A 144,179-nucleotide genomic window follows, 5' to 3' on the forward strand; every position below is an offset into this window, starting at 1 on the left:
ATCTTCATGATTATGTGGATGGAAGCCTGTAACTGTGTAATAAAGAGGAAGAAAAGAGAGGTTTCTCAATGGCTAATTCAAGAACCACAGAGCCCTCATCTATGAGCCTTAAAAGTAACCATACAAAGGACAAAATAGAAGTCTCCTCTGTTTTCCTCATCATAACCGTTCCTTGCAGAACACAATAATGCTGGGGCAAGTGTGTGTATTTTTACTTCTTTTGTAAGGTTTCAGCTGGCACATTTTTTAAGCAAGGCAGTTAGCATGAGTAGCCATACATAGTACCATTTCCCCACAATTATTCATTTTTTAAGGACATTGTTTTTGAAATGAAAAGGGAATGAAATTATATGGCATATGCTCCCAATCTCATATTGGGTGTAGAAGAAAATAATGGCCACACACTGCTATACAATTAGCTCTGTCTTGGAAAGGAACTATACTGATGTTTTTCTAAGCAATACCAGGTAGTTTATTCACCAAATATGAGACGCTAAATGGATCTAAAGATTCTTGGCAACTGGTAAATGCTTACCTTGGACTCCCTAGTCCTCTCTTCAATAAATAGTTTGCTTTTCTCAAGAGGTTTCTTAAGGAGCTCCTCAGCTGTGATTAAAAGCAAATAACAGTGGACTGAAGGTTAGTTAACTTCTATTTGTTTAAAGATACAGCTCAGGGAACTGTGAGTGCACATCAGATGTCTCTCACTGATTTAATAAACATAGGAAGCCATAGGAAGACCCTGTTTTCAAAGTCCATAATTATTTTTAAAAACAAACAAAAAAACAAACTGTTGTTAGCTTTTCTCTAACTGACCTCTGTGGAAAATCCTCTTAAAAATATAATTTTAGGTACATTATTATCAAGAGTAACAAAAACCTAACAATCTTATTTCCCTATGCTGCAGGAGGAGGGCAGCACAGGGAACCTCACCTCAGAGCAAAGCACTTCTAGAAGCAGGAGGTGGCTGTGCCTGTACATGCAAGCAGTGGACACAGTGACAACTGGAGATGGCTATAACCCAGCATGGAAGACCAAGGGAGCCAACCTCCTACCTGCCTCTGAAGCTGAGTGAGAAAGGGAAAAGCTGATATCTTGACAGGCTTACAGCAGCCTCCCTGCTCTGCATCAACTGCAAAGCAAACCTGCTCCATGTTGGAAAGAAGGACTTGAACAGATCCAGCCCAAACACCTGCCCAAACACCACTCATGGCAGGGCACCGAAGGCCTCAAAGCCAATGTCGCAGAAACTCTTGGGGCAACCCTGTGTTTGAGGGGCCAGAGAAGCACCAGCTGAATCATCTCATTGACCACTGGGAAACCCAATGTTTCAATGATGGCTTTCTGTCCACCTGTACATACCCACACCCTGTGCTGCTCCACCTTTGGGAACAGGAAAGAAAGTGCTCTAGTTCCAAACAAAACTGACCTAGGAACAGTGTGCCTTGTGTATATCACAGAATCAAAGAACAGTTAGGGTTGGAAGGGACCTCGGGAGATCATCTAGTCCAAGTCACCTGCTAGAGCAGGTTCACCCAGAGCAGATCGCACAGGAATGTGTCCAGGTGGGTCTTGAATGTCTCCAGAGAAGGAGACTCCACAACCTCTCTGGTCAGCCTGTTTCAGTGCTCTGGCACCCTCAAAGTAAAGAAGTTTTTCCTCATATTCAGATGGAACCTCTTGTGCTTCAGTCTCTGCCCATTGCCCCTCATCCTGTCATCAGGCACCACTGAAAAGAGTCTGGTCCCATCCTCTTGACACTCACCCTTGAGATATTTATAAACGTTGATGAGATCCCCTGTCAGCTTTCTCTTCTCTAGGCTGAACAGACCCAGATCTCTCAGTCTTTCCTCATGAGAAACATGCCCTAGGCCCTTAATCACCTTTGTAGGCCACTGCTGGACTTGCTGAATATGTACAAATGAATATAATTAATAACCCTGAAGTCAGGCTTAAGTGTTTCTGTTTCCTCCATTTCTGCAGATGAGTACCCTGCACAGACAGCGGTGGGAGAGGCCACATGGGCTGGGGTGGACACCAAGATCAGGGAAGCACCAGCACCCGGCAGGTAACGGTGGCTGGACATCACACAGGGGAAAGGCTTAGCAGAAATGTGCCATTTCATGAGTACCAGCAGATAGCAAATCCATTAGCCGATGAATTTTGCTCCCCTTTGTCAATTTAGGGAGCAAAACACATTATAAAAAAAATTAATGATGTAAAAAAATGCTGTGAATAATTCTTCACTTATGGTTTCTCCTCCAAATGTTTGGTGCTTAGAATTAGTATTGCTCTGGCCATCTCTGTCCAAAGATTGCTCCCATTGCAAGAGACGACTATTCACAGCCAGTGATTCGAAATTTCATTTACGTGAATACAAATTGATATCTATGTAAAATCCTACCTCTCCAGTACATCTACTTAAGCACAATTTTCTAGAAATTTCCACAAAACTCTAAACATACTGAACTCCGCAAGGCTTCCCAAGAAGACCTAATTACAATGCCCAGATTAATGTTTGAAGAAAATCTTGAAGCAACGGCTCTGTTCTCATTTAAATATGTGACTACTGCCTTTATAATGCGCAAAGCATTATAACCATTTATATACGTTCCAAGTGATATATTACCGAGTTGAACCTAGTTTCCCCTTCTTTTGTTCTGGGTTCATAACCTTGCTGTATTATCTTCCATAACTCTATAGCTTGCTAATGCATAATTCAAGCCTCTCTTATTGACAAAAGGCGGCAGAAAGAATATTTCAATGCCACTTTCCCACGTAGATAGTATTGCTTTCACTTCAACTGGTGTCATTTCCATACTAAAGCCAAATCTTTTAAAGTATATTAAGTATCATTTTCATTGCTTCTTCGCAGTTGCTTCACTGGGACAACCACACCTGTTTACCTCCATCTACTGAGACTACTTTAGTGCAAAATTTTAGTTGGATTTTTTTTTTTTTTTAAATGGGTTTCTTGCTAAAAGCAGAAACTTTAGTTAAGGCATTATGAGCTAATGTATGACATCAGCTTCACACTAATCTCGTGATTTAACTAGAGCTTGGCTTTAGGATTGGTGTCACAGTTTCCCCACATGTGTGTAGGGAGCAGGATCATTTTGCAGTCATCCTGCAATGCCTGTCCTAAACTCCTTTATATAACTAAAATAACTATGCACATAGGCAGATAATGAGTTTCACATAATCACAGAATGTTAGGAATTGGAAGGGACCTCGAAAGATCATCTAGTCCAATCCCCATGCCGGAGCAGGAACACCTAGATGAGGTTACACAGGAAGGTGTTCAGGTGGGTTTTGAACGTCTCCAGAGTAGGAGACTCCACAACCCCCCTGGGCAGCCTGTTCCAGTGCTCTGGCACCCTCACTGAGAAGAAGTTTCTTCTCAAATTTAAGTGGAACCTCTTGTGTTCCAGTTTCAACCCATTACCCCTTGTCCTACCGTTGGTTGTCACCGAGAAGAGCCTGGCTCCATCCTTATAACACTCACCCTTTATATATTTGTAAACATTAATTAGGTCACCCCTCAGTTTCCTCCAAGCTAAAGAGCCCCAGCTCCCTCAGCCTTTCCTCATAAGGGAGATGCTCCACTCCCTTGATCATCTTCATTACTCTGCACTGGACTCTCTCCAGCAGTTCCCTGTCCTTCTTGAACTGAGGGGTTTCTGTGCATCACTGACTGGAGGTCAAATTTGTCCACACATTCAGCCATGCAACTCTGCAAAAATCCCACTGATTTTAATGCAGTTTCTTCAAATAAATGCAGGTAAGAAGGAGAAGAGAGTTTTCCCTTTTTCCATGTTGGAGAAGGATGGAGAGGGCTCCAAGGTTTTTCAGTTCCTTCTCAGAAACAGCTTGCATCCTTCCAATGGTACAAAAGTGCTGTGGACCCATGGATAGACAGAATAATTAAAAACAGCAATTAGAGGCACTGTAGAAACAGTGAAGTATCAAACTTTCCACATCCTTACCCTGGCAGGTTAAGACTGGCGAGTTCTTGTGCCTCCACAGACCCTCAGCTCAATGTTGTCGCATTAGAGCATCTTTTGGAAGCATAAAATGGACACAACATCTTTCTTTACGGATTGCTGTCGTGTAGTGAGCAGCTATTTTTCCTTTGTACCAGACCCAAGGAGAGATGGTCACCATGACCCTCACGCAGTCCCTGCTCTCTGTGGCACAGCACGTTGGACTGTGCAAGGAGTGGGGTGAGGCTTCTCCGTAGGATTCCTACACACCTATGCATTTACCTGAGCTGTCAAATCCTGCTCTCTCACATCTCCCATGCCTTGGTAGGCAGTCTGGGCTCCATCTGAAGCCCAATTGCCTACATACGCCACCTGCCCTTGTGGCAAGCCATGTCCACCAGCCACCCAGCATTATTTGTTTCATATCTTGGTTGCAGTAAGAGCAGAAGTTCAGGGCAGACTGACTGAAACCAAGAGTACCAGGGCTCATCCCCATGGCGGGTTATGCCTACAGAGCACTGCATGTCCCCTGGGCATTGCACCTCATTTCTCAAAGCAGCATCTAGTTTTGCCTCACAGGCAGCTTAAAGGCGCTCGAACAGGTAAGCGAGGTGGGCAGAGGGTGAGTTTGCCTTCAGGCCCAGCCCAGAGTCACTTCTGCATGGCAACCCATGTGCAGCTTTCGCACCAGAAAAGGTCTCTTACTACACAGTGCCCGGCACAGACAGACACATACCTAAGAGGCCCTTTATATAAGAAAAGAAACTTTAATCTTACAAAGAAAATTATTTTGCTAGAAGTAGTATGAAAAATGACCAGAGGTCACTCTCTGAGGCACCTGTACTCCCTGGAGCCATATTTACCAAACCAGCCTCAGTAATAATGTGACCAACATGTAGCTAGGTTTACAGCCCTGGTGCTTCTACCCATGCCACCTCAGCGCTCAGGTTCAAATTCCTGAAGCACTGTAATGCTGGCTACAACCAAAATAATTCCTCTAAACTTAGGAGATTGTTTTCCTTTCTCTAAAAACTCTCAAAGTCTTTATAAAGACTCATTTTCTGTGAAATATTCAGAAAATACAACTCGAGGTTGTATTCTGGTGGGTTTAGTAGTGCCTCCAGCTGTGCCTCATTTTAATAAGTCACTGTTTATTTAACAGAACCAATGCAAAAGAGAACGAACTCAGTTATAAAACAATTTAATGTTTAGGACAGCAACACTGCTGTCACTTGGACTACTCCCCTTCCACTTGCTTTGCCTCAAAGTCCATGTAATTTCTCACATTGTGTGCTATTGGAGGAGACAAAATAAAAATAAGTAAAGTAACATGGAATCCCTTAGATGTTTCTAAACCTGAAAACACTAAAACTTCCAGGGGCAGTGTAGGAAATGGAGCAGCCCATAAACAACATGCTATGAAGTAAATTATCAGCCTCTCCAGCAGCAAGTGAAAAGCTGATGTAATTTTTGATACTTGCTCACTACTTCCCCCTACCCTCAACACTGTAGCTGGAAAATGGCTTTGTCAAACATCATGTACAACACTAAACAAAGAACCAGATCTATACAATCACCCATAAGATTATCTTCAGCAATTACAAATGGTGAATTTACCAGAATTTCCCTTGGATCTGCTTGGGTTTAACCCTAACACTGTGGTCAGCCTACATCATGAAGTTCCTACAGGCTTCTTGCAGGTCACTTCTGCCCATAAATGACCTCTGGCCAAATGCTAGGGAGCCCTTACTGGCAAAGGGTAACCATAGAGTGGCAATGAGCTTTTCCAGAAATCACTGCCCAAGAGTGTCAGGTCACTCATGCCGTGCAGGGAGGCCTGGTACACCTCCCCAGCTAAAGGAGCTGGGGGCTGCTGGCTGCTGGGCTGCTCCCATTGCACAGATGGTGCAAAACAAAATGAAATTTAAAAACAAGCAAACAAAGCAAAACAAAAACAAGCAAACAGTTTATGGTTGGACTCTATGATCTTAAGGGTCTCTTCCAACCAAAAACAGATGTGCCAAAGCAGAGATGGCCTCCTCAATGTCAGGGCTTTGACTAGTCTTGATTCTTTTCATGGCTCTGTCCTGATGGATGCATTGCTGAGACAAATTGCATGAGGTTCAACAAGGCCGGGTGCCGGGTCCTGCACTTGGGTCACAACAACCCCAGGCAGCGCTACAGGCTCAGGGAAGAGTGGCTGGAAAGCTGTCTGTGGAAAAGGACCAGGGGGTGTTGATTGACAGCCAGCTGAACATGAGCCAGCAGTGTGCCCAGGTGGCCAAGAAGGCCAACAGCATCCTGGCTTGTATCAGGAATAGTGTGGCCAGCAGGACTAGGGAAGTGATCGCTTTTCCTGTACTTGGCGCTGGTGAGGCTGCACCTCAAATCCTGTGTTCAGTTTTGTGCATCTCAATGACAAGAAAGACATTGAGCTGCTGGACAGAGTGCAGAGAAGGGCAACAAAGGTGGTGAGGGGTCTGGAGCACAAGTCTGATGAGGAGCAGCTGAGGGAACTGGGGCTGTTTAGCCTGGAGAAAAGGAGGCTGAGGGGAGACCCTTATCACTGTCTACAACTACGTGAAATTAGGTTGTAGCATGGAGGGGGATGGTCACTTCTCCCAAGTAACAAGTGACAGGACAAGAGGAAATGGCCTCAAGTTGCACCAAGGAAGCTTCAGATCAGATATTCAGAAAAATTTCTTCACAGAAGGGGTTGTCAGGCATTGGAACAGGCTGCCAGGGAAGTGGTGGAGTCACCATCCCTGGAGGTGTTTAAAAGACGTATAGAAGAGGTTCCTAGGAACAAGGTTTAATGCTATAGTTATTTTATGGTTGGACTTGATGATCTTAAGGGTCTCTTCCATCCAAAATGATTCTATGATCCTATGTGGCTCACAGGACGTGAGCAAGCAGTGGTTGCTGGCTGTGAGCTGGGGAAGCAAATGGGTCAGGGAAAGGAGCCCAAAAGCACATGTGTCACTGCTGGGGACACAGCAAGTGCGTGCCCCCCCTCACCACCCCAGGGCCAGTGGCAGCAGGCAGACTTGCCCTCTCAATGCAGGGATGAGGAGCAACCAGAGAGCGAGCACCTGAGCAAACTTCCACATAATTCCACCTTTTAGTTAGCAAATTTCCACAGGTCTGACACTGCAAAAGGCCTGTGAAGCCTGCCAGTACACGTACCATTCCTACAGATATCAAATGTGCTCAATACCACATCTGCACCAGACTTCCTCTAGACTGGCTCTCTAGCATTGCAGTCCAGGGTTGCTCTCTCCTCTGTCAATATTTGAAAATAAAAAAACTTTGGAAAAAACATTGTTCCCATATCCACAGCAGGCTTTTGCACGTTACTTGGAGCAAGGCCACACAACTGATTTGCCATCTAACAGGAGAGGTGGGGAGAAAACCCCGGTAGAAGGGACAGGACTCCTGGCACACCCCTGATGTGGACTTCTTGATGACAGAAACTTTTCCCAGCTGCTCGTTCCCAACACTGCTCTTACAATGTCACCTCCTCCATGGCACAAGCAACCACCTGCATCTGTGCCCCCTGATGGAGAGGGAGAGTAACACATGAATTAGAAAAGTTTGGGAAAGCAGTAGCCAGAAAACCAGTAATGACTTAAGTCTGTGGTCCTCTGTGGGTGAGCTGACCACAGTGACCTCCCACCGCTGGCTCCCATCTGGAAGAAATGACTCTGCATCCCTGCAGCATCAGCATAACTCTCACAAAAACTTGTGGGAAAATCAATAAATTGTTTAGTTTACAACTTACCTTTGCCAAGGGAGATCCCCAGCACTGCTCCACCGCTCTGTTCCAAGCCGTAGGTCTCAGAAACCACAAGTGGCTCATTAGTTGTCCCAGGCAAGGCACAACACTGTTCTGTGCCAGAAAAGTAAGTTGAATTCTGGGAGTAAGATGAACTGGAAGGCCAGTGTCCCTTGTATTTCATGTCTTGCCAGAACAAAGAATATTTAGAAGACAAATAAATCATTTTTCTCTGCTTAGAAAAATCTTCTAGGTTTCCTGTGGTACTTGGGTTGATGATGATGAAATATGACATGCAGAGATTTTCACTTAGAGAAATGGAACATGGGTGCCTCACATTTTCTATACTCTTGACAACTCACCTTTGCAGAGAACACTGATGACACAGGAACAAACAAATCAAGCCATCTGTACCCATCTTACATGAACCACAATTTAAATTTGAGATACAAAGCATCTCAGAAAGGAGACAGTCAAGTGTCTGAAGCCATTTCAATATTGGATGTTTTTTCTTAACAGCCTTGAGGATCCCAGCTCTTCTATCCAACATACTATGGGGCATCTTAAAATATTCTGTAGTAGAGAATACTATCTGAATGTACCCTCTAGCATCCTCAAAGGATTGCTCCATTTCAGCATCTCCTTACAACACTTTGCCTTCTTGCCTGCCCTGTTTTTCTTTCTCTTTTTTATTTTTTCCTTCCTGCTTGGGGCTAATCAGAATCTGCTTGTTTCTCAAAAAGAGCAATATGCTTTTCAAAACCCCTTGGGTATTAGAGAGACCCTTCAGTCCAGCCTCAACTACTCGTAATTATACTTCTAACTCTAGCTCACCCATCAGTCGAGGGAATAAAGATCCAAAGAGGCACGGCCTTATTTTCTGTCAGAACATCACTCAGGCTCATGCCAGAAAATAACATTTTTACACAATAGGATGATTCACCAAGTTTAAATTACGTGACTTTTCCGGATTTCCAATCCATCCCTCTAGAAGTTGCCTTCATTGTTGCTCCTCCCTTTCATACCAACAGAAGCCCTTTGCAGTGAGATGTTAGGTTTCAGAGCTTCTGCTCCATCTCCACAACCTTTTGATCTTTCTCGTTGTCGACTTCACCCGTTCTGGGAATTTTTCCACTCTTTGATGATTCTCCTACAAACCTCTCGCTCCACTCCTGGCTTCTCCTCAGTCCTGTCCTCAGCTTTAGCCTTTCTCATACATAGTCTTCCATATACTTCCTTGAATTCCAGAGGGTCAAAACTTAGTCCCTTACTGATCTTTCATGTTTTTTCCTTCTTTTTTTTTTTTTAATGGCCCTGTGGGGAACATCCACCCAAGGACTCAGACCCTCTGATCTGCATCACACTAATGCTCTTGATCCCTTTATTCAAAGCCACAACAAATGCATCCCCTGTTCTGTGCCTGCTTCCTACTCCCAACACAAGATCCTTTTCTCTCGCTGAATAGCAAGTGTCCCTCATTTCCAGTACTAAGAGTTGATCCATTTGGAAATAACACTTGTTTATATCCAGCACATCTGTGGCTTGTTATTTGCCCACCAGCTCTGAATGACAGGAAATTTGGGGGAGGGGAGGGATTAGGGTTGGGTTGTGTTAGTTGGTTTTCTCCCAAAAGCAGCACTAATGAACCTGAAGAAAAAAAATATAGGTGTTACTATAAATAAGTTTGTGACAGCTACTGTCTACCTTAAGACAACTAAGGATGTCACTGCACGGTTATAGTGCTTCTCAAGAATGTCGGCATAAGCACAGCCCCACAGAAATCAGTCAACAGGGGGGTACGTCTGTGCTCCCACTGATCTTCCACTGTTCTGCATCCCTAGCTACTCCAGAAATAGTTGTTTCATAATTTATAATTAATGAAAAGCTACAGTGGGAGGAATATTTATATATATTCATGGACTCGGTTTCATTTGAGTTCCTCTCTAAATACTGGAATCCACCAGACACTCCTTGCACTATAAACTCCCGGTGAATCCACACGAGCTTTGCCTCCAACCAGTGAACTGCCCTGAAGTGCAGGGCTGTCACACACAGCAAAAGAGAAGGGAGGGAGATGAGGGAAGAGGACTCTGAGCAATTCAGTCCTTGGCACATTACTGCTGGCTTAAAAAACACTGGCTTGCAGAGGGAGCAAGAAATGTGATTTGACACAAAACTCAACTTTTCCGATTTTTAACCCGACACATTTTATGCAGCAGGAACCTAATAAAGAAGTTACCTCTTGCTTCGTTCCAGGTCTGCTCGCCACGTATTGTTTTTTTCAAGGATAAATCCCTAAATGTGCCAATGAATCCCAGCAACCCTGCTGGAGCTGCTGACATCTGCTCTAACTGGCTCAGCCCAGGAATGCAGCAAGGAGGGAGAATAAAACCCAACGCAGGTCACGGACCCTTCAAACATGAACACGAGCAAATGGGAGGACGCACTCCCACTACAAGGATGTGATTTTGTAAAACGACTCAAGTATGACAAATGTACGTGCGTGCTCCACAATGCACGGCACCACACAGTACTGGGAGGTGGTGACACATTTACAGGGGTGAGCACAAAACACGATGTCAATGCCTGGAAATCCTTCCAGTGACAGATTTTTAACTGACAGTCAGCAGCAGAACACTTTTTTTGCATCAAAATAAGATGCTATTTTCTAAAGAATAATTTTCTTAACTAATTGTTTTCATGTAAGCAGGGTCTCCCATAGATGGGGGCAGCAATTCAGGTTTTTTACTAAGGACTTTAAGTGGTTTTGAAACACGAAACTAAAAGCTGTTTTGGCTTTCTAATTTGCTTTCCATTTTGCAGTATGTACCGATTTATTCATAGCATTTCTGACAGAAGGAATTTCAAGAATGCAAACAGCGTGATGGCAACGTAGTAGCTGATTAACTTTGTGGAAAAAGTGTCTCCAAGTTCGACTTTTTGGTCAGTGCACAACACTGAGGATACAAAAATACTCTGGCAAAGAAGGTCCTTCTTTCACTTCAGCTATAATAAATAGATCTTCTACACCTTAGCTATAACAAACCGCACCAAAACCAGAAAGAGGGAGAGAGAAAGCGAGAGATGGCAGATACACTGAGAATCTGCAGCATAGATAATCAAACCCTTTATTGTCTTAGTTACATTAGACTCGCAACACCATAAAAACCTGTTAAGAAGAAGAAACAGTAGATTGGTAGAGGTAGTAGAAAGTCCCTGTAACAGTCATAAAAGGGCTTCACAGGAAGCGTGTCATGCCAAAGAAAAGTTATCGCGTTGCTTAAAAGAGCTGGTCAAAGCCCGTTGACTAAATAAATAAGGAACACAACTAATTTTAAATACCGTGGCCTAACTAAAATAACAAATCAATACAATACAATAATAAAGAAGAAAATAGAAATTGTGGGATTTGCCCCTGAAAACAGATCATCTTTAGGGTTGGTTTTCCCCCACCCACTCTTATTTCTTGCTTAATTAAGTGAAAATCTCATTTCTGTCCTATACACGGCATATAATTATTTAAACTGATTTCCTCTACTGTTGTTTTTCATGGATCTAAATTATGATTGTAAATTTTGCTGATTAGTACCCTGGTAATGGCAGTGACAACACTGGCTTCTCTGTCAGAGATTCTCAAAGAAAAGCTCCAGAAAAGAAGCTTTTGGCTCTAAATATTAACTCAGATTTTCTAGATCAGCTTTCAAAAAAATATGGTTAAAAAAGAAAAGAAAAAATTACAAATGTACACTACACTTTCGTGCCATTTTGGGTACAGAAGAGTTTTTAATAACTAAAACACAAACAAATAGGCTAAGCAACTAGCTTTTGTGCATTCCTGAACTGACACCATTACTTTCACTCATGGAAAATATGACTCAGAAAAGCAACAAAACAAAAGTGAAAACAAAACAAAACAAATGGAGAAAGCTAGTGCAAACCCAAAATGATCATCATTAAGCAACACAGCAAAATATTACATTTTTTTCTTTTTTTCCTCCTTTTTTTTTGGTGTACAATGGAATGTGTCTATGCGACCTCCCTCAAAATAACTTCACAGAACAGTTAATTACAGTCACGTATAAGTATTTGCACAGACATTCCTAACTACACCGAGACTTACAGAGAATTCTGGTATACATCTGGTGTAATAGCATAGAGAAAAACTAGTTTAAAAAAAATACATAAGAAAGTTAATTTGCATTGTTGCAAGTGTTGCGAAGTAGACAAAAACTGTCAAGTAATTTAACACAAGTAACAAGTAGTATCCAGAACCAATTACTGACTAGATTGTTTTAAAAAAGCAACCCCCACCCACCAAAACTGTTAGAACAGAAAGATCACACTTTAAGGTTTTTTCTGTTTTTTTTTTTTAAACAAATCTTTGTGTCAGAAGCCCATTTCTACAAAAACAGCACTATTCCATTATTGTATTAAGTAAACTGTTGCTCTCACCTGTATTAAAGGTTAGCATCATTTCTGTACATGTAAAATTATTGCTTTTTTTGAAAAATATATTTAGCATGCTAGGTTTTTTTTTTAATCCATTTTCTGCCTTTACAAAATGTTACAATTTAAAAAAAAAAACTAGTAAAGCTTTTGCAAAAATTTTCACAGAACATTTTCTTTCAAGGCAGCAGTAACTTTTGATAATGCATAAAATTATATGTGCAAAATCTGAAACTCTCAGAAATATTACCATCACACATAGTGTCACAGCAATAAGAAAAGAACATATTTATATCTGTGGAATACATTTTTAATTGCTTACACTGCATGGTTTAACAACCTGTTATGTGCCACAACCCCACCTTGAAAACTTGCAGTTAAAGAGTTACTGTAGAAGAGGTATATAAAGCTTTTTTTTTCTTTTTTTCTTCTTTTTTTCCTAACACCACCAGTGATCACCAAGTACAAGACAGGACACATTTATATGAGCATTAACCTGCCACCACAAAAGAAGTTCCTCGTCTTTCCAAAACATCACCAGGCCCAGGGAGGAGCGGTAGCTGGTCTGCTGAACCCAGTGCCGGAGCAGAGCGGACCTTACGTACCCAGGGCTGTCTCAACTTGTTCACGGACACCTTTTCTCTTCCAAACATCGAGATCAGCGGTGTTAGACAGCTGAGCATTTTAATTTTCTTATTTCTTTTTTTTTTTTTTTTTTTTTTTAAAAAACATGAAGACTTCCTTTGTGATCAGGTCGAAGAAAGTAGCCCTGTTACAAAAAAAAAAGGTCCTGAGAGTAAAACACAGAAGCCTGTTTTGTCTTTTTTTCTTTTTCTTAGTGTTCGACTAGCTTTTCTTTTCCAAAGCCGAATAGAAGCTTTTCTCTGGAAGTGTTTCAATTTCCATATTCACATACTATTAATGGTGCGCAGTCAAGAGCGAGAGCACTAGAAATGCAAGTGGTCCCCAAACTGTAATGAAACAAACCATTGCAGAATGACGGTCTTTCTCTTTAGTCCCTTTAATCCTTCATCAAGCATTGCTTTCTCAGCACCGAATGCCACCTTTTCCCTGCACCGCCCCCCCTTTCTTCCTCTCTTTTTTTTTTTTTTTAATTTGCTTTTCAGCATGACAGGCAGTGGCAGTTTCATTAATTAATACTTCTCCAGCCCTCGAATCCACTGCTGTTTTTCACATGTATCAAATAGTCATTGTGAGCATCAGGGAGGTTTTTGTTACAGTGCTTAACTTCTTCATGCTGTCCAAATCACATAAAGTTTAATTTTTCCAGTGTCTCAAACTTCTCTTGATTAATATAGATGCCTTGTGCTGCCACAGCGCTTGCCAACTCCACTGTTTATTATAAAGGAAATAAGGAACCGTGGGACTGATTAGTACGTCAATTTATATATATCTCGTGTAGCATCTTCATTTATTTTATAATGATTAACAGCGCGGAGGCACCCCCCTCCTCGCCGAGCACTGGTTTCCGTCTGGTGCAGGGGCTCCGGGTGAGGCGATGGCTGGCGGGGGGCCGCGGGGCGGCTGCGCGGGGGGCTGCCCCCGCTGCCCCTCGGGCTGGGGGCTGCCAGCATGGGGGGGCTCTTCCGATGGGGCTCTAGGTGCCCTTCCGGAGAGGCAGCGTGTGGGCAACCTCCGCACTGCCGTGGTCTCTCCCCTGCAACAAGGATGACACAGGGGGAAAAGAAAGAAAGAAAAAATAAAGCTCATTCTTGCCTCTGCTCCCACACATAACCCTCCAGTAAGCCCTGCTGGTGCTCCTTACCCTTTATTAGCATCACGTACGTCCATTTTGGCCCACCACATCACAAGTTTTTTGGCTTTTTTTTTTTAATCACCTCCAGCAAGACAAAGTGTGTCAGGCCCATACAAAGTCCCTGACGGCTCAGAAGAGCAAGTAATAGCATTTCATGGAGCACTTCAGAAAAGGCTGAGAACAAGGAGGGGAGGAAGAGACCTCCAAAAAGAGGAATTTTGAGCAAGCCAAAAGGGATTCGTAACTACATGAGCATTTTAAAAAGGCTGAAGTTTGAGGTCACAGAGGCAGCTAAAGGAAGAGAAACTGAATTCTGGTGCAGGTCTGTCAAATATTAAGGCAGCCTTTTCTTCCCCCCCGCCCCGTCATGTCATCTTCCTTTTATTTTTTTGGCCAATTTTCATGAATAATTACCATGTTGAAAAAAATAGCAGGGATATTCTGAAATCAAGTGAAATTAAAGATAACATCATGAATAAGTGGGAGCCTGCAGCTCCCAAGAAAAGCTTTAAAATGACATTTAGAACATCACTGTCGGAACAATGCGGTTTACAATCCTGATCCTAAAACAACATGGCAAGATTAATCTTACATAAATGCATTATCCTTAAGCTAAAGTCTTGATGAAGTGAAACAGACCATTTTAAATTAATGCAACATAAAATACGGCACCCATGTAAAATCCAAGCAAGTTTCAAGCTGTGCCTATGGCAGCCCTCAAAATAGCTAACGAAAGCCCAGCTCTGGTTGACATAATGTATTAAGTGCATCTCTTTTGTTAATAGATTTAGAAAATTCCTAATTAAACCTGGCCTGAGATTCATGACATTTACCAGTCAAAGTTTGGTTTAAGTCTGAAAGATTTGCAACAAAATTAAAGAAAAAAAAAGCTGCTGTACAGACTGCAGTATATTTGAAATGTAGGAAACAGTAACTGAGTGAGAGATGTGATAAAACTTCCTTAGTTGGATGCTGAATTTCCTGCAGTAAACCAAGAAAGATGCTTTACATTTTTGCGTGGCTGCATCATGCCTGAGAGACAGAGCCACAATTCCAAGAGGAGGCATTCATCATTAAAACGCCTCGTATCAAACCAGCTCTCCGTACACGGGGGAGCGCGGCAGGGTTTTGGCGAGCTGGGGGAGGAGAGAGGGAGGAAGAGAAGGGAAGGGAAGGGATGGCAGGCGCCTTGCCCCAGTTTCCCTGGGTGAGAACTGAAAAAAGGGGTGTGATTAGGGATGCTTTTTGGGGATGGATAGCCTGTGGGGTGCCAGGTGGCGGAGGGGTGCCCTGCAGGTCTGGGCACCACGCACCCGGGGACCATGAACGGGATCATCCATCCTCCTTCCAGCTTCCAAACCCCACCTGGCTATGAGGTGCAGGGTGGCTGGGAGCAGGCAGCCAGACCTCTCTGATGACGACCAACGGGAAACAGAATCTGAGCTTCCCGTGTGCCAAAACCCACCCAGCAGCTCACCCCCTCATCCTTGTACCAACCCCAGTGGTCAGTCAGACTTTAACCAACTGACACAGCTGCACTGTATTCTTACTAAAGCGTGAAGAAGTTTACCATTTTAAAAAGTAGGTTTTCTACACTTGCAGCATTTTAGAGGGGGGAAAAATAGCAGGGCTTTTGCATAAATGAAACCTGCAGTTTCTATGCCAAAAGCTGCTTTCATACCGACTTCTAGGGCTTTTCACCAGTTAACAGGAAAAATCAGTTTGTGTGCATGTCAATATATTGGAGACAGATTATTGTATGACATTGAAATAAATCACAATAATCAGTTCAGAGCACAGATACCTTTCCAGTTTGCTGGCAAGGGGAAAATGTTGGGACAAGAACTACAGCTGCTAATCCTGCCTATAATAGTCATAAACTAACAGCCATACAGTACATGCATATTACTCAGATGCTGGTACAGCAGCCTCCATGATTCCTTGATTGTTTGCATTATAATCTCCATATGTATGAACGAGACAAATTAGGTTGCCATTTATTTGTTCATTATCTATTATTTTGATTAATGGAATTCTTGTTCTCAGAATAACTATTTAAAAATAACATTTGCAATAATGAGGACTGAACTATTAATCATGATCTTTAGCAGAAACTCTGCAAGGAACTGGGGCAAGACATTTCATATGAACAAATGTCATAAATAGGATTTCTAAACAGACAGTGCTAAAACTTCAAATGCAAAAAGGAAAAAAAAACACAAAAAAACCAATCAAACTCAGAAACAAATGGTTTAAATAACTTTTTCATCTGTGGGGTTTTTTTCTTCTCCCCCCCTTCTCTCCAAAGTTGTTCTAGGACAAGAAGGGCTGTAGTGTTGCTGGACTTTTTAAAAACACTAGAGGTAACAGATGCCCCCAGCCTTTTCCCCAAGCTCCTTTACAATATACATGTATATATATAGTGTTTCCAAACTGCCTACCCCCCAAATTCTGACTACTCACATTTATGGTCTCTCAAGTATTGAACATTACAAGAAATGTTTTAAAACACTTAGAGTGGAGAAAATTAAGGCTCATTAACTCCTTAATGAAGGTGGTTCATCCCTGCCATGCCAGACCTACTGTGCCCCTCTCTCTTCAGTCAATGAGGCCCAAGAACTGTGGTGTCCAGAGCTCTCTCACAGAAAAGGACCATCACTGACTGCTGGCTTGGGGAGAGCTTCAGACAGAGATACCCATGATACTTACTGTCCGGTTTTGTTTGGGGTTTTTTGGGGGGAGTTTTTTTGTTTGGTTGTTGGTTTTTGTTGGTTTTGGTTTTGTTTTTTTCTGGGTTGCAGCTTTTAATTAATTTTCTGCATGTAAAAGTGTGTTTTTCTAGAGAATGCCAAGGTTGGAGGTTTGGGGGTTTTGCTTGTGTCACTCACACAAAAGGCTAAGAACTTGGTGTCTCTGGCTCCAGCACTGCAAGTATGTTCCACATAGATATATATATTTATATATTTATACACTCTCAATTAGACAGAACTCTTCCTCACTGCTAACCAGTAAATCATGCCTTTTGAACACCCAATTACTTGTTCCTCAAAATTTTTAGAGCATGTTGTTTGACACAGCACTGATAAACTGTATTCCTAAAGCAGGCCAAGTTTTTATATGTTTTTTTTAAAAAAGCAACAGAAGAAGATAAACGCAAAACATATGTATTAGAAATTGCTACCACTGCTGTCACCATTTCGCAAAAGCAGCTAGAGACTGGCTCCTGCGCCTGTGAATGCACCTGGGAATTGGGCTTCTGGCTGCAACTCTGCAGCATCAGGCAATGTCTCTGAAATGACCCCAAGCTTTAGGAGAGCTTTGCTTCCAGAGCTGCAGCAGCTTCAAGATTCACATGGTCGCAGGGACCCTTCCAAAGGGGAGCCAGCTTTTGTCTTGCCATATATAAAAGCAACTGGAGTGCGCTCCCCGAATTCATGCCTACCAAATCAGGTCTTTAGATGCTGCTTAGTGTATTCCAAACTAAGATACATATTCATTGTGGATAAGCAAGCTTAATTATGGATATATTGGGATATTTAGCATTTATAAAAATATTCAGAATATTCAGTATGTTTAATATGGCAGCATTTCAAGAGAATATACATGACTTTGCACAGATTGTATTGACTTGGGATAAGTAATGAGCATTTTTTGCCCTTTAGACGAAGAAGAGTAAAAAATATTCCAGAGTTGCTGGGAAATTCATTTTATATGAATATGCCCTTATTTATTTTTTTAAAGCATTCAGGTAGCAGAAAGCAGAAATTAATGTTACGAAGGAAATGAACACCTTATTTCCCACCTTTTTTTAATATATTTTATTGGTGCTGATAACAAAGAATGAAGCACAGCCTGACGCTAATATTCTCAAAACTGGGTGTGTATAGTCTTCTTTACACGGCCCTGTAGGCCACCTGCTTTCCAGTAACGCTGAACACCTGCATCTCCTGTAGGTAGTTCACTACACTGAAGTAGGTTTCCTATTTAGACACCTAAATATAGATTTAACTGGCTCATTTTTGAAAAAGCCTTCCTTTAGATCCTATTTTTAACATGCAGAATTAGAATTATTCTACAAGAAAACTGCTATATAATGTAGCACTGTCATAAGCTACTATGCTGGGGGACTTTAAAAGCCCTACCTAACATTCGTTTGTAAAGGAAACCTTTTGAGATGATCTGGTTGACTACTGAAGGGAACGGGGGAACTGTGAAACACTAATGTTAATATTTCTACTCTTTAGCAGACTAGTCAGGGGAAAATATTTTACCTGTGAGGAGAAAACATTATGTAAAGTGAATCATTTCCACTTAACATTAAAAAAAAAAGCCCTTTCATTCTCAAGCTACCATATGTGGTAACTAACGTTTCTTTGCTCGGAGCATGTGTATGGCACTTCTGTAACTTGAACTGACTTTACACCTTAAACTCTCATGAACAGATCTGTCCCCAATTAAGAAACGAAATGAAGACACGGACTGACAATGTTTAATGTAGAAAAATGTAATGTTATCAGAATGCTGCAGGCATCGTTCTCAACGCAAGCTTGTTTCTGTGCTTCTAAAGGCTGCAGGTAGAAATGAGTGCATTTTCCTCCCTAGCGCCCAGGGACTGCGCAGTTGGAGTCTTCTGGGGGAGCACAAAGCCTGCTCACAATGGGAACGAGTAAAACAGCAGACAAGTGAATAATCCTAAGCGACACAGATGCTGACAAACCGAGACAACGGCTGATACTGAGGAGGAAACGAGGCAAAAGAAAGGGAACTATCTCCTGGAGAAGTGATCATACCGCAGCTTCTGTGGAAGACAAACTGACTGGCAAGAGACGAAGCGATTCATGAAGCTAACCCCAACCCAGCATTCTGCTATATTGAGAGATGCTGTAATTTAATCAAATACTTCGAAGACAGATTGACACAGACTGAGACTGCAAGAGCAAACTACATTTGCTGTGGAAGAAGCTAGTCAATAAATTCTGGCATGGCAGTAGTTTACAAAGACAAGATTATGAGTAAATTTATTGTGCAGTAATACAATCCAAATTACAAAAAGAGTCCAGATGCAGGCTGGGCTGTCAAATCTCTTTTTTGGATAGATACACCCATTTCAGAATTTTTGGGAAATATATTTTCAGCTTTGACCTTATATTGTCTTTTAGAGGAAAAAAGCCCAGATGCCTTATCTCAACTACACGAGACAACATCATGAGCATGAAAAGATGAAAGAGCATTTTAAAGATGCTTAGGTTTACTAAATCTATATTACTAAACCTATGAGAACCAAAGACTAGTTGAGCTAGTTTGCAGAGCTGCAGTGATTCACTCTGCCACATACTTCTACTGAGAGGTATGTCCTTGCCCAATTTTATTAAATAAACATCAGAAGTAGAGCACTTTCATCTAATTCTCCAACTAGAGCATAACTTTGCTGCTACTATCCCACAAAAGCCAAGCAAACATTGCTCACAACACCTACCTAAGTGCTAAGCCATCCTGAAAGCTTTATGAGAAGAGTTGTTGGCCACTTCTATGACCTGACAGCAACTCAGATACTCCTGTGGCAGTGGCTGGGCTCCCCACGTAGCCTTTGGGCTGGAAAGATGAGCAAAAGAGAAGGAGCTCAGAGTCTCCATGAAGGGTGCAGCATATGAACTATGTGACATGGTGCCCAGCGAGGATGTTAACTGAGTGAGCAGAAACCAACTCCTGAACTTCATGAAGGAGAGACTAGCATGGAGATGCGTTCTCTAAGCATGGCTGAAACCATCTGCAATTGTTTAATAAGAGACAGGAGGACAGGAAAAGTGCTGTAGTCAAAACTACACTAAAAATGCGGATGAAAGGAAAAGTGAGTGATGTTTCACAAGGCGATAAAACTGCCCATGAGAAGGTGTGCCCTGAAATCCACGTGCCAAGCTGGAAGACGGAATGGGAAGATCCAGATCATGACACTGGTCTCCAAAGACATAAGATACACAAAACAAATTCAGTTTAATGGTTTTCTATGTAACAGCTTCGTCATACATAATTCAGAGCGCTGAGAAGCGTTTGTTAAGACAGGAAACTCTGTATACTAGAAACAGGAAAGCAAACCACCACACAGAGCCCACAGAAACTGGAGGATGAGAGCCTTTCATAGGCCAGATATGAGGACATCAGGGTACAAGTACTCTTCAGAAAAATACAGACTAAATATTAGTTGTATTGTTGCTGTAGAAAACATGCTAGTTGCAAAAGTAAATAATTTCTAGGAATTCTTTACATTCTAACTCACTATTACATATCACTGTGCATTACAGAGTTACCTATCCCATCCAGGCCCCAGTAAGCCAGTAACATGTTTTTTTAAACACTAGCTACCTGCTCTACAATTAACTGACTCTCTATATAACAGACTTTGATAAAACACGTAAAAAATTTAAGAGCTAAAACTCAAGCAACACTGTTATTATTTATACATGTTATAAAACAGTCAGTGTTTTAGTGATGAGTATCACTGCAGAACTTTTTCCCAGATACCACATTAAAAACCAAACATCCAATTAATTGTAAAACATACTTGTTTTGGGGCATCTGCGGAGGTGGTGTGAACTTCAGTACCTCGGAGTCCATTAGACTCAAATACCACTGTGGGAACAAGAGGGCTTGTTAACAGATGAACATTCAAGCTTCGTTAGTGTGTATACATTATTTGAGACCATTACAGATTAACCACATTCAAAAAAAGACACCAGCTACTAGCCTGTGGCCGGAAAATACCAATTTACCGTAACACTTACTGTAAGAGAGTGTGCTAATGGCAGCCTAGGGCCACTGCCCTTTTTAATTCAGACTTCGGCGCGGAAGAAAGCAATCACTGACAACATTAATTATCAGTGCATGTGTAAAGGGACCCTCTTCTTGCATTACTTACCATTTGGCCTCTGTCATTTTGCATCAGACTGGCTTATGTATGCATCATTCACACTTTTCAGGAGGAACCCGCTAGTCTCACTGTCTCGCGCGATGCTCAGGAGGTCTCTCGACACCGGTGGCTTTAGCCTCCTACAGCCTCAACCACAGACCGTGCCAGGTTAAAAATGGCTGGTGGGGATTTCCCGTTTTAGGGCTGACCGGTCTGCGGAAAAATCTCGTTTCTCGCAAAAATGTTCCTGTCAACAACAACGATGAGGCAAAACAAAGCCTTATGTTGTGCTGAAAGGGGTACTTTGATTTCAATTTGTGCTGGTGGCAACAGAATTCATTAGCATATTCATTTCTGAGTACCCTACTCTCTAATTAAAATAAAACATTTGCAAACAGACTTATCTTAAATGCATTGCAATTTTATGGGGTTTGGGCAGGGATCAGATAAGCAATATCTGGAGAACAAGAGCAATATTCATAAAAATAAAAAACCTGTCCATTAGATTTAGGTACTGGAATTACTTAGGTTAGCGTGGTAAGTGAAACATAATTCTTGGCATTTCGTTAGCCGGATCCAAAAGCAGGCAAGTGGGAAAGGGAGAAAGCAAGAGCAAGTGTGAAAAGGTACCTGCGTGGGACCTCTGATGAGTTCTGAGGTGACCGGGTTGGGTAAAGCATTTTCCACATTCTCTGCAGATGCAGTCTCCTTGGCGTGTTTGTGTCCTGAGCATCCCTGTAGTTGGGAGGGAGGGAGAGAGGGAGGAGAGGGTAGCGGGGGGAGAGGAGAGAGGAAAGTTGAGAAGAAAACATTATGCCAGAAGAAAACATCATTAGTATGTCTAATGTGTCATTATGTGAGGCTACCTTCAGGCCCTGGATGACAACTGTCAGCCTTCATCTAGGCACTGGCTGACAGGCCAGGCACACAGAGGACTGCAAGAATGCATAAATTACATTGAATTAAAAAATGCTCCCCGTGATGTGCCCGCACCAGGACTGGCATGTCAGGTGTGCGCTTTTCAGAGCAGCTGGATCCACTTCTCAGCCATCACCCAGCTTTGTCAAGCAGTACATCAGGCAAATCAAAGTGACTCCAGCGTGGCGGAGACAAGTCACATGGATAATAGGAAGTGAGTAGGACCAGAGCCCGACTGTCCCCCCCGGGCAGCAATACCTCAGAGACAAATGCAGAGCGAGTGGAGCCATCACAGACTGATCAAACCTTTCGCCCCTGCCTACCTGCCTGCCGGTGCTGCTTTGACCCCAGACCTCTGAGGCACAGACGAAAGACATCTGTGAATGAAAGTGTCATTCCGGACATTTTGAGCTGGTAGCAGCGCAGCAGCCTTCCCCCAGCCCTGGGTAAACATGTTTTCTAGGCCATTAGCATTTGTGGAAAACTGCTCAAACCTCTCCTTTTTCTCCAAAGGTCAGTTTACAGCATCTGACTTAAAGGGCTGGTCTTTGTCTTTTTGCTGCTGATCAAAAAAGACACATTTGACTTTTATTGGGCTTTTTTATTATTAAAAAAAAAAAAAAAAGTTTGAACATCATCTTTTCTATTTTGGTAAAACTCCCTCCTTGGAAGGAAAGAGTTGATGTTTCTATTTGCCACTGGAATACTTTGGCTTTTAGAGATATTCTTAGGGGATTGTCAGCACAAGTGAAGTTTCAGTTTTTCTTTCATTCACAGCAGCCCAACCCATTACAGCATTTAAAACCAATAAAATTGTGAATAAAGAAGCGGCAACAAAAGCCCCTGCCACAATTGAAAAATCAACTGCAAGATGCCAAAGGGCTCATCTGAAAATGAATGGAAAAGAAGATGGGCTGCCATTTACTCTGCTGGTTGGTATTGCACCAAGTGTCCTGCAGTGTTTTTTACCACAGCACATATTTAAAATAAATGTCTGGCTGAAAAAAAAAAAACAAAACCAAAACCAAATCAACCAAATACAACAACAAAAACACCACCAAAAAAAATCTAACAACCAAAAAAAAACCAAAAACAAAAACAAAACACCACAACCAAAAAAACCCACCACCCCACCACCTCACTAACAAATAATTTTCTCTCTTTACAACAGCACCTCCTGCAGATGGCAGTACAGTCTGTATAATGTAGCTGAACACACTCCCAGCAATTAAGTTCCTTGCAGTCAAACACAAGATGATGAATTAGAGGCAAATCCAGACCACATATACACCCACACACACACACAAAAAAAATCACTTAAATTTCAATAAGAGTTTCACTGTACTATAAGAATACAATTTGCCTTATAAGGCAGTGATGATTAAAAAAGGTTTTCTTGTCTGTTACTAGCATTTTCCCCTCACTGGCCAGAACAACAGCTGCAGGCTTGAAAGCAAAGCTGAGCCAAGTGTGTTGAGGGACCAGACATGGCCTTTGCTGGACCACTGTGCTGTCCACCAGACAGGAAGGGACAGGCAGGGATGGGCAAGGCAGCTGAGCAGCTCCCATGGAGCCTGGGAGGTCCAGGGAAAGAGTGCACCTGCTGCCATAACCTGTCCTTTCCTCATGTAGTGATTCATGTAAATATCATTAATAAAATAAACGACCACTACTAAATATAATAATAAGATTATCTCTACAAGCATTTGGGAAGACCGGGCAGGGTGAAACAACCCTATTGTACACAGAGCAAGCTTTGTGTTCGCAGCTGCATCACAAAAGCACATACAACATCACTCTTTTCCAAGGACACACTGGACTAGACACAAATGTAAAAGAAAGGATCCCAGAAATAAATCTAGTAACTCCAAGGGAAGTTGAACACTGCCATATCACACACTGAAGCATTCTACTACAATCCAAGATGAGGTAGTGTACCAAACACCCAAGCAAAACCTACTGGGAACATTCAATTGGGAAAAAAAACTCATGTGACAAATAGTATATCTAAGTAGGATTTTTGGTTGCTTATGTCATGATTGCCATACTAAGACTTAATTGTATGATGCATATTGACTCAGAGGGCTCAGTCTAGGGCTGCGTGTTATTTCAGACAGGGTTCATTTACCCTCCTCTATTCACAGTTGGGTAGGATCTTGTTCCTTTTGCCTGCGGCAGCTTTTTTAGTGCTATGAGTAACAGTCATCGACCAGCCAATTGTTCTGGAGAACCATCAACAATATGGAAGTTGTATATAAAATAAAGACACACTACATAAGAAACAAAGTTTCAAATTCTGAAAACTTGATTGATATAAAACACTTGGAATGAAAGAAGAGATTTCAAGGCAGAGATGGGAACTACATAACTCTCAGTTAAAGTGTCTCTGGAAATCACTGCCCAGCAGTAACATTTTGGCAGTAAAATCCCTCTTTTAAAAATCAGGTAAATAGAAAGACCTCCTTAGAAAACCTGCCCCTACTTTACTTTGCCCCAGCAGTACTCATGGTTTTCAGATGCCTGCGTTCACCAAGTCACCTTCTAGTTCCTGGCTTTTACTGCTTCTCTCCATCCTTCTTAGCACGGCTGGGAGCTCACTGGACCAGTAAGATTTCTCTGAGCAGGCTGACTATTAAATAACACCAAGGAGGGCACCCACGTGAAGGTATCCCAAGTGGATGGTGGAACAATTAACTGGTATTTAGAGCAGGCAGGGAGAAACTTTAGACAACATTTCCAGGCACTGGGATGGCAAAATCAAAGTTGGCTGGACAAAAACAGGAATGCTGACCCTGCAGTTTCAGAAACCGAGCATTTCCTCCTCTGCTTCCTTAACAAAAACCAGGAGCTTGATGTTAGTTGCATTCATCACACAGCCCCTAAACACCTGCAAAATGGTCTACTTGATAGTAATAAATAACAGTCGCTTCTTACATAGCATTACTTTTTCAATTACTCAGTAAAACTGACGAGTGGCTGAAAGGTGCACCTCATGGACTATTTCAGACAGATTTTGCCTTCCTGTTTTCTCCAAAAGGCCTTCCACCAAGACCTGAGCAAACTCTCTGGCTCCTTCCTCGCCTCACAGCTGACAGAGCAGTCAACTCACACAAACCTTCTGGGCACAAGACCAGAGCTGTCCTTAGACTACCAGCTTCCAAATGTCCTGGGTTTCATCCCACTTGAAAAATGGGGTCACAAGCTCCATTTCACACATGCTTTTGACAAAACAGAGAGCATTATGTCAGGAGAGGACACTACAACACTGGTCTGGAACACACACTTTCTCAATGGGGAGCTCGGTTCTTGCACAACTGCTACTAAGAGAAGAAAAGTATATTAAAAAAATGGGATGGTTTACAAATGGTGAGAACTGGGACTATGGATCCCATTCTCCCCCCTGCCCTAGACCCACACCCACTCTCTCCAGCCCAAGAGTAATAAATCGGTATGATTTTCAGTTTCCACTGAGACAAACTAATTCTGGCAGATAATCAGAAAAGTATGGTTTCAAATGAAAATACAAAGGTGTTGGTGTTTTGGTTTTTTTTTTCTTTTTTTAGTTCTTTTACATGGCAGTTGACTGGCAGGAGACAGGAGAGCTATGATACCTTTTTAGTCCCTGAACTTTTAAACTGGCTATTTGCACAACTGCTTTTTCTGCTTATGTGAATTAGTAAGCGCATATTCAGCCCTACCTCTTTTTAACTATAAAAATACAAATGGATCAAATGAATAATTTGAAAAAAACAGCAGTCTTTGATATGAACAATGAAGATCTTAAGGCTTTTGTCAAGAAAGACAAAGGATGCTGACAAGTAATCGTCCTTCTCCGTTGTTGAGACTTGTTTGCAGACAAAATTGAACAAAACCTCCAAAAGAACATCACAGATAAGCCCCAGAGAATGTTTACTTTGCCCGAAGCAAAAGGACTATGATGTGTGCCAGCACACAGGGATCTTCCTGTGATGACTCCTGTGACAGCACAGCTATGTAACTTTAGCCCACGTGAAGCGAGGGGACAAAGGAACAGTAATACTCCAGGTGGAACTAGACACATTTAGCCTGCGACAGAAATGTCACACAGTGAACGAGAGGGGATGCTGCAATGTTAGAGATCGGTAAACAAACCTATTCAAGCCTATCCAGAAATGACAAAAACAACGAACTTGTAATCCTAACTGTTAAAGAGAGAGAAGGAAGAAACCGTGAAACAGCGTGTTGTGGCTCCGAATGAAGCGGGAGCAAGCCGCACCCTCAGCTATGGAAGGGCTTGTGAAAATCTTACCTGCATGATCCAGGACAGGGCTGTTGGCACCGCAGGTTTGGTACAACGAAGCAAGGTCCTTTGGAATGTATGTTTTAAAGATATTTAAAACGTCCAAACGTTTCTCATGCCCGTCTGATCCCAGATCCTGCTTGCTGGAGTGTAAAGCCGGAGAAGCTCCCATGGCGGTGGGCTGGGGCTGCAACAGTGGGCTCGCTCGCGCTGCCGCTGTGCAGTTTGCCAGTGTCCTCATCTCATTCCCAGCCTTCGTGTGAGGCTCCCTCTGAGGCACCAGTGGCTCTTCGTGTTTAGCGTACTGCTCATTTTTACACAGAGGATGATACTGTGGCGGCGGGCTGAATTTGGCCTTCATGGAGTCAGACACGCATTGCTTACCTGGAGAGGCAAAACTAGGACTTCCTTGGGGAACCCCATACTTTTCCACTTGCTTACTGTTGGTGGGCTGTGTGCTAGGCCTGGATATGACTGTCGGAGTAGGCGTTACGCTTCTTTTATACGCTCCCATTTGCATAAGTTTGGAATTTGCTTCATATTTACTTTTTTGTTGTGCTGCTATGCTGTATTGCTCCTGGGAATGGTTCAACTTGGGCTGTCTGTACCCATCCAGGCCTGATAAGCATGGACCACAGTGGCCAAACGCATGACTGTCCTTTGGCTGATGGGTACTCCCGGATTTTGCGGTCATCCCGATGGAGAGAGAGCTGCTTTTGGACCCCGGCGATGCACTTGGCACTTGAGTGCGCGTAAATCTGGCAAGGGGCAAAGGCTGGCACTCCTTACCACCCAGAACGGGAGGGGGGCCGGTACGCCCACTTCTTGCCAGAAAGACCAGGTTGTTTTTAATACTCTTGAATCCATTCTGTTGAACCCAAGGGGGGGCCATCAAGTTACAGCTGATTTTGTGCAAAATTGTTTTGTGCATCCACAGGACTTCAGGGTAGTAGGTCTTGTGACTGCAGAAAGGACATGGGTAGACAATTAAAGCAGCCTGCAAGGATGTGTTCAGATTTTTATTGCATGAATTATCCCTTGTTGATTTTTCACTCAAATCGAGCGGAGCTACCTCTAGAGCTTCAGCACCTTTTTCTATCAGAGGATGCTCCCTGTGTAAGTCCAGCAAATATTCTCTAGCACGACTAGCCTGCACTTCAAGTGAAGTTTTCAAATCCATGATCATGTTTGAAGACGCCTGGCTCACACCTGAGGCAAAGCTAGCAATGCGACTACAGCAAGGGAGCCCTTGGCTGTGGTGAAATGCTGGCATCTTTACGTCTGTAGAACCTTTTAGATCTTGGTATTTTGAAAAAGCCTCCTTGCTGGTGCTCTCCAGTGCTGACACAAGGGCAGGAATATCTGGCTTAGATTCCCTGGCCTCATCTTCTCTGGCATTGTGGCTTCCCAGCTTCGGGAGTTCATCCAACTGAGATGTTACCATCGGGGCTTCCTCCTCAGAAAAGTTGCAGCGGTATGGCTTTTCATCTGAATGGGACAAAACAAAAAAAAAGGTCATTGTCATTTTATGCAGAAAGGAGCCCAAAAGACTGAGCAAAATTCAAGATTAGCATAAGATAGCAGGAGAAAATGCAAACTTTGGTATTAGTATTGTAATGACATGCTAGAGACTAAATGTACTGTATAAACAAGAAAATATTGAAATAAGACACAACAGTTCAATTTACTTTCAAAGATGACTGCAAAGTCTGGATAACATCTCTAATGCTGCATGTTCCCGACATTTTGAAGAAAGAACAATTCAGGAATACAACTATATTAAAATTCCAGGATTGCAAGAAAAATAAACAAACATGCAACCATTTAAAGCTTTAACAAAAGCAAAGATAATAGAGCCAGATAAGACTGACCTAGTTAAAGGTTTGTCAGTACTTCCATTACAAGCCCCTATATTCAAAGGGTTTATAACTCAGCAATAAAAATTGGCTCCACGGAAAAAAAAAAAAAGCATATAAGCAGGCACAGCACATAGAATAAATTGCTCACTTAAGAGGGACTTTTGCAGTGGCCAAGAGTACCAGATGAGTTATGAATGATGTAAATTTTGAATTTTCCATCCGTTAGTTTAAAGCAGACACATTTTTTTAACATACTTTTACATGTGAGTCAAACTTCAGGAACATTTTATGACCACTCAATCCACTGAGAGATACGGAGTTCAATATTTTCAGCCACGTAGATTACAGAATTCAAACCACACTTTCGATTCTTCTCATCTTCTTCTTCGCTTCTCAGCCCTCCAGAGTACATTTATCTAGCTTAACACACGTCCTGGAGAGGCATACTGGGCAGTAATTAAAGCCATTTAAAAGGGAAAGAGAAGAGTTGGATCTGTTTTGCTGGGAGCTCTGGCTACCTCTGCCAGCTCTTGCGATGCCGACCTCGTCACAGCCACTGACGAAGCCATTGAATCCCTCCAAATCAGATCACAAATCACTTCCACGGAGATTTCCATCACAGCACTGAGGTTTACTCCACTGAAACCACTTAACATGTAACTGAATGAAATCATCTGACAAACTTTCAGTTTCTATTAACATGCAGTTAATGAGCCACTGCCAGGCAAGTGTCAGGACACAATGCTCCATCTAAAATGTTACCAGTCCAAAGTGATTGCTGCATCTGTAAGAGGGGTGAGAATGGGAAAGGAGTGAACTGCTCTAGAGCTGCATATCCTCTCACATCAATTCATAAAAGCCAGCACTTCAGAAAATCAAGAGCTGTTTGTTACTGCAGTGCAGCGCTACAGGCATTATTCTGTATGGCACAATGGAAGAAGCATGTCTTCACTGGAGTTCCACTGCAAATAAAGTCTATTTAGCCTTGCCTTCAATTCAAGCAAAAAAAAATTCTTAAGCTTTTCTTTAATTTGAAATAATTAGGCTAAAAATAACGCATAGATTTGCAGCCTTGCAGGGCTGAGTGCTGATTCTGTTAAGATCATTCTCTTTTCAAACTCTCTACAGGTGTAAATTCACAGGGGGGAAAAAAAAATCACAACCTAGAAACTTTTTTTTTCCTGTGTTGCAGGGGGCACAGCTTTGGGAAAGCATGTGCCCAGCACTTCTAGCCAAATTTACAGTTTGAAACAAAGACACCGCATGCAGTGGTGAAATCTGACACTGCACATCTGTGTTATTTTCAAAGCACATCTGCCAAAGTCCAAAGTATTTGTGCTCTTATGTAAGATTTTAAGGCTTCTCTTCATGATCACAAGTAGTGGCTCCTTTGATCACTGTAGTAAATAATAAAGCAACGCGAAACCAAATCACTGGGTTGTAGCAGTACTCGGCAGAGACTGAACCAACCTACAGGTGATGCTGAGCAGGGCGGGCAGAGGAGGGAGGTGGGGGACCACGACCAGCCCCGCTTTGGGGGTCTGCGGAGCCAGGAGGCTCCGGTTGCTCCTTGGTCCACCTGTGCAGAAGTGACAAAGGGACACATCAGCAAATGCCTGCGAGTCCCAGGATGCTCTGCGTACCTCGGACACTCCTTCATGCATTCTGATTTGGTCAAAAACCTACGCGCTGCACTGCTTCTGCAAAGAAGACAAAGTCAAACAGAGTGTGACGTGGCACAGATCTGGGCACTGGGCCTGGTCTTTAGGTCTGGACTGTTCAATTTAGGTCTGTGCTAGGTGAGGGAGGGAGCAGGAGGAAGTGGAGGCATAGACCACAGTCCCATGTGCCCCAATAGCCACAGGTATAAAGTCTGGGACTGCAAACCCAGAGGTGGCTACTACAGTCCTTTCAGCCCTATTACTTTAATGCAGCCACAAAAGACAAAGGTATTTTCTAGGTGGAAAATGTAGCACAGAGCAGGAAAACGATGGAGGCATATCTAGGGCTGCAGTTGCCCTAATGCTGAAGGTATAGCTTCTAACATCTCTTCATAATGTCTTGCTAGATTCAATTTTTGTGATGTCTCATACGAACAGTACTGAACATACTAGGAATAATTTTGAAAGCTTAGATCCAAGTTTCAGTAGCAATATTTGTGTTAATTGTTCAAGCTGCACTTCCAGCAAGCAAACAAACAAACAAACAAGCTCTACCCGCTTCCCCAAGATGTGGACAGACATGTTTTCCACCTGTAGGCCAACTCATACTTCTTCCCCAGCCCCATCCTGCTCTCCCCACCAGGGACCTGAAACTCCAGATATTGACACCCAGGCTGAAACACCACTATGTGCCTCACTCCCCATCACAGGTTGTGGTCCCGTTTGGCTATGAGCAGGTAGCAAATGCCAGGGGGAAAGAGGGGATGCAGGCAAGAGCAAGAGAAGTCAGTATGTGACCCAATAATATAGGCAGAGCCTTTTTAGAAAAATAGATTAAATTTATTTCTGCCTGCTCCCAGCCGCTTGCCCCAGCTGAAAATGGGTACTAACAATCCCTTTAAATCACTGGTATAAAATATTGCTCTAACCCACGCAGTGCAGGCATTACTGTCACCAGAAACTTTTGAGATTTTATTATGGCCATGTCAAAGCAAAAAACCATGAATGGGATTCCTTTTCCATGATCTCTAGGGACTATAATTCACATTTCTCATTGAAAGAGTTCTTGGCTAAGCATGCTCTCACTTTTTATCCTCCAACCCTATCATCTCCTCACACTTGCCTCAATTCCTTTGTTTCTTACACAAAACAGCTGTTTACCTGCTGCACTTAAAAGAACGAGAGAGGTTCTTTTACCACATCCCTGAAGTGTTACACAGGGGTGTCTGCTGAAGTGGATACATTTTACAAGGTTCTCACCCAGGAGGTGGCTGCTGATCCCACCTCATGTCTTCGACCTGTCCATAGCTTCAAATATCAACAGCATCACAGATCACAGGAGTGCAAAGCAGGACAGCATGAAGCACTTCACTGTATGGGAAACCATGGTCCAGAAACACAGGAACATTCAGGGATTCAACCAGTTCTTCAAAAATTTACCTAATTGTCATCATTTAGTTACATATCTTACACAGGCAGATAAAAGTGACTCCCCTTCTCCCCAAACACTCGTATCTCTCTTCTCTATTTCTCCTCCTCACAGGCATAAACCCTACTTGTTTCCTCCCCAGCTCTGTTTCTCCACATAACCAAATTTAAGAATGGGCTGCACAGCTGTTTTAATTCACGAGGCTTCCTATAAAGTAAACCAGGCTACAAGCCTGAGGACAATGGAACTGTGATTTCTATTCAGAAGAGCAGAACTGGCTAGAAATTGGCCCCTTTTCTGGCTAGCATTACAGCACTAGGAGTTGAAGGGAAAGGAGCAGATGTAATGTGTTTGATTTTTAGTAAACATTTGATAGTGATTTGCACTTTGAGATGAATGCCGTGTCTCCATTTGAAAACTGCCTGCAAATAAATCATGATAAAAGCAAAGGATCACATTGGAAAAAGGTGCAATATTGCAAGAGCTGTATTAGGTCCTATTTCACTTGGTATTTTCTTTAATGATCCAGAAGAGATTCTAGACAGCACGCTAACTTAAATCTCCAGGAAATATCGCATTTGGAGGAGCTGCAACAATAACGGGGACAAGGAAATAACACACAGGGACTTAGAGAGAATAGAAATGCACTCTGAAAATAATCAAATGAGATTCATTCTGGAAAATGGCAGGCTAAGACAAGTGAAGGGAAACATTCCAAAAAAACCCAAGCAGTGGGAGGGCGGAATCTGGAAAGCAGCAATGTTGAAAATAACAGATGTTACAATAGATGGCAAGTTAAATACAAGTGTATTAGGTGAGGTTCTTCAGCTTAACTTTCACAAATAAAAGTGTGCATTACAGAATTTAAAATAAAAATAGAACTAGCCCTCTGAAGAAGACATGATGGCCATGCTGGTCACACTATTTTATACACACACACACATATATATATAACAAAATACATATACTATACTATTGGGCAATATGTAGAAGCAATATGTAAGCACAATACAAGACACAGCAGGGGAAAAAATGCAAAAAACAGGTTTGCAGCAGAAAATCAAACTCTTCTGTCCTGTGAAAGAAGGGTCCAATGAAAATACTCCATGCCTCTTGTGTATCTGTGCAGATCTGCAAACAGGGACAAGTCAGAAGGAGCTGAGAGAACTGCAACAGAAAAGTAGCCAACCAGAAAATAAAGATGAAGACTTAAGTGTCTCTCACATGGTTGAGGGAAGATGGCAGGGTGACAGCCCAATGCCTGCAGCCTCCCCAGGAGCACCAAGCTCCAAAGGAGAGAATCATGTCATTGTGAGGACTGGAGTCTATCACAACAATCAGATATAATTGCGTGCAGGAAAACTCATGATGAGTAGAAAAAAAAAAAAAAAATCTCAATTCTGTGTATTTTCAGCTGGCAGAATAAATGTCAAGGGAACACCACTTGTGCTGTAAAACCTCTATGGACAAAACACAGATTATCAACGCATGATAAAAATCCATTCTTTTCATGGGGAGGTAGAAAGCATGACTTACTCCTTCCCTTCACTCTACCAGCACAGCAAACCAAACCCCCTTGTACATTAATACCCACACACTACAACTGCACTGCAGACGCACACCAAAACCAGCCTTCCTTTCATACTAATTCCCTATGTGGTTAGCTAAGGAAAAGACTCCTGGAGTGCTCAATGGTGAGTCCGTGATACTCCTTAGCAGTAGGTTTATCATCTGAGCACAGGCCAGGCTGACCCAGTATCTGTTTTGCAGAGGACGATTTATCTTCCAGCAGTCAGGTCCCCTGTTCTAGCTGCCTGCATATCTACTTTTTACACTTCACACAGCATCGGCCAGCTCCCCTGCGTTCTGCTCTGGCTGCTTCACTGGGCAGATCCCCAACGTGGTGGCAAAGTGGGCATGAGGTGGGAGACAACTCTTACAAACCCTCTTAGGTTTTCTTACAGCACAAGGCCACGTGCCTCAATGAAATACTGGGAATAAAAACTGATGCTATTTTGATACAAGATCCAGTTTCTCATCTGAAAAGCTCATCTTGCTTTACATGTTGTTAGATGTTTTCAGATGCAGCTACCACAGCTCCCCAATAATTCAGAAAAAGAGATGATGAAGGATCAGACTAGTCAGTACTGCAGGTCGGGACAGGCTGGCAGGTAAGAGGGTGATGCTAAAGGGCAGAAAGCACACGATCAACTAACATCCCTGCTTCCTCTCAGACTAATTTTAGATATAACCATGAGTGGTTTTGGCTGAGGTTTGAGGTTTTTAACAGGGCAGAAACCCAACACAGCTCTTGAGACTGAGATGCTGGCTAATACAGAGGTTGTACCAGCCAGCTCACCCTGTCCCGCAGAGGTTTCCCTGTGGCTCTGCGAGGAGAGAAGGGAAGAAGGGAGAAAGATGGGGAGAAGGAAGGGGAGTAATGCTGGGTCCTGCACCATGGCCCAGCAGCACACAAAGAACGAGTCCCACGTGCCCCAAGAAGTCCTGCATCTGTCTACTCATGAGCAAGATGTTTCTGGTTTATACTGCACTGCTTTTCTTTATTATTCTTCAACATTATTTATTCCTTTATTTTTTCTTTTTGTGGCTAGATGTTGGGGAGTTACCTTTTCACTTCCACACCATCAGCCGTACGTTTCTAACAATGCTATACTTTCATCCTCAGCAAATAAACCCAGGTCGCAGGTTTACCAGTCAGAACTAGCAGCCCTGTGGTATAGTTTGCATTCACGGTCTCCATTCTCCTCTTCTACATCTAGAGACCTTGTAGTTCCTAAAATGACTTCTCATTGACATTTTAATCTCACGGCTGACAGTTTCAGGCCAAGGATTCATGATGGCAACTGTCAGCTTTCAACCAAGTATTTCTTGGAAAAGGATGCAGACTATGAAAAAGCATGATCTCACAAGTAGAGAGAGAAGAAACGCAGTTTTGTATCCTTGTTTTTTTGGAAAGTGGGCCCAGGAAGGGGAAATTACTATCTGACCAAAGCAATTTTAATTCTTCTAGGCACCTTAGAGTAACAAAATTTAGCTTTTCTTCACCCCACTCTTTTCTTCACAAACAATACTACCATTGTTGCCATGATGATCACATGACTAGTGCTAAAAGCCCTAAATTCAACTTTTTTTTTTAAAGACCATGCAATTTTTCAGCTGGTTTTCTTGCACATTTGTTTTCAGGCTTCCCTCTATTCCTGGAACAACAACATATGGATTTATTCCAAAGTCCTGTTTGCTTCATTTCACTAACTTTACCCTCTGCAATTTCTAACTTTACCCCCAAGTTACTCCTCACCCTCGTTGCTGAACACTTAAAACATAGTACCACCATGCCCTGAGCATGCAAATAGCTGAAGGGCCTCATTATATTGTTCACCTCCTTTCCTCTGCAGAACTGGGGGACACTGCAGGGGGTGAAAGTGGGGACAGGCCAGCCGAGCCCACGGCTCCCTGGTCCCCATTTGACTAATCTCTCTGGCATTGTTCGGGAGGACACCTGCTGCTCCTAAAAACAAAACCCACTGAGCTCTTACAATCCAAGCAGCAAAAAACATGAATAGGCAACAATCTAACTAATTCAATAAAGTTTGTTCACAGTTCTCGACAGCACATGTTGAGGTACTTGAATTATTTTAGATTTTTATTGTTATTATCATCATAGATACTGATTGCATTAGTTTTGCATTTTGGACAAAATCTGAAAGGTCACCAAAGTGATTGGAAATAAAACACCAAAATTTTAGTTGATTGAATTTGAAACTTAACCTTTTAAGATGAGTGAAATCTGAGTCTGAGAACAGTTATGGTATAGCACACAAAAGACCTCTTTCTACAAGGTATTCCCTGGCTCAGTAAAATCACAAATTCCTTTGCACAGCAGAAATGCTTTAGAGTTATGTCACATTTCAAGGACCACTTCTTTTTTACTTTTTTTTTTAAAAATAAAAGGGAGGCCTGAACCCATCCCCCATCTCCACAGCCACAGATGCAAAGGCCAGCGAGGTTATTGGAATTTCAAGCACTTTAAATAGAGAATAGGCACCAAAGTAGTAATGGAGGAACTAAGTGGGAAAGGGTATCGGCTCCAAAATCTGTCAGGCATGTTATTAGGTACCAGAGGCAAGATGAAAAAAAAAGCTGAGAGTTCACCGCAAACTTTTTTCTTTCCAGCTACTTGTGTATAACTTTTTCCTTAAAGAGTATTTGGCTTTATTGTTATCTAGGGTACTGATGCTACAAGCCTTCCAAAGGCCAACTGGCTGCAAGATCATGTGCACTCCACTCTCCCCTCGCATAGTATCTTTTCATCACCCTCAAGGCAAATTCTCCTTCTAGCACCAGGTGCTTTGGGATCTCTCTCCCAGGTATCAGCCCTTCCAGAGTCAACACAGACTTTATGTGAGGGTGAGGGAAGGAAAGCATCCACAGCAGAGCACATAACGAAGTGAAAGTGCATGTGTGGGTAAAATGGTTGCTGCTGGCAGTGTGCCACAGACATGGCACTTCCAGTGTTCATCATGTCTCTCTGTACCTCCTCAGTGAGATTTGTTTGTAAGTCATTGTGTACATGGTGCATAGGAATTTTGGGCAGTGGCAGAGCTAGCAATGACTTACCAACCCTTTCACTTCTGTATTTCTCACAAAGGTACATGAGGGTAATCTCTGACCAGCAGCAGAGGAAAAGCCCCACAAAATAACGTCTACTTATCTGCAGGCAAAGCTGTAGCTCCTGTATCAGAGTATTTCCGAGCGCCTTTTCCACCCTTCATCTACACAAGCTTGACCCAAGGGTAGTTAAGACTTCAGCAGGGCTTTTGCCAGTTGAGAATAAAGTTTGTCCTTTAAACAACGAGTTGCAGGGGAGGTGACACTGGTCTGTCCAGCCTCACACAACAAGGCTGCAACTAACCCATGCAGTCCCCAGCTGGTAGCTGCATCTTGCTCGCAGCCCCAGCACGGCCCCTTCTGGGACTGGATTTCCCAGTCATGTCCCACCGCCATTCTTGACCCTGTGAGCTTCAAGAGCATCTCAGGGTCTTCCCACCTCATGCAGGGCTGCCCCAGCTATAGCCAGGCAAAGCATGGCACCAAGAAACCAAACTCAATTGCCCATGTTACACACAGCTTTTGCACCTCCATCCCCACCTCACAAAACTTCAAACCTGCTTTTCTTCCTTTAGGAAACACAACGTCAAAGTGCACAAGTAGATGCTGAAAAAAAGGTCTAACACCCCCACTCAGAGACAGAAGGCACTAACATATAGGTACCTTCACAGTCCCATATCATTGTCTGAATGCTAGAAGGTGGTGACGGAATGGTAACTACTTATCTATAAATTATGGATATATTAGAGGTAGAGCTGAACACGTACACAGGACCAACACAAAAACACTTGCAGGGACTGCTTGTCCAAATGAAAACTGTATGATTTGGCATTGCCTTAAATGTTGCTGCTCACAATATATTTAAAGAAAGTTATGGGATATAAAACCTCTGGAATGCTCTGCAAAATTAGGAAGTGATTAGGCCAGATGATACCAATTTGACTCTAACACAGCTTTGTCATAATGCCAGAGTTAATAGCAGTACTGTATGAACTGGTCCAAAACCTAAGCAGAGTATTTCCCATACGCTTTGTAGCTGCCAGGCATTTCTGCGTGTGTGGCCCTGCCTGTTAAGTTTGGTGCAGGTAGAAGGAGGAAAAAGAAAGGGCATCGGACCATTAACACAGCAGGATACATAATTAAATTTGAGAGGGCAGGATTTGAGTAGGGGGTGTTGTGTTTTTTGGCTTTTGGGTTGGTGTTGTGCTTTTTCTTTTTTTTTTTTTTTTTTTAATTTAAGGCACAGGAAGAGAAGTACAACTGATGCATCAAAACTTCTTGCAGAGGAAGATGGAAAATTATGACTCAAGTTAGCTCTTTTTTTTTTTGGTTCTTTTTTTGAAAGTAAGTGGCAGTCTGCCTATACAGCCACTCCAAACATAGACCCAAACAGTTGTAAATCTTCCTGGAGATTTTCCCTTTCGTTCCAACAGTCAGACTTGCCCCAATGTCTGCTCTGGAGCATCTTCTTGACATCCACCTGTTCCTCCTCCTTCAAGTACATTAAGGAGAAAAGCTTTCCAGGCCAGGACTGTGGACTGGCAGCCACCCCGTACAGCTTAACATTCCTCATCCAATACTTCACCTCTCCTGTCATTTATTAAGCATGGATAGCATATTGCCATACATCATAAAGCCCTTTACTAGAGCTACTCAGTCTAAAAACAGAGGGTACAGCTGTGTTCTAGGCTAGCATTCTGCAGAAATACGTACGCTACAGCCAGCAAACCCAGTGTGGCAACAGAGGTAGCACAGCTATGAAAACAAGGAGCTCTGCATTGCCTAATTTACCTTGTCTCTCCTACCAAAGGCCACACTACCATGGCCGGTGGCTCTATTCAGAGACTCCAGGCAGTCATGGATTGCTACTGTGCATGTCAGTCATATAAAATACAGCAGCGCATCACAGAAAGGTGAGCTTAGATTATAAGTATTATGGGTATTTAAAGATTCACTAGGTATACAGTACTTGAGCAGGAAATATATTTCCTTGTACTAATTTTTTTTTCAAGTTTTCAGAGGAAAGAAGTTTGGAAAGCGAATGGAAAAAATAGGGCTGGAAAAGTAAAAGAAGCAAGTCAGATCAAATCCACAACATAGACTGGACAGACTGAACTATCGCCACTGGAAACTGGATGCCCTTGGTGAGGGGTGAGATTGCTGCATTGTAATTATCACCATTACATGGTGCCACAAAGATGCGGCAGGACAGGTGAGGGACCGAGTCCTGGTGAGTGTGGGATGCAGAGTTCCCTCAAGATACAGGAAGGCTCTAAGCTACTGAGATCACAAGTTGATTTAAACAGCTCTGCTCCGGATGGACCAAAGGCAACCAGAGCTCCCAGGGAGGATGCATTGCAGCTGCAGGCATGAGGGCAGCCTCTGGCCACTTGGCCAAGGTCACCAACTCAGTACCGAGGCTGAACCACACCGAACATGCAGCACACATGACACAAAACCTGCAGGGCTGGGCCAAAGGCCTCAAGAAAAGAATCTGGAGGCCCTGCCTGCCAGACCCAGCTCCTCATCAGCAGCATTTGCTGCCACTGACCACACAGGGCAGGGGTATTTGCAGCCTGGCTAATTGCTAGATAAGTAGCCTTTCATTTCCCCTTCCTTTTCTTTCCAGTGTCCTCCCTTGCCCCTTTATGTAGGAACAGAGGAAATGGTAACAATAACTACAGGAGGCACTTCCAGCAAAGTAAATGGCCTTTCAGACCTGGCTTGAAACAACCCTGTGACAGCCTTACTCAGGTCACTAAAGACATCAGCCATTTACTGGCAACTTCCATAATCCCCTTGAAGAGCTGACAGACAAAGCAGGCTGGAACCTATGGCCACCAGCAAGGCAGCAGAAAGGGCAGCTGCCTGCAGGCAAAATGTGCTCTAAAAGGGATTTGGAGTTTTAGATTTTTTTCCTGACACTTTTCCATTTATACCAAGAGGTAAATTTTGAGGGCTCATGAGAGCACCCAAGTTCTGGTCTCTCTTAAATTCTGACTTTTTAAAGTCTTACTAATCTGGAAAATAAGTAAGAGGGGAAAAAAAAAAAAAAAACCACACCAAACTTTTAAGATGTAATTTTAAAGAGAAAATAAATAAATTCCAGCATATCTTCATCTCCGGTGCATAAGCTTCTCATTTCAAAAAGACAGGAAGTCGCCTGTTTGGGAAGGAAGTCAGATGAGAATCATCCCACGGTGCACGATGTAGCTCAGAAAGGTCAGGAGACAAGGGGATGTCTCTAAGATGTATTGAAAAAAGAAGAACCAGCTGTGTGTTTTAATGAATCTTTCAAATAATAAAAACATTGTTATGCTAAAGGAGGGGGGTGGGGGGAGAAATCAAGTTCATTTGAAAAATGGCAATGGCCACACATCGCTTTTAAAATAAGCTTCACAGACAACAAAATAGTAATTCTGTACCTGTGAGTCATGACTATTTATATCACACACTCATTTTAATAAGAGCTGTGTTAAAACACTAAAACATTTTTAAATACTGAAACTAACTACTGCATATAGTACATAGGAAGCTTCACAACTTTTCCAATTAGCACCAAGGCTTAAATGCAGAAGCAAAAGAAATGCTGAAAAACACTGCCACAGGCTGGCTTAATTTGGAATTTCTCCTTTTCAAAAGGACTTGGAAAAAAAAAAAAGGAAAACAACACACAAAACACTACACGAAAAAACACCACCACAAACAAAAAAACCCCACCCCAAACAACAACAAAAAGAACCACCACCAACAAAAATCCAAACAAACAAACAAACAAAAAAACCCTAACACATTCAGAAGGGCTGGAAAGTATTACCAATTTTTTTTTCCTTTCCCAGCCCTCATTCTGTTATGCACTTTACCAGAAAGCAGAAAAGTATGTTTAATAGCAACATACAAACTTGATTCGATAGAAAAGAACTTCTACACATGTACCTGCAGCAGCCTGCAAACACCATTTTGGGTGAGAGGCTCAGCTAACCTCACTGACACCTCTTGCCTCCATATTGAGAGCGAGCCCCTAAAAAGCAGCATGAAAAATCCCCATGACTGCCATGAGATTAACAAAGGAAGAGTTTAAAATGCTGATAATAAACCATCTATGAGGTGTCCAGAAACAGAAAGATGCCTGCGATTTTAGAACAAAGCTTTTCTCCTCAGACATGCAAACCTGTCGGATAGAGAAGAATCCCGCTGGGAACAAGGAACAAGCTGCATCAGTTCTTAAGAAAGAGCTGTGGCCTGGTGTATTTTTGCAAGAAGCAGTACTGACACCTCTCCGTCTGAGGAGCTTAAGTGTTAATTATTCCCCAGCGCTCAGGTCCTGAGTTTTTGGAAAAGCAGGAGGGCCATCTGCTTTCCCAGCAGCACACAAGGGGTCTGGGCAGAGCAGCTCCAGCAGGTTGAACAATGCACTGAGGGGAAACAAGGGGAACTGAGGTAACTAAACCACCTCCCCACGCTACCACCAGAGATGTGTATCAGTTGCAAGGTCTGCTGTTATGCACATAAAACTCCACAGGGAAAAAAAATAAAATGAAGGATTAAGTTACCAACAAAGACAGAGCTCCTCAGATCACCTACATCATTTACTTGCCATTTATCCACTCCCTCCTGTTACAAAAGGCAGGCTATCCACCCCCCGCATCCCAAACACAGTTGACTCCTAAAGACTGCTTCCAGACAGAAATAAAACTTGCCTGAGGAAGAACAGGCTTAAGAAATCAATCTGGTTAATTCACATTCTTAAATAGCAGAAAATCATGCAGAAAAAAACCCAGATGTTTGCCCAGATATTTCCAAAAAGAGAAAGGTAAACAACTGCATAGAGTGTGTGTGTGTGTGTGTGTGTGTGTGTGTGTGTGTGTGTGTGTGTGTATGTCCCTCCAGTAGCATCACACGAAGAAGTACTTTATAATCACAACTACTCTGGTAAAGATACAGATTAGACCAATGTTAGGGAAATAAAGCATTTTGAAAATCCTCCTTGGAGTCATTCTAAATCTATTCACTAAGACGCATTTAATCCATTATTTAATCCACCTGCACACCTGACTATACATAACGTCCAGGTGATAACCATTCTTTTCGGCACAAACATTGCATGAACCTGATTTGAGTTCTAGTTCTTTAATCAAAAGAAACACATAGCTTCTCAAGTGACCCAAAGCAGTTACAAGAGGTTACACAGAGTTATCTATCTACGCTCTTAGCACTTCACCTTGGCACTTTCATCTGCATATAATCACAGAATCATAATACAGTCTGGGTTAGGAGGATCTTCAAAGCTCATCTAAACCAACCCCCTGCAATGAGCAGGGACATCTGCAACTAGATCAGGTTGCTCAGAGCCCCGTCCAGCCTGGCCTTGAATGTTTCCAGCAATGGGGCATCTATCACCTCTCTGGGCAATCTGTCACAGTGTTTCACCACCCTCATTGTAAACAATTTCTTCCTCATGTCTAGCCTGAATCTCCCCTACATTAGTTTAAAACCATCACCCCTTTTCCTATTGCAACAAAAGTCTGTCCCCACCTTTCTTATAGGCCACTTCTAAGTACTGAAAGGCTGCACTAAGGTCTCCCTGGAACGTCCTCCAGGATGAACAACCCCAACTCTCTCAGCTTGTCCTCACAGGAGAGGTGTTTCAGCCCTCTGATCATTTTTGTGTTCCCTATTAAAAGCTCACCCTATGAATTTATCATGATGTGCCACATATTTGACCCTTCCCTCCCATGAACACACTGCCATAGCTCCCGTGTGCCAAAGAGCGCAGTGAAATCGGATGTCTCCTGCGCACTGCCTACAAGAAAACTCTGGTATTTTCCGTGTCACTAAAGGCGCTGTTATTTTCCGCGCATGCCGATGTCAGTCCCTGGCTCAGCAGCGAGCAGGCACCGGGCAGCTGCAGATCGCAGAGCTGGTGAGCCGGCCGGCAGCAGGAGGAGGAGGAAGAAGGGAAGGGGGGGGGACACGGCGCCGGCCACTCCTTTCGCCGCCACCAGGTGGCGCCGCCGCCCAGCGGATGAGCCGCCGCCGCTGCAGGGGCTGGGCCGACCCGCCCTGCACCGCCACCCCTCGCTAAAGCGCCTTCTTGTCTGCGCCTTGTGTTAGGAGGGGTGCCGCCTGGGCCTCCTGCTCCAAAACCCTACCCACAGCGCAAAAACAGCCCCTCCCCTCCGGGCCCGCAAACAAAAAACGAACCAACAAGAACTAGAATAAACCAAAAATCAACAACAAAAGACACCACAAAACAACAAAACACACCTCGCAGGTGAGGGTGTTCCTACAACCACCGCTTTAGGACCACCAGCCCTAAGCGTGGCTAACCCAGTGCAGGTGGAAACATCCCACCCTGTGAATTGCCACCAGCAGCCTCGGTTGGGTCCTCTGCACCAGGGAATGCCTCCAAGTTGAGGAAAAAATAGAAATAAAATAGTAATAATAATAATACTATTTAAAGGCAAACACGCACACACACAAAGCCACCAGCACCAAAAGATAACTCGCTGCAGGACTGAGAAGGGGTCACCAGCATCCCACAGATCTTCCCATTACACCGTTTACCAGCTGTGAATTTGGGAAAACTGGTCCCCACCCTGGGGAAGTCTCTGATCTCCCCTGCCATCCATAACAGAAACTGCATACACTGTTACGCCTCTGTGTGACAGGGGCACACAAGTCATACAGTGACCAAGAGCAGACACTTGCCAGCGCTGCAGGGCACAGGGGGGCTCCATCCTCTCGAACGCTTCCCACAGGACTGAGGTGCACCAAGGTGTCTAACGACGATGAGCAATTCACTTTAGGTTAGGCTGAAGTGTCTGCAACCACCAAGAAAATAAAGAGTACAAAATCCTTCCCACGGCTGAAGCTGTGTCTGGTCCAGTGATGTGGGGTGTAAGTAGAGAAATTGCCAGGGACACAGGAAGTACACTATTTTGATGGGCTTTTCTACATAATGTGCTATATTATAAATTTCTTCTTTAAAATCAAAACTCCCTTGAAATAATACACCCCAACAGGCTAATACAGGTTACTTCAAAGGAAGCACCACATTTACAGATGGTAGAAAAGCATCCAGTTTAGGGGAAACAAAACATCCAACATGGAGGTTTTGACTTTTGTTCAGTGCTCCCGCTATGTAGAAAGATCTCGTCAAAACAGGCCAGAGTTTGGGCAGTCAGCAGTAGGATGAGGTCATGTCAATCTCTATGTTTCTTTTCAGAGGGTCATTCTTGATGCGGGGTAATCAGTGAGCCCACATGCATCTCTCTACAGGAAACAATTGCTTCAACTTCTTGTGCAGCCACTGGGGGAAATACAGAAACGTGGGAGAACAAAACACAAAGAACTCACAAATGCAAAATCCTTCCCCTGCCGAGTGTTGAGAGAACATTATTGCAGATTTTTAAAAGTGCTGTAGGAGTGGGAGAAGCTTCACTTACATAAAACTAACAGGAAGATAAACCAATGAGCAGGAACATGCACAAGAAAGCAGGTATCTATGGAGATGGTATCCAACATTTGCAACCAAGTCAGTTTTAAATTACTCCAAACCACTGGTTAACAGTCAGAGGAGGACAAGCTGAGATGCTGCAGCAACACACTATTAAATTTAAAATATTTGCAGAGGGCATGTGAATAAAAAGCTTCAGATTTTTTGAAACTTATTGAGAAAAAAAAAAAAAAAAGTACGTTTTTATGTTGTGAATTCAACTTCAAGCCTAAGACAGACCTTGAGTAGGATAATGGAGACAATTCTTTGTTCTCAGAAAAACAAAACAAAACACAAACCACAAGGATTTAGGGGAAGGAGTCTGACAGAAAGGCCTAGGTTTGTTAAGGCAATAAAGGATTTTGGGTAATCCACTTTTTAGCATTAAAACATACTTCATATGCTTTCATTCATACAGCATAGCTTTCAGAAGACAAGTATATTTCATCATATTCTGAAAAAATGTGGAAGTGCTACCCATCACTAGGCAGCCACATGCACTTGATTGGCATCTATTTTCCATTTCAGCCTATCGAGGAATGAGCGCAAACCACAGACTCTTCCCTGATGCTACCTACACTTTTCCATTTGATCCTTTGGGAACCGAGAGCAACAGTAGCAAAGTCAGAACATGGGCTTTAAAGATACTTTATGAAACTTTAACAAAATGTATCACTTTCAAGCTAAATTCTCAAAAAAGTTGCCTGGTTTAAAGATCTAGGTTTAATTCACATAATAGTTCTTCCCATCATTACAGAACAAAAGATCCCTGCACAAAATCAGAGCATAAATGAGCACAGAGCTTACTAGGGACTTTCCAAGGCTCCGTCTTTATTTTGTATATTTGTTGATGAAATGCTGGCTTTCCCAAGCTTACTGACAACAACTTCCTTCCCCTCCCTCCTTTTTTATTTTACAAAGAGCCTTTAAAGTTTTCTTTTGTCTATAATTAAGAAATTGGACATGATGAGGTACCTCTTTTCATTTTGTTTGGGGTTTGCGAGCAAACTTCCCATGAGAAGGGAATCCTTAGCATGATTTTGGTATTTCAGTGGTCTGTGATTCAGGTCACAGGTGTGAAAGCCACCCTCCATGGCACCATACAGAATTCGGCAGCAAACACCTTTAACCAGCTACAAGGGCTGAGTCAACCTTTCAATCTCCGCTGAGTTTCCACAAAAGGACTTCACCCTAATGTTGTTCTCCTTTGCCCTTCCCATTTGAATTTTCCTGTCTATCCTTCTGAATTATCCAGCCCATGGAAAACCTCATTACATCTGGTTTTGCCTTAGTCAAAACAACAAAGGTGTCTTCTGGAGCTCTTTCCCCCACATGCTTCCAACTATCTCTAGAACACATCCTTCTTGCCACTCACCAGTAGCCTTTCTCTGTCCTTTTGTCTTGCCTCATTCCCTGTTTCACAAGAAAAAAAGTTTAACTCAGAGAGTGGATGGCTTTGCAGTTAAAGGCATCCAAAGACATTCCAAGTTACAGTTATTGGTTGTACCACATATTTTTGTCCCATAAACAACCATGAGAAAGTTATTCAATCCTTCTGAGATTCAAGTTGCCTGTCCTCTAGAAGAGAAGCACTATTAATCAGAAATTAGTGTCTCAGCTCCAACTAACTGAGCTTTGTCACCTACGTGACTCAACTCTCCATGTAAAGTCTCTGGCTTAAGTTCAGTTGTGGTTCCTTGACCACCTGCCCTGGCCAGGACAGGGAACTTAACAAAGCTGGTGTGCTGCCTGTTTCTGAAGATGTAGCATGGTTACAACAGTCATACTGATGATCATATCCAGTCTTCATCATTTACTACAACTGTGTATTTAGATAAGAGTTTGTAACCTGGTTATATTCCTCCTTTCCACTCAAGTTAACTAGCTGAAGCAAAGCTCTAAGTAATTATGTAGGGCAAAACCAGTCCCAGCCATTAAAAAAAAAAAAAAAAAGTAAATTTAAAATGAATGAACAGCACTTTACATTCTCTTTGCCTTTCTCCTTACCCTACAACTCTGAACACCACTCTTCAGTTTTTCCTCAACTTTTTTAACACTTTCAATGAATTATATTTGCGCTTCTGGAAAGTCAGAAAACCTCCCTTAGGCAGTAACTCTTACCCACAAAATTCATGCTCCCTCATCCCAAATGTAAAATTCAGACTTCAATTAAGCCACCAGGAACTTCATACTGCTGAATATTTCTGGTACGTGCATTATACTACATGTTTCCTTGCTGGTTGGACTTCAAAGTAAAATAGAGTTTTACCCTGGAAACCTTCTCAACAGAAAAACTTTAAACATTTAAGACTATGTAGTAATTTTAATATTGTGGTGAAATACAATCTTTGTTTTCAAACAAGTAAAAATGCAAGTACCATAGCAGCTCTTCTAAAAACACTTCATTCTCTTTACCTAAAACATTCATTGTTACTGCAGTGTTGTACTCCTGTACTTACAATGAGAAGTGCCTTTAAAATGGAGCTGAATTTTTTATTAATTTTATTAGTTTTGGTTCAAAACTGATCCATTACTACTGGTAGCAAACTTAAGTTGTAACATTAAGAACATAAAACTAAATTTTTAATAGAAATTGTTTCTATGTAACCTAATTATCCAGGTTACTATCTGAGTCATCTTGTTACTAGGCTGAAAAAACCCACAAAAAACAACACGATATTTTGTCTAATAACATTAGTGAATCACAAGAAATGATTTTTTTTTTTTCCTGTGGAAAGCAGTGATCGAAACATTATAATATCACCCTGCTACAAACAGTACTTTCAAAATATGCATATTTGGATCTTAGACTCATTTTAAGTAGCTTTCATGAAATTCGTCTAGCCTTCCTTTTAAAATTAAGTATGAGAAATTTAATGTATCAGCATACGCTCAGTGAAAGTTGCTTCCAAATTCTAGGCTGACAAGTTTTATAATCCAAGTTGAAAGGCACCAGGCGGGGTTGTGAAGAGTGTCTCTCTCTCTCTGCCAGTCTCCTCAAGCCCAAATTCTTGCCAATTTAGTTTTCTCCATCCTGTAGGTTCTCTCTGCAAGAGATGGCTGCACCCTCAAAATGGAGATCCATCACTAAACAAGTCTCACCTCTCTTTGAAACACCATCTGAGGAGGTTTTCCATTCCCCCAAACCCAGAAACATGCTACCAAGAGCCCTTTCACTGAGATTATCTTGCTGAGGATGAGTGCCAACCTACCTTTTCTACCAAGCTCCTTCCTGCATCTAAGAGGATCTAATAAATCCCTTATTTGGTGTGGCCTGTCCTCTATGACATGAAGACTCAGGGTGATAATGAGTCAATACAGTCTAAAGATAGATCAGCCTGCTCTAACAGCTTAATAGCTTGTTACAGGGAGCTGTAGCGCTTAATAAGGCAAAGAAAAACAACGCAGTTACTGTGAGGTGCTGCTCCCAGCTGCTGGGAGTGGCACTTACCAGCTTGGCCAATAAATAGATAGATAGATAGATAGATAGATTAGATAAAACCAACAAAAACTTGAGAGAGAGAAACACACAACTTGTGTTCATCAAAAGTTTTAGTGCTAGAGTTAGGTTATGGTTGGATTTAATGATCCTAAGGGTCTCTTCCAACCAAAATGATTCTATGATCATCATTATACTACTCATCACTAAGTCAATCTCAGAGCTGATGACAATATCTGCATACTCGAGATGCAAAGCCCATGCTTACCAGGCGATGCTGGCCAGAGATGGAAAGGATAAATCACCTCTGCCTACTCACTCCCTGAACTGGTACCCAGGACAGGCTCTCCAGCAAATTGCTGGAAATGGATGCCATCTCTACCACATCTCCTGATCATCAGTTTAAAGGGAAAACAGGGAAAGCTGTAAGCCTGGCAGCTCTTCCCTTTTCCTTTGCTGAACTCCAGCACCAATCACCAGCCTGGCAGATGGTTACAGGTATTCGCCCAGTCTTAACCTACATGTCTATCAAGCACTGCCAAGGCAGAGCCCTGACACCACATCACAGCCTCGGGATACATGGTTTGGAAGAACGCAGAAGCTCGGCCTTCTTAATTAGTTAATTCCCCAGAAGGAGTTCATTCCACGAACATCTGTGCTTCCAGAGAATGTTAAGTTTTGTTGGAAGAAGCAAGAACAGCAACAAATCCACAGTATCCACAGGACTGACATTTTTAAATAAAACTTGCAGGACAGTTACAATAAGGGCCGTTTTCTTTAAGCGACCTTGTCACAGCCCATCAGCTTAAGACCCCAGAGGAGGCCCACCACTCCTATCCACAGTTGCTAAAAAGCCACTCTTGATACATGCCACCTTCAGATTTGAAAAATCTGCAGGTTTATATTTTGCATGGAAAACTGATGAAGGACAGGCTATTGCAGGCATATCTTAAAAGAAAATTAAAAAATTGAAAAGAAAAATGCTAGTATTGCGAGATCACTACAGAGGTTGGGTTCCAACTTCTTTCCATATTAAAAATATGATGATATTTTGGACCTGACAGGAAATAACCAAAATTGCTACAGTGCTGCTTCCCCTGTGAGCAAAACAAGTCAGGAGTAGAAATGTATGAGCCACTACCCCAAGTGCTCCAATGGTACTTTGAGGCACATCAGCCTGTGCTGAGCAGCGAAGCACCCCTGAAGGGCTGTAACTTTGGTTAGAACTTGTAATTCAGAAATCTCCCAGTGACCCCATTATCAGCATAGCACGGAGAAAACAGAGCTGGTCTCAGTATATGGAGGCAATGACTATTCAGGGAGCTCTAATCAGAAGGAATTCAACTAAACAAACAGCCGTGGCTCCCAGAGAAGGGCTGAGCACTTTTAAAAATTGAAAGTAGCTGACCGTATGCTTTAGAACAATAAGATAAAATTATTACACTAAACCCCTTTAATTAATGCATGTGACAGAAGCTGTGATTTTTAAACCCTAATCTCCCTGTCATTTCAGTTTTTAAGAAATAGTAAGAAGCACCCATCTGCTCAAGCTGCCACATGAGGCCCAAAGTTCTGTTCTCACACCAGTTTTGTGCCGGATGTCTCAATAAATTCACTGCTTATTTACATCAGCCAAAAGGGAGAAGAAAGCTGCTGATCTCCTAAGTTTGCCCCCCTGCAAAATGGTCAAAATACGTTTTGCTGTTACACACACCAGTTTTCTCCCTAAAAGCAGGGGCTTGTTGTATCCTCCCCCCAGAAGAAAACCCATAGGTCATTTTGAAAACCATGACAGATGTTTAATTACAGAGGCACTAGAAGGCATTGTATTTTGAGAAGGTCAAACACAGAACAACTGTAGCTGACAACCAAATGGCTAAAGTGTCTGCTGTACCACTAACAAAGCAAAACCTCTGCTAATCCACATTTTGCTAATTCAAACACCTAATAATTCACATGCAAGCAAAAAGCTGCTGGTAGCACAACATGTCTGAATAACCATTTAATAGCAGGAATCTGTGGTGCGATCTCATGTTACTAGGGGCGTATTACAAATACAGCACACAGCAGTCAGCGCTACGTTATGAAATATCAAACTAAACTCTTACTCTCCACAACTAAGAACAAAGCACCTTTTGTAATGCAGGTTTCCTCCCCCTCTGCACTTATTAATCCACAAAGTTCATTCATTTAAATGGGTCCTTTAGTCAGTGATGTAAATTAACAGGGATCTACAGTACATCTGTGGGCTGTGTGGCAGGAAGAGAATAGAGATGGCACTGCTTTCTCCGCTGGTATTTCCAGCAGTTTCTTACAAATTTCTCACCGATTCCCTGGAAGTTCTTACACTAGGTTCCAATTCAAAAAATTTCTTTTACTCAGAAAGTGAGAAAATCCTGTTTTCACCTATTAAAAACAAACAAACAAAACAAACAAACAAAAACACACAAAAAACCAACCAAACAAAGAAACAAACATATAGCTGGACCTGTGACTAAAATTTCTTGGATGTGCTTCTGAGTGGAGCAGGACCTGCCCCTTCTTTGCTGAGTCAAATTCAGTAGTGATTAATCTTCATCCCTTACCCACCCTCACAGCTGAGAGTGAGGTGTACACGCTTTGCTGTGTTGTTAAATTGTGTACTAAGCACGCACTAAGACGAAACATTGTCCTAACAGATTTAAGCATGCCTCAAAGCACATCGTTCTGACAGCGCCTGGGTCTCCATCATCACTCTCATAACTATCAATGATTCTGGTTAATTTTACAATCACAAGAGGTACAAGCCTCCATCTGGTTAGTCTACATACTATTACAGAGTTGGAACCACACTGATCAACAAAATATGTTGGCCAGTAAGGCTCTGTTAAGGTGGACTGGTGAGTGGAGAACAGCTCTACTTTCAGCTACGCAAATGCAAGTGCAGGAGAACCGGGGCTCCCTGGGGAGCGGTGCCTGGAGCTCCAGGGCTGCCAGGGGCGGCACAGCAGCTGGATCAGGGTTCAGGTGTGCTGGCAGGACTGCTTGGTAACCCCACACGTTGGGCTCAGTCTCCTGAATGCTTGCAGCGCCTATGGCAAAAGCCTGCCACAGCTCCCTCCCTAGAAGGGATCTGAAGAGATTTCCTGGTTTAATGCCTGTGATTGAAGCAACTTTGTGAGCACAGGTGGTGGGGGACCCAAATGTTTTTGTTCCCTGCTTGCACAAACACCAAATATAACAGCACCCTCATCCGTAATGGAGTAGTGGCATAGCTATGACACTAGCCAACACCATGCCACCCCCACAGCAAGAAGCCCTGCCTCACAGCTCTGATGGGGAGAGCAGCCGTGGTGTCCCTGCGAGGATCCTCATGCCAAGAGTCCCAAGGCTACATCCAAGCCAGAAGCCAAAACCGGACACCCACCGGACTGTCATTATGGATACAGATAACCCACTGAGGCTGCTGTTTGTGTAGTTACAGCCAAAATCCTCTCCCTCTGCAGAAGACCCCGGAGAAATACCCATTTGGCTGACATCATTGCATTTGCATTGAGGGTCCCTTCCACCAGACCCATGCTGGTCAGGGAGCAGCATCGCTATAAAGCCTAACACAGACAATGCTGCCAGCAGAGCCTGCCACGCAGAGTTCATGTAGGTCTCCTGTGCAAGAGACGTTGCAAGAGACGTTTCTTGCTCATTTTCCAATTGTGAGTTACTTTTGGCTGTTTTCATGGACTAACATCCCCCCCCCCCAACCTCTTCTGTCTTCCAGTACAGGGGCCAGTGTTGATTTCTCTGAAGTCTGGCTAAATTTTATTCTTCTTTTCTAAATATGCCCTTCGTGTGAACTCTTGGTAAGCAGAATGTCCAAGTGCGGAACTAAGTCTCTGTAGATGCGTACCTACAGCACATTCTCAAACAAATTAGCAAAAACTCAAATTATTATGCTTACAAGCAAATGTACTCTGGAAGTAAAACACATGCAAAATTAAAGCGCATTTTCTCATTTTGGACGTTAGAAAACACTCCTCCAGTAGGACACTGAATAAACTGATTTAAATGTTCTTAAAACTTCCGTTTATTCTGTAATACTAAATTTGCATATGAGGCTCTTCACAGCACAGTATACATAATGTATGATTATACAATGGAACTCTCTCATGCATCCAGGTGGGAAACAAAACACCAAAACACCTCAACCCTCGTATTGTTTCAATCAGTTTTTTGTATTAACCTACCAGGCAGGCAGAAACAGGCCATGAGCAAAAGGCAAGCATCCGCTCCTTCTCCTGCTTTTGTTGAGGAGAACTCCCCACAGCCCTATTCGCAATCAGCCACAGTACAGAATCCCCCAACCACATTTTATTTCATTCACCTAATATTATTCTAGATACATACAAGAGGCCTGTTATGATCCCGCTGAATTCACTGATGACACAACTATTAACCTAAAAGGAAGGAGAAATGGTCCAAAGAATATAAATAGACAACACGCAGTAAATTCAGAGCTTCTCCCAGCTCTGGACAGCTGGTGTTTCTAAAAATGCAGTGGTTCCATAGCATAAGAAATGAAAAACAGGTTACAGAACTCAGCAACAGGAATTAATAAAAATGACCAAAGGTCATCTGTAGTCTATCAATCACTGTATCATTTACAGTTCATATTACAGTAGAAAGGTATGAACGTTGTCAGTGCTGTACAGTGGCTACTCTGAGATCTATCATGAATAATGGATAGAGGTTATCCATTTGAGGCCCAGTCTATTATTCAAAACTCTAAACCTGCCGTTCACCAACAGCAAAAAGCACTGTAGATGAAGGATGGAGGGGCACTACAGGGAACTATTTTCAATGATGAAAGCAGTGATGAGGGAATACAGATTATCTGAAAACAAAAGCTGAATTTTTCTGAGACCCAAGACACTACCCTTCGTGAAGCAGCAAAACAGCATTTCATGTCTACCTATTTTGCACAATTTACTGCCAAGAATAAAATACACCATCCAAATATGAACTTGAGGTTTCAGTCTTAAATCTCTTAAAAGCTTGGTTGTTTGAGTTGAAGGCTGGGAAGTGCATTTGCCTCCCACTCCCTTATATATTTTGGATTAAGCATCTAGTATACATCTTCCTAATAAAGTGACTTTGACCTACCATCAAAGAATAAGGAGTCTTACTGTTACAGACCAAGGTTTTGATGTCATTTTTAAAACAAGTGAATAACAAACCACAAATAGTTATATTAACAAACTACATTGGAGGCCTGACAAACTAAGACTTGCAATACAACCTACACTGTATCAATCCTGACATAGCCCTTACCCAAGTAACTTGCTCCATGATGGCATTAATTCCAATGGTAGCAAATGGCAGCATACCTTTGAAATTTGGAGTAAGGTTAATACAGCAAATACAAATCTATTAACTACTAAGGGTCCTACTACTACTGCCTTGTAAGACAGGGCAATTTATTTACAGTTCACCATAACTGAAGAATCAACATCTCAGACTCTCCAAATCCATACTCAGGGTACAAAACAGATCGTCATTTTGCCTTAGACTTCAGAAGGTCAAGTTCACTGGGCTGCCTTTGTATGATTTATAATGTCAGAACAATCCTTTACTACAATGACAGCCTGAGACATTGAATGGGATTGTGTACGAACAGCAGCCTCACTGTTTATTCCTTACAGCACCATCTCATCATTGGCATTTGGCCAAGCCACAATATAGTTACGTTCTTTGACAAACAACACCTGAAACACCTTATCTTCACACATCCCAGGACACAACAGAAATGTAACATTTTTTACATTAAATATGAGGGGCAAGTAGTCAAAAAGAAAGATTTGTCTGCAAATATAGGGACATCAGAGCCTACTTTTAATTCCCTTTGCCGAAACACAAGGCCCTGTCTAGACACCAGCCTTAAGGCACTCTCTTTGTATATAAGGCAGGCTCAAGTATACTATAAGCATAAAGGTTGTCAAAAAACCTGTTTGGGCTTTTGCAAATTAGTACTATGCATTGAGTAGACAGCATAGTTCTTAGGCTCAAGTCTGACAGAAGCATAAGAACACTACAGCCTTTTTGGTAAACTCAACCTTTCCTTGCGAAAAGCCATCCGCCCTCCAACTCGGCCTGTTAGGAAACCGCCCTGAAGAAGGCTTTGTTCAAATCTTCACGTTTTCCTACCAGGAGATCTATTTTGTTCATTTTAACTTGGTTTTGGAGCCCAACTCCTTTGATCTGTGGACTCCAAGTTCCGTAATACCGGTTTCATACTTGGCTTCTTACAGCCTCTCACTCATCATTGCCACCAACTCTGTGGTGCCACTTTTTGACCAGAAACTAATTAACATCCTGCTGAACACAACAGCAGCACCCCTTCTGTCACGCTCCGTGGAAATAGCAAAACCCAACCCCATTCCTATCTTCACTTTAGAATATTTTTCTCACACCAAGCTCTAATACAATGGTTTGCATGTAGCAATCAGGCTGTGGACACGTTACACACGTACCACTGGTGGCACCTTTTGATAGCCTGGATTCTCAGCTATTCACTCCTGAGGTTACAGCCACAGACGTCCAGGCAAGTGGATGAACCCGCTTTGAAACACTATTTTGGTGACAGGATAGTTGCAGAGACTGAACGGTTTTCATTAAGAAACTTACAGCTGAGTTTGCTGAACCCTTGGTATGGTGGCAGGGTGGGGAAAAGGAAAGACAGAGAAGGGAAAAAGACTTGATTGTACATAAATAATGTATCACTAACTTAACTCTCTTGCTTCCACATAATTCCTCAGCTAGTTACAAAGTCAAAAGGCCCATAAAATATTTCATGTGGATAGGCAAATACCAACAGCAGTATTTAGGAAATCAATTATGAAGATTAGCTTTGCCTTAGAACATCTGAGCAAAATACAAGACAAAAGCACAAATGAACTTCATAATTTAGAAAACATTTAACTGCACTTTAAAGAAATCCTAGGAAAATCACTGCACAATCAGAAGGCATTTATTAATATGTGATGATCGTATATTTCTGTTCTTTCTAATTAGACTTAGATCTGAAATATGAGCCTTATATGGAAAGAGGCTTTGACGACAGTCATTCATTTGGGAAAGCTTTTCCAGCCTTTTTGTTTCACACAAACGATTTGAATGTTTAAAGCATTTCAAGAATTTCTGCCTAGGTATTAATAAAAAGATGTTGCCTTTTCCATCTTTTATATCTTTATTAAGCTTTTAGTGAAAATGCAGCTGCTGACTTACAAGTGATTAAAAAATAATATATATACAAGCAGGCAGCCATTTTCACAATCTGGCAAGTAACACATTTCCATAAATAACAAAGAATACAGGGTCATGATATCAGCTGTTCAGAAGCTTTAAAAAGTCACAATGCCTCTAATTTTGCAGCAATTATTTGCTGGATTGTTTTTATTTATGGCTTCACACTGAATTTAGAAATGCGTTCCCTGAACTTTAAGCATGATGCTCCCAACTGACTGGCTGTCTCTGCTGTTTTCTCACTCAACTTCCACGTATCTTTCCCCACACCAGCCCACAAGCTGGGCTTGCAAAGTTTTGTGAACATCTGAAATTTGCTTCTCATGCATTTGCACGCACACATTGTACACACAATCATGTCATTTGTTTGGATCTGTGGTCATCTGCCCTGTTACCTGGCTCTTCAGGCACAGAACATTAATTGCATTGTACAGCAGCTTCAGATAATTAGACACAGCTGTAGGGTTGAAAATAGTAACACACAGTGGGAAATCCTGCCAGACGATTTTGGTCATAAACGCTTTCCTAGTTCTCAGATATACTGTTATCTACTCCTTAACTCTCTGTTTTGATCCCTGATTAAAGTTTTCTTTTACTTTTCCCTTCGGGACTTTGCCAAGCATTCCACTTGAAAATGGTTCCATGACACTGTCACTCAGCTTCTTTCTACTAGAAAAAAAATCATATAGATAATTGTGTGAAATACAAGCTATTTCCTTAAAAGAATGATGGAAAATTGAGAAAGAAAAAAGTATTTTTAACTAACAGAGCTGATGGACATGAAGGCGTTGTTAGTTTTTTCTTTTAAATGGCATGTGTAATAATGCATTTCACATATTTCTTCCCTCTCAAAAAGCTGACAATTTTTTCCAGAGAGAGAGAGAGGAAGCTCCACTTCAGGGGCTGGGGACAGGGGTGGGGGGAAGAAACACAAACACGAAACACCACACACCAAAATTGTCTCAGATCTGCTCAATTAATCTTCTTCCACAAACAAAAGTTACAAGCCATGTTAGCTTAGAAGCCGATTTTTGCAACTTCATTACCTCATTATTCAGGTGACTAAAAAAGAAAAATTCAGTGTTACATTTCTTCATAAAAATTATAAGACTATTCTTGTTATTTCTCATACAAAAATACAAACAAGTCATATCTCAGACATCTTTAAAGAATGGCTTGTTAGTACTGGAGGGAATGTTTAAAAATAAAGGGGGAAAATCTTATACTGGCAATTGTGAAAGCAGGAAAAGCCAATCAGCACAAAAGCATACATAGAAATAAAGTGAAATAAAAATGTGTTTATCCAACCTGACTGCATATCTGGCATCCCAAAGCCAGAGTACAGTATTAGTTTTAACAGTGTAATCAAGCTCTTTCTTCATCAGTTTCGAGTCTAGATACAGAAGACTCTTAGAAGAGCTGTGATAATACACATTAACCCCAGAAATCAGAGCAGAGAATATCCCTTTAATTTTGATTCAAGAGTTAAGATTTTTTTCTTCCGTATTTTCTAACTGCCACTAACTGTATTTCTGGTCTTCTGCTTCGAGTGAGCACCCAGCTACTAGGGGATTTCCTAAGTGGGATTACCCATGTTTCTTCAGTTCCTGCTGGCTGCTTACACTTGCACCTGTGACAATTCAACTGAGCTGGCTGTCAACGACCAGCAAACAAACGTGAGGAAATAGCAAAGAGGTTTAAGCTCTCTCAGAAGCAAAGCGCGTGGACGAAATGTAACCTCTAGGGTGGGATTTCTTCTTTTGGCTGAAATTGGTGAGGACTTGTAATTCCTAAAAAAGAACAGAAAATTAAAGCTAGCCTAAAAACTTCCGCCTTTTTGTCCTCGGAGTCTTTTTTTTCCATTCAGCTTTTGCTGCAGTACAGTCACACTGCAGAATATAATTAACCCCTGAGTAAAGGAAGAATGGGAAAATGTTTTTCCTTCTCTTCTCAGGAAAAGCCTTTTGGGGTGGGGGGTGGGGGTCAAAACAAAACAGTACCACAGCTTAAAGAGAGGCGTAACTAAGCTTTCATACAACATCTGTATGACATTTGCACATGCACTCACTTCCAGGGAAGAGACAGACATCAAAACTAATGGAGAACATCCCAACTCTCTGAACACAGGAAGAATGCTGTAGCCTTCCCAAGCTGCACATTTAATACTGTAAAACAAGAGATCAGCAAAGGAGCCTAATATCTCCTGTGTTGCCTTTACTGTTGTTTTTGTCTAGGTAGCAATACAAAGTTCTTAAACAGATTTATCCTACTGTTCGATGTACTACAAGAGATGTACACCGAGACTATTGGAAAACAACGGCTACAGAATGCGCCTCATCATCTTCTGGTTGTTATGCACAGTAATTGATTCCAGGGTCAACACTATGATGCTGCAACAAAGGGCTATAGCTTAAGGGTAAAGAATAAGCAGCAGGAGTTAATGGAAGTTCTGTTACTGCATAAATGTCCCCAAAATGAATGAAAGAAAATAAAATATTCCATATAAGCAAAACTGATTATAAATCCAATGCGCAACCTTGGCTTTCAACAAGCTGTTAATTTCATTAAAGAAACGTACCAAGTCCTTTCAAGTATCTGTAACAAGAAAACAACACTTTAGGATTATGAAGTTGAGTTTACAAACAGAGCTTGCCATCGGTGCCACTTTATTTGTGTGAAAATATAGGCAAAGGAAGGTGTCTGGAATTGCAGTACTACTGATAAAACACCCATTACTGGGTATAGGCAACTTTGTCCAAAACACCATGTGTGATTACTCCACCGAACCTAAACATCTGGGGCAAGTTATACATCTGGCTTTAGTGCCTTTGAAATGACATGCTACGTTTAAGCTAAGAGGTCCAGCCACACCAGTTTTAGCAGTCATGTTTTCAAAGTCTGGCACTTTATCATTTTCATTCTTCTTATTCAATGACATTATTGATAAAAATGTATTTATTCCTTCTCTCTGCACACCAAGAAAGTGAAACAGATGTAAAAGAACTGCAAATGTCTCTTTTCAAAGTATTTATTCAAATATTAATGATTATCTCGCAATACTCAAGCACTCTGATGAAAAGGTACAAAGCAATATAATCATTCTTGTGATTTACCAGCTGAAACACTAAGACACACAACGTGTCAAAATTGAATCCCTCCTTCGTATGCTTCGCTGTTCCTTCACTTCTTCCCTTTTTAGTTTCCACTGTTCTCAGGACCTGAAAACAACTTTTACCTGTTTTTCTTTCACCTGCTCTGCCGCTGTGCACAGCTTCGAGCTCTGGGGCTGCTCACACAGGTTTGTGGCAGGGGCGCCGTGTCACCTCCTGCCCCGATGCACTCCACACTCTAACGCCATGATGCTCAGCTATGGTGCTTCCTTCCTTGGAGCTCCACTTTCTCTCCATGTGCATGCCGCAGTCGTTCATTTCCTTCCTTTCAACAACACTGTTTTTTCGAGCACCAACTGTGCCTGCATAGGCTGACTCAGGGTGCCAACCTCCCTGGCACCTGTTGCTCTGGGGCCTCCGCCATCCTCACGGCCCCTTTGACGTGAGCCAACAACACAACACCGCTTATGCAAACACCACCCTTACCTCCAGCTTATTTCCTTAGGCCTTTGATGCAGCTTTCTTCCGAGGCTGCTCCTAAGGCTCCCATTTGCTACCATTCCTACAGAAACCACACAGGGGTTTGCAGCTCACAGGAGCCTGAATCCACACGAATCTCTCCAAGACAAACGCTTCTATCACTTCCTTCAGTTCACAACCGCATGATTGTCACAACCAGATGGATCAAAGGGAAATGCCCCCAGACAGGCCCCATCCACCCTCCCACAGCACCCAGCTCTCAGGAGCACCAGCTCAAATGCCCAGTTTGTCCACAGCACCACCAAGAAATGTTGGGAAATGGCACTTTATCTCACTCTAAATTCAGAACCTCAGCAAAAGAGATGTCCATTGGTTATCTTACAATGTAGGTCCTGCATGATGCTTTCCATACTGTGCATCAGACCAAACATATTCACGTTAGAAAGTAAATTCCTAGGAAGGGCAGATATTACAGAAGACAGCATTTCTGGCTCGTGCTTTTGCACACCCTCCGTTCCCCACTGACAGGGATCCCGGGAGGACTGTCAGCGTCAGAGCTCTGCTTGGAAGTGTCAGTGAGCTTCCAGAAGTTGTTCTTTACAACACTGGGATGCATCCCTCATACTAACACATCAGCCTTTTCCCATTTACATATATTGATCCATATTTGTTATACACACATACACTTTTTGAATTTTTGTCTTGCACTTCTCAAATATTCTTCAGCTTGATGTGGTTTTTAGTTACATTACATTTTTGGCCCATTCCAGACTTCACCTCCCTAGGTATCATGTTTCTTTCCTTTTGGCTTCTAAAGGCCACAAAGAAAGTTGCAAAACTGGAATTTGAGTAAACACTGTATGAAGACTACTTTCCACGATGCCTTGGTTGAATGAACTCAGTATTTCAACTTACTGAGTAATCCTAAGAGATTTTCTTTGTGGTTTTTAGTTTGCTTTTTTTTTTTTCAATTTTGCTCTATTATGACTGATGAAAAAAGGTCATTCTAGAGGAAAATTTTAACAGCACAAAAAAATTTCATTATGCATTAATAACACCTCATCCATTACAAGCCTTAATATTAGGCACTTGCACCCTGATAACAGAGATAAAATATCCTAACAATTTCACTTGCAAAATGAAGTGATTATGTTTTAATTATAACTACGATGTCATGTCTGTGTGTATAAACTAATGAAAAAGCAACACCCACATTTCCACACAAATAACAGCATTGCAACTTCCTTGTCAAACATATTTAGCACTACAGTAGCAAGTAAGTGATCTTCACTTACATGCACCCATTTTGTTGTCCCAGAACAATCCAAATAAAGACTGATTTTTTCCTGTTACAATTTTACTTGCCGTTCTGTGTTTGACTATTTTTTTTAAGGCTTCTCCAGGCTTCAACAGTACTTAAGGTTAAGACGTTTCCGGGAAATTGCTGTGCGTGTGGATGCAGGCATGTGTAAGGACAAGAAACTTCTGCAAAGTATTAAAAGGGGTTTAGGATTAATGTGTTCCATGTGCAGTGTAATCTGTACTTCCTGAATTCTCTTTTAAGGGAAGAGAAGGATCTATTTGTTTCATTATCTAGTAAAAAAGGCTTTACTGCCTACTGAATAAATGCTAAATCACAGAAAACTGAACACATCTTTGGTTCACTGGTGCTACACTCTGAGCAAAACATGCAAAAGGCAAAGCCCATATGCAGCATCTGCTCCATCACTTTTGGGGTACAGCAGGGATGGGAAGAAATTAAGTCTTTTATATCCTGTTGTCATCCCAACTCATTGCATTCAGTCTTTCACTACCGTAACACTGGCATATAGCCTCTATTGTTAAAACACACTGAAAATGTTTCACAAAGTGAGGGGGGGAAAAAAAGCCATTTAGACTTGAGGTTCACATTTCCAAAAGAACCCATATATTTCCCCTCTGGTTGTGTTTTTTCTCCCCCCAAAAAATTTAGTTTTTGCTAACAGCAGCTTGCCTCAAATACTATTTAAGCAGTAAGACATCACAAGACATATGCTATCCTGAGATAACACACACCTCTGAAGTGCCGTTAGGTGTAGCTGATGCCTTCAACTGCCTGATGAATTTGTTATCTCAAAGAAACACAAGGTTTGGGAGTGTCTTGTATTACAAACTAAAACCAAATTTAGTCTTAAAAAATAAATAAAATAAATCACTGATTTTGTATCCTTTTGGGAAAAAAAAGATAAAAGAAAAAAAGAGAGAGAGAGAGAGGTCTGACTTGGAGTAGCCACCCCTAACTTATGGCTCCCAAACAAGACTAAAATTACAGCTGTGATATGACAAAAAAAAAATCTTTTTAATGGATATTTATTTTTCTGTTATTTAAAGTAACAGAGATAAGTAAGTAATATCTGAAGTTTGAGATTACCAACCTGGAAAACAAAGTTCTAAAAAGCAGGAGAGCAAATCTTCCCCCATGGGTCCTGTACAAGCAGTAGCACTTCATTCTCTAAATCCACGTTAAGTAAGAACCTATATATATCCAAGCTGCAATAAGCATGGATTGAGAAAGTGCTTTTGTCTTTCATATGGACATTTTCTCAATAGAGATTCTGTACTTTAAAAGGATGAAGTGTTGGCTTTTTGCCCTTCGCATCACTAAACTGTAACCGAATACATTAACAGAATATCCACAAAAGACAATTCTGAGATTTGCTCCTCCCCTAGTCTTATCCCCATAAAGTTTGTACACTACAGTACATTTCAGGATATGCAATTTGCATCAGCATCCATTACAGAAATGGAAGACTACTCAATTCTTCTTTAACTTCAAGCCACCAGGTGCCAAATGGTTCAACAAAGTAGTTAAGAATGATTTCAACCTGACTGCTCATATGCTTAAAATCAAGCCAGCAGTTATGAGTTTTGCTGGATCAGGGCCAAAGCATTCAGCAACTTGCCAGTTCAAACCCATGCTGTCTATAAACAAAAACAAATTCACCATGAAAATAAGTTCCCTACACATTTACAAATCCATTCCAGGCAGTCACACACAGGATCCAAAAGTCTCAATCAAGGACTGAGTAATTGAAAATTATACCGAAAAACTCTACGTTTTCCTCCACAATTTCCACAAAATTCACTATATTTTTTATATATATATATAAATTCACTGTATAATAATTTCAGCTCCCTTAAAATCCAGGCTTGCTGGATCCATGATTGTTTGTAGGCAATCATGAGAAAACTGAGAATTAAAAAAAAAAGTTATTGATGCTCCCAATATAAAGGGTTCTCTTGACTGCAGCTAAGTTGCTCTTGACTTTACTGGTATAGCTGGTAGCACAATCAGGCCCATTCAATTCAAAGCAACCCAGTGGTTGAATGAGACTACTTGGTTAAAAAAGTAATAAAATGAAGTGACACAGTAAAACATGTATATGTAAAATGCATCTGCAGGAAACAAATTCTCTACCAACACTAGGGCAAATCATGAATTACTTTTATTCCCTGTGCACCCCTGCAGACTCCACCAGGTTTTAGCTCACACAGAATTTAGCCCACCATATCCACCGAGAGCATCTACTGCCAAACCTAATATGTCAACAAAGAAAACCTGACTCTTGGTTTAAGATAGATGAAGGGTGAACTGTGAACCATTATGTTAAGAGCAGCAAAAAGATTTAACATCAAAGACTTCTACATAAGTCCCTTGTTAGCAGTCATTTACAGATCAGCAGAATCCCACTAAACACAGTCACAGCGCTACTGAAATATTTGGAAATCAGACTAAAAACACTACCATTGTAATTTTCATTGCCTGAATCTTGTTTTACTAGCTGGGGGAGATGGAGTCCTCGCTCATTAATCAGAAACTCTAGAAAACAAAAGCAATACACAATGTGATCTTATGACTATAAATATCACACAGCAGTACTTCATACGCTATAACTTAATGTAATAGAAACATTCAGCACTAAGAAATAACAGAATAGCTGAACTGGCTTTTACAATGCAGCAAGGCCAGGGTAGGTGTCAAGAATTGGGGGTTTTGAGAAAGCCAAGTTACTGTGCAGCTGGATTCCCAAGTACACGGTCCTATTTGCTGATGTTTATAACACTTGCTGAAGAAGAGCTAAAAGGCAAGTATGAAAACTGGAACCCTTGTGCAACTGACTTCAGCATAAAGAGGTATTTTTGAATGCACAAACTGAAACCAAGATGGCTAAGAGATACACACACCCTTTGAGATATTTTTTTAAATGCTAGTATTTGGTAAGTATAGAATGAAGATTTGCAATTCGGGGAAGACTAAACATGGATACAAGTGATCATTAGAAGCAGCTCTTGTGCCAACACTACCAAAGGCTTCAAAAGAAGTATGAAGAACCAGTCTTACTTTGGACATCTTACATGAACTGCAGGGCAAAGTTTATCCTACTATGATCTACTTTTAAGAAACCACACTCAATTCCTTGCTTGCTAATAGATAAAATAAAGGCTGGGTAAACCTATCTCTCACTTAGCATCTTGGTACAAATTTTCTTCCAAGCTGACCTATGCCTTGGCCACTCATACAGCTATAATAAACTGTCTAAACAACACTCCTGTCTAATTGTGTCACTTGTTATTGTATATGGTAACCTGCAGAAAAGGAACACTAATAATTAAATCTAATACATTAGAAGTGTTTTGACACGCTGTGTCAAAATACCCCGCACAAAATTCTGCAGTACTTAAACAAGACCCCCAGTGAAACATTTGCAATGAATAAAAGCAATGCAACAGTTGGATTAACAACTGCAAAATGCTGCAAAAGAAATCCTCTCTGAGAATAACAAATAACAATAACAAAGGCAATTTCTAGTATAAGTCCTTAAGCTACTGAAATATTGAATATCTCAAGCTCATCCAGCAAGCCTTAGTTCTGACTTGAGCTGTGTGTTATCTGTTCCCCATCACCGTGCCCCACTGCAAGAGAAACTTGAACTACTATTTAACACTCTTGCTGGCCACCCACATTAAATGAGACGAATAAACAGGACCTACTAACGCAGAGCACAGTAATCAGGAACACAGTGGAAATTACCCAAGATGCCTACAGGGCAATCGTTAAACATTCTTAGTTGGTATGTTGTCAGGGTAACGTATAGCATTAAAGAGTACAGATTGCATTATCCCAAAGCATTACTGCCCTACTCCAGTCAAACACTTTTTGCACAAGTTTCCTGAAGCACAGCTCCCACCATCACCCTAAAATCAAGAAGGGCCAAGCAACTCCATGTGTGTGAGGTACACATGCTAAGAGAGGTTTTAACCACACCTCTGCATGTCCTATGTCTCTTGTCTCTTCATTTCCCCTCAATGCACACTTCAGTGACTTTGGCTGTTAGAATTTTTCTTGTTATCCATTTCTCCGGGCTGATCAGCATAATTTCTGTTTTGTTCTGTTCCCTCAGTTCTTCTTCCTGTTCACATCAATCCACAGTTAAAGATAAATTAAAACAAAAAGCTATTGCTGATGGCAGCACCACAGAAATCTGCTCACACACAGGCAATATCCTCTGTAGTCCTGAGGAGTGTAGAAGAGTCCAAATGGAGGGAAGAGGTAACAAAGTGCTGCTGTGGAGATACACACAGGCCTGTACTGGTCAAAAATCATGCTCCAACCTGCAGTGTTTTGCAGAAAAACTTCAGATCATAAGAGAATACCACACCACATGTGGCTTTGCTACGCACACCAAGACTGGACTATCATGCATTACAACAAGGTAGATGTAAAAGAGAAATTTCTGGTATTATTAGGCACGTTCAAACTAGGTAACTGATCTAGTCCTGATCCACCGAATTTGCTTTAAGGAACAGTTTGAACTTTGCAAGGTCCCAAACAACACCTAATGCATCTTACTTCTGCAAGCACAGGGTCCTTGCCTCTGCCTGACTGCCACTGTGACTTGAATCATCGACTTGCTGTATTTGAAAGTCCTGGCATTAGTCCCCACAGTGTTAACAACCAAAACAATTAGTTGTGGTTGAAAAGTTGAAGGGGTTTTATATTCCAACAACCACTCAATGGCAATGCCAAAATTAACTGGTAAAGTGCGTAATCACAGTGTAACATTTTTATCTTTGTGGTAGGGATCTAATAGAAGTCACTGAGACACTGTTCATCCTTGAAACTACCTCATTTGTTGTAATTCTGGGGCAGTAGTTACCAACTGTCCAGCACTGAGACATTCTCCAATTTGTTGTGTGCTTATTCTGCAAAATACATATGTTAAGTAACTTCAACATACTTAAAACTGTGCATACAGACCAAGATTTTCACTTGGTGTAACACGTCCCAACAGCACTGCCTTCAGCAGCATTGTACTGTAGGGTTTACGGTAAGGGAGAGCCTGGCATGAGAAGTACCTAAAGTGTAATTATTTGATTAAGATATATAATAAAAATGTTTAATTTTTAAATATTGGAGAGGACTTCCCTTGCACACAGAAGAACATTTTTTCATATAAGCAGAACAATGAAGTCCTGGTACGGGATACTGGCAGCTATGTGTCATGCACTCAGGAAACAGAAAACATTTACTAGGATTATCTTTCTCTCTTTGGAGTTACTATTCACTTAAATTTTTCTGTTTTCACTTGCTTAGCTGTTTTATTCTTACTGTTCCTCTACACCCCCAAATTACAGCCTCACCATTTTACTGGAAAATTAAAGCAACTCTGGACAATTTTTACATTTGATTTCTTTTAAATCAAAAGCCTTATGAAATTAGGCACTTTTTGTTCAAGTTCCAGCTCTTGGAGTTGTTATAATTTATATCTGAGCAACACGAAGTCCAAATTTATGCTTCATCTATCTCTCCTCCTATTCTGCTTTTGCAAAACTTAATAATGTCATTACGTTTCTATTTAAGCATTCCAACTTACACATAGGACTTTCTCATGTCTGGGAAAAGTGGTATGTGTTACACCCCCCAGTTTTTATAACTTGTAAGCAATTCACAGGCAGCTGTCTCTTCTCCTTCAATTTACTAATAAAGATGCTGTATCAGTGTATGGCTGGCCATGAATTTCTAAAAGTTTTTAAAATGTAACAAAGAAAGTACTCTGAAACTAGGCCCTGCTTCTCTCTCCTTTTTTTTTTTTTTTTTTTTTTTTAATTTGCTTAAGCTAAAACCAAGGAGTGGAGAGTTCAGGATTTTAGCAGATCGATAACAAGCAACCAGTGGGTCCACCGGCAGGTGTGGACAAGGCGAGCTCCTGATGCTGTCTCCCACTTGTGACTGCTCCAGACATCCTGGTTTTCACATGGAAATCCTTTTGTGGGTTACCCACCTCCCAGTACAGGGTGTAAAGAGCTCTCACGGCTTCAGGACAAGACACCCAGCATGCTGGCTCTGCCTTGGAGGGTTTGAACCCCAAACGCCATCCCACACCTCTTGTCAGCCTCCCCTCCTCTTTGAAACCTCATCACACAGCACAGCTCCATTCATCGAGGTCTCTTCACCGGCAGTGATCCTCCATCTCCTCTCTGTCTTCCTCCATGGCCCCTTCTCTCCTCCCTGCACCCTACTCCCATCTCTGGTCTTGCCCCTTTGTGGAATTCATCTTCTCCTGAGCAAGTCCCACCATACCACCATAATTCCCAAGCCAAATGGAACCACAGGTAATTGTTTTGTATTCACTGGGGTTTTTTTGATACTCTGTGCTGTCCAGGAACTTGTGTCCACCTCATCTATTCAAGCCTATGGGCTCCTTGGGCCTAAAGCTGCAGTTGTACAGGGCCTAGCGCAACAGCTTTCACTCACCATCAGCCCCTTCCTGCATCAGCCAGCGTAATAAAAACAGCATGTGTTCACTAAGAGTGAATCCGTCTCTCCTTAAAACATTTCAAAAATCTGGAAGAGTCTGACAGAAGGAAAAAAAAAAATAAAAGAAAAATAAAAGGGAGAGAAGTGGCAGGACAGAAGGGAAACAAAATGGAGGAGATAGTTTTCACCAAAAGCAGCATTCCCTCTGAGGTGCAACACACTCCCCTGTCACTGCCAGCCTTCTCTGACAAGGTCAGGCTACAAGCAGTACTCCTCTCCTGTATTCCTATATAACACTTCTTTTCTTTTTATATTTTTTTGATTACTCTTAATGTTTACTTCCTGCACAGTCTGGTGCTTACATGAAAAAAGAAGTACCTTACTGACTGGGGTACCACAGGCCTGTGCTCTTACTATGTGTTTGCCAAGCACCAAGTGGTATTTAAACAGTTTTCACTTTTCTTCATCTTCCTGCCTGCCAGCAGCAGTCATAGCCTCAAAAATTATACTTCCTTCTTCATTTCAACACTGAAAGAGTTCATAGTGCCTAACATCACAAACTAATACCCTCACTGCTAAGTACACCATAACAATGAGGAGGCCTGTGTTGAGCCTTAAAAATACTAGCCACCGAATTCAGCATACAAGCTTCAGTTATTTCTTTGGCATAAATAAAACTACGTTTCAGTTGAGAAGCTGAAAGATTTGAAAAATAAGAGTATTTTCCCCTCCACTTTTATCAACACTTGCATAATCCTTCTCTACTCTCTCAGTCGAAGCTCTGGAGGGTTTTTTAGTTAAAAATGAAAATCATCAAAAAAAAAAAAAAAAGCCTCAAGTTGGGGAAGAGCTGAGCAAGAACTCACAGCTTTGGATGCAACTCTGGAAATTCAGGTAGTTTGCTAGTTGCTTGAATGCCATATAAAAACAAAGACTCATCTGGGGCAGGAAGACCTTGAAAATATTCAAAGTCTGCTCTTAACAGAGTGAATGTGCTCTGGGCCACCTCTTCCCACACAGCTGTCACACAAAGCACGTATACTTCATGCATATATCTTTGTATGACAGGTTATCACAACACTGTACACCATGTGTAACTCTAGAAAACTGATTTTCACCCTCCTTCCAACAAGATGGAAAGCACTTTGTAACCAGCTAGCTTACCCCCGGCAGCTGACAAGCTGGGTTTGCAAACACTAACCCCATGCCTCAGAATCATTAGGGTACTCTATGTAGACAGAAGAGACAAATTACCCATGCGTTAAGAGCAAAGTAGTGCCTACCCTGAAGGCTCTCAATCCCATTTTACATGCAAGGTGCAATTCTTGCTTTTCTACCAGTAAACCCTATCGATACTTCCCAGCCGCAGTCACCTTGAGCCCCAACATTTGCTGGCTCTAAGTGACCACAGAGGTTCATTGCCACCTTCCCTGCTGCAAGACACGGTGTGTCAACAGGACTGCTCAGATTATTAAAAATTAAACACAGAAAGAAGTACTTTCAGCTGAGTCAAGGCCAAAACGTTCAACACTTGACAGCATCAAGGCCTTTTTCTGACCCAGGATACGTGTCAAAGTGATGTGTCAAGGTGGGGAAAACCAGTAAAGATATACAAATAAATATACAGATATTATATAACCTTATGCATAGCACAAGATCTTCCTGACCGCAGCCTGCACAAAAACAATGCTGTAAAAGGCCTGTCAGGAACAGGAACCGAGAGTGCTTGCTTGCCCATCTCCACCAGGGAGGGATGCTGTCTGTGAGGCTGGAGCACGGCTCTCGACTGAACAGCTTCACCAAGAATAACTACAGAAAGCTGCGGCAGAGGATAGCAAACCACAGCACTTCTAGGACAAAATGTGCTTCAAGGCCACACCAGAACATCTGATTTTAGGGGGAGCACACATGAGGGTGGAATTCAGCCTATATTCTGTACATCTTACGTTTTTGTTCGTAGGGGGTGGAAAGCAAGCCTCTTGAGTTAAAGCACCAACCTGCAGAAGAATAAAATTAGTCCTACAGGCTGTGGGACCAAAAGACCTCAGTCCCTCAGAAAATAGTATAAGGGCAGTGTCAGTAAACCGGCATACCAAAAATGAAAATTGAGAAACTTAAGTCTTGACCATGGATCTGTGAAAATTCCTTAAAAACAAACAAAAAAACTGCCACAATATCTTTTGAATCCAAAAATCTTCGTCACTTGTAAAAAAAGTTCACTGACAGAGTGATTTTATTTAAATAAACTCTATTAAGAAGCAAGGGTAACAAACATTTATCTTGGTCATATGATTAAAACATTTCTTATTAGCCAATTAAATACTTGACTAGCTCTTCAGTTGTGATGTTAGCAAATACAAAATGAAGCAGCCACCTCCTAACTCATCAGTGTGCACCCATCCCTTTTCCAAGGTGTGCCTTTAGTTAGACCCATCAGTTTGCTGCTGCTTTACAGTTAAAGAAGGACCAATTTGTCACCTGAAGAAACAAGCTTCCAGGTGTTGGCTAGTGACATGTGTTAAGCCAGTCACTTTAATTCCTTCAAGAGAACCTGCTGTGTGACTTTAACTCTCACCTTTCAATCCTGCAACAAGGGTTCAGAGCTTGAGTTGAAGCACGAAGCGGGACACGCAAAGAGATGAGACAGCTCCTCTTGTTAGAAATAAAGTGCTGAATACAGAGAGAGCATGAGAAGAGCTTTCCTATTTGAACACCATGTGAAAAAGTGTTTTGGTGTTTTCAGCCCGTCTCCAGAGAGATGGTTTTCCATCACAGCAGTTTCCATAAGGGCGCTGTACATTACACTGGTAAAACATGGCAGCCTCATTTAGCTTCAGATAAAGATGCAGTTTTATCACAGCATCTTGTGTCAACTGTACTGAGGTGTTTTAGGCAGCAGCTGATAGATTTTCACACAAAGTATGTATGGTCCCATACGGAACTTTAAGTGCCCAATATATGACAGCAGATGGGAAAGCCAAATTTTTAGTCTTTTAAATGGGGAGGTAATCATAGTGAAAATATTTAATCCAGCTTGTTGCTAGGACTTTTTAGAGTTGTGGTTTATGGAAAGGGCAAGAAAGCATAAAAAAAAAAAAAAAGTGGAGTTCTTGGTTGAATTTACATTTCTGTTCTAGTGTGCACCCAATTTGTCCACTGGGGACTTGATTCAAGTTGTAGCAAAATCAAGTTTAGGACCATTCTAGCAAGTTTTAAGGACAAACAGATGGGTTTAATATTTTACAATTTCAGTCCTTTGGAGCTGTCTTCCCTCTATGCCTTACATTTTGAAAGTTATATTGCCAAGCAACACTGGTCCCAACTTGAGTTGTCCTAAAACCATGGGACTTTCATGAAAGAAGCTTAATGACAAAAAATAAAATCAATATATATATATCCAACATTGCTTCAAAACTTTATGAAAAACATATAACTATTAATAAAGAATTCTGGAAAATGTTGCTTTGCTGCTGCAGGGTCTGTAGCCAGTGGAGAAAGCACAACATTATATAAGAATCCTGAAAGAACGCAGCTAATTTAATAATCCCACCCTCTCCCACAATGGTGCAGATTACTTCATCTGCTATGGTCTTGAAAACGAGTTTAACTCTATAGATAACTATGTCCCTCGCAACAAAATGAATTAAACTGAGAGGAAAACATTACTGTTCAAACAGAAATTAAACAAACAGCACAAGGCTAGTAAGGAAAGAATGGTTCATCTCAGATTTTTAAAAGGGTATTATAAACAATGGTGAACAACAAAAGTGAAATATAAAAAAAAAAAAATCCTACAGAAGTGCTTAATGCTGTTCTTTTAAATATTTACTTCGCTGCTATTCAGAGAATAATTTGTTCCATTTAGTAGTGTTGGGCTCAAAGGACCGCTTTAATCCAGAGAGATTAATTATAGCCTTTGGAGTTATAAACACGATTTGGGAAGCCAAGTAGAGATGAGGAGAGAGATGCCTCTCATGCTGGTGATTAACAAGTTTACATGCTTTGGGGCTACACCACGCAGGCTGCGCCCCTGCTACACCTGCACTCTACAGGCAGAAGAGTGCACAGGCTACTCAGAAATCAGGGAAAAACAGCCCCTGAGATGTCCAGAGAAGACACTACCCTACAGTGTTGCTATAGGCAACTAAAATACTTTTCAGGTGTCCTTCACCAAAATGCAAGTTCACCTGCACCTTATGAAGATGTCCTCTGATCTCGCTTTTATTACCCATGCCAGAAACAAGCAGCAGCGCTCAGGGCCTCGGGACCCCATCCACGCTGCCTTTAAACCTCTCACATGTTTCCACACATCTCGCCCTCTGCTCATCGCTGTGTCCCGTGCTGGGAGACCCAAGGACCAGCAACAACAAATGGGACAAGTCTGGGAGCCATCCTACCTAGTGAAGGGTCAGCTGCTCCCTCCTCTGAGCTCTCCTCGGCCCCCTCCTCCCCCAGGCCAGAGGTGGCCGAGTCCTCCGGGGCAGATGCAGAGCCAGGGGTGCTGGGCCCACTGACAGACCCCGAGTCCCCTTCCTCACTGCTGGAGCCGTAGCGGTCGGGCTGGGCGGCCGTCCCTCCCTCGCTGCCGCTCCTCCGGCCCTTGCGGTGCACCCGGGAGTGCAGCACCATTTGGTGGTAGGTGCGGAAGATCTTTCCGCACTCGAAGCACTCGGTGGACTTGTTCTGGACAGCCCGCCGGCTCTGGCGTGAGGCAGGGCGGTAGTCCAGGTCTCCGGGGGCCAGTGGGCAGCTCTCCCCCGCTGGAGGGGCACCAGTTTTCTCTGGGCGCCCGCTGGTGCAACTCTTCTTCTTGGGGTTGCTGGAAGAGCTGGGTGAGTCCTGGTCTCGCTTGCGCTTCTCCTGGTTGACGAGGATATACTCTCTCTTATCCTTGTCGTAAGTCACATCTGCATCTGCCAGGGCCTCGTCCCATCCCACATACTTCACATATTCGGAGGGCTCTACTACTTTTCCTTTGGTGGCCAGCTGCCAAGCTTGGTAGCTACTGACCGGATCCAGCTCGGCTACTCTTTTCCCAGTTTGTCCTCTTGTAACTCTGTCCAGCCCTATAGATGGCTTTAGATTGAGACACTGCAAGAAAAACTGCTTCGTTACAGAGGAGCTTAGGCTCCCATCAATTAAATCGTCATCTTTATCCCCGGTGCTGCCCTGCTGCGCGCGGTAGTGAACAGCGTTATGCACTTTCAGGCTTTCCATATTTGTAAACAGATTTCCACACTTGGTGCACACTTCATACAGAGACAGGCCTGTCACAATCGTCTCCTCCTGTATCACGTCGTTGATAGTGGCTATGAGATCCAAATCATTTTTTGGTTTGTTTTTGCTCCCGGTCTTGGGGCCATGCGACTTCATGTGGTTTTTCAGAAACCAGGGCTCTTTGAATCTCCTGCCACAAATGTGGCAACCGTGATCAAATGACCCCCTGTGCTTTTTCATGTGAGCTTTCAGGAACCAGGTTTGACTAAAGGCCTGACCACAGACTTCACACGGAAACTCACCCGCGCTCAGCTCGCTCTTGCAGTTCTCAGCGTAGGCCTCCCCATTTGGGACCTGAGCTGTTATATGGTCCTTCTCTATGTGGTTTAACAGTGTCTCCTCCCTCAGGGTCATGTAGCTACACAACCTGCACTTGAATGGTTTGTGGACCTGGTGGAGGTGCTGCTCCAGTTCCTTCTTCCTTTCAAATTTGTTTTTGCAGAAGGTGCACTGGTAAGAGGTCAGCTTGCCATCCTCCTCAGCTGGCACCACCTCCATGACCTCCTTCTTGCTGCTTCTCAACAAGATTTTGCTGCTATCTACCCGAGTGGCACCGTTCAAGATCTTGTTGCAGGCGGATGTACTTTTAGTGGGGCTGGTGCACCCACCCAGGCCCTCTGAAACGCCCATCTCCCCCAGCTGCGCCTCTCCCATCTCTGCCTCGTGCCCCTGGCTTAAAGTGCCTGTTCTGTGACTACGGATGTGGATCTTCAGGTTGCCCTTTTGGGAAGCTCTGTGATCACAGTAAGGACATTTGTAGGGCTTCTCCCCTGTGTGCTTCCTCATGTGCTGCGACAAGGAGCTCTGAAAAGGGAAACTTTTACCGCAGATGCAGCAGCTGTGGCACATGGTCTTGTCAGCATCCATGTCATTCTTGCTCAGCTTGCCTGGGCTAGAGGATCTCCGTAACTCCATTTCTGCCTCTCTATTACGATCCATCTGTATTACTCCAACATCGGGTGAGCAAGGCAAGAGGAAAAAAGCATGTCCGGCAGCAGAGGGCTGGACCGTGTTCTCAATCATACGGTTCTGCAGAGAGATGTTTTACTGCTTCATTCTCAAGGTAACGTTTCTCCTTTCAGCTGCAAGAGTGTGTCCGGCGCACTGATTTATTTCTGTGTGTTCTGTAAGCAGATGGCATAGATCACCTGAAACAAGAACAGAAGTCACACAAATGTACAGGAATTGTGTAAGCAGATTCTTAAATATATTTAAATGTATTTATATTTTTACTTTAACAGTTTCTGTCACTCATGCCACATTCAAAAGCATACTATTCTACAATTTATTGCACCAAAAAGCAGCAGTTTGTCCTTTTGCTGATATTCTAGACATCAATGGCAGGCATTCAAAGCATCATTAATAAACAAGTAAAATCCAAAAAAGAGCAACCATTCATTTCCATACACTGACACCACAGTGTTTCTAAATAAATGCAAACTTCAAAAATAATTTTTGTTTTAAAACCAGGCAGAAGTAGCTAAAAATACACCTTAAATGAGGAAAACATTTCTTGAGGGGGTTATTACACTTTAAATCTGTGGCTTTACCATAATGTGTAATTCCATGTAAAATACTTACTTGCCAAAGATAAAAGGTTTTCCTAGAGACTTTAGTAAGTATCATATTCCTGCTGGCAACTGCATTACTTTGCATCTCAGACAGCTCTGCTGTGCTTGATGTGGCATGCACAGAGCAGGCGCAGACGCTGAGGACGCTCAGTACTTTGATTAGAGAGAAAACAAGAATCCAGAGCCTGACAAAGCAGTCAGGAAAACCAAAAGTTATTTCCTGATAGACAACGAAGGAAAAAAAAAAACCTCAAAGTGTAACATTTGGTCTCAATCTAACAATGTAAACAGATAATGTGTGTAGGTATCAAATAACCTAAAAAGTGAGTGATTTATGTCAACAAGACATACAGGAAACCACAGCACCGCCCACCTTAATGAAGCAGAATCTTAATCATAAACAAACAAACAAAACAAGAAACAACTTGGATTAACAAAACGGATTAATAAAAAATTTAAAGCTTTTGTATCTTGTTATGATTAAAAGTAAGGGTCACCATCTGCCTCAGCAATGCAAGATGCCTGCAATTCTCCACCTTGTATATGGCAAAAAATCAACGGTTGAGATTTCCACAGATGGATTCTTTTCCAATTATCACAACTGTAAAACAAAAATCTCCCCCCTTCCTCTTCTCATTAAGTAATACAAACACCACATGACTAAGATCAAGGAATACTGTATTCTCTCATAGAGAGAACTAATCTATTACTACATTAAGAAAACATCAGCTTCTTAAAATATAGCTAAAAATATGCAGAACAATAACAAGACTGCATATTGACACACCCATCACTTGAAACCTATGACTCAATAAAGAGCTACAGCTCTATAGTTCCAAATTTTAAAGTTTCTCATTGTATTCCCCTCTGAGTCTCTTCAATATGCAAATAAATAGCCTAACCACATCACCAGCATCAGCCTAACAAAAAGCAAGGCAAAAGCAATGCAATGCTCATCTCAGTTACACACTATAGAATAAGTTTGTTAACTGTGAGCTAATCTTGGCCCCTCACTTGCTACAAAGATCATTCATTTCTGGGTTTGATTTTCTGCATATCTAGTATCTGTTCAGCATGTTAAGAGTTACCAACACCATCTACCCAAAATACCTTTTCCTCAGAGAGCTGACAGTAATAACTAAGGGACATGTTACGAATGCAATTTCATTTCTTGAATGAAGCTTTTTTTATATTGTGAATTATTTATTCTGGGAAAAAAAAAATCACATCAGATCACAAATTCAGAATTCCATATGAGGAGAAAGTTTACAAACAAGAGCATCTAAATTAATCTCTGAAATCAGCCATTTACACTGCATATTGATGGATGAAACAATTAAAAGTAACATCATTTATTTGACCTGTCATTACCAACCCACAGTGTCTTATAATCAAAAATTTAACCTAAAATTCATTAGACAGCAAAAGGAAACTACAGAGTAATATCTTGCATTTACCACAATGATAGACTTGAACAAGCAACAGCTTCTGAAATGTTCTGCACCATTGCAGATAAAAAGATCGTAAGCTTTAGGGACTGATTTTTCCAGGTATTTTAGATAGCGTTTTCTACATTCTGCCTTTTCTATAGTTTACATCAGTGAGAACACTGCTTCTTGGCACGCTGACTTTTAGACTAGGGACTCTTTTTTGTAGGTCCCATTTTAACTCAACTCTCTACAGTGTTTCCTGTCTGAAAGTTCAAAAGAGCCTTAAGAGCCAAACTTAGACAAGAATGCTGTACGCAGCAGTTCAGGCATATATAAATCCAAAGCTTCAGATTCCCTTTGTTTACTTGGGCAGAGCTTCCCTGGGCTTAGCCTTGACATATTTTACTTTAATTATTTATAGCATTTTCATTAATGAAACTTATGAAAATGAGGATATGAAGAAAGCATTACTTATAAGAGGGATATTAGCCACTTGCAGGAGATCTCCCTAACCCTGTATTAAATTAGGCCCAAGGGGAGGAAAAACTCAGAGTTAAAAAAATACCAAATTATTTTATTAGCCTAAAATACTTAATGGTAGTGATATCATCTCCACCAAAACATTCTGAGAAAATCGTTTCATCTTTAGCTTGGTCAATGCACTGCAATTTATAACTTTAAAAGCTGAAATAAAGTATTCCCAGATTTAAATTATTTGAATTCACACATCTCAGATACCCAAAATATCAAGTCTGACCTTCCACAGACAGACATTCCAGGGGGAGGAAGGGTGTCCACCCAGTCCAAGTTCACTTTACACAGTGTGTGGAAGCCTGCTTTAGGCTTTGGTAAATTGACTGACACAAATATCTACCAACAGCTCACAATGTTCTCCTCACATCATTTGAGTGCCACTTAGAAGAAATTATTTTAGAGGGGCTCTTTGCAGAACAGCAAGACCAGCATTCATTGGAAAGGAAGAGGCAGCAAATATAAAATAAAAACGACAACTTTGAAAAATACTTCAGAAGACTAAATGTACAAAATTAGGAAAACAGCACTTGTAAAGAACCTTTCCAATAGAAAATAACATTTTGGCTTCATAATTTCCACCTTAGTATTAATTATTAAACAATCATTTCAACATCAAAGAGGGCACAAGGGATGGAAGACGTCAAAGAGTAAATCAAACCACACTGATTAGTCTTCCACTGTGAGTAAAATTTTGCTATAGCTATTTTTGTTTCTTTCTGGCTGACTGCAACGATAAAAATATTTATATTTTGAAATAATCACAAATTTGAAAGTATTTGGAAATAATTCTCTTTCAGCACACATGGAATACAGTCACCTCCCTGCTACCCTAAGGCTACTAAAAAATGTTTCAACTCTCAGTAATTTCAGGTGATAACTAATAACCTTTCACAGCTTTGGTCTCAGTTCAGCCTGAAGTTCCTTAGCTCTGGCTTGTCACACAGAATCCATAGCAGAGTCACATCCAGGCTGCAGGTTTCTCCCAGACTGTCACGGCACAGAGGCAAACCATAAGGAAATGCAACTGAATGTAAACTGTAAATTAGCATGCAGTCTTTAAAAATATTTCCTGTGTTTAAAGGGCATTGCAGCCTATGTCAAATGCCACACAACTCCTTGAGGAGGGTTTGATATTCTGTTGTAATGGGCATATGAACTACCTTCCTTTTGCAGGACTAGGGATCAGCAGTTCACATACAAAGCTTCTGGCTAGGGTCCTGGAGGCATTTTCAGCTCCTTCAAAATACACTGAGACACTTAATATCATCACCATTCACATGCAGGTTTGGTATATAAAGCAAGGTGGAAGAGACATGAACAAAGACCCAAAACCAGGAGGGGGTCGTACACCAAGAAATGCCTTTGCTCAGTCAAATATTTTTGCTATAAGGCTTGTTCCTGCATCCAGTGCCTCACAGAGTCTTTGACTTGATCCACATGGGAACAAATACAAATAAACTTACTTTATGGTCCCCTATAACAGAAAATAAGCTTTCCTACAAGCTTGAACCCATTATTTGTCAGATTCTACTCTATTTCAAACATTTAGGCATCAAAACTTCTCCAGTTTTTCAAACTAACTCAGACAGAGTTCTTGGCTTGGAAGAAAACACTTTTGACCAAAATTACCTGCTCTCACCACGGAGACCCTGAGCCTTGGCCTCACCAGTGAGGCCCTGGTAGCCCATCCCAGCCAGCACCACGGCAGGTACAGCCAGTGCATGGCTGCATCACTCTCGCAACTTCTGCGAGACCCTCAAGTAGTCTTGAGGTGAAGCATGTGTAGAAGTACAGGGGAGCAGCACTTTAAAGTAAAACAGGAGCACTCTGAAATATCTACTACTCCTTCATGCCACCTGCATGTTCTGGAAGAGGATCAGGGAAGCTGGGAGGACTCCCCACAGGGCAACACAGACCCTCTTAAAGACATTTTGTGCTGCTTGGAAAACAATTAAAAAATAAAAGATAAAATAAAAGATAAAATTAAATTAAATTTAAAAAAAAACACACACACACAAAAAAGCCACACACACCCCAAGAAAACTGAAAAATAGAATGCAAGAGATATCATATTGAAAAAGCAACTGCAAATTCATTTCATACATACAAATATCCTGTGCAGTGCAGACTGAAAGAAAAACACAACAAAATTATTTCTGTTCCGACAGAAGACTACACACTTTTAAAATTTCTCTTCAATTAAACCTGACTTTAAATATCATATTGCATAGACTGCTGTGGTAAAAAGGGAAAACTCTGCAGTAAGTAATAAATAAGAACATACAATCTGAGAAGCTACATAGACCTTTTCAAATACCACAGTGCAAAATTTAAAACAAACTGCTTTCAGTTTGAGTATATTTCAAGTCCCATCTGAAAGATGAATGCACTGGAGAAATATCACACTTCTAATGTACAGAAGGTTTGAATATACACTGTAATCACTCCACAGCGTTCCTATGCCAAAAGCAACAATAACTTAAAAAAACCACCAAACGCACAACACTGTGAGGTGTGATCTTGTGGAAACAATATCTTACCAAAATGCCTTCTAGATGATGAAATGATAGGACATAGCACGTAAACTTCAAGATGAATTTGAGAAATTTGTATCTTTCAAATAACAGTGACCTGGAGAGCTGACCTCTCCTGACTGCAAAAGGCTCATGTTGCCCCAGAGCCAGCCAGACTTCGCTGTTCAGAGTGAAGAGGCTAGAAGAGAGTAAAGTACAGGAAAAACATGGTCGAAAAGGCAGAGAACATTTTACACCTGCCTTACCAGCCTTCATACTGACCGAACCAGAGACCTGTCTCCCAAACCGTGTCTTCTCCCTTGGCCACCGAGCCACACCATCCTCCACACACTTCAGCCTGGTTCTACCTGTAGGCCCTCCTCCTCCTCCCTGTGCAAGGGGACATGGGACATCTGACCACCTGGGTCCCACTGGAGGTCGTGGGTGCACCTCCTTGGTTAGAGGCTCAACCCTGCTGTCCTCATTTAGGCACCAGCCCTATTGAAATTTCTCTTATGGACCACATCACTCGCCTGTAGATTCTTCACTGCCTTGAGCTGACAGCATCCTTCAGACTACACCAGAGGGTAGAAGAGCATGTGTATCTTTAAATAGTAAGCCCATATCTGAATTCGTAGGAAAATCTGGCATTCTGCAACCTATAATCTAAACATGCCATTAGGTAAAGGCAGAATAGCTCTGAATTGGTTTTCTGAGAGTAATCCAAACTAATCCAGTAAAAAGCTATCCCAAAACCACAAGCCAGTTGTAGAAGACTGTCAAATTTTCAAAAGCATTCAGTTATTAAAAACTGTGATCTTGACAACAGACCTCCTGAAGTTTGTTTAAGCCTGCCAAAACTGACACAGGACTGGAAAGGAAAAATAAAAAGCCTCTGAAGAAAAATAAATAAATAAATAATCTCAAATAAATCTATTAGTCTATTTCCACTTAGGCTTTATAAAATCCTAAGCAGCACTTTGCAACACTTTTTTTTTTGTTTAATTATTTTAAACTAGGCTTCCCCTGCAGCTGAGGAAGCTCTTCCCATTTGAAAACTTTGCTGTCCGAACATCGACATATTATTTTGAGCTCTTCCAACTACATCATATGTTTTTGTGTCTTTCTGCCTCCATGATCTAATGACATTTTGCAGCGGCAGCCAGGACTGAGAAAGCACAGTCAGGCCTTTCTCAAGCGATGCCACACCCTTAGCAGGGGAAAGAATACACTGAAATAAAGATTCAAATGCTAATGCTGAAAAAGCTGTAGGCAGGCATTTACAGCACAGTGATCTCCCTCCAAACGAAGTCAGAAAAACCCCTGTATCCCAGATTTTTTGTGGCTCCTCAAGAAGCAGTTCAGGAGCAAGAGGAGGGAGTTTGCTTTTGCACTGCTACGGGGTATATTGAAGAACAGTGTGCTGTAACCCACTCAGTACATATTTTGTGTTTTAGTATACTGTGCGTGTTTGTCTTCTGGGAGACAAAGAAATGTACTTTATTAGTTACACTGTAGTATTCTAAGCAATGAATTGAAATATATCATTAACATCCAGGACAAGCTTTATCTTGCTCCCAAAACAAAGGGACTATTCTTTGAACAAACTGAGGGGGAAAATCCCATAATGACAATGAAGAGCTCCTCTCCCTAAAAACCACGCTGCACAAGAGTAACAATTACGGGCTTATATTCTACAGACTGGGGTTGCAAATAGCCGCATGAAGCGATGCATTCACTATAGGGAGAGTAAGTACCATTGATGACAAGGCCTTGGGGCTTCTGCTGTTCGCAGACCAATCAATAATCCATTATGAACAAAATACATTTCCCCTCTAATATGAAGAAATGAATAAAAGGGAACCAGTATCACTAGTACTTTCATGAAGGAAAAAAAAATATACAAAAAACCCCACAACAATGCAGAAATCACAAAATGCCACCATCACAAGACTGAAAACTAGTGGTGATATCTAACACTGACAGAACTATCCACAATAACCCTTTATTTTACAGCAGTTGCTGGAGACCACTACATTATAGTCCAAAATAATAAAAAAGGCAAGATTCTTTCAAGGCTACTTGTTCCGGATGCAGGATAAAACAAAAAAAAAAACAATATGAATCTTTCAAGACAAGGAAGAGCAAATGAACTACCTTCATCTAGGTATCTACTAGTTTGCTTCAAACTATTTTCTAACGCAACATAAAGAAGAACAACTGATTAGAAATAACTGTCCAAATGTGACTGGTGAACCATAACAAGACTTTATTGCAGCAGCTGTGTTACTATTGAGACATGAGGCCCTGAATTTGTTGTTTTCCCATTGTCAATGTCACATGCTGCAATACAATCAAGAGAAGAGCCATTTAAAGAGTAAAGTCATAGCAAACCTCAGCATCCTCAGTCCAGCTCCTACCTGGACATCTCAACACAGCACCATAAGACAGAAGAGGACAAAAGCTCTCCTGAAAAATTACAGATATTCAACTTTTTTTTTTTCTTTAAGTTACTGATTCTTTGATGGGTAACAGTAAAATAGATGCAAAGGCAACACTGAGACCAATATTATTAATACATAAAACAGTCTATACCCTTTTTCTGAGATATAAAGACTAGTAGTTAAAGCTGACCTCGCAGGGTGGGAGGCTGGGGGAATGAATACACAATGTAATTATTGATCAGCCCTAGAAAAGCCAAGAACTGTATTAGTGCAGATGTGATTTCCACACCACCACCACCCTAGGGTCATTAATGATATATGCTGGAAAGTCAAAGCTCTTATTTTGACATGCTGTAACAGTATGACTAATTATGAATATCAGCATCATTTGAGTTAAAAAAAATATTTTAAAAAACAAACAAACAAACAAAAAAAGCCCTCCATTTTACTTCAATTTAACAATAATGTTTTCCTAATTTGGCCACACACACTGAGTTACATTAGTGTCTTAGTATTCTCAAGTATTAAAAATGAAAAGTTAAAGAAACATCCACAATTCTGAGAGTATCAAACCAAAAACAAGTCAGTTACAAATACAAGCAAAGTCACCTCAATACTGTATATCACCTCCTTATTCAAATCGATGGCATTGATGCTGTCTATTCATGCATGTCTATGGAGATGCACATACACATGAGCAGCACAGTATTCTCCCAGCATCCAACAGTGCTTTTATATTTAATGATCTTGTTAGGGTTTCCACTGCAAACCAATTTACACGGAGTTGTAACACGGCCATTTAAAATCTGCAGCGCGGGGGCTAATTTCAAACTGTACAGGCAGGGTATTTTCCTGCTAATATGCTCTGTTACATTCTGCTCAGTTTGAATCTTAAAATAGGCGAAAAAATGTATATATTTTTATTCGCAGTGTCATGACACGGAAATACTTAGTTTTATTATTTTTATATTATCTGCAGAAGGATAAGGACTGGATTGTCAGCCAGTATAAAATACTGGAGTGCAGTACATCGCTCATACATACACCCACCCCTTCTTGCTGACTCTTTCATCTGCCCCATCAATGCAAGCTACACACAAACCACATCATGGGCTGCTGTAAATGCACCCAGTGCCATAAGATCAATTTGTATCAAATAAGAAGCTATACTCCTTGTTAAGACTGGAATGCCTTTGCGCTGTGTAAGTCAAGACCTGAATGCAAGAAAAACAGGAACATAATTAAAAACAAATATTTTGAATTGTTTATTTCCTTACCCCAGCAAAAGTTACATGAAGCAACATTGTCCTAAGTGCCAAAATTCCTCTCATCACAAATAACAATTACACCAGTGAGAAATGAACTTCAGTTATTCAGTAAATACATACAGCACTGTAATGACTTGCCCATAGCAGACCTCAAATGCAAAACATTCTATGTTTAATACCAAGAAAATTTACTAGCTACAGCTATGTGTTCAGCAGGTCAAAGGAAGGTAAAGATTATTTCTACAGTACATTGCTATAAAATAAGTTGTGTGGAGAATTAAGAAATTCAACGTAATAAATTAATTTCTCTTATACCTAATATATCCTATTGCTCAAATTGCTACAGTAAAATCATTACCTTATGAATACAAGTGTTGCCAAGCATTAACTTGTTAACAGATTTAGAATTACAGCACTGTTGTTTGATTAACTATAAAAGCCGCACCGTAATAAAAAATTATTTCTGAAGTAACCCCAGCAATTTGTTTGCTTACTTTTTCTCCCTCACGGCGTTACAAAGGAACTGTAAAGCACTGAAACAAGCTTTTGGACTATACTTCCTTATTTATTTTCAAAATCTCATTTTAAAAGAGTAAAAAGATTGCATTAAAAGGGGGGGGTGGGCGGGGAGAAGGAAAGGGAGACAGAGGGAGAGAGAAAAGTCAGAGGAGCTGTGCCCTGAAATACAAGGAGCGATAATCATATGCAATAAACTATAAAAGCATTCTGTTAAACATTACCTTCTGAGGTAGTACTGCTTAGCACTGAGAAGCAACACAAAACTCAAAAAACACACACCACCAAAACCTCATATTCAGTTGTTGGGTTACTTTATATATACGTATGTATATATATATATATATATATATACACACACACACTATTTCACTGGAAGCTCTTGCAAAGCACAAAACAACACGGACCAGCTCTATTTTAGGAAGCTTTCTTAAACGTTTAAGAACTTAAGCAGGTAATTAAGACTTTCAATCACAGTTTTTTCCATTCTCTGCAACACTACTGAATGTCAAGCATGCAGACTATGCCCAGGCGTGAGCACAGACACTCTGCACTTCAGAGATCCCAAACCAGCCACGCTGAAGCTCACCCTGCACCAGTTGAGACTCAGGACCTGCCACGCTGCTTGAACTGGGCAGAGCTTGGGCTCAGTGCCACCAGCCCCAAACCAGCAGAGGACAGCGCTGAAGGCCAATCTGTGGATTGTCAGTGTCTCAGAAATACCTTTGTTTCACTTTCTTTTGCTAAGGTACACAGTACCACTGAAGATCACTTCATCCACAAGCATAATTTATGATTATGAGCTTATCTTACACTTGCTAATAAGACAAGTGATTGCTTGTTCACAAGTTTCTAAGTGCACCAGCGGTTTTAAAGACAAGATGTCCTGCTCTGGAGTCCTCAGTACAGGACAGACATGGACCTGTTAGAGAGGGTCCAGAGGAGGCCACAAAAATGATCAGAGGGCTGGAACAGCTCTGCTGTGAGGACAGGCTGAGAGAGTTGGGGTTGTTCAGCCTAGAGAAGAGAAGGCTCCAGGCAGAACTTATTGAGGCCTTTCAGTACTTAAATGGGGCCTGCAAGAAAGATGGGGACAGACTTTTTAGCAGGGCCTGTTGCAATAGGACAAGTGGTAATGGTTTTAAATGGAAAGAGGGGAGATGTAGGCTAGACAGGAGGAAGACTCCCAAAGAGGTGGTAGATGCCCCATCCCTGAAGACATTCAAGGCCAGGCTGGGTAGGGCTCTGAGCAACCTGATCTAGTTGAAGATGTCCCTGCTCATTGCAGGGGGGTTGGACTCAATGACCTTTGAAGGCCCCTTCCAACCCAAACTATTCTATGATTCTATGACTGCTGTTCCTTCATTATTCTATTAATTCATATTAATTCAACATACAGAGTTTTCTGTAGTTCTCATCACTAAAAGCTACTTCCACTGTGTATGTGATAAATCCAGCTGTGAAATATACTCAGTCTTGCACTGGCCCATCACTGTCAGCATAGAAAAGCAAACAAGTATAGCCAGTACAACAAGAGCGACATTACCATACAGCATGAGTTGACTTATACAGTGGGGTAACTACTTTTCTCCTCCTTTCATTTTTTTTACTTTTTTAAACACAAAGGAAAGAAAGCAATAGCCCTATATATTGAATGAATACAAAGCACAAGATTACTTTTTCTGGATTTCAAAGTTCCCAGCCAAGAGAAAAAAATAACAAAAAAAACCAAACACAAACACCCACCACCACTCAAACCCAAATATTTCAGCTGTCATTTGGTTCAGCTTATTTTGGTATGAAGCACTGAACTATCTCTGTGGAACATCACTGCAATGTATCATCCACAGAGACAAACAGATTCCATCCTCTGCTTATAAATGCAATTTCAAGGCACATTTTACCAACACTGTTAATGTTGCTCTCCTTACTGCACAACACATGCTTCAGATTTTGGCAGGTCAGGTCACTGTGGATATCCCAAGATGAATACTGACAACTCTGTTCAGAACTACTCCACTTTCCTTACATGAACAGGTACAGGTACATCCCCTCCCCCTGGCATTTAATCAAAGACTTTGAACCTTTGGGTCAGTCCCACACCTACGGCATATAAATTGTTTCCTCAGAAATCCAAAGACAGACAGATATTTATCGAAGTGCAAAAAACTGTTGCGTCACATCCTCCATGAAAGAGAAGGGCCTGGACAGACATCCATCCCCAGAACCACTCCTGAGCTCCCTCACTGCCGGCCTTGGGAACAGCAAGGTAGAGCTAAGAGCAGTAAAAAACAAAGGAACAAAACCCAGACCCTAACTAAACTCTTCTACAGCCTCAGCACACAAATGCTGAGCAACGACTTAAACACAAAACAAAACAAATCTGAAACTATCACTCACAGGATAGCAAGCAAACAAGCCTGCAAGGAAGAGAACTATGCTGCACAGGCTATTGCCAGTTTGTTTATTTTTCCATACAACTACAACTTGCAAGACAGATCTATCAACTGGCAAGACAAACTGGAATTACAGACACCAAGAACATAAATCTGTTTGCATCACCAAATACTACGGTGAGACTTTATTTCTCCTTTCCAAGAAGCACGGTTGTGTACCATTAACACACCAACACCCTCCCATCACATGCATGGCTCCTCGCCACACGGAACTCAACATGCCACCATTACCACAGACACATCACCTTCCACCACAGCACATGTTCCTGTCCACCTTATTGACAGCCACCCCGCTCCTGTGGCACCAACCTCCATCCTTCCTTCCACCCTCCCACCCGGCTCCATCCCACCTCCCTCACTGCCGTGCCCCCCGGCCCCAGCTGTCCTCACACACCACAGGCCTGTCACATCCCTTCTGGATCACCTGCAGGCAGCTGCCAGGCGCTGGGCCCCTCTCCCCGGCCATCGCCATCCTGATGACACAGCTTAAAGGCCAATTCTCTTCCCCGCTCCTCACTTTCTGTCTGCCCACTCTTCGGCCTCTGCTTTCCCCCCAACACTTCTGCTTCTTCCAGAAGCACGCTGGCCACCCTTCTCTCTCTCAAACCTGTTTGGGCTCTTTGTGACTAATTCTTCCATTTGGGCTCTCCCTCACTTGCATGGCTTCGGTCCTTGCGCACTGGCTCCTTGTTTGCCAAGACATTTCAGCAGAAGCTTAAGTGCTGCCACCTTCCCCATTCCGTCCTTTTTCCTGGAAGATCCCCAGTCTTCAGGCTTTTCCACCTTCAGTTACTATGTAGTCTTCTCCAGCCACCAAGCTCATAACTTGTTCCCTTCTGGTCTATTCCAGTAACTCTGCTGCTAACACAGCACTGTGCTCTCCCAAAAATCAAAGGATGGCAACACCCAGGTCAAATGGCTCACCTGCCAGGTTCGAGTGCTCTTCTTTTCCTTCAAGGACCTCCACGGTTCTTTTTTGTGGACAGTGATTCACTCTCCCTAATTCACCTTTTGTATCAGTTTCCCCACTTTATGACCTTGTGTTGTGACAATACATTTATAAATGGTTTTTCACTTTTCTTTTATTAATTCTTAAAAGCATATTTTCCAAAACCGACTCAATACTATTTTCCAAAATGAAACTCACTTGGTTTTGTTGTTTTTGGTGTTCTTTTTTCTTGCCGTTTTTTCTCCCCCTAATGCATAATATATATAGAACTTATTGCTATGTTCTAATTGGTATGTATATTCCTCAAGGCAGGGACTTGAAATCTTTTATATACACTCTTTTATATACTTTTATACAGTGCCAAATGTTCCAACTTCAAATAATTTCTAAGAGCAAATTATCATTATAAAGTCAGGCTTCACCTTCTCAAAGAGTCAAAGTCCTCTTTTCATCAGAGGTACAGCCAGAATTTGAGAAACAGAGATTCTTTCCCGTGAGCACCCAAAAGTAAACTAATCCCCTCTTCTGACTACCCAGGGTTCATCTCTTAATGAAACAAAAGGATTGTCAGATAGTGAAGAAATGAACAAAGCGTAAATCACATGTCACTAACTCCTAGTTTCTCTGCCTTTCTGAAACACAGGTTTCCAGCCAATTTTATCCATTTACAGGCTATTAATAACAATGAGAAGCATAATGATAAATAAGTTTCAGGTGCCACATATCACCAAAGGAAAACCTTCTCTCTCCATTTCTTCAGGTCACAAGCAACCAGAACAAAGTGGGATATGCAGAACATCACATTAAAGTAAGAAATCCCTAGTGGTGAGGTATTCTTCTCACAGGGGTTACTCTCTTTCTACACTTGGGACTACAAGTCTGATTTAAAAGCTTTGCAAACTCACTTTCCTCCACCACACGGATGCTGCTTTATATCACTCCCTTTACTGTTCTGCAAAAAGCAAATATACTCCTTTATTTGTCTGGGCTGTGCTGAAGAGAATAGATTTTCCACCAGAGAAGCACAACGTAACTGTGACTCCTTAACTCCAAGAGCAGACTTTGAGCCACACTGCTAAGTCCTTAAACCTGTTACACAACAAATAAGCATGGATTACAGCATGGCTGGTTCATTATGGGATGCTATTCCTAACACACAAATGCCATTTGTCTGAGCCACATACATAAAAACCATTCTCCTATTTTCTGCTACACATCTTTTTTTATCACTTTGACTTTTCTACATCTCACCCATTATCTACTCACCTATTCACTATTTAATATATTTTTGTACCACAAAGAATGCTAAATAATCGTGATGTAAAAGCACAGTATTACACTTGCTCTGGTATACAAACAACTGCTCACACTACAGTTACTTGACACTTTTTACTATCAAAACAAACCATTTATAACTATATATTATCCTTAGTACTTCATGACTACTTCACTTGCAGCGCTAATCACAGCACAAATAAAAAGAAGCAATCTACGCTGAGGAAGTTTTTATTTCAGTAGAAATATCAAGCAAAACTAATAAAAAATGCCTGACTATGGGCACATTTTCAGGCAGGTGCAATCACACTTTGGCAGGTTTACAATACTCAGCTACAATGTTTGCTAATACTTTAGAGGATTTTGGATTTTATTTTTTTTAAAACAGGTTTAAGATAAGCACACCCATATTTACTTCCTTAGGTAATGGGTATGTTTATCGAAGTCACTCTTTCTAATCTGAAGATTTCCTCACAAGAAAAAACTTGCCACATAAAAAAAAATAAAAAAATAAAAAAAAAATCCCAGCCTCACGACTAACAATAAAAACCATATTATTGAAAGAAAAACTCGCATAGCATTATTACTAATGTATATGCAGTCACAAGTACAGCACCTTATCTCATAGTCATATATTTTCTGAACACAGGAAACTTTTTTCATAAAACCCATGTATCAGACTTGTAATCAAGTAGGGACAACTCCTTTCAACATCACAACATTAAAATACAGCTTTACTACTAAGTGCTAAGTACCATTCCTCATTCTATCACACTTCTCTACTTACAGGCTTTCAAGTACCTCCTGAACTTCCCATTCAATTAACATATAAAGTCAAGGTGTTACTTAAAAACAACATCCAAAACCAAGTATGGTTAAAACTTGCACAGAAAGCACAATAAAAATTATTAATGTAGTACTGCCAACTCAGAGCACTAAACCTCATGGGTGAAGCACTCAAATATCATGATATATCCAAAGACTCAGGAGAGGTTTTTGGACGTAATTTAGCTGTGGATTCTCTTATTTGCCTTTTGAGCTTTTACAATACACTCAGTCATGTCCCAAGCTTCTTCCAAAAACCACGAAGCCAAGGAACTGTCTGTTTCAGAGGTTTACATCTGACTGCAGAAAAAGGGACTTTGGGAAATGATCCCTATCTTTTCCACTGACAAAATCGTAAGTGGGAACACCATAAGTGAAGCAATCAGATGTGGTATTCCTTTCCTCCTCCACTCATAAAACACTCCTCAGACAGCTACGGCAGCTTGTCTATAAACATCTGATGCAGGGGAACAGAACAATCCCTCCACATACTCATTCAGTGGATGGTCAGATGTACCGAGCATGTATAGCCTCCACTTACTCCATGGGATTTACATGTAATCAAAGTATTAAGCAAGCAAAAACAAACCATATTATTTGGTTTAGGAAAAAAATAAAATAGTATCTGATTCAGGTATAGAACATTTGAGATCTAGGTTCATAAATATTTTCCTCAGTGTTTTCAACTAGACTTAACAAAATTAAGAATGCTAAAGAAAAGGCATTATTAAAAACTATCTGATGAGCCTGTATAAACATTAAAAAAAAAAAATCAAGGTACCCACTGACAGACATCCAGTGCCACATACTCCTTGGCCCCAGTTACTTCTGCAGGACACAAGTCCTTTGTTCTATCTGCCAGGTGTCTTGTGGTGTAAATGTGGCACAAACTTCACGAAACCTTGAATGGGACTAAAAATACCTTGATCTTGTGCCAGAATGTTTCTAGTAAACCAAAACCCTGATAATACTGTAAGACAAAACAGCTCTGAGGCAGCAGACAAACCCCACTGTGCCTCACTGGGTTTGTCATTCGCGAAACTGGGTCTGTCCTGGATACAACTAAATGCAGCTGCAGCATCTGCTAAGACCAAAACCAGTTGAGAGACACACCAATAATGCTGGAATATAAAGGTCTGGATTAGCGTCTGTTTCACCATCTTATTCTCCAGAATATTATCACCTTCAAACTTGTGAGGATTATGTTCTTCCACATGCTGCAGACTACAAACCAAAGGTACAAAGAGTGGTCGCATGCTTCTACCTAGATGCTTCCTCATGCGGCCTTCCAGATGAGTGGACCTACTGAGGCTGGTTGTGTTTGGCCACCATGGGGCAACATGGTACCTCTTGCATGAGGCAACTGCTCTTGGGGAAGTCCATGACAGCAGTTTTGTACAGCCCTTCTGTTCCACAATGATCTCTCATCTCAGGGCTGGCAGAGAGAGAGATCGCTGGCTTACAGGAGGTTTAGGCATGCCCACGGTTTTTTGGGTTACAAACTGTTGAGTCAAAGTCTAACCCGAGTCAGACAGGTTATCCAACCAACTTTAGCAGAGTCACTGCACACTTACACCCGCACGAGAAGGGAGACACTAGCCCTTCACTTTTTAAGTGCAAGACTGTCATTTATCTTCTTAATGCATTTGGAATTGTTTCTTTTTGCACCAGACTTCTTTTTAAACCATGTCTGAGCCTACAAGGTACAGATCAGCTGGAAACCATGGTGCCCAAAATTCTAAGTTCCCAGTTCGCCCAGTGCCTCACCACTACCTAACTGATTCAAATGAGGCTCAACTTTTGCAAATGGACAAACTCATGAAAGAAAAGCCTATCCACGGCTAAGAAACCAAAAAGACACAGACGTGACCTCTAGCTTAGGAAGTCACTGAGCTGACAGCTGGTAAAACTGGGAGAGTGCCCCAGGAAAAGACCAAAGGCTTGTCCCACTTGTCATGGTCCTTCCCCAAGCACCTGCCAACCCAAGCACTGTCAGAGGGAGGGCAATAGAGCACAAAAACCTTCATCCTGACCCAATTCAGACCCTCTTATCTTCCCCTTGACTATTAATAACAAATCACAAGCCTTCTGCTGCTGTACAAGGAAAGGTTGAAGGCATCCCCGCATACAGATCTTACAGCCCAGCCATCCCCAGCTGAAGGCTGGGGAGTCGCATTTATGTGACCGCAGAATTTCAGGCCGAGCCTTATCTTACGGCAAGTTGCAAAACAGCCAGTGCTGCAGCCGCCCAGCGTGCAGCCAGCATCCCGGCAGAGCGGTGGGAACGCGCCTCGCCAAGGTGAAGCTGACTCCCCTCCCTGCAAGAGGTCAACGGCCCCCAGAAAAGCTGACAACTTTAGAGCTGGGAAGGCAAATAGTGCTGGTAACCCAGACATCGGGGAAAAAAAAAAAAAGCTCTAAAAAAAAAAAAAAAAAACCAAACACAAAACCAAAAACAACAAAAACCAAAACACCCCAAACAAAAAACACACATCTCCTCTCACTTTGCTGCCTGCTTTCTTTCTGCATCAACTTGGCACTGCACAGGCTGCAAACCAGTCACCGTCGCAGCTGCTGACGAGTAGCTGCGGAGACATCCTTGTCGTGCCTCCATCAAACGGACTGGACTGAAAAACTCAAGCCAAGTGTCTTGCATGCAAAGGGGAGGAACAGGAATCAAGGAAAACATGTAAGTAATTAATCGCAGGGATTTTGTTTTCTTAAGCAATGACATTTTAAAGGATGTTGTAAGCTTTAAAGGGCTTCAGTACCCGAACACCATTAGATTTCTTCAGTGAATGGTATGCTACTATGAAGAAAGAGAGATTATCAGTGTACTTAAACATACTCAGCCTTCACAGCTTTCACTGTACAACCCATAGTTTCTCTGTTTGAAACAGTGAAACTCATCTGCAGAGATTCTGTGGCTAACAAGCATTTGATTTCACTTTCCAGCAACAATACAGACATCGTATTACAAATATCATCAAATGAAACTTTAATTATTTTCTGAGAGTCACTTGGCAGCTGTTAATGAAGGCAAACTGTTAGGGAAATCCTGCCAAAAGAAAGTAATGACCAGATGTGTATCAGTGCAGCAAGGACTAATTTAACTGAGTAACAACTTTAAATCACTAAAAAGAGTCCGACCCCTCTATTACCAACACTCATCCCAACAATCATTTTAAAGTATTTCTCTTAACCCAGAATCTATATAAGCCCTCGAAGAAGTAGTGTAGAAACCATGAAATATATGGAAATATCTGAATAAGAGCAATAACTGTAAAGGCTTTCCCATTTAAATCTCAAATTGTTTTCAGTAACTTCTATTAACCTCTTTTTACAGCCTCCTCGGAGTTCACAATGCTCTCTGCAACCTAAAATAAAACAAAGTGCAGCAACATCAGAAAGTTAAGAGATGCGTGCTATAATTACCCTACGTTAATAAACTTTGTCACCTACATTAACATCGTAAATGAAAACAACACATGCAGATTCAGGGATGGTTTGTGCCCCGTGCTGCCACACCTGCGTGGCAGCAGCTCATTAGGGCACTGAGCCGTGCCGATACGGAGCTGGTGCCAGGCTGTCAGATACCACGTTATAACCAGTTGTATTGTAAAAAACAGCTTAGTTGGAACTGCACAGCGTGGGGGGTTGAGAAAAGACTCGCATTTCATATTGATATTATGAGACTGACGTTTTTCACAAAGCTGAGGTGAGCTCTGTTTCCGTGTACATTAAGTAACTGGAAAGCGCAACTGAACAAACAGCTCATATCACCTTATATTTGCTTATAAGGGATTTGCAACCCAAAAATATTTAAACTACTCCAACAGCCCTGTGACATAAAGATTCTAAACTCCAAGGCATAAAACCACTTCAGCACAGGGCAGAAATACCAAATTTAAAAGCACTTCTTTTTAGAAGAATGTTTATTCCTTCACTGGTTCATATGCCCATATCTCCATCTTATTGAGCAAATAAATGAAAGAGCATATATGCATTTTATAAGTAAGTTCTCTCCACATTATTGTTCTCATTCTCCACTGTACTTAAAGGAAGAAGTACAGCTGCCAAGCACTGAAGGCACTCCTCATTTAAAGCACCTTACAGAACAAAGACTTAAGCCAAAAGTTGGTCTTGTTCATTCAGTACAATAAAATCTTTCCTGAGAGAGTCTCCATAATGATCAAATATCACTCATCAAAAGGGCAGAGAATCACAGTTCTTCACCCATCAATTCTAGCACTCACAAGAAGGTTTCCTGGGAGTGTTAAAATTATTTGTAATTATTCCAATCACTTATCTGAAAAATACAACCAACAACTGAAAAGCTATGTGTGAGGTTTTAATTATTCTCTTAGTGTCTTGCCATAAAGTTTGCTCTAACATTTTTTCAGCTGGCCAAGAAAAGCAAACACGTGTCAAGGTCAGAGAGAAAGAGTTTGTTCTTGCTTCATCTGAATTCCAGTTCTGGGCAACAAAAAACCTTGCAATTTAAACAGGAAACTGTCTTGATAGATCTGAATTCATCTTTTCCATCAATGAAGAAGCAACATGCAGTGAGTCTGCCTGCTTCTGCTTGTTCATCATTGAAGAAAAAAAAGCCCAAGATTTGGGTTTGCTGGAGAATATCTGCAATCAGTGGCTGGTTTTATAAAGGTGTTCTTCAAAGAAGCTCAGGAGATGTAAACTGCAGAGCAAGGTAGCATGTTGCTTTCCTAATACTATAGTGTTTATTTCTAATATGAACTGGAGCCTCTTGTACAAAAAAATCCTGAAGATAATCAAGTGCAAGTGCTGCCAGGTCACCACTCATTGCCATACAAGCTAGTGTAGTTTCAGTGACATTGCAAGCATGCTATGGCTTTACTTTGGCTGACCTATAGCTTAACTGCTGCACTAGTTTTTTAAAAAATCAATTTTATTGGAATAAAAAGTCATTTTATGATCTCCACTGTTCATATCTGGTACTAAGACATGCACAATCATGAAGACATTTCCTTAAAGTCTGAGCCACTACAGCAGTGATTCATTGGAAAAAAAACAACTTTTTAGAAAAACAGCATCATTATTTCATCATAGAACAGCCTTAAGACAAGACCAACTTTAGAAGGTGCACTTTGCAGGCGACAGCCTCTTTGTTCAAAAAGATGCTGTCTTGACTGCATGCACCGAGCAGCTCTCAAACGCCATAAGCCATATGGCATAACCACTCCATTAGTTAGCCTGAGCTGTAATGTTTTACTCTGATAGTATCTTAGTATGGTGAGTTCCACAGACAAAATGTCTTAGAGAGGCCAGCTCATTCTTGCACCCAGCCACATGAAGACACATCACTTTACCCAGGCGTCACTCCAGCTCCACAAACTGTTACAAGCAATACTGGTTTTCAACATAAGTTCAGATTACTATATTGGTAAAATAAACTAAAGCAACCTTTCCTCAATGCTTACATTTAACTTGAAAGAGATGTTAAGCAGGTTTAACGCTACAGTAAATTTTATACACTTGCATGTGCACAGGTGTGCAGCAGTTACAGACAGAGGCATAAACTGACATTTTCAAAGTAGCCAAAGAGACTTATGCATCTTACTTTGGAGGTTCCTTTGAAAACTTCAGTTGTGCTTTTTGCAAGTCTCCTCATTTGCTTTTTTTGTATAAGGGCTAATCAGACAATTGAGTGATAAGTACTCAAGAATGCATACCCAGGAAATAATAAAATGAAATTAAAAAAAAAAAAAAATCTGTCTTGCACAGAGGAGGAAAGGAAGAAGAAAGAGAGGAGGAGTGAGGGAGAGAGGTTAGAAAGTGAGTTTTTGAAGGAGGTGCTTTTTTTTGTCCACCCTTTTAGTGCACGAGGGTTCAGTATGCCAGAATTGCTACTTTGAAAATGCCCTATTTTGCCTGCAGAGCAAACCAAAAAGTGTCTGAAACCGTTAAACTTCCAGGTATTACCCAGAACGGCTATTTAAAAGGACACATAGTGAATCTTGTTTAAAATTTAATAACAAGAGGTATTTTATACTGTCCAAGGAAATCCATGATGTTCTGAGCCTCACAGCTTGTCTAAACTGTATGGCAGTATTACAGGATGTATTTAAAACTGCTGTTTTATAAATATACTTTCCTAAAATATGTTGCCTTAGCATTCCACATGTTTTGTGGTACACTGTCTGAATAAAAATACCTGATGCACATGAATTAGTGTCCTAACGTGGCCTGCTTTAGAGAAAGCCTCATCCATCTCCTGTTCAACATAAAACCATTAAACTGCTCCAAATGGTAAAGTCATCATTTCATAATTGTAACTCTAAATTAAGGCTTTTGTGTTGTTATTCTTCAGGAAAACTTACACCTATGTTTTACAATGAGAGGAAAAATATCAAAATACATTACACTAGAGGTTTATGAATTAATCCATTGTATCACTGATGAAACATGCATAAAGCCAAATTCTGTTCTATTTCCAGACTACTTTTTTTTCCTTTTACAGGAACAAAAGTTGACCTACAATGATTTTTCCTTTCTGAAACCAAATGCAGAGGGTGGGCTGTGCTGTAAACACAGGCTTTTCAGACATCTTTAAAAAAAAAAAAAAAAAAAAGAGAGAGAAGATATTAAGAACAGAATGAAAAGAAACTTCAGGCATTAACTAAAACTTTACACAAGCCCAAATTCTGCAAACACTTACGCAACCAAGTAACTTCACACACATAAATAAATCTGATTAAGCCCACTGAGGCTACTCATATTTTCAAAGCTCCTCACACCTATTAAGTGTTAGTAGAATCATGTCACAGCAGATTTAACAAAAAGTGAAATCACAGATTTCAGTGTGAAACTTCAAAATTTCTTCCAAAAAGGCAGTACTTAAAACACTTGATCAAATTCTACTCATCTGCTCAAAGCAAAATAGCCCACAATATTTAGTTATTTAAAATTAAACCTGAATTTTCTCCAATGATGTGCAAATCTTTTTCAAACAGTTAATTGGCTCAGGAGACATTAACTAGGTTACTAATTTAGGCAAACACTTTTCAGGTCTCAGGTATCTCTATAAACTATCGTGTTTAAGTGCTTAACAAGGAGAGCCTGCTTTTCAAAGTGCTTATTACCGCAATTCCCGTTGACTGCAATGGGATTTCTAAGTAGTCAGTTCTTCTGAGTAAGGGAATACTTAATACCAGGACACAGGAGTGCAAATTTAGAAATCTATAATTAGGTCATCCATATTTTAGTTTTTGTCCAAATAACTAATTTGTGCATTGTTCTAGAGATAACAAACTATCACGTATACACAAAAACAAACAAAACCCACAAACACAGCACACCACTACCACCTACAAATTACGACACAGTAAAATAAAAAGCAGATTCCCTTTCAAGGTATTGTATGAGAGGATGCCAACAGAAGACTGGAGCTTTGATCTTCTTTTTAACATCCTTAAGCCTCCAAAACATATTCAGCCAACACTACAAGATACCAGTGCTTTCTCAATAAGCATTAAATAGATGATGACTTCACCCAAGAAGTCCTTTAATCCTTCCTGTATTGCTTTGTTGTCTAAGCACAAAACCTCCCCATCGTACTTCCCCCTGTATGTGAGGATGGCATTCTCTACAACTTGGACACAATAAGCTGCAGTTCGTTTTTCAACTGTAGAATCAATACTATTAAGTGTGAATCTGTTTTTTTTTTTCCCCTTGTATGAATGCTTGTAACCATTATTGCATCATTTCTCATCTGCGATCTTGCACAATGCTCTTTCAACTCTTGCCTTTGTTTCTGCTGCATCTCCACTTTCAGAACCTGCTCTCAGACTCATTTTGGAGCCATTTAGTCATAGTAGGGTGGTAAAATCATTTCCTTGGGATGCTCACTTTGTGCTGTGTTAAACAAACAAACAAAGCACACCAAACCTTTAAAAAAAAAAAAAAAATCACTTCCTGATACTTTCATTGATTTTTCTTCTCCTTAATTTTAGGGTGTTACTGAATCAGCTCCCAAATGAAATTGATGCTGGAAAGCTTTCAGGAAACTACTTATATCTTGCATGATATTAAGTGTCGCAAATGTTTATGTTTTAATTTAAAAAAAATTATCTGTTACCGATATTTCAGCCCTCTCAATCACTGATTTCCTAACCTAATACACCCGTAACTGAAAGACACATCAATACACGTTTGATAATCACCAAACACAAATCGCCCATTTCTAGTATTGATCAGCAGCTTTTTCTACACGTGCAATAGTTTGAGGGAATAACAGGCACTTGGCAGTATCAACACTGTGCTGACAGAAAGAGAAACTGGCTGGCACTTGTGCAACATCATGTCAGTAGATACCACGTCCATCAAACGCTGACAGTTTGGCAGATCAGGCGCTCTCTGCCATAATGTCATAATGACTTCAATTTACTTCTCCACAGCACCCAAGGGCTGTGATTTCATCAGCCGTCCAAGTCCCTTCACTTCAAGAACAACTCTCTTGCTTTTACATCCTTGACAGCTCTATATATTTCCTTAAAGTTTCCTAGCAGGCACAACCAGAATGGTAAGAAACACGACGCTGTTACTGCTTCCCTCATCATTTACAGGAATATCTGAAGTTTCATTTAGCAACTAAAATTTCAGGCTCAAAACTCAAGTTTCAAGTGCTGAAGAATGAACAGAAACAGAAGGAGGAAACTCAATAAAAACCACCGGGGTGGCGATTTTTCCAAGCCTGAGGTAGGTAGGGCTGCCTTGGCTTCTAGCCAAAGACTGACACTCTAGCATTTAACGTCAAGAGACGTACTTCTGTCTGCCGAGAACAGGCAATAAGAGTTGTCATCAATGAGCAGCAGCACAGAGATGGAGCCTGGCGCTTGCTCCTTTCCACTGGTGGATGGAGGAAAGCACAGGCGGCTGTGTGTGTGTTCAGGCCCCAGCGGAAGAAAACAGGAACATCACCGCATGAGGTCACCAAGACATTGTCAGGAGATACTCAGGTATTTCCTCACAGTTAGTCAAATGCTGCAACAGGGGCAGTGATCATATAAATCAACAGTTGAGATTAATTTCACGTCTGGATGTTGGCATAAAAACATTAAAGGGTCCTTAACTTCACTGCACCACTATTTTTACATGGACAGGTATCTTTATGTCCTCTTCCTTTACCACCTGCCAACTCCCTCAGATCTTCTCTGTTGGCCAAGTTGATTAGTTAAACTTTTTACATGGTCTTGAAGAGTACAGTCTGAATCATTAAAACTTAGCAAGAGAAACAAAAACAAGACCATCAAACCTTTTATTCTGAAAGAACAGAGAGATTCAGAATTGAAAAAATCAAACACAAGTTTCTGTATGCAATTTCTCGTTGCCACAGGAAACATTTTCTTCTTGTAAAGCATGGTAACTAAACCTACATTTCTGGTAAAGTGTAGGTAGAAAAACCTACCCACCTGAAAGCAAAAACAGAGAGAGGAGGCAGTCTCTCCATCAGAGAGCTTCAAAGGACTCCCCAACTCAAACAAAAACACCTTGATGCTTCTGAAGGTGGCGAGCCACCACCCCCACACCATCACCCTGCCCTTCCCCACAGCTGGGGTGTGAAGACCCCGAGATCTCCAACTCTCCATCGTCTGACAGGGTTCTGCCTTCCACTGCATGACCCCTGCAACAAATGAAGACAGCACACCATGAGGGACATGAGGAAGAACTTTTTTACAATGAGAGTGGTGAAACAATGGCCCAGGTTGCCCAGAGAGGTGGTAGATGCCCCATCCCTGGAGACATTCAAGACCAGGCTGGATGGGGCTCTGAGCAACCTGATGTAGTTGAAAATGCCCCTGCTCACTGCAGGGGGTTGGACTAGACGACCTTTGAAGGTCCCTTCCAACCCAAACTGTTCCATGATTCTATGACATGGGCTTCTTTTAAACGGGATCAGGTTGCTCAAGGAACCTGGCCCATTGGACTTCAAAGGATGAAAAAGTAACCCACAGAGCATGAGGCGCTCCAGCAATAAGCACAACTTCCATGTTGTTGGGTCAGCATAAAGCAAACAATGCTTTCACTTCAGTTTGCCCCACTGCAATGGTCATATCCAATGCACAGAGGAAAAAACAAACAGACAAACAAACAAACAAACTTGACCTTATCTTCAAATTTTATTTTAAAAAATAACACCAACTCCTCAGCCACCTGATAGCTTTTGAAAATGAAGCAACAAGAAACAATCCTAAAGAAAAGTTTATATAAGCTACCTAGCACACACCACAAGTGATTGTTACATAAATACAGAATAATTACATCTTAACTTCCTGCTTTAAGGGACAGACCTTGTTCATCCGAAGAAGTATACAAACTCTTTTTGTTATGCTGTAACACCTCTCCAGATTATTAAACCAGCAAGATCAGGTACTGTATGACCTAGCTCAAACATGCAGACTCCTGCTACCCTACAGGATGTCTCACCTGTCGGTAACCACGGGAAGAGTGAGTAAGCACAGGACAAACAAATCTGACTGCACCCTGGTAATTGCATGGACTTGGCTTTATCACATTTTTGTATACTTGCCAATTGCTACATCTCAACCAAATCCTTTCCTCCTCACCCTTGCAGAGTTGCATAGGACATGTTGTGTGTTAATTAAGCCTCTCAGCAGACATGGTCTTCAGAGGCATCAGTGTCACAACCGCAAAAGAAACAATGCACATGGATTACACAAAAAAAACCAAACTCCACACGCAACCCACACCTCTAACATCAACTCAGCAATTCCATAACAACCATTTCCTGAAAGAAGGAGTACAGCGGGCTGAGGAACCAACCTGGTCCAGTATTTCTATTAAGGTCAACCCTCCACCCATAGTCATGGTGAAGTGCCATCTCCATGCCCAAGCACATAAACCTTTACTTTTGGCTGGACAATAGGGTGTATTTTTTGTTCTCTGAAAATGACCTTGGAGTTTGAACTTTGCTTTCAAAGCCTGGAAGTTTCTTTCTCACAACCATGAAGACTCCATGTCCATACGTGTCTCCAGATACTGGCAACAGGATCTAGGGAATACATCAGTCTTGATTATGAGCTTAGTATTTGCACATTTCTACCAAGACCACACAACTAAAACTGCTCACTGGAGTAAAATGGGTGTCCTTAACGCTGCAGCGAGCACTTCTTTGAAAATGCTAAAATACCATTTCGGATTAGCCTGAACCTTTTAAACTTGCAATGTGAAATCCTTCACCTGGAACTTTCCATGATAAAACAAATGTTTCATATTAAAAATAATTGCCTCCCCCCAGATAAGCCCAATGTTGATACATAATTTTTTAACATTTATACTGCTTTCATGAGGAAGAGTTACTTAATTGTTTTTAAGAAGAATAAGTAATTCTCACTGACTTCTTTGCCTTGGAGTCCTCCAACTGCACACCCAAGAAGAGTCTTCTTTGCAGTGACACTTGCAGTGACTCATTCTAAGCACATACAAACAGGCAGCATCAGAACATGCTTCCTAAAGAGGTGCCAGAGAGAAATTTTATGGTCAAAGACATCCACATAGGGGTTGCAGCGCGAAAACTTGGGGAGGGGAGTGGCAAGATGCCTGCTCAACCGCTCCTGCTGTCACAACACAGCATGTAGAGCAACAGGACAAGAAGATCTCACCTATGGTACATCAGCAGTCCATTTATTATGGTGTTTCTTTTTTTTTTTTCATTTACTCATATCAGCATTTTAGCTTTCCTAAACCTTTTTTCATCTTCTCCTCATTGCTTTGAAAAAAAAAAAAACAACAAAAAAATCCATATAAATAAATGCTCCAGCCTGCTACCTCAGTTCCCAGCTCTGCAGCTGCAGCAAACACACTCTGATGTCCTGCAGGTATCGGGTGGGAGCATCAACTGGGACTCAAGTTCCCAACCAGCAACAACAGCAGGGCCTGAACACTGAAATCACATTATACACCCAACTAGACTTTTAAGTTGGACATAGCAGCTGCTGCCTTGAAGACGACGGCATCCCTTAGCATAATTACAGTCCTATCATCTGGGCTGCCTGAGACCGCTCAGATTGAACATCAATTACAGCTGACCTGGGAAGGGTACCGAGCACCCCAGCGTCTTGAAAAACACAGCCAGCAGGGAGCTGGAAGGATCCACACACTTTATAGATTTGAAAACTACATCTGAGTGTCAAGTGCTAAATCTAGCGCTCGAGGGCACTGCGGATTTGTTATTTTTCCAGGAGGACTCTGAAGCCATAAAATATTGGATGGATTATGCTGTACATAAATATAGCATTTTCATGCAGTAGACAAACTTTCTCCTGCCACTTAACGTAAATTACCTGTTTTTACACCCTAGTTAGGAACATTTCAAAGAGAAGCAGTGTTTCTTCTCTTAAATAAGCAAAGCAATTAACTGAGCTCTAAAATTAGGCAATAGTGAATTGTTAATTTCCTCTGAAACAAAACCCCCGGTTTTACAGACTGACCCACATGAGCACATCTTCGCAGTCAGTTCAATAGATTTCCAAGTGGCCACCAGCATCTGCCTACATGCATCAACTCGCCAGACCAAGGATGAGTGTTAAACTACAAGCTTTGCACTCATGGCAAGTATGTTGATTAAATAAATAAAGTTAGATTCATTTTAGCACTGGCAGCATGGCAACACCATGCAAAAACTTCAAAACCTGTTTAATTTTGAGCTCACTCTAGTATTAGTTTTAAAATATCGAATCAATAACATCCTTTAATGTTTAACCAAACAGCTACAATTGTCCCTGGTTAAACTCTGCCAACACTGGAAATGAACCCAAGATTACTTTGGTTCAATGAATTTGGCTTTTAACCTAGACAATAAAATTTACTTGTATAAAAGCTCAAATCCCAACTGGCAATGTAAGGATGCCTTAGGGTACACTTTGGTTCTTGCCAGCACCACACATCCACCTTTACAGCTTTAAAATAAATCTGTGACTTTTTTTTCCCCACATGTATAGGCATATCCCATGATTACATCACAAAACATGAATGCTGACTTTCAAGGGTTAATAATATGATGCTTGCTAACACATAACCTCAAAACTATGGAGAGGTACAAACAACCTACGTCTGCAAAACTGGAAGCAGGGGAAAGAAAAAAGAAAAAAAAAAAGAAATCTTTTGCTCTTTAACAAGATAAGAACAGGAGAATTACTGAAAACTACAGGATTTTTAAGTCCCTATATTAATTACCTTTGGCAATAACTGTATCATACACTTGCTGCTATTCTAGTAAGCAAGTACATTTTTTAACAATACTTAGCTAGGCATCTTCTGTCATATTTGAGGAAGTACAGAATACTGCCTGTGTTTCTAAAGTCATCATCATGACAATATTGCCTTTGTTTTCCCATTACCTAACAAGTCACCTACCATTTTCTCTTACCAACTGACCTGTATTTTAAACAAATATATTCACAGAGCATCCAGGTATATGTCCTGTATACAAAGAGGACCAGCTTGGCCAGATCCACACCCCCAAAATATCCACAACAGGGAGCAGTGATAGCAAAGAGTTGAGGAGAAGCCAGTCCACCAGGACGAAGAGAAGGCAAGGGGACAGATACACGTCACAGCACGATGTCATCAACAGTGTTCTGTATCACCACACTCAGCCAAGGAGGCACTTACACCTACAAGGCTGTAGGCACACTGTTGGCCTGGTTTTAAAGAGAAGGCCAGCATCAATAAACAGAAGTGAAACTAACAACTTCACATTTTTCAAGTCCTGGCCTGGTAATACCAACACTTTTTGTGTGTGTGCGCACCCAGGCAATGCCAAGCTGAGGACGCCTGAGTCACACCACCACCCCACGGGGCCAGGCTGCGTGATCACTGCTAGCAATGGCAAACTCTTACTCACAAGAAAATGCCTCTGAAGTCAGCGAGACTCCTCAGATGAGTAAGAAGCACTCACTGACGTCAGTACGGGTTATTCAGTGAGCGCTTTGAAGGTTTTATTTTGTAGTAGTGCATGTGTGTGCACACATGCACAGGAGCAGACACGACTACATAAAAGCCATGAAATCATCACCAGCCTACAAGGCAGCACAGGTTACAGAGAAAAGCAGCCAGAAAGTGAGATAAATGACCCTATGCCATGACCTTGAGGTAGGAATAACCTCAGCGTAGGCTGTACCTACCTATACTAGGACTAAACATGACTCGTAGAGTACAAGGTTGAAGTAAAGTATGCAGAGGCACAAGATACATGTCATCAGCATCTCTCCTTCTGCTAGCTCAGTCCCCTTCCACCCTGCTATGCTTTCCATGCCACAGTGCATATTTAGTACACTGAATGCTAACCTCTGGCCTCAGGTATGCTGATGCAAGTTTAAATTAACATGACTGAAGTCAATGGAGAAACACCAATGAAAGAGTAACTGAGCAAGGCTTGGTCTTTGTGGTCAAGTCGATAAAAGGTCCTAAAGCGACCAAATTTGTATCATTTTCTGACCAGTGTTTAGAAGAAATCACAAAGCCATTTACACGTCCATGGGATACAGCACCATTTTACTCCCAGCTCCACTGCTCAAAACATTTACATAAAAGTGAGCTTTGTATCTGTGCGTATTTACCAGGCCACACGGCTCTCACTAATAAGCTGAATTACCAAAACAAATAAGTTGCCACTGCTGTTTGCAAAAGCAGAGTATCTTTGCAGTGGAAAAAAACAGCATAAACAATATTTTACCCCACAGGCGAACACCGTACTCATGTGAATACACCCATGCTACATGGCACGCCGAACATTTTCTTCTTTGGTTGCTTCCATCTCTTGTGTGACTTTTTACTGTCATCTTTTCACTACTACACTTCTACAAAAGACACAAAGAGAGCTAGCATATCCTTATTTTTCCAGGTAGCTGGCAGGTGATGACCGGGGTGTGTTGGTATTGACCACATTTCTGGGCACCCACAGAGCAATGTGGAACCAGAGCTCCACAGTGCTGTTCTCCTGCAACACTGGGGCAGGACAGGATGGTACCTGTGGTTCACGCACAGAAAGCAGTTGAATTTGGAGCAGAGCAGAAAGCACTTCCACAGCATCGACACATGGGCAGCCTTCAGTGCCAGGAAGTCCGAAGCCAAATTTTTCCCCCATATTGTGCATACACATTCAAATACCAGCTGAGGATCAAATGCTGAAGTTGGCTTCCTCCCTTCTCTTGTAAAAAGCACAGTAAATTCAATTCTAATAATTTATAATTGTGAAGAGCACTGTGGTAATTAACCAGCATTTATTAGCATTTGACAGCAGATATGCTTTGAAGAATTTTAATGACCCATTAATGGATCCATACAACCACATGTACACAAAGAAGATAAAATCAAGTCCATAGACTGATTCTTACTATGTGTTTGTACACATCCCGGAAGAGCAGCAACAGCTCATCATTGCTACTAGGTGCCACCGTATGACAACAGCTATAATTATACCGTCCTGATAAATCATAATCTTCTGTAAGCCTAAACCGCTGACTTTGTTGCAGATAAAAACAGATGCCCAGCATGTTCCCACACACCTTTACCTGATCATCATGTTGTGGTTGGATTTAGAGGACAACTGTTAACAAAAGGAACTGAACACAACTACAGAAGTTTGGAAAAAGGAACTGCTGCATGTCCTCCTTTATAATGCTTAAAACACTAAGTTATTACTTCTTTTTAAAAGATCAGAAACATTATACCCAGCACGTTCTTTCTCAAAGTAATCAGAGTTAAGGTTGTAGCAGTAAGTCACATCTAGAAAATGTGCTTTCAGGACAGATTCATGACTATTCACAGAAAAGACGGGGGATGAACAACAGACTTCCCAAGTGCTTTTTTTTTTTACTGGCTGGTTTTGCTGACAAGGACCTTTCACAAACGTAGCTTGTCCTAACAAACTGTATTCATTCACAGCAAATTCTTTGTTTCCTTTTTTAAGGAAGTTTGCTGCCAGTGCTAAAAACTAATCAGCCTTAGGTGGCTGTCAGCATCCTGCCTGCCATCCTCCCAGTGCTCCTGTGCCAACAGCCTGGTTTCTGGGCATAGCCCCATCCTTCTCATGGACCCCTTGCAACACTCGGATCGCTCCCATTTTCATCCTGATCACAAACCTGCTCCACTTCATATTCCTCCTCCAAAATCTCTCATGCTCAACATGCCACATCCACACCCTCATCCCAAGTCTCTGCCACCTTCAAGTTTTGAATGTTGACACCAGCCCAAGTTCAGAAGCACGTGGCAGCCAGGAAACAGGGATCACAGAGAAAGTCAGATCTGTGAAACAGAGAGGCAGGAAAAAGGTCTATGATAAAATTTAAGTCCCTTAAACTAACTACACAGATGAAAAATTCAGTTACGTCACACACACGCAAACACGTGCTTGGCCAACCTCCTCCCTCTCCTAAACACCTCCTCTCCACACACCCCCCACCACCATTACTTGCACTATAATTTTTCCCAGGACCCTCAGTGACAGAGCAGGACTGCACATGCCAGGCACCGGGCAAACACGAGGTATCTCCATATCCTGCTCCTACACAACTCTGCACACTCCCTGTCTCCATCTTGTGCTGCTGTGGGAAAGCAGCGACCACCTGGCAGGCCAGTGCCATAGAATCATAGAACAGTTTGGGTTGGAAGGGACCTTCAAAGGTCATCTAGTCCAACCCCCTGCAATGAGCAGGGACATCTGCAACTAGATCAGGTTGCTCAGAGCCCCATCCAGCCTGGCCTGGAATGTCTCCAGGGATGGGGCATCTACCACCTCTCTGGGCAACCCAGGCCAGTGTTTCACCACCCTCATTGTAAAAAATTTCTATGTCAAATCTGAATCCCTCCTCCTTTAGTTTAAAACCACTACCCCGTGTTCTATCAATTTTTATATACTCCTAATTGAAAAAAATTCCCTTTCACTTGTTAAGTCAGGATTTGGAAACAGTTGTCTAGTAAAGACAGACACTACACTTCCTTAATAGCACAAAATGTCTTCTTTTCCCATATTTCTTCTTTTATTTTTCCAGTAAAGAAATTTCTTCTTTTACTTTTCCATGGGAAATAAAACCAGTAAGATCTCAGACCATGTTAACCCATCCCAGAAAGTGATATCCAGCGATATTGTACAGGGACATGATGACTGGGGGAGCTCCAGCTGCCAGCTCAGCTTCACCACTCATGAAGAAAAGCATCACCAAGGGACAACGATTGTGTTACTACCTTAACACAGAAAACCCCAGACTCCTGCTATGGTGATTTCTGATGAAACAAAGACATCCATTTACAGAAACCCAGTGTCCCTAGGAACAGGGGGAACTGGTTCTTCACCTTCAAGAGAGTCTTTCTGGACATTCACGACTCCTCCAAATACTTATTTCCTCCCTCCTTATTTCTGTATGGTCTTGTTACATTCTCCTTTCCTCTAAGGCTGTGTTCAGCTCCTTACACCCTGCCTTTGCCTCTCCTCCAGTTCTCCCGTGTCTCTGCAGAGACCGACGCTGATGCCAGCTGTGAAACGGCTGACAGATCTTTACAAGTCAACCAGCTCATCTTGGCATAGCTCTGCTATCCCTAACGCAAGGTGTAACCATGTGGGTGGAATTACACAAAGAGTAATTCTGCGTATCTGGTCTTCAATAAACTTCATAGAGCTGCAGTAAGACCCCACGAGAAAACTCTGAGCTATGCAAGTCAAAATCCACTAGACCCAAACAGCATGGAACTGAAGTAGGGATGCCTGTGTGAAAAGCCTTTATATTGCTCCTCCACAACATTATTTTTCATACACTTTTACACATTCACACACCCCATACCTACACAGTATTTTCTTTTTAAAATATTACGGAGGAAATTCAAACTGAAAACTATATTTTGCATTTTAGAATGAGAAAGTGGGATTTCAGTCCTTCAAATACTGTTCTCTTCTCCAAAGTGTAGAATACACTAAGCAAAGCAGAATAAACCCAGTTTGCAAGAACAACAAAAATCTGTTACACGTCTAGCATCTTCTTAGCTGTCAGACTCACACTTCTGATCATCTTGTCCTTTTAAATGTTGAAGAGAGCTTAGTTTAAGAGAGTGTGTCCTTTTCCATGAGGACAACAGAGGACAGCAACTCTCTTGAGAGACAGGTGAGTATTTTTCCTGTGATGGGGAAGTATCAACTCTGACAGCAGTAGTTCCCAGACCCTGCTGAGCCAGCAAGACCATCAAAGGTCCTGATGTGCTGCAAAGTAACCTGCATTGGTCTACAAAATAACCTGGGGCAGAGAGGACTTGAACCGAACTTTAGACAAACTTCTGGATCTTGCCACTGCCCCTGGCTGCTCATCCTTTACCACATCCACTATGCTCTCTCTCCCATCTTCAAGGAGCAGAAAACTCACACACAGAAGAGCTAAGTACAGTGGATAACCATCTGTCTTCCTCTCCAGTGTGGTGATGCAAGCCTTGACCCCTGGACACCCATCCCAGAGCTTGCAGGAGCCTTGGACAAGCTTTCTGCAAGGGGAGAAGAGGACACAGGCTTCAGAAGGGTAGGAAATTTGCCTAATTTCTTATATCTCAAGGACCCTACTTCCTTCCCATTTCTCAGCCTGTCAGGCCACCCAGTCCTCAGTGGATTCCTCTTTAGCTAGTATTTTCCACTCCTCTTTCAAACCAGTTCACCATTTGTTTAAACTTTTTCTTCTCCTTATTTTCTGTCAGAGCCAAGGAAACGAAAACAGTAACAAGTCTCGCCCCACCAATCTTCTCCAGTGCTCCAGATCTAGCTACAAATTTGCAGAAATCTTCACCTGCCACATCATTGCATTTCACTTGGCAAGTACTGAAAATCCAATAAATGCCACTAGGTTATCTCAAGCTGTACACCACGACAAGGTAGCAAAGGGTGTGAAAGCCACAGCGTCTCCTGAGCTAGACAGCAGAAGATAAAGGAGTGATATCTAAAGGACTCCATCGCTGCTCTCATCTTTTTATGAAGACTCAGAAGGGACGCCCAGGTTTGCAATTCTATGCCTAGCTCAGAGACGAACGCGTGACCTGCAATATACAGGTGGCAGTTAGGTTAGGACAGGACACGCAGAAGTCTTCTATTGCACAGACCACATCATATACGTTATCGTGACTAAAAAATGCCATAGGTTCTGCACTGTGACAGTAGGAGACATAGAAGCAGCCAATTCAGCAACAGGCATTTTAAACTTTGTGCTTACTGGCCGGAATGAATGTCACAGATCGCCTTACTGCTTTCTCTCTGTTTTTCAGACTTTTATCAAGCCAAGCCATTCCCTTACAATACCCAGGCTCCTTAGACATTCACTTCAGAGCACCAAAATCTGGGGGAAAAGGCTGCCCACAGTCCAGAAGACACTTCTGAGCTCTAGACACCCTCCTTTTTAAGGGCATCAAACTTTGAAGCGAAATATTAGCAATCCTAACCTTTTGCACTGCTTACTTTTGTGATACAAATACACGGCAACCTATAATCCCTAATCAACCTAGAAAATAAATGACTGATAAACCAATCTGCTTGTAACCCCATTAACAGAATCTGGCTTCAGTATCAACAGGGTAATTTGCTGATACTATTTTTAATCACGACTGCTAAACCATTAATCCCACAATTTCCACACAGTATTCTCCCCCGCCCACTTCCCCAGCCCTGCTGTAAATTTACCCAAGGTTACCAACCATTTTGCAAATCATGAAAGAGTAGATAAATAAATAACATTTGCAAATATACACCTCCTGGCACTGGAGAATGGAGAGACTCCGATTACTCGGTTGATCCCGTTAAAGCCATTACTTTCTAATTGGAAGGAGTCATTCAGAAGCAAAGCTGTGTGTCTGCCATGTCACTTGACACCTGGTATGTACTGTTCACGATAAGATGAACTCTCCAATACGCTAGCCACAATGAGAAGAAGTGGGTTATTCGCCATACCACTGATGGTCACAGTGCTCTCTACTAAAATCTGTTCAAATTTAATGTGTTCCGGGCTATCGACATAAATAGTCATGTTTTCTCAAACTGGCATTAAAACATTCTCCAAGTATCATTATTAATGCCAATATAAATTATGCATTGAAGATCACAGCATTCATTACAGAGGTAAAATTTATCTGGGGGGAAAGGAAAAAAAAGGAGAGAAACAGAGCAAATCTAATTAAAGTTTTTATAGATTTTGTACAGCTTTAGTCAGTAGTGATGTAAACAATTCTCTAAAACGGTCTTAAAATAAGCATTCACAGAGTCATTAAAAACAGTACCAAGAAAGTATTGTGTTAATTAGTCAAAGGTACAGTTACAGACAGGATGTTGCAAAGGGGCTGACGTGATAATACACGAGACTGGTAGATTATCCAAGGACGTATGGACGTGCTAGCACAACAATCTGGAAGACAGACCCTTGGTTTCATGTAAGCAGCTACACACAGGCAGAAAAGCTGTGTTTAGTGTTGGAAGGGTGGTGTTTAATGCTCCTTTCAGCTTCCATAAGTTACAACGTTAGCCATTCCTAATTGGTATACATCAGTATTCAAACACCACATTGAAATTAGAAGCTTAGCTGTTTTTCGGTACGCTAATAGATACTTCACAAAAACGCATTAATAACCTCGTTGAAATATTTTTTGTATTCCAAGGTTAAGAGAAACGACTTTAAGAGACAGATGGTGAGCAACTGGTATGTCCCTGAGGAGTGCCACCGACTTTTGGAAGTTCTCACGCGACGCACCGTATGGGGCTATCTCCTATTTACTGTGAGCCTCAGGACTTCTGAGCAGAGCCCCATCTGAAGCCTTGAAAATATGCACAGCTAGGGCGGCACAGGGGGAAAGCAAGCCTAAAAATACAGCTCCCAGGGACTCCAAATCCAAAGGGAAAATAAGAGACCTTATTTCCCTAATTGCATAGTTTAAGTCAATCCTTAAGCTGCCTGATTCGTGGTTTTATCCTACTTGTGGCTGCCAGTACTGGTACCAGCTCACCAACACAGGTGCCTCGCAGTCTGCAGCAAGGGAAGCCGGAATGCATCCATTAAAATAGAGAACGAAGCAACCTCTGTGCAAAGACTGGAGTGGCGAGGGTGGGGGGGGAGAAAGTCTTTGCGAGCACATCTTCAGGCATCAAAGGAGCAGCTCTAGTTTCAGCCAGCAGAGACCGTAACACCTCGCCCCGCAATCCTTTACAACACACTGTGTCACTAGCTATTGTTCATAACTCTTCCCGCAAATCGTTTCAACATTCAGAGACCGACTATTTCTAAAGGAAATTATTTCAGAAGGGAAAGAAAAAAAAATGCTTACTCATGAACCTGGTATCATTATAACAATGAGGCAAAACAGCTAAAGACACAGTTACATTGCACAACCCCGAATGCATCATTTATTGTACTAGATTTCAGAAAAAGAACATTCTGAAACAGTGAAATAAATCAAAGCATAAATGTGACTTGTTGTCAGCTCATACAATATGGGTTAAATGTTACCATATGGTGAGTGCACACGTGTTACCCTTTTAAAAACAAAGAACATGGCTAATTTCTTTCCCAAATCTATTTTTAAATAAACATGATTATTTTAAAATGAGGCTAGCATTGTGCCTAAAACACCTCAATTTCCACCAGCCTCTCTCTCTTTCTTTATTGAAAACTAATGCCACTTCACTGCTCACCATCTTTTTAAAACGGCAAGGAAAAATTATCATTAAGTCAGTTTTATCCCTGTGATAAGCCAACACAAGCATTTCTAGGCAGTGTAAAAATAGTGACAAGCCAACTCACCGTTCTTCCTTTATTTTACCTGCCGGTAAAGCAAAGCATGCGCGTGTGTGCAATGCGTTAAAACTCACTGACATATGATCCGATTTTCAGCAAACACTCCCAACAGGACCTGCACGATACACAGAGCTCTCGTTTTCTCTGCACACCCCCCCCAGTCATGTATTGAAACACACAGTTTTGGCACATTCCCAACCAAAAAAAACAACAGGAAAAAAAAAAAAAGGACCAAAGCAAACATGTATGAAACACAGGCAGAGTAGCTGGAGCGGATGCTGTTGGTTTGAAAATTGTCTGTCTAGCCTCTGTGCTGAGTATTTGTTTTTATCATTATACTACAATTGAAACATGTCAGGAGCCTAAAAATAGCTACAAATTGTAATTACATATGCTTTGTAGTTTCTGTTTTACTTCGAAAAGAAGATTAAAAGCTAGATCGTTTTAGAAACTGGTCTTAAAGATTTGGGGAGCCACAAAATTGTTCTAGTTTGCAATTTGGAGTACATTGCTGGAAAATGTTTCCTTTGGGACGTGAACATGACAGCCCCAACACTGAGAAGCAAGCTCCCAACGCCATACAGCAAGATGGCAAGAAAGGAAAAGGAGAAGAGTGGACGAAGGAAAAAAAAATAATTTCTTAGAGATTCCAAGAGTGCCCTGATTACGGATGTAATACTATAAGCTTTAATTAGGAGCTAAGTGCTGTGTGCTAAATTCATCCCCACAAACAGCCTTGTAAATTCAGAGCCATCCTACTAAAGTTACCGTGGGTTTACGACAACTGTACAACAGCAAGGCCTGGCCTGTGGCTTCTGCAACAGCCCGTAACCAAACGTGGACTTTGTTGAACAAGCGTGAAGCTACGCAATATCCTGCTGATACAAATTAAATTCTTCTCCACATGCAACCACTTTGATGAAAGGTTAGCAAAAGTGGATCTTAAGTAGTAATCAGAATGTAAGTAGTTTTGAATCCACAGTAAAAAGCCTCTGTTTCTCCGCGATATAAGACTGAAAACAGTTTAGACCAGTGTCTTCATTAACGCGTGACTCTGTCACTGTGTAAACAGCCGCTGTCCCCATGTCACTGCAACAGGGCACCTTTTGCAATGTCAGCTCACAACTCCAGAACAATAAACAAATGAATTATCTCACAACAGCCCTGTGCTACTGCTATAAAATACCTGCTAGAACTTATTAGTCAATAAATAGTTTGGCAGCAACTTAAGAGATGCAAGTATTGTCCATCCGCGCACTAATTTAATCTGGGAACATATGCTTAATGCCCTGAGTCCGTTTGCACAAGGGCTGTTGCCGTAATACAGTTTCAGGAACGCAAGGAGAAACTGCTAACATCAAGCGTGTAACAACGCTGATGGGCCTCTACAGATAACCCAGCTGTAAACAACATCAAAAAATGAATAATCGACGTTGAGCAATCATCGCATCAAAAGAAACAGAGCTCACTGGCTTCAAACAGCAAAGCAGGTTCAGCAGATCAAGAGACAGAACATTTGCTGACTAACAGTTAAGTAATGAAAGTAAACATTTGCAATGAAGTCATCACCCTAATGAGAGCCATGCCAACCTTAACTACCTGGACCATAATCCACCAGTGCGTTTTAATGCCGGCTCACTAACATAATATTTACGAGAACCTCTCCTGTTGGAAAAGGAGAGGAAGTGTCATTTACTTTTAACATAGAAGTGACAATGAAGAAACACTGCTATTTGTTAAGCCTTTCTAACTCCCAGGTACGGTACTGGTGACGCCCAGGGAGTTACTGTGCAGTCACAGTGGGTAACTGAAAAACAGAATTTTGCCTTCAGTGACTGAGTCAGAACAGCTTTATCCTAGCACTGAAGTGTATAAACATTTGAAGCATGTAAGATGTCTGCTTTGAAAAAGCAATGTTGCTCCAAGGTTCAAATATTTATATTGCAAATATCTCATCAAAGATATGTGACTTTTTTTTTCCTGCTTTTCTGCCATGCAATGACTAATTATCTGGATTAAGTCTATGGCTACAGAAAAAAAAATGAAAATCACTGTAGTAAGTTTTAGCTGATTAACTGCTGATGCTGTTAAGGATTTCAGACTCGCATACAGAAACTGTAATTCTACCCAGAGACACCCTCATGCAACTAGTAGCCAATGGGAGTGGCAAGCAGGCTTATTACAGGACAGCACTGGGCTCACAAGCAACAAGTCAATTTATGGTTATATTGTTGTATGGTTGTATTGTACACGCTCTTATCCAACTAAGGAATATCACACAGCTATGAAAAACAGTCGTAGTCCTCTTCCCCTTTCTGCACAGAAACCTAATGCCTATTCAGGCTTAAAAGGTATGCATCTACAAATTCATACTTGTATCTCAAACACTTAAACAGGTACATTTTTACCTGTAAAATTTGCAAGCTCGGACAAGTTGCCTCCTGTGAAATGCAACCACTTTGTATTTCAGCTTTCTATTCAGATGACTTTAAGAAACAATATAGTCAAACCCAGCTTTCCAGTTTGAGTATACATATACGGACTTCATCACTGGTCTCACAAAAGCTTATGCATTGTCTCATTTTGCATACTGTATGCGTACTGTATGCATACTGTATGCGTACTGTATCCCAGAGAAGTCCTGGAAGTACTTGGCATGAATTTAAGTCTTCACAGAAGTGAGGCCTTTCAAAGTTGACAGGTTTTGGTTCATACTAAATATAGACATTCTCAATTCGATGTGACCTCAGTGTAAAACTCACCAGTTAAGACCACAGGTAACTATAGGTAACTGTGTTGAAGTCATTTGCATGTAAAGACCTTAAAAATGTGAATAAACACACTGCCCAAAGTTTTGCCCAAAGTTTTGCCCAAAGTTTTGCCCAAAGTTTTGCCCAAAGTTTTGCCCAAAGTTTGCAAGAGTTGGTGACTACATCATTCATCTGATGATATTCCTCCAGGCTGCCCACTCTGGTACTAGCTACAGAAACACCCACAGTAAGGTACATTCTAAAGGTCACTAATTTTTCAGTCAATTGAAGCCAACATTCCTGCTTCTGAAGCAGATCCGTGAAGTCTTAAGTCATAAACATCTTCCTTTCCTGAAAGGAGGGGTGGCTGCACTTACAGGCAGTTCAACAGGCAGAGAACAGAACGATGGCACAATCATTTTCACGCCTTCAGTGAGTACTTCTGTACTGGTAACTGCCATTATTAAATCTTGGTGACAGCACGATACTATGACCAACTATAAAAACATGCGATGAACCTGATTTTTAAAGCCGTGACATCAGTCACTGTCACAGGAAAACTTCTATCTACAAATGCTGAATGTCACTCCTGTTGCTTCATTCCAGCCGGCTATATACTGTTACTGAGGTCCCTTGCAAATAACAATAGGAAGCTTTCACCTTAGTGATGTAAACTGTTTTCCTTTCTATGATGCACAGAAAAGTAGTCATTCACATTCACCGAGGGACTGTATGGAGCTCTTGATGCATATTGTTTTAGTCATGTACAGCAATTTAGAAGGTCACGCTGAGCTTAGATAGGAGCCCTGCTAAGAAATATCACTTCTCTCTCTAAACGTTTTGGGGTTTTTTGGGACACCATTCTGTCAGATCATTCCTTAAGGTAACGTTATTCTCAACAATGCTTGATTTTTCTTTTTTTTTTTTTTTTGTAAGCATTATCTTTGCATATTAACCTAACAGTTTAGAGGGGGGGTTATAATGCTCATACAGACCACATAATACTTATCACTAACTAGATGTCACTTCAACATCACCGTTTTACAGGAACTAAAGGCTTGAAAACTAATTATGGGAAAGAATTATTAGAGATACCTAAATTATATTTTAAAACCAGAGTCAGTGAAGATGCGCACCATGCCAGTAACACAAAGCTCCACACAAAACACTTTATTGTACAGAGCTCATTCCAGATGGTTATAGCAGCTACTCTTCTGAAAATAAAGAAATCTCCTGGAATAACTGCACCATAACACTAATTACACCACAGGTGCTCTTACAGAACTTCAGCTTCCAGTTTTACCAGGGAGAAAGCTCCAAAAACCACTGCGACCCACCCCTCCACACCGCCCAGTGGGACAAATTGGGGTGCGCAGAGCGGCACACGACCAGGCACACCGGCCATGGGTTTGCTGTGACAGAGCCAAAGGACACACTGGTGGGAAACAAAGCAGCTGCTCTGAGAGAGACCACTCACTCGTCCCTGCCAGCTGATGCAACCACAGGAGCAAAACTCCCAAAAATGTTCCCTGCCTTGATGAAAACTTTGCTTCCATCACCGCCACGCCTCCCCAGCACTGCTTTCACCCCAAAACACCCAATACCTCTTCTAATACAGTACTGTTGGCCTATTAGCAGCAGCAAGCCTGGCAGGCAAGCATGGGGGGCTCCGCTGGAGAAGTAGGCACGTCCCTGCTCCAGGCACCCAATACCACCCACACCCACTCCGGGGCACAGCCCCAGTGTCATACACACATGCATGAGCCCACACATGCACCTGACTCAATGCAGCACCTCCCCAGCCCTGCACCCCTGCAATCCCCATCCCAGCGTGCACACACACCCACCCACTCCAACAGAACCTGCATGCACACATGGCCCACATTGCAGCAGCACAACACAGCCCATCCCCAGCTCTGCACGCTGCTTGCAACATATGCACTTGTCCCACAAACAATTGTGTGACCCTCAGCATATACATACACACACCCCTGCAGGGTTGAGGGGGAGATAGAGGGGAAGCAGCTGCAGGTCACCGCCCTCCCTTAGGGTCTGCATCCTCCTGCTTGGTCCCCTTTCCAGTGCATGTGGGGTCTTAAAGCACCGCAGGAAAGCAATAGTCAAAAATCAAGACATGAACACCCTGCAGAATAAAACTCTGAGCTATCAACCCACCCGCACACCATGCACAGGGAGGAGGGCACAAAGGAAATCTGACAGAAGAGTTTGAAAAACAGACACCTCCCCCCCCCCCAAAAAAAAAAAAAGCAACCCACATTTTCCCATTCAGCTTCTGCTTTAAATTATGGGGGTTGTTGTAGGGGTTTTTTGGGGAGGGGGAGAATCCAAGCAAATACACGGTTGCCAAGACGAGTTAATGAAAAACCCTTCGGCTGTTAACTCATTTAGTACAGCAAGCATGAAATAAAGTCCGTGGCACAGGGCCAAAGCACCGCGGCCCTTCGCTGGGCAGGCCTCTGGAACCTCTCCCCGACCGACCGCTGAGGAGCCAGCCCGCAATTCTAAAGAGCTGCGACCTTCCCCTAGAAATCAATTAATCCGTCAAAAAAAAAAAAAAAAAAAAAAAAAAAAGAAGAAGAAGAATAAAATATCGATAGCACTGCCGGGACCGGGCCCAAGGAGATTTCGTAACGGCACTTTTGCATCCACTTCCAAAAAAAGCCCAACCCCTTCAACCCCGCCACTGAGAGGGGAAGCTGCGAGGGGATATAAATAACGAGGCTGGGCGGAGGATGCGCACACCGCTGGGGCCGGGCGAAGGCAGGAGCCCGGCCCGGCGGCTCCTCCCGGCTTTTCGTCCCACCTCGCCGCGCCCCGACACCCCGGAGCCGAGCGGGGCGGGCCCGGGCGGTGGCGGGGGGCGGGCCGGCGGGCTGGGGCCGCCCCGGCGGGGCGGGCAACGCCAGCGGGCGGGGCTCCGCGGGGCATCCGTCCGGCCCCCCTTCGCCACCGACCCGCGGCTGCACCCCCGGCACCCCTCCCCGCCAAGGAAACTTCTCCGCTCGCAGGGAAAGAGTTCGGGTCCCCGGCCGGGGAGACGCTGGGGGCGAGCCAGGGAGCGCCTGGCTATGGGGAGCGGGGTGGGGAAGGGGGAGGAGGAGGAGGAAGAGGAGGAGACGGTGAGAGAGTTGCGCCTCTCCCCAAAAAGGGACTTTGACCCCGCACCGCTCTCCGGCGGTCCCCGCATTACGTATTTTTGTCACAGGTCGGATCCTAACGCGCGTCGGCACAGCGTCTAATTTATGAGCTCATCAGCCTAATTTCATTATTTAATCATGCGCCCAGCAATCGTGTTTCCTTAAGAAAGGACTGACCTATTTTTGGCTGGAGATAAACGATCATGTTAACAGATGTTAATCTTGTAATCTGTTTTTCCTGTAAGCACTTCGCATACCCGCGTTTCAAACATTAAAAGAAAAATAATTAAAAAAAAATCTTTCCCAAACGACGTCACGATTCAGTTCTTATTAGGAAAAAAAACCCTCGCAATGGTTTCAAAGACATTAAATCTTTTTCACTTTATAAATGCTGATTTGTTCTGCCTCAACTCCCACTGGCTTTTATTTGCATTTCAAATTCCACAGGTTACACCAGTCGCCTTTTCAGAAAATGTAAACCAACAATAAGGCAGCAAATACGGGGGGGGGGGGGGGGGGGGCGAGAAAGAGAACCCTGCATCTGGATTAAATAAAGACTAGAATTAATGTTTAGAGAGTAGTCCGAGCAAAATTATATTTGCACCTACAGTGCCCGAGCGCCTCGGTATCTCTAGGGGTAACATAAAGGATAAGTTGTGGGCACACACAATGCGCATTCCCCAGAAGATCCTTGTCTGCTGCTGGGAGCTTATTAACGCTCCCAATAAATGGTGCTGACTCCAAACCGACACTTTTCGGCTTAAAACACAGGGTTTGTCTCCAGCAGTTAATTGCAGAGGTTAGCTAGTTGGAGGGGAAAAACAACGGCCGGCTGTCATGTTCCGCACGCCTCCCCACACGTACTGCCTATTTTAACACCCCACCTTGTTCCCTCACAGCAAAGTTTACCCATCCAAACTTTCCTCAACTTGCCCGAGTACTTAATTCGCATTAGGATCGCGACTAGGCGCTATGCTAATTATCACCGAAGATAGTAGAGGGGGAGGGAGGGACCAGGAGGAGGAGGAAAGCTTTTATAGCACAAAATGTCTGGAACTGCATTATTTCTATTCTTCTTTTCTCTCTCTCCTTCCCCCTCTCCCGTAGATCTCCCCCCCCTCCATTTTTTTTTTTAACATATAAACTCCCTGTCATTCTCCCCACCCCACCCACATCAAATGGGCTATTTTCCTCTTCTGGAAATAATCGCTACAAAGACATTGTCCTTCGAGCCCTTCTCGCTCTCTATATGTGAATAATTGTTTTCTCTGCTCGCCCACCCCCAACTTCCTTTGATAAACTGTGTACTTCGGTAACGGGGATCACGCAGCTATCGACTCGCAACGGAGCAGATAGTAGCTAAAAAAACAAGGGGGAGGGGGGCACACAACCACACACCAGGCATTTCACGCACACGCAAAATCAATACTATCAGGGAGGGTGGGGGGGGGGAAACACCACTTAATAATTTAAGTGGCTACTCGGAGCTCGAAGACCCATCACCCACCTTCATTAGCCGAAGCATTTTACTTTAAAGTGAGGCAATTTGTTCTTTGTTTCTTAATGGATTAATATCGCTGTTCGCCCCCCCCTCCCTGCCTCTGACGGACCGTACAAAGCCAAAAGGCTCCCAGAGCCCGCAAATCGACCCCCCCCACCCCGCCCGGCACCACCACTGCAGTAAAACCAACCTCCTCCTCGCGAAACAGCGCAAAGTTACCATTTTAGAGCTGCTCCGATGACCGAGGGGATAGTCCCTATTCCCGGGGAGGGGGGGCGCGAAGTTTTTTTTTTTTATTCCCCGGGGGCGCATCCCGAGGACCCCCCGCCCCCCGCTCCGCCACCCCTCACCTCCTCCGCTGCCGGCTGCAACGTTCGGGGAAGGGCGCGCCGAGCCACCCGCCGCCCTGAAGGTGAAACCATGCGCCGCATGCGAGCGGCCGCCAGCTGCACATGATCCGCCGAGCGGCTCCACTGGCGCGGGTGGGGGCGGCCCGCCGGCCCCCGCCGCGCCCCGCGCCCGCGCACCGCCCCCGCCCGCCGCGCCCGCCCCGCCGCCCGCCCCGCGTACCCCCGCGCCCGCGATGGCCGGGCCGGTGCGGAGCCCGCAGGACGGTGACTATTGTCTCCGCGGAGCAAAGTTGGGGCGCGGGGTGCGGCCGCCCCGGGGTGGGGGTAGCCGGACCCCGCGTTGTGCGGGCGCGGAGTCGCGCTCCGGTCCGCCGCCACCCCGGTTCCCACGTACCTCGGCTGCGAAAGGTGCGAGTTGGAGTTGCCCCAGATGCATTTCTATTAGAAACTTTTTTTTTCTCCCCCCCCCCTTTTTTTTTTTAGCGAATTCCACTGGTAAAATATTTATGGATCTATTGAAATGCGCAGAAACAACAACATTAAAGTCTTCAATCAAGATCAAAGAGGAATACTGTTCAACAGCCACGCTGGGGAAGTTGAAAGACCTCCGAACAAATCAATCTGCCATATGGCTTTAAAAAAAAAAAAAAAAAAAAAAAACACACAACAAAAAAGCACCACCTCTCCTGTGTCTGAAAAGTTCAAGTCTTGTTTTCCTGCGTGTTTTGCGAAGCTCGGTTTAATCACGCCAAATCTGTGTGCCATAGGCGAGGGGAGTATGTTTAGTCTATGGCTGGAAAGCCTAATTTAATCTGCTAAAGCTTGCTACTAGACATCAAGGGTGTGGAGGTTTTTTTTTTTCCCTTTCTTTGTCTCCTAATGTGCGATGACGTAGAATCGGTGCGGAGGACTTTTGACGGAGGGCCGGTGTTATCTCGGCGCCCTGGGCTGGCAGAGCTTCCCCCCGCTCCGAGCACCCCGGCTCCGAGCCCCCCTCCGAGGCTGCCCCCCGGTCCCGCCCCGGCGCACCGGACCCGCTCCTGCCTCCCTCCAGCCCCGTCTTGCACTTGGGACGCAAACCGCTCCGGCACCTCTGGCAAAGAGAAGAAAATAAAATTGGGGCGGGAGGGGGAGGCTTTAAATCCTGCCCTTTCCAGTGCTTATTACCAGAACCCTCGGAGTAAAGGAAAGGGGCGGGGGGGGGTGGTCAGCGAGTGAGAGGGAAAGTTGGTAATGAAGGATACACGAATCATAAAATGTAAGCTATGTGTGATTAATGATCTGCACTAATTTGAATAGCAGGCGTGTTAAAGGTCATTGACAATTGTTGCTGCTTTCAGCATGAATGCCCGAGTGGGATGTATTTGGGACAATCAAATTTAATTCTAATTCACAGGAAAAAATATTATCGGACGTGCATAGCAGCTGGTCAAAATATAGGGAGGGCGCGCTTTAAAAAATGTGCCTCTCCTGCCCTTCAAAGGCAGCTTCATTACTTTAAGGTAGTGTTTTTAAATGTCTCAATAGTAAATAATGTATCTGGAGTGTCTGGATTTTGTTCCTTATGCATCAGCATCTTTCCTGCACACTTTTTCAATCACAGGCCAAATTGCATTCTCGGTTACTCCAGACATGCAGTGTTTTGTGGAAATTCCGAGTTCACTGATTCCGGATTTACCTGTGAATGGACCAGAGCAGACGTCACATCCCTAAGCTTGAAGAATTCACCCCAGGCACAAGCCTATAACACAAGACTGTAGGTTTTCTAATCACAGTTTGTATAGCAGTTTAGCGTTTCTTTACACAAAGACTAAGAAATCTATTATAAATCAGCATTCCTGGGCAGTTTTAGTGCTACAGTATTAGGCTAATAATTTCCATATGGTGAAAATTGACAAGTCAGAGCAATGAAAGGTGCATGAGGCTTCCCAACTCCTCTACACAAAAATGTGATTTTTACGACGTAGTCCTTTTCTCTCATAGTCCATAGAGGTTCTCTTCCTCAGACAGTAAAAGGTGAGCACCCTCTACACAGTGCTTGCTGTGTTACTTGACAGAGTAATGTTTAAAATGCTTGCTCTTTTCCATATTTGCTTCCGTAGGGCCCAGTCTTGTGCTCTTTGTTCCCATAAAAAAATAAGGTCCTGAGGCTATGGGGGTGACAGGACTGGAGAACCCATCTCAAGCGTAGTAAGAGAGGGGTATTCCACTTTAATGGAACGGCAATTAAAAATTCAGAAGATGTAGAGACTTTAAAAACAATCAAGCCGTATATTAATTTCATGGAAAGTCACTAGCAGAGTTCCTCCGTCCATGTAATTTTAAACAGGAGATTTTCTCATATTTCTTCTGCTGATTCCAGCGCTTCTGGGTTTTAAAAGCAAAACTGGAACAGTATAAGAATTTATAGACTTAAAAGAGAGCAAAATGTATTTACATAATATTGTCAATGTAGAAATTTCAGGTGGAGAAGATATTCTTAATTTTCAAATCGTTAGTAACATACCATTACCATGGGAGATTAATCTGTTTGCAGACACTGTTTACCCATTTTATCTTTGCCAGAAATCTTCCAGGAGATGTCCTCCCATTTCAAATTCGCTAAATTACAGTATTTTGTATGAGAATGTCAGCGATATTAATGGCTCAATACATGTTTTGCTATTTATAGACTTGCATGTATAATAATTCTGGCTAATGAAATACTTGAAGCAGGAAAACATTTATTTACTTTTGCTATGGTCTAATAAATTATTTGTTCAGCATTTGGGACCAGGCTTTCTCAAGTTAAGGAAAATGGCATTTTGATGAAAATCTGTGCAATGACTTGTCTGCATAACTTAGCCTTAGGAATGATTGGTGGAAGTTCAGATAAGAAAAGGTTCCTGAGAAACACCATCATAGAAGAGCAAGGGAAAAAAGGCCATGTCTTGAAAAGCAAAGCTGAAAGCATATAAAAATACTTCAAGGCAAGCAAACAAGCCAAGTTTGGATTACATTTCATATATATGTGCGTGCATGTGTGTGCGTACATGTGTAACATACACAGATATATTCAGGGAAATGTAATCTAGAGGAGAAAATTGCTTTAGCACTTGCTCTGTGCTTGCTCAGAGTTTTTGTTGTTACAAACCTATCTGAAATTTAGTGAACGTATCTAAGTAATGCTAATCCAGGATGGGTTGAGGCTCAAGACTCAGACCAGCATTTTCCTTGGAGTCATCCCTTCGTATTTGTCTCTCAACAACCCTTTCTGAACACAGCCCTTAGCTTTAGTTAGTTCTCCAGTTCTGCCAATAAAGCAATATATATCAATCTTAATCTAAACCAGAAATTTTGTTTTCAAAGTGTGTTTGGGTCAGAAAAAAAGAGCTCACAAATCCTGACAACAAATAATCTTCTAAATTCTAAATCACACTTTTTCTTGGTGTATTTGAAAATACAAAGAGCCATGAGCAGAAGTTACAAACTGGAAGTCACAGGCAGCTGTAATACTCATGTATATCTGCAGATCACCACACAGAAATATTCCCAGTGATGCTTTTTATCAAGAAACTAAAATTTCTGACTCCAATTAAAATGAGACACTCTAACACTGGTGCTCTGTCAGGGTTTATGTGGGTGGCACAAATTTCCCTCTGAGACAAAATGTTTTCAATCAATAACAAGTGTATATTCTTTGATAAAATACGTCGACTTCTCATGTGTGCCACAAAAATCTTTCTCTCTTCTTCGGTCATGCCTCAGTAGCTGTGCAGTGTCAGGCTGCTTCCAAAGTTTGTGCTATGAAAACACACCACAACCCAGCAAAGTTTTGGACGCCGGTGTCTGTATGGATTGAGGTCAAGCTCTTACGCCCTGTTAATTTAGGCACAAATCTAGCAAGCAGATTGGAAAATAATTTTCCACTTGAAGGGCTGCACATATTTTGGGAGAATTTATTATAAGTGACTTGGACATATCTGATGACAAATTGTATGGGGTGTGAGGATGTGATCATATCCTCTTTACCTTTTACTCATACAGGTTGTCTCCTTGCTATTAATGGCATTGCTTTAATGATAAAAGATGATTGGTGTTTGTCTCCAACATCTTATTTATGGCATGTAATGAGCTTTTCCTCATGGCAGAAATAATCCAGAGACTTTTCTTGAAGAATTAACTTTTTTAACTCGAATGTCTTTCATATTTGCCCTGACCATCAGCACAGTTGCTAGGATATAACCTGATTTTGATTTTTGTGCTTTGATCCTCTCAAACCCACTTTTTTTTTTTCTTTACATCATGTTATTCAACATTGCTTTTACAAAGACACTGAGGAAGAGAGCAGAAAAAGTTAATATTACAAAATAAGTAGAGTCCCAGTGTATGTGATTATTTTAGGTTCATGTTAAATGCTGTATATAGTACCAACTTTTCAAGCCCTGGCAGTCAGATTTTCTCACCCATATGTAATTTTACAAACTATATCACGGCTTCACAGCAGGTAGGGAGCCCACAAACCTGCTCTTAATTTCAGCTTAACTGGAAGAATCTCAGCAGCAGCTGGTTTCAGAATAGCTGATACAGACTTCCACAGATGTGGCCCATAATAGGTTCAGAAATAAAGAAGAACTAGGCCACAACGTAGAATTAATTTCAATGAAGACAAATTCAATAAGGATGCCACTTCTAAGAGACTTTTTTTTTTCCTTTTTTGAGAAAGAGAGATCTTTGGGAGGGCATATTTCTGTGGCCTGGATTTTTTCATGCTGTCTACCGATCCTAAGACTGCAGTACACCAATTTTCTGGCAGGCTGGACCTGGCTGTTAGCAGGCTACACTCTCTCAAAGCAAAGAAACGGGCTATTTCTGAGTTTGTGTAGCCTCCCCTCCCCCTCGCCCTTCTTATGTTCCTCCAAGCATAACTGATAGTACTGGAGTGCTTGTGCGCTTTTCTAACTGGACCAGACAAAGAGGTACAATAGCTAAAAATGACCTCTGATGAGACAGCGAATGCGCTGCCCAGTACGACTGGGGAAACTGGTTGCCAGCTCTAAAACAACACGTTATTTGGTGATGTTTCTTGAACTTGAAATGAAGGAATACAGGAAAAAAATAGTTTCACAAATGTTCATTTCTGGGGAGTCATAAGGGGAAGGTTTTGAGCTGTTTCTGTAACAGCATGGTAACTGCACTGGTGGGTGTACTATCAGCTTCTGCTGAGGAAAAAGTACCTCAAAAGTAAAAGTGGAACAAAACAGTCACTTGTTCTCGCTAACAAAATTTCCCTTGACATTCTGTGCAGTGGTCTAAGTGTTTGAATAATCTTGGTTTATATGGTCTTTCAGCTCAGGCATGCGAGGAAAAAGGAACTTCAAAAAGAGAATATTTTACCTGACGTGTACTATTTTAGGGCTTCAGTAATTAGAGAACTGCAAAGGTCAAAATAGCCATCAATATCACGAGCAACAGAGTAGAAATAACATGTTTAAGAGGAAGTTAGTTGGTTGGCTGTAACATAATATGCCATAAGTACTAGGATGTGGATCTGCAATGACGAGCAGCAGAAGAAACAGAAAAACTTAACCAGCATCAGATATTTATTTTGCTGAAAGCACACAAGAATTTGCAAATAATAAATAGAGATGCTTTCAAATCTAAATCCCAGATTTTATTACCTCACTGCACAGATGCTGCAGCCTATACTGAGGTCCATCCACACAGATCCCTTCACAGCCTGGAGAAAAAGTTTGCTGCTGCCTGCTAACCTTTCAATGAGCCAGGCAAAAGCTCAGGATTCAGAAGCTCCCAAACCTTTTTTCCACCTTCTGGATCTCATTTGAATCAGAAATGTGTGGCATTAACCACTACTGGCTACCTCTTAATGTCAAATCATGCAATACTGGATTAGGGTGGGTAGCTAAAATGTTGCTGTGTGTCTGGTACTCCTAAAACTGTGTGTTCCAGCCTGTATTTCTAAACAGGTATAACTTAAAAATGAGTTAAAGTACAATGATTATGTCTAAAGATGCAGTAGTTTGCAATAGCATAAGTCATAATAAAGATGCACAGTTCTGGGGAAAATTATTTTGAGAATGGGAACTCTTCCAAAAACTTCCCACGATTTCTTTCATTGCTGATAGACCATTTTTCTTCCCTGTACAATTTTATGCCAAATTGGCTACTTTTCTAATTTCCCCATAAATCACGCAAAATTCATTACGCCTTTTTCCACGTTTGGATCCACAAATCAACTGTGTGAATCCGTTCTACTGAGAGAAACAGGCTGAAACAAATGACCAGGATCATTAGTATAAAATCATTGGCATAAAATTATCAGCATAAAATTATTTTTTAAACCAAAAACGGCAGAAGGCTTCTAGTTTCTTGCTTCCATTGCATTCAAAAGACAGAAGTAAGTTAGGGAAGTTGGTCTGCTACAGACTTTGTGAGGCATTTGCCTTTTTCCTCTGTTAAACTCCAAAGCTAATAAACCCGGAGCATTCAGTAACAAGTGAGGCTCTCATGTCAACAAAGGCCTTACTTAGAGACCACGAGGTTTTGAGAAACTTCTGTGGCAAGGATTTGAAGATATTTTAATCATACGCAGCGTACTTTGAACGTGCACTTTTGCTTCTCTGTTTCCTACAGTATAATCCCCTTTGCTTTCCCCCCTCTGTGTTTTAAAACGAGCACAGAAAAGGCCGAGTGTTAAACTACACTATTCAATTGTCCGGTAAGTACACAAATTCTGTTCAAATCAGAACAAACTTTCAAGTTGACAGAAAGGGGTATTTGGATTTCTATTTTATCCCAGAAACCCTGCTGAACACCAGTGTGGTGGGGAATATAGCCATATCAGACCAACAAAAGGCTCCTAATGTAGTTAAGACCTCCTCCCCCCTCCTCTCCGAGGAAGCCGGCTGGAATAGCTTTTGCCATCGGAATTGTTTGCAGAATAACCAAACTAAAGCAGCTCCCTACGTGAGAATAAGCAACACTTTTATTCTAAAACACTTATCTCGCTTTGTAAGGAGATTAACAGGCTATTTGGGAGATATTTTGAACGTTGTTCTTGTGGAGCAATACCTCTTTTTTTTTTCTTTCTATTTACGTTTTTGTTTGCTTCTCTGACAAAAGCGGTGATGTACTCACTCAATAAAGCAGTTATCACATATGCCAGCAACTCTTAGATTCCTTCATCTGTGCAAAAGATTACTGAGTACTATTTTTATTGCAAAGGATCCCATTAATATCAATGGTGCAAGCATCCTGTTAGCTCCTAGGGGCTTTATATAACAAAGGGGCTACACTTAATAAAGTCAAATGTGGTAGATCTGCTCTTCACATCAGTAGTATGACAATGTTCTTGTAATACAAGATGTACCACTAACCGTACTTTTATTGCTGTAAAGTGTGATGCTGTGTAATATCCCACATATTTTTCCCTAAGACATTAGAATATGTCATGCTAAATCCCTCTACCATCTAAAGAGTCCAGGATCCTATTTATTTTGATGGGACTTGCTATAATAAAAATATATTGCAAAATAAGTGTGGTAACAATGCTGCCAAAAATGCTCACAGAATGATGCTGTTGGTACTGTCCAAGCCAATGTTTTGTCTCTCCAGAGAAGAAGGATGCATATGAGCACATACTGGCAACTCCATTTGGTGTGCTTGCTAAAGTTTCTGTTTGTTGCTTTCTTTGTTGTACAGAATTAAAGAGAACTGGGTTCACCATTTACCACTTAACTCCCTGAAGGCTCCACTAGGTTGAACTGAACTCACACATGTATCTGTATGTCTGTAGTCCATAGGAGAGACAACATAAGGCATAAATGGGAAGAGGGGTCAAGGTACCATGAAGAGAGGCCAGGAGCCCTCTTGCCATGTAACCCCAGCCACTGTTATGGTGGTCCCAGTGCCAAGTGCACGTGAGGTCAGTGAGTGGAAGCTGGTGTGAAAAGCTGGACATGAACCCATGCTCCTGTCACTGATCTCAGCTGTGAGAACCAGAGACAGGCAACTGGTGAGATCTCAGTCATGGGCTGGGGAGTTGCTCTGCTGCAGGACTCACAACAAAGCTGGCTGGTTTTGGAGACCCCCACCCACCGAATGGCTCAACATCTGCTCCTGAAATCAGCTCTGTTTCCAGCTCTGCCTCTCGGAGGAGGACACATGGCAGAGCATTAACAGTACCCCAGCACATTCCTCATTTCCTTCACAAGTGCTTCTTCAAGGAGTATATAACTACATTAGCTTTATTTTCAAAGGTTTTCTGCTCAGATTCCACACCACTCTGCCGTAAGGTGGGCATAGTAGCCATAATCTGGTTATAAAAAAAGTGCTGGTGGCTGAATGACCTCAGTTTTCGGTTGCTCACTAGAACATTTTTGGAAGGAAGTATTTCCTTGTTTGGTAGCCAAGTGTTTTCTCCTTGACTACTAAATGTGTTTAGTCCATATTAAATGTAAAATTCTCTCCAAAGTTCACTGGTGATTTCCAGACCCTGTAAGATTTGCATGCAAGAGACTGACAGCAACATTCTTATTTAATAGTTTCCCACCATATTTCTAAAAAATGTAGTTTTCCAGATCCTTCTGACTTCCAAATGCAAAGTGGAAAATGTCCAAAAAAGGCATTACTTCATCTAATGCCGTTTATTTAGCACATATACAGTCCCACTGGCTGCCTGCTTTATCAAAAGCAAGGGCATTTGTGACTAGTTTATATAACCTTAAGTTTCTGCTTATCTGGATTCACATAAGTGCATTTAGCAGTTTCCTCAGATGTACAGTTAATGCAAAATTCCATGAGTTTTACACTTAAACTTTATCAGAGATATGAATGGAAGAATGTAACCATCAAAGCTATTGCAGCGTCCTCTACTCCCTGACCTTTGGGCCCATAAACCCATGAATGAGTTACATTCATCCTCATACTAGTGCATTTGTTTCATCGATAATGCAAAACGCATTTAGAACAGCAACTATTAATCTAAGTTGAACTTCACGTGAGCTGCACATGAGTAGATACTCAGTCTTTACCAAGGGTTTGTAAGACTTGTCCTCTTTTCACCCCACACAGCTTGGGTCCCAGCGCAGGGGCAGGGCCGGTTGAAGAACCCTCTGCTGAGCAGATGAATGAGGAGAGAGGAAGGACCGCGTCGCTGAGGTAGCTGATCTGGATCAAAGGCTATTACTGCCTGGCTGTGTTTGCTGCGGTGCCCACCTGCCCGTGGTATGAGATGCACCGTGCTCCCCTCTCCCGGGCACTGTCTGCAGCCTGCTGCAGCATGGGATGCAGAACAGCGCATCTCTGTCCTGAGCACAGGGCGCTGAGCTGGGTCTGACCCTGTCGCAGCCATATGTACAGGGCTAGGGGGGAGGTGCATTCCGCTCTCTTGCTGAATGAGTCAGTTTTTCTCTCTAAACATCATTTTTTTGTAGCTGCAAAATGGGTCAGTACTTTCACAGAGCTGTGCTTACTACTGCCGCAATGAAATACTCTGAGACCTCCTCTGACCCAGGCAGAGCAAGCCATGGCACAGTTCATGCATGGTACCTGTGCTGGGAATCGGGCTTTGGCATTTTTACTTAACACAGTGCATAGCACGGTTTATATCCATTCATAGAATCATAGAATGTCCTGAGTTGGAAGGGACCCACAAGGATCATCGAGTCCAACTCCTGTCCCTGCAATTGATAACCCCATATGACAACCACTGCTGAGGCATTTTTGCACCTTCTTTGAGCTGGCTGTTCAATCAGAGAAAGACAGTCACACAGCTAAAAGAGGATAAATATACTTTGAATAGAACAGAAAGCCTGTCCCAAAGACAAGCCAGAGAAAAAACAGGGTCTAATGGCAATCCACTATGGGTTAATTAATTTTTTCCCAGTATTCAAAGGTGGTAGATCAGGAAAGCGTAAGCTGAGAAGTGCCCACTCAGATAAAGACCTGTACAATAAAAATAACACCGTCAAACAAACTGAATAGGAACCAGAAGATTCAATGGACCAATTGAATAATACTTAGGGACTTTTTCAATGAAAAGTTAAGCTTTTGTTTGTGTCCAGACTTGAGAAGTCCATAAAGAGTGCCTGAAAGTAAAGGGAAAAACATATATTTCTTAGACCTGATTGATCTAATTTAATTAAAAAAAAAAAAAGAGTGTACCATCCGAACACACCCGTGTGCCAAGTTTCGACCTGATGCAATTTGATACAGGTGAGATATTAAACCCTGAAGACCAAGTTAACAGTGGGAACAGTGACAGACTGTTAACAGTAGTAAGGGGTAGTGGCTGCCATTATAATAGTAAGTTATACGTTTTTCACAGCATAGTGGGACAGCTGATAAACCCTGAACCTGCCTGCTGGCTGCCTTTAATTTGCCTGAAGTTTGTTTAGGCAGCGCGACTTCAGGAATGACCTTGTGTTTACTCATTAATTCTGCAACTCACTTTGTAAGGAATTAGAGCAGTAGGGCAACTGGAATATTTTTAATATCAAGAGCATTTTGCCTCATTTCTTCATTGTCTTTGTGATTTAAATATCCTGTTGTGTAAGCCTAAAAGCAGGAAGTGAGCTATACAAACTCTTACAATAACAGTATTAGGTTGCAGATAAGTCCATGTGCTCAGTGGTGTCAGGTATTTTTTTTTCCTGGGGTAATACAAGTTTTGCAAATGCTAGGAGAGATTATGTTTTCTCTTAGGAAGACATTTGAAATCTTTCAAAATAAGCTTTGTCTGTTGCACACAAAAAAATACTCTCCTGATAACAAGAAATGACTTTGGCCTGTAATGCCAGGCTTTAATTATTTAGTTTCATGCTGTATTTGTGTTTCTGCAGTGAAACCCAAACCTTTTCAGCAGGCAGAGACAGGGTGGTGGGGTAGGTGCCTATTCTCTCTTTCATTCTTTTCCCTCCAACTCAGCACTGTTTTAATGCAAATCAAACCCTTGGTGCGTACACAGCCAGCACAGATATTCTTACACTTCACGCACCTGGCAGGCAGCTTTCCTGCCGAGGCTGCTGCTGAACTGGATCGTTTCCTCTCATGGAGATTACACTTGGCTCTCTGCAACAAAAGACAACAAGAACTTCTTTACAGGTGATAAACACAAGCTTTTCTTTTCTTTTTTTTTTTTTTTTTAAACACACCTTGATTTATGGGTTTAAAGAAGAAAGTTCTGTTAATGGTAATATTTAGAATTTCTCAAATGAATCAGGCCATTTTGCAAGACAGATACATAGCTAGCGTTTCAAACCATAAGCAAACCATGTAACGTACCAGTGCTGCATTTAACAAAAGTAGGACACGATTTCTGAATCTATTCTCCTTAATAAGATTATAATCTGGACCATCCTGTTTGTACTGAAGTAGGAAGTACCATTGCTGCCGAGTGGCTCTCAAGCAGCAGACCTGTTTGCTTGCATAACTGATCCCGAATTATACATGGTCACTGTATATAGGTGATAATCTTGAACAAGACAAAATGTATGATCTTTGCGTATATTTGCACGGGTGCATTTGCGCTCACATGGCACATACACATCTATATCACACACACGGTGTTACCCATAACAAGATTTTTACATTTGTGTATATCCACAGCACCAAAGGGCAAAACTACCTGACACTTTGCCTTTGTAAGCCTGTCTTGGCAGACAGCTAAATTTTATCAGAGTTTAGCCATTTCTGCTGTCATTTGCATGCAGAGTGTCTGATTCAGGCTTGAATTTTAATGGCAAATTCAGCCCAAACTGTTTAGCTGTTTTTGAGAATGAGATTAATGGAAACCAGGTTGGTTTGCTCATCTTTAACCATTCTGTATCTTCTCTGGGAATTGTTCTAGCACCTCCACAATTTGAAACCAGAGCCTGAAAAATCTGTAGAGGTTCCCTGTACTAGAGCTTTGCGTTTTGCTATTCTTGTTATACATTTGGCTGTGTTATAAGTCTGTGAAAAATCACAGTTTGCACATGTTCCATCACTACCTCTTCAACTGGAGTCGCTAAATTCTAAGAAGATTCTGCTGTAACTGAGGATGCTCAGGTTTCTTACAGCTGGTAGCGCCGACTGAACCACATATGCCATGTCCTCAGTTATAGACTAGTGTCCTCACTATTTTATGCTCGAATATATTATTTCAGGAGCGATTACAGGGACTAAGCCAAGATTTCACTATACTAAGAACTCAGAGCAGTAAGGTTGGAATGATTCTAAAAGAAACTGCTAAGAGGGAGGTAAATTAATTTATGTTCATGAAGTGTTCAAATATTGCAGAACTGGTCGCCACAGAAAATGTCACGGGAATTTAATTATTCCTTTTGAGGGAAGTGTTTGAATACCATACGGTAAATAAGGCATGGGATAAAAAAACTGAACTCTGAAAGTAACAAACTATTGAATTGCTGCTAATTCCTGAAACTTAAATTATGCTTTGCAGTAAAATTATTATGTGGCTGTGCTATTAAAGATGATACCATAATGTACACATACAAGGAGCTGAGTGAACAGACATGCTCAGTACTGGCACTTTCTATTTTGTTTAGACAGCTTAAGAGCATAGTAAAGTACCTAATTCCTTTAATGTGTGTTTATACATTCACACAGACACATGCCTATAGACAACATGCCTTCAGTTCAAAAGAATCAAATATTACTAGACCATGCAGTTGTTAACAGTTAATTGCATTTGACAATATAAAAAAGGCAGGAATAGCTAATCCAAAGTTATCAGAGACAATGATTTACTAGACATTATGGTCAAACCACATCACAGAGCTTTCAGTTCTCCCTCTCCCGGAATACTAAAATCTGTAATAATAGGTGAAGTACAAAATGAGGAGCTTTCTGTAGTTTACATTTATGACTGAGCTGGCTCTAAACAAAACAAGCTGAAGGAACTGTCTATGATAAACTTCTCTTTGTCTTCACCTCTTCCAGCTGCAGTAAGAGAGGAGCTCCATTTTCATCTATGGAAACAAATCGTGATTTCATTTTTATGTCAGTAGTCTATTTTGGATAATAAACAACTGTTAACTTTCAGAATGCAGAGGAAGATGTATAATTTTTAAAGCACACCCTGTTTTGAGGACTCTGGGATATAAACTACTTAAGAGAAAGAAATTGTAGAAATTAATGTGAGACGACAAAATTGTTCCCAGTACAGTGAAGTTGTCAGTCTTTCTGCACTTCTGCCCTTGTAATTACATATGTTGGGCCCGATTCCCTGACTTAGTTTGAAACCCGTTGGGGGAAAGCAGAAGTAACATACTGGAGAATCATGTTATTTTCCCAACATTTATTTTTGGAGGGTCAGTCTAGTGTGGTGTTTAAAAGCCTCACTAGAACTACACAGAGTTTACATGATTTCTTTCAGCTTTCTTTAAGTGTGGATATGGTACCGCTTGTGCAGCGTTGTTTCCCGATAGCCCGTTTAAGCAGGTTTTAGCATTAACTTCAACTTCTTAACAAGCTTAAATACAGCATCACATTTGATTTGGTTTTGCAAATGCCTGGAACTTTTCATGTGGTATTAGCAGATCTCAGTCTTCAAGCCTAATGAACTCAGATAAAACTCAGCAGGATGTCCTGTTAGAGACTAATTTTTTTGTACAAAGACAGCTCTTTGGTCCTCTTTTCTTGCGTTGCATTTGTTGACTTGTCTCGTAAGCTATCAGCTCTCTTATTGATCTGCTCTAGAGTTACTTGAGAACATAATTTTGAAAGCAGCAATTCAGCATCTCTCCTTGTTTGATCTCTTTGCTATGGCGAACTGTGGCATGGTTTTCCAAGCACTAGGCTGAAAACATTTTTTTTTTTTAATGGTTAAAAATACTTTTTTTTTTTTTTTTTTTCCAAATCTTTACATCTGCCTAATTGTATTTAAAATGCCTCCCTATATGTCACATTTTCTGCTTTATTAAAATCTGTCCTAAGATTCACATCCCTCAGCTTTAATTTAGCTATAAGTTGATTCTTAAAGTATCGCATTTAATAGCCTTTGCGGTTTGATGCGCAAACTATTCTGACGTCTATTCATAGACCTTTATAATGGGACCCACTCCAGTTTATCCCTTGAACTGTCAGGCTCTCGGGGAAATAATAGCTCCTGACAGTTGTAAGGTTAAAATATAGGATTAATGATCAGCTTTTAATGTGCAAATGGGGCATTCAGCTTTCCTCTAACCCATCTTATTTAATGCAAATTCACTGTTGAAACAGGTAGCATGAGTTGCATCTCTCACTAAACATAGATTAATCTATCAGGCTAAATTCCTGAATCAAAATAGAAATTTAGATACACACCACAGAGTAAATACAGACCACTGCATTTGTGCTGACTTATAACCGATTATTTTTCCCCTGCCAAGTCCATCATTTATTTCTAAGGTTTCAAAATCTCACTTTCTCACAAAAATAAAAATAACTGTGCATCACAGCAACCACTTTAACCAGCAGAAAGGAGTCTGCCCTTCTCTATTAAATACAGCTGTAGAAAGCCCCATGGACTTTGATTTAATTGTTTCCAATAGGCCAAAACAATCTGCTACCTGCATTCAGTAAAAGGTAAAACAAAAAAACAACAACAAAAAAAAAGAAAAATGAAAAAAGGGATTTCTACAGTGAAGCATGGAGCAGTTCACATGCTTTCATTAAGAGATTAATAATACATTTGAAATACTGGACCTTAAGAATTGTATGGCAATTTTTGATTGCACCATCCTATTAAAAAGCTGCATATGTATACACAATTAGACTATTTGTTTAGATAATGTTATATGCTCATGTAATTGGAAAATGCATTTTAAACTATGGTATAATCAGAAGCATTTGTCCATTATGTTCTGCAGCGCTGTGTCTGAGGAGCAGAGCAAGTGGAGGATTAAGCTGGTATTTAAAAGACCTCGTACCTTTCTTAGGGTACCTGAAAGAAAAAGGATTTGATGTTAAGTTAAATGAAAGTCAAAACATATAAAAATAAAATAAACACTGAGTCATTAAAAAAAACATTTTGTTTTTAAGCTGGTCACACACCTGCCCATGCATCCCTAACAACCACTAGCTTTCCCAAGAACATGAAACAGAAAGGTGTCCCTCTAAATATAAGACTTAATCCTTGCAGTACTCGAGTGCTTTCAGCTGCCAATAAACCAAAGAGTGAAGTCTGTTCTCTGCAATTATTCCTTTGAAAGGAGTAACGTCAGAGCAGCAGGCAGATATAAGTACCCTGAGTGATGAAGGAAGAAGAGCAAGAAGAATATGCAGCACATCATGTATGTGTGACTTCGTGCATTCTGTTATTATTGCTTATATCTTCATATGCATGCTTTAACACACTAGCAGGGAAGAACACAATTAACATTATTTGGGAAACCTGGTTCAGACAGCTTCTAAATGGCCTCCAGGGATTTCTTTTGTTGTTTTGATAACAGTGTCAATTTACTTGGATACCACCCCCTCCCCGTTTCTAAGAATGCAAAGTGATCTCTCATTAATAGCTCTTGAGAAACATAAGCTAAATTTAAATTAACCTCACAGGCATTGTTTATAACATCCTTAGCCATTCTGTTCCTAATTTTCCACTGCCTTCTACCTTGTATTCACAGCTGTGCAAAGCAAGTCAAAACAGCAGTCAGGCAGCAGTGTTCTGCAGATATGCTGCCTTCATGTTGCTTTGGTGTAAATTAGGGACAATTCAACAGAGAATTGGTGTTTGCAGATGTGCTGATAATATATATATATATATATATATATATATATATATATATATATATAATAACCATAGCAGGCAGCGGGTCTTCAAATGGACTAAAGCCATTCATCTGGCACTCATTGGGCTGGAGGATGCTTTAGCTGCCCTGTGCCATTTCTGAACCTCAACAGCAACTCATTCCTCTTGTGTCTCTCTTGCCGTATTGTCCTGGCTGGGCAGGAGGCTGGATAGCAGACCTGGTCCTCCAGAAAAAATAAAAATAACCAACAACAACAAACAAAACATACCCAGAAAAGATAAAATAGACAAATAAATAGGAAACATATAAGAAACACATTTATAAGAATACACGTTGACTTTTTCCAGGGATTCAGCTTCCTCATCCAGTTCACCATGTGGCTGGACAAACCAGTACAAGGCCAAGGACATAATGAAACAGTGGCAGGGGAAGGGGAACAGGAGGTTGCTGGCAGCCTTCCTGAAAAGTTGTTCATCAAATTACGCCAGGAGAAATCGGAGTATTATAAATCCTGGCCAGGAACCTCCCTTCCATGAGAGGCGGGGAGGTAATGACAGAGGTACAGCTCAAACTCCAGCTTTTTCATGTCTCGCTGCTGCTATGTCTGCCAGGCTTCCCTGGACAGAGCGGGAGTGATGTTTTCCCAACACAGGGTATTGTTTGTGCTGCAACACATACACAGGGAGGCAGTTTGTGCTCGGGCCTAGAGCCTTAATTTTCAACATCCTGGTGTTTTTGGTTTACACTGGCTCCAGAGTGCCTTCAGCTTGCAAAATGGTTGTACTCAGTGGAAGCTGAATGCACAAGTTCTAAATTATTAATTATTTGACCTTTTTCTGTATTTTGAGATAATTTTCTTTGGAGATATGATTTTAGATAGAGTTATTTTGGGTTTTGTTTTTTCTTTTTTACACTTGCTTCAAAAGCCTTTCAGAGTTCACTTACATGAAAAAAAAAAAAAAACAGAAAAAAATTAGACCTTGCATTTATCAATTTTCATCAATAAAACTTTAAGTCACTTGTGGTTGATTTGATTTCACAGTCATAGCCAGTGAACATTTAGTATTTCCTTTCCAACTTGCTTGTTAGGAATTTAAAAATACAGATCACAAAAAGTGCAGCTCGAAAGAAGACAAAAATGTTTTTACTAATCCAGCGAGCAGAGATTAACTGAGTTTAGGATTCAACTAAAGAAGGGGAAAATCACTGAAAACCAGGAATGGCAATTTATGTCAGAGGGCCAGTTTGGGTAGTGGGGGAGATCATAAATTCGTAATTCATCAGTGCACCAAACTCTCTAAAAGCACCTATGAATCAGAGTGTGCTTAGTACTTCGCTTTGTCTTCAGCCTAGCTGTTGTTGCTAGTGTTTGGGGGAAAAAGGGATGGGCTTTTGCTACTGGGACATCTGTCGATAGCACAGGCAGGAGCATGTACTAATGCAAGCACTGAATCCCGGCCAGCCATGGGTTTGACACCCCACCTGTCTCCCCCTGCACCCCAGAGCTTGCTCTTGCTGTAGCAGGCAAAACAAGGACACTTTCACCTGCCCACCCATTTCAATGGAGCATTTTTTTTTCACTCTAGCTATTAGCCTAAAATGAAGGCAGGATGGAAAATGCTTAGAAAACTGGAATCTAAACTGTGTTTGAGGGGGAGGATGGCCCTACCTCAGCCACATGTAACTCACTGCTGCCCTGATTTCATGTAGCTAAGTGTGTATGATTGAAAGGAATGGTCTCCGCTAGCTCACAGTTTTGTCCTGGGGCTGTTCAATCACCCAACATTTTTTAAATTTTGTTTTGTTCTGTTTGTATTTTCTGACCTTGCATAACTTTAAAACGTCCATGCATAATTTTTTGGACAGTTTCCATTTGGGACAGAAACCCTTCTTGACAGGTTCAGCAAAGGCTGCAATTTAATAGACGCGTTACAAATTCTTTAAAACCAAGGTTTGAAGTGTCCGGACACCAGTATCAACATCACTAGGATCGCAACACAGCAGAGGATGCGCAAGCATGTGTTATTTGTGTCTGTGTGCAGTTTTACTGCTGGTTTATGTGCTGTTTGGATATAAATATGGGATCAGATTCAGTCCTAGTCGGTGTAATCTCATGATGATATAAACCCCCAAAGGGGACTCCTGAGGTGGGAAATCTGCCGGGAGAGGAATTTGCCACAACCGAAACCAAGCGTAACCCCTCTGCGGCTGAGGGGGACCTCCTGGGGGTGGTGGCAGCCCCCGCGGTTGCTTCTGCTGGCCGGAGGAGTTATAGGACGTGCTGACCCAGCACGTCCCCCACAGTCTCTGCGAATGGTCATAAACGAAAGCAAATGCCTGCGCTCATGCCAGTGGAAAGTCTGAAGGGGGAGGAGGACCCGGTGAGAACTTCATCTCTTTGGGGAGTGAATCCCACTGTGGTGCAGGGGGTTTAGTAATACAGGAGGGGAGGTGATTGTACACCCAGTGCTGACCACTCCTGCTCCCCTCTGTGTGGCTTGCAGGCTAATAAAAAAGCCTATTTGTTGCTCTGGCTGACAGCAAAAACATAACATAAGGGTAAATATGTATAAAAATTATGAAAAACAATAGTGCAGGGGAAAAAAAAAATCTAATAAAATCAGATGGGACAGTTAACAAGGCAATTGAATGTTTGCATTGTCCAAGGAAGCTGCAGTCCTGTGGAGCTGAAGGGAATTGATTGGCTTGTATTTGCACTTTTCCAAAAAAGAACAGCAGCCTACAGGGAGATTGGGAAAAAAAACCCAAAAAACAAACCCCTCTGAGGCTTCCCTCTCCCCTCTCCGTCCTTCTCCTGTTATTTTTTAAAACAGGGAAAGGGGCAAAGGGGCTAAAGAGCAATCTTTGTAATTGCCAGCCAGTAAATCTAACTTCAATCCCTAGTGAAACAATGGGACATATAGTTAAAGGGAGGAGGAAAGTGGGACAGAAAATAATGGGGTCGTGAGCAATTAAAAGGTTTGGCCAAATCTGACCTTTGTTTTAAAGTAACTTTAAACCAGCAAAATTATATCTGGGTTAAGTTTAACTGCCTAGTCTTTTGAATTTTTTTAAAAAAGAAATAATGCCAAAGAAACTCAGTTCATCTGGTGGAATCAAAAGATGTAGTGGGAAAAATATGTTTCCTTCTTACTTGCAACAGCTGTTTAACTTCAGCATGCAAAATCATATAGGAGAAAAAAAACCCAAACCTTTCTTAAAATTCTAGTATCACTCCCAGTTCATCTAAACTGTGAAAAAGCTCATAATAAAATGCCAGTCCCTTTCTCAAAAGCCTTCAACGTCCTTATCCCCAAACAGGGGAAAACCAGACTTGGCATTCTTGATAATACCAAGACTAAGAGAGACTCTCTAGTTTTTCTCCCCCCTCTGCTCACTCCACTTTCTAAATCAACACATTTTCCATATGAATTTATACTGCATGTGTATTTCTAAAAGAAAGGGTCACAAATCCCATTTTTTAAAGAAAGGAAGGCTTTTTACATTATGTTTTAAAATTAGCCAGGACTAAACATTGCAATGCAGAAACTGCTCCTCTTGCTCTTACGCAGCCCCTGGCAAGACACCCGGGGAAGCAGTTTCAAGACAGTTTTAAGCTGATGGAGCCAGTGAGGGTCCTCCCTCTTCCCTGGGAGGGACCCTTTATTGAGCCCATTTAAGCAAATAGCTTTTTTTTTTTTTTTTCCCCTGGGTTACTTTTCAGCTGTTTTGAGACTTTAAATCGAGTCACAGCGAGCAGGGGAGCAGCAGGGCCAGCAGAAGAGCAGGGTCAGGGAATATGTAGCCAAGTTCAAGGTGAGGATGGCGTGGTAGCACTCACAGAGACAGGGTCATTGCTCTCCATCAGTGAGCAGCATTTCTTATATCAGCCCACTTCAGTTTCTCCCGCTCTCACGCTTTATTTCGAACCATTTCACCTGGATCAGGATAAAGATTATCAAAACCAGGCTATTTTTCAGCTAGATCTGTTACCCTATTCAGCTCAGTGAGCATCCATGCCAGCGTAGCAGGGGCTTTTGAAGAGAGGAAGCCAAGAGTGGGCATCCAGGGACAAGGATGTGCTGGTTCTAAAAAATACACTGCTTAGAGACTGGGGCTGTTTTATTAGGAAACAGTATTGCTGCTAAGGAATTTTCTGATGGAAATTTTATATATTGAAAAAAAATTCAATTTTTAGATTTGGTCCGTTTGTTGCTGGCGTGTCTGTTAATGAGCTTCTAGCCAAAGCACCAGGATTCCATTCACTTTGTTTCCTCTCCCACTATTCACTGCTGTGTGTTCTCAGCAGACAGTAATTATCAGCCCTAAAGCCAACAAGAATAATGTAATTTTTAATTCGTATGGTACCAGGTATTCCAGGGGTATCCTTCACCAGAAATACAACAGTTCTGAAACCAGTTGTGGATTTTGGCTTTGGTGGGTGGGGTCATAACTTTGGGACTAAAAGCTTCTGAAAACTCAAGAGTCATCATGGAATAATAACTTTCTGACTGTCTCTGCAATAATATGTTAACAACATGAATAACAGCTGACATTTCAGACTCTGGGTGACCTCTGGATATTTTATAGCTTTTTTTGTTTTTTGGTTTTGTTTTGTTTTTTTTTTCCCTAACAGTATGTTTCTGAATAACTGTGTGACAAAACAAAGCAAAGTATGCTGACTCAGATTACCTATATGCCTGATGCTGCCTTTTTAACCGGTTTTGCATTAAGGCTGATTTTGTATGAGGATGCCATAAACACGTAACCTATTGTGCAATGCTGTTTTAAAGTCAGACAGCAAAATAGATGAGCTCACAATATGATGCAGAGAGCATGTGTTAGTTCTTGCATAGTCTTATTGGATTTATTCTGAGAAGTTACTGAGGCTTCCTGCAAAGATTGCTTAATAGCTTCAGTGGAAATAGTTAAGCTTTCGTAATAATACTGCTGAACAAGTCATGACTTTCCAATATCCAATAAGCCTTATTACACTCATTGAAATACTAATGTCAATATTTATTAACTAATATTAAAATAACTGCCAACTCATTTTTGCATTTAGTTAGAAAATCATTATATATCCCTTTTCAAAAATCATTGACTTTTCCATAGTACAGAAAACTCTATTGTCAGTCTTTATAAAATATTTATGGCTTTCCTCGACATTCTTATAATATCCCTAAGAGAACGATCAGCATTTCTTTTGCTGAAAATAAGCCAAACCTTTTCTCCCTAAAAATAATTAATGAACTGAATGTAAATGAAACCCATCCAGAAGAGTAAAAAGCTACAGCTCATTCATCTGCTGTTTCCTTTTAGTTTAGGAAAAATCAAAGGGATCTCCGTTTGCACTACTTTATTACAATTATTTGGGAGGGGGGGAGAGGGGGGAAAGCTGTCTTGAAGTCTCACTGAAGGGTAAATTATTATTCATTTCACACCAAAGACTATGAAGAGTATTATCAGTCTAAATGGAGGGGCTTTCCACTGATTCATTGTTTTTTCTGTGTCCTTGATTGTTTGTGCCACTGTTTCTTCATTAACAATACGTCCCCTCTCTGAGGTCCCGGGCAGGGTTATTTTCACTGAAGAAGTTCTAAATCACCCATATTTTCATTAGAGGCTGCAAGAGCTGATGATCTGAATGAAATGTCACACTTTTGTGCTAGTGTACTATTATTTTATGCTAATTTCCTCTCCTATACCTGTTTTAGAAATCCTGATGTGTTGTCTTTCATCTCCCCATTTGTGTTTTCACCTGTAAATGCTTGGTAAGGAGAGGAGATAAAAAAGGAGACCACCTCCCAGCCAATATTCCTGCAGGAGCCATGTATCAGCAATGCCCTTTATCTAGCTAGCAGTTCTGCCATTGTGCAAAGTTTTAGATGCAATTGACTTGTTGCTCTTCTCTGTGTACCTAGCTGTATTACCATGGCAATAGGAAAAATACATAGAATCATAAAACCATACGATAGTTTGGGTTGGAAGGGACCATAAAGATCATATAGTTCCAAGCCCCTTGCCATGGGCGGGGATATCTTCAACTAGACTAGGTTGGTCAAAGCCCCTTTTACAACCTGGCCTTGAACACTCCCAGGGATGGGGCATCCATAGCTTCTCTGGGCAGCCTGTTCCAGTGTCTCACCACCCTCATAGTGAAGAATTTCTTCCTTACATCTAATCTAAATCTTCCCTCTTTCTTTTCAAAGCCATTACTCCTTCTCCTATCACTACATGCCTTTCTAAAAAGTCCCTCTCCACCCTTCCTGTAGGCCCCTTTTAGGTACTGGGAGGCTTCTATAAGGTCTCCCTGGAGCCTTCTCTTCTCCAGGCTGAACAAACCCAACTCTCTTAGGCTGTCTTCATAGGAGAGGTGCTCTATGCCCCTGATCATCTTTGTGGCCAACCTCTAGACTCTCTCCAACAGGTCCATATCCTTCTTAAGCTGGGGGCCCCAAAGCTGGACACAGAACTCCAGGTGTGGTCTCAACAGAGCAGAGTAGAGGGGCAGACTCACCTCCCTCAACCTGCTGGCTGCACTTCTTTTGATGTAGCCCAGAACGTGGGTCATGCTGAGCTTGTCATCAACCAACGCCCCCAAGTCCTTCTCCTCAGGGCTGCTCTCAATGCATTCTCTGCCCAGCCTGTATTTGTGCTTGGGGTTGCCCTGACCCATGTGCGTGATCTTGCACTTCTCCTTATTGAACTTAATGATGGAGACTGGGAGAGAAAGGAAGGCAAAAAGAGATAAAACACCACTGTCATCTCAAGGCTGGATGAGGTTGGAATTGGCTAATTTATCAGGGAAGTCAAGAGACAAGCTATTTGAAACCTCAGAGGGGTTAGAAGTAGTCCTGAAGTGGAAAGTTTCCAATTCATAAACATACAAAGATGTTCAATATGAGGACCTGTATTTCCCTACATTAGGTCAAATAAGTCAGCCTGCACTCATATAGGACAGCAAATAAAAATCCTTGACTAAAGAGTGGGCATTTGACTAGTGCTTTTTAAAGCAGCCATAGCAGAAAAAATAAGATTCAGCTTTTGTCTTTGCATTTAAGTAATGTAAAAATATATGTTTATATATGTAGATATATAATTCTACATTTTTCAAACATTATTTTAATGTAAACTATTTAAATAGCCTATTGCTATTTTTATAAAAATGGGCATAAAATTAGATTTTTTTTTTCCCCCAAATTTCCAGTTATCTCTATCTTTTGTGTTTAAGCTTCTTCTGGCTTAAGTATAATTTTCTGCATTCTATTTACAATACCAACATCCTGGCTTGGTGCTATTTCAGTCCAAGCATGTAGAAAGCTGGTGATTCAGCCCAAATGGACAGAAAACTATGAGAGTTTCATCAGAGAGTACAAAGGCTCTCTTGCAATCATTTACTCAGGTTAATGCTTTAAAGTTCCATAGCATTACCTGGTAGACAATGTTACTCTTACAGAAATTGAATCTTTCAAATCCTTGCACACATGAATAATTATATGCATCCGTGTAGTCTTCTGCTGTGAAGATGCTGCCTTGTTTCAAGTTAACTGTGTGCGGATGTGTTTCCAAGGATGAGGAGGTTCCCAAGATGATTCTGCGGGTTTATCAGGATAAGACTTATTGACCACTGTATGAATAAAGCATCATGCATATGATCAGGCCATTAGGAACGTGCAAAAATTCCACAAGTAATATTGACAAAACGTAAATCTAAATTTTGAAGAAAATGCAGATTTGATCTTTAACAGGGAATTTTAACACGAAAATGTCTCTTTAAAATTTCACTGCAGCAAGATCAGTAAATATAAATAAAACATGTGAAGAATATTAATCTCAGTAAAACTGAAGAAGCAAGCTGTCAATGACTGTCAGACACAATATGAACTGACAGTTGCATGGCTTACAGCCTGACACCGGGATCGTTACCTGTCTGTTTCTCTATCAAAATACCTACAGGGAATAAGAGTTTGCAGATTGCAGGCATTGGTGGGAGCAGGGAAAGGGGAAGAGTGGTTAAAATGGAAGCTTAATGACAGCTGTGAAACATATGTATGAAACATATTCATTAGGATTAATCATCAGCCTTAAGGAATGGCTTGCGTCATTCATTATCATCATTATTGGAGGAAAGCTTTAAAACAGCATCTATAGCTTTCAGATCCCACTCCTCCCTCAAATCAAGCTCAAACCCAACACTCAACCCTTTTCTGTCTGCCACATAACAAAATCTATAACTGAAGGTTTAATTTTTTTCACATATTAACACAATTTACAGGAAATAGTCAGAGATTAGCAACAGATCCTCACATGAAATGATGCTACAGGCTTTTCCATCCTTCTCGGTCCACCAGGCTTCCCTGGCCAGCCACCCACCCTCCTGGGACCACACATAAACCCCCTGGGTCCACTCAGAATGACAGGCAGGAGAAACGACTCACAGACAGGTACCTCTGTGACTCCAGTCTGCACTCTTGGAAGTCCATCCTGGGAACTGCCGTCCTGCTTTAAGTTGATTTTTTTGTTGAAATTATAGTGTGAAATGGTGGCTGGGGTCACAGAGCACTGACTGTATTCCCTCTGGGCTTCAAGGATGCTCAAAGTTTGCATGACCATTCATGTGATCAGGGAAGACCCACTGGGGAGATTTTTTTTACAAGTTTTACCACCAAACAACTTAATCCGCAGCTGTGAGTCCTTGCTGAGGGTTATTCACAGTGGGCTAAGATTAATTACACAGACTCACTAGAAAAACTTGAAGAAGCATGATGCTCACAGGGACTGGCAGAGGAGATGGGTCAGGCCCATATCCAGACGAGGAATCAATGACCTACTTTTTTGCACAAATTCTGGACAACTATGTGCACAAAACCACTGATGTGCGAACATCTCCCATAACAGCAATTGGCCAGAGGGCCTGGGGGCCTGGGGTCAGGTTGGCACACATGGAGTCTGTATGATGCCCCCATACTGATTTCTAGAAGGACCACCTGATGCTTTAAAGAAAACAGATAGCATTGCCTGCGAGAAACACATCAGGGTTCATTTAACGCCAAAAAAACCAACCACAGCCAGGCTTGCCAGCAAGTTTCGATCCTGCTAGCTTGAGACTTTGGAAAGCATGCTGGAGAAAAGATAGGAAAATTCAGCTGTACCTTCATATGCTCTGAGGAACAGCAACCCAAAGCCCCAGCACTCCCATCTTCCCAGGCCAGGGGGCTTACGCAAAGGCTACTGTGGGTCACAGGAACCTTTTCTCTGGACTTTTCTAAGCCTCCCGAGTATCTTTTCCTAGATAGATGCTGACTATAACAAAACACAGTTGGCTGAACAACACAAACTTTTTCTATTAAATTTTCCTCAGTATTAAAATATGTATCCATTTCACCCATGCTGAAAGTCTTCACATCCCCTTGTCATAAACATTCATGCAAGAAAATATTACTAGTACATCTTTATGGAAAATTTTATGCACATACATACTGATGACTTTCATTTTGAAATGTGTTTCTTGTGAGGCTTCAGACAAGAAACCTGATGAAGGTTGCATTCATCCACTCTAGGAGCAGAAATAATGCCATGTGACAAATCACCATCAAAAAATGTGGCTCTGGTGGCAAGTATTTAATATTAGCTAGAAAGTGAAAAACAGCTCACAGGTGGAATCTTTGCAACATTTATCAAGAATTTCAATAACAAATACATAAAAATAATACAAAGTCCTTCTAGCCGTAGCTTGTTAAAACTTGACTGAATCTCAGGATTTCAGCAGAACATTACATTAAAATTTCAACTGCCAAACAAAAATAAACCACATTGTTAATGATAATTTATGCAGCAGAATTTCATGCTTTTCAACTAGTTCCACCAACTTAACTATTAGAAAAAAAATCAAGACTTACAAAGCACGTTCCTAAGGACTCCCTCTGTTATAACACTGAAGGCAAAGAGAATGGACGGAGCAGTAGGAAGAATTCTCACTGACCCCATGCAGCCTGTTTTGTTTGTTGTTTTTGTTTGTTGTTTGGTTTTTCGTTGGTTGGTTGGGTTTTTTTTAGAATAAATATAAAATTTGATCTGATAAGTCTCTGACACGATCATTTCTATAGAAATTCACTGAAAAATAAAGAGTAAGAAATATGTATTTGCTGTGGCTGGTGACAAAAATATTATCTCAATATTTATACTTACTAAAATACATAACCACTTAATATTAACACAGTCTAGATCATAAAGTACTCATTTTCAATCCTTCCTTAAGTACAATTCCCATTAATAATTATATATAGTTATTTCTACTATGGCAATAACTGCATTCTGCAGCTACAATCTCTAATCTCTTTATAGAAGACACTTTACAAAATGTAGATGGAAAGCGTGTCCCTAAGAGCTATAGTGCTGACTGCACAACTTCAGTGGGAGGAAACTATATCTTCCGATTTCATATTTGCTTAGGGTACAACAGAGTCAACATTATGATCAGTATATTGTGTAACAAAGGCGATTTCCAAAGGCATACCAGCTCACATGAAAGCAAGAAATAGTAGAAATTACACAATCAATTATGTAGACACCTTTTCAGACTGTGGATGAAGTAGATTTTAGTGTGAGTTAACAGGCAGGTGCTAAGTACCCATCATGATTCAAAACATCATCACCCTGTCCTGAGCAGATGTTAGAGGATCCGGTCTTGCTATTGTTCTGGATGCAGGTGAAATTCTAGCACATAATAATTGCCGGTATTCCCATTTTCATGTCACTGTAGCATATGCATGGAATTCTTAGGATATTAAAAAATGTACGCGCTCAATTCCTATTTATTTAACAAAATACCAAACCCTTTGAGACAACAAAAGCAAAAGTTTCCCAGGGTTATAGACATAATTTATATGAAGATTTCTTCTGCAGGGACATGGGCCTCAGGCAGTGACTATAGGCTTTCCTATCTCTTTCCACCCCTTCCCTCCAGTGTCGGTCATGATGTATGCCATGAAAGTCTATCTATTAGTGTCAAGGATTTGACCTGGGGACTACAAACAGGTCTCAGTAAGGGTCACAGAAAGGCATAGCTAGGAAATGGAAGATATTTTGGGGGCTGTTTTTCTAGTACTTTGTTCAAGTAGCTATAGATATGAGCCTATTTTTATTCTCTACCGCACTCTTTGGCATGAGTTTTCAAATTAACCTCGGGGAATTCAAATCTCACATCCGAGTGAGCCATAATGATACCTCTTTCTTAACCATGCTCCTTTCCCCATGCTTTGATAACCAAACACACTAGTCCTTTAACATTAAGAGGAAGCTAGATGTTCAGAAGTTCATGTGGAGGAAAAGCCTGCCCGTTGCTGAAATGCTGTGAAGCGTGATGCCTTTCGGTGAAAGGAATTCCATAGGAGGAGGCCACCCTCAAAACATCCCTCCTGCTTTCCCCGGTGTTGCACCTGTATGTGGCACGGAAGAGCACCTGAGGTGCTTGCCTGGAGACCACGAAATCACACCGAGAACATGCAATGTGTTGGGGGACTGCAGGACAGGCTTTTGCAGGTGTCTCAGTGTCTAACGCCTGCTCTATCTACGAGGTGTAAGCACCTTGGCCATAAATCAAGTGCGGAGAATAAGAAACAGGTAGGGAGGAAAAATTACCCGTAAAAACACTTGATTTTGAATCAAATGGGCAAATGAAGAGGTTTCTCCCTTCTAAGAACCTAATTCACAAGGGAAAGATTTCTGGGTTTGTTAGCTTTGGATCAAGGCTTTATAACCTGTCTGGATAACCATGAAGAAGTGCTCCCATGAAGGCAGAAATCATCCCTTTCACTGAGCAAAAATCTGCATTTGCACTAGGCTTATTACCTTCATCACTGAGCCAGTGAAGCTCAGCCTCTAATACTGACATGCAGCCCCTTAAGATCTACTTGGCACCATGGGCTGCTGCGGGGTGTGATGTACGAGCTTTCCCCCAAAGCTGTAGGAGAAGCCATGTGGCTCCTTAAATTGTGTTACAGGTTTTGCTAACACAGTTGGGCCCAGAATGCTGTAAGCTCCTGAACCAGCAGTCAGACAGCTAAATAGCATGAAACTAAGTCTCAGTAGAGCTCACCACCTTGAATTAAAATAACAGAAGACAGAGGTGCTTTTCACTTTCTTTCAGGGCCAAAAGATTTTGACAAAAGGTTTTGACATCTAACCTAGGTTTAAAAATTCTCTTTGAGATCTGAAAAAGCCTTTCTTAAAGTGTGGCACATTCTAGACACATAAGCTAAGTTAAAAATAAACCTAGTTCATATTCCTTACTTTTAAATTAACATACGTCATTCTAATGATTTGTCAAGAAAAGTAATGCAGAGACAAGCACTGATTTCAAAAGCGTCTGGAGTGATGAAAACAAACCGTGACTAGATGGATAGGATAAAAAAGTGTTTTTCAGATGTTCGTGGCTTTACTTAAGGATGGTTGACTTCAGGATGGAAAAAAGAAGATTGAAAGGGAGACTAAAAGAAAAAAAAAATTACTGAGGATTTGTTTCTGCCACAGTTATTTACATGAAACCAGATCTTGACTT

At 41.7% G+C, this 144,179-nt stretch overlaps 1 protein-coding gene and 1 long non-coding RNA gene across 6 annotated transcripts; both read right to left on the bottom strand.

Moving 5' to 3' along the window:
• Nucleotides 1-10,863: 10,863 nt before the first annotated feature.
• ZNF516 (zinc finger protein 516) lies at nt 10,864-116,655 on the bottom strand. 5 transcript variants are annotated; one of them, XM_082045015.1, is made up of 6 exons: nt 116,565-116,655; nt 69,658-71,685; nt 26,092-27,570; nt 21,516-21,620; nt 20,541-20,608; nt 10,864-13,882 (listed from the first exon to the last, which is right to left on the bottom strand). In XM_082045015.1, exons 2-6 carry the CDS (start codon nt 71,558-71,560, stop codon nt 13,823-13,825), a joined length of 3,615 nt encoding a protein of 1,204 aa, XP_081901141.1. In that variant the 5' UTR covers nt 71,561-71,685; nt 116,565-116,655; the 3' UTR covers nt 10,864-13,822. The 5 variants fall into 5 exon arrangements, with proteins under 5 accessions (XP_081901141.1, XP_081901139.1, XP_081901137.1 ...); XM_082045013.1 differs by lacking the exon at nt 116,565-116,655 and adding an exon at nt 116,278-116,326; XM_082045011.1 differs by lacking the exon at nt 116,565-116,655 and adding an exon at nt 115,884-115,998.
• On the bottom strand, nt 36,868-39,006 carry LOC309436115. Its single transcript, XR_014183277.1, has 2 exons — nt 37,763-39,006; nt 36,868-37,716 (listed from the first exon to the last, which is right to left on the bottom strand). It is a non-coding gene; the product is annotated as an uncharacterized lncRNA (long non-coding RNA).
• Nucleotides 116,656-144,179: the final 27,524 nt, after the last annotated feature.

This window comes from Streptopelia decaocto (assembly GCF_964273445.1).
Source record: "Streptopelia decaocto genome assembly, chromosome: 2".
Taxonomy (NCBI): Eukaryota; Metazoa; Chordata; class Aves; order Columbiformes; family Columbidae; genus Streptopelia; species Streptopelia decaocto.

Excerpts from the sequence above, each read along its gene's own strand:
- ZNF516 (XM_082045015.1), bottom strand. The coding sequence starts at position 71,560 with ATGATTGAGAACACGGTCCAGCCCTCTGCTGCCGGACATGCTTTTTTC. Across the intron at positions 21,621-26,091 it reads CCCTGTCCTGGATCATGCAG|GGATGCTCAGGACACAAACA; the intron begins GTAAGATTTTCA and ends TCCCAACTACAG. Across the intron at positions 20,609-21,515 it reads TCATCAGAGGTCCCACGCAG|TGGTATTTGAGTCTAATGGA; the intron begins GTACCTTTTCAC and ends TTGTTCCCACAG.